Source organism: Triticum aestivum, chromosome 5A (assembly GCF_018294505.1).
Source record: "Triticum aestivum cultivar Chinese Spring chromosome 5A, IWGSC CS RefSeq v2.1, whole genome shotgun sequence".
Taxonomy (NCBI): Eukaryota; Viridiplantae; Streptophyta; class Magnoliopsida; order Poales; family Poaceae; genus Triticum; species Triticum aestivum.
In genome coordinates, this window is record NC_057806.1 from 55,297,588 (window position 1) to 55,441,766 (window position 144,179).

The following is a 144,179-nucleotide window of genomic DNA, read 5'->3' on the forward strand; positions in this document are numbered from 1 at the left end:
TGCTGAGAGTGAGACCGGCGCTGAGACTCAGTCCGGCATCGAGACCGGCGCTGAGACTGAGACCGGCGCTGCCTCGGGGAGCGGAGCCGGTGTAGAACCGAAAGCAAAGAGGCAACGGCTTCCTAACAAACTCAAGACTACTAGACTGGTGGTCACGGAGGTGGACGACGACAATTTTGAGCCAAAGGCACCCGAGGAAGCGCGTCGATGCTACGAAAATCAAATAGGCTGCATCGTACGGACAACCGCCACCATCAACGATGAGAAACTACAGAAGATAGAAAATATGAGGAGCTCCCTCCTAAAGAAGTTTCACCATATATTCTTGTTCCCGGGCCGGAATGAGAAGGATTATGAAGATCCAGATGAGGACCCGACAATGAAGAAGATAAACAAACACGCCATGACCAAGTTTAGCGACGTGTTGGCCTCCTGGAAAAATCGAGTGAAAGCAAAGATCATCGACAATAAGGAACCCTACTCCGAGATTGTAAAGGATAATCCGACAATCGCGGAAGAGCAGTTTCAAATATTCAAGGAGGCTTGCGAGGCCGAAGCTGCCAAAAAAATTCTAAGTACATGAAGGGACTTCAAGAGAGGAACATTGGGAGCCACCACCTCGGAAGTCGTGGTTACGGCGGAAAGAGGTCCAAATGGGCCAAGGAGGACGCGGAAGCCGCGAGTCTGGGCATCCCAGACCCCTTGGCGAATTTCACCGTCCCGCAGGAGCGTGACGTCCTCAGGGCCCGACACTGTTGGGACCCAGTGAAGAAGGTTTACGAGACAAAACCGGTCATTACAGAGTTCATGAGACTGCTGGTAATTTTAGTTTCTGATCAATTTGACCGCACACGTTAGTCATATTTGTAAACGATCCTTGTGCCTTTTGCAGAGAGAGCAGCACCGGATTGCGGCCGAAAGCGACTCGCCATCTGAGGCATTGGCGAGGCCCAAGTGGGACACTCCATTCAACCGGGCGTTGAACATATTGAAACGACAACCGGTGGATACTCGACCGTCGTATGGACACGTGCACGGTGTCGGAGACGGCGCCACATGGAAGAAGTACTACCGTGAGACCACGGAGGAGAGAAAGGAAAGACGGAGGTTAACTGAAGAAAACATCGAGAAGAAGGTTGAGATTGCGGTTGAGAAGAAATCATCTCAGACAGTCGCAACAGCGGTAGCTGCCGCAAAACAGGTGGTTGCAGATTTGTCTACTTCCTTGGTGACGGGCGTTTTCACTTGGATAAGGCAAAATCCAGAAAAAATGCAGAGGACTTTCCCCTTGCTGACTTCTTGGGGAGCAGTTCGACTAGCATTGCACCAGCATGTAACACCCTCGATGCGACTATATCTCCCATGTGTCGAGGCACGACTTAGAGGCATAATCGCATTGAAGGCATATGTCGCAAGTTAGGCAATCTTCACAACATCCCATGTAATATAGATAATAAAAGGGGAGATAACATAGTTGGCTTACACTCGCCACGTCAATCAAGTACATAAATAACATTACATCATTCAAACACTCATGGCCCGACTACGGCGCCAAAATAAAAGATAACCCAACATGCGACACGGTCCCGATCACCCCCAACTGGGAACCACTCCTGATCATCAGGAAAGGAAACATAGTATCGTTGAGAGTCCTCATCGAACTCCCACTTGAGCTCAAGCGCGTCACCGGGAGCGGAATCATCAGGCCCTGCATCTGGTGTAATAGTAATCTGTGAACCACAGGGACTCAGCAATCTTGCACCCTCGCGGTCAAGACTATTTAAGCTTATAGGTAAGGCAAGGTAAATATGTGGAGCTGCAGCAAGCGACTAGCAAAAAGTGGTGGCTATCCTGTTCGCAAAAGAGAGCGAGAAGAGGAGGCAAAGCGCAAGCGAGAAACTAGAGAGCAACCTATGCAAGCATTACTCCAACACCGTGTCCACTTCTCGGACTCCACCGAGAAGAGGCCATCACGGTAACACACTCAGTTGATTCATTTTAATTAAGTTAAGGTTCAAGTTACCTACAACCGGACACTAACAGATTCCCATCTGCCCATAACCGCGGGCACGGCTTTCGAAAGTTCAAATCCCTGCAAGGGAGTCCCAACTTAGCCCATGACAAGCTCTCACGGTCAACGAAGGAATAGACCTCCTCCCGAGACGTTCCGATCAGTCTCGGTACCTCGGTTCTTCAAGACACTTCGACAGGTTAAAACAAGACCAGCAACACCGCCCAAATGTGCCGACAAATCTCGATAGGAGCTGCACATATCTCGTTCTCAGGGCACACTCAGATGAGACTAGCTACGAGTAAAACCAACCCTCAAGTTGCCCCGAGGTGGCCTCGCAGGCAGCTCAGTCGGTCCAACACTCAGAGGAGCACTGGCCCGGGGGGGTTTAAATAAGATGACCCTCGGGATCCGGAAACCCAAGGGAAAAAGAGGCTAGGTGGCAAATGGTAAGACCAAGGTTGGGCATTGCTGGAAAAGCTTTAATCAAGGAGAACTATCAAGGGGTTCCCATTATCACCCAACCGCGTAAGGAACGCAAAATCCGGGAACATAACACCGATATGACGGAAACTAGGGCGGCAAGAGTGGAACAAAACACTAGAAGAGAGGCCGAGCCTTCCACCCTTTACCAAGTATATAGATGCATTAAGATAAGATGGCAATATAATGATATCCCAACAAGTAAATAAATGTTCCAACAAGGAAACGGTCTCCAATCTTCACCTGCAACTAGCAAAACAACGAAGCGGTAACATAGCCAATCAACGGTTTGCTAGGGATCAGAAAGTCCCTTAGTGACCTTGAGCCAAAAGGGATCAGAAAATACCATTGCAAGCATGTGAACATGGCAAAAACATAATCAGTTCTCAGACTTAGTGAAAACTGGAGCATGCTGAAAACAGATATCAAGTAGGCATGTTTACGAGCTCGATGCACTCACTACGGAGCAAGTCATGACAAGTTAAGCATACACCCACCAAGAACACACAAAATGCAAGCTAGAAATGGCAAGAACAATAACATAGCATGCACGGATCAACTACAACAACCTCAGCAAAATCGCTAACAAGTAGACAATCAGTCCAGATTTACGAAATAGCAAAAGTAGAGCTCGATTGACTCAAGCTACGGTGCTCCATAATTGCAAACAAAGACATGGATGGATAGAGCACTACAATATTAACAAAACATCCTTACTGATCATCCTCAAAAGAGGCACGGATCACTAGGAAACAACATGAACATATGGCATCATGAGAAAAACAGATCAAGGACTTAGTGGAATTGCTAAGTCCCTGAAATCAGCATTACCAAGTGCCTTATTTTGCAAGCTTGTGCTAGTCACACCACACATCACAAAAATACATGGGTTGCACCTATGGAAAGATGGAAAAACCCTTAACAAAACATATGTAGAGCTCATGGGCATATCATGCACACATTAATCATGGCGAAAATGACAAATATCTAAATGGACTAGCAGATCTGACAATTATCTCAAGTAGCACTCTTCTAACAGCATTTCGGGCATAAAGATGAACTCAAATGAAAATGATGCAATGAGATGAAATGATGTACTCTCTGAGATGAACATTTTGATATGCTATATGCCAAAAACGGAGCTACGGATGCGGAGATACGATGCAATGAACAGGAGCATATGAGCTAGGGTTTCGGGGCAAAAGTCAACCCAAACGGGATCTGGATCTGAGATCCGGTGGCACGCTTCCCGATGTTCGCCGGAGACGGAGTCGAGGTCGCCGGAGCTCCTGTACGCCGGAGGGACAGGGTTCGTCGAAGACGGGATGCGGCGGCGTCGAGGAGGCGGCGATGTGCGGCGGCCGGGGCGGCGTTGCCGGCAGGTGGCGGCGGGCGGCCCTTGGCGACGGCTGCGGAGGCGCGGGGAGCCACGGGGCTGGCCGGCGGCGAACTCCGGCCGGCGAGGCGGCGGGGTTGGCCCCTGGAGGCGGAGGCAAGGAAGGGGATGAGGCGGCGCGGGCGGGCGCCTCAGGCCCGGCTCGGCGGCGGGGAGGGCCGCGCGTGGGCCTCGCGGGCCTGGCGCGGTCGGCGGTGAAGCGGTCCCGCCTCGGGACAGGTGGCGCGTCCTGGTTGGGCGGCAGTGGCGGCGGACGTTGTCCGGCTCCGCCCGGACACGTCCGTAGCAGCGGATTTGGGATTTTTAGGGTTTAGAGAGAGGGGATCCGAGATTTGGAATGGGGGAGGTATATATAGGCATAGAGGGAGCTAGGAGTGTCCAAATGAGGTGCGGTTTTCGGCCACGCGATCGTGATCGAACTCTCTAGATGATGGAGAGGGTTTAGGTGGGTTTTGGGCCAACTTGGAGGGGTGTTGGGCTGCAACACACACGAGGCCTTTTCGGTCCCTCGGTAAACCCTTGGAGTATCAAACGAAGTCCAAATGATACGAAACTTGACAGGCGGTCTACCGGTAGTAAACCATGGCCCCTTGGCAAGTCTCGGTCCAATCTGGAAATGTTTAATCCCCACACACGAAAGAAAGGTAGAAATGACCACCGGAGGAGAACGAAGCATCGGAATGCAAAACGGACAACGGGGAAAATGCTCGAATGCATGAGATGAACACGTATGCAAATGCAATGCACATGATGACATGATATGAGATGCATGACAACGATAACAACACACGGAGACAAAGACCCGAACCCGAGAAAATAAAATAACTTAACGCCGGAAACGGCAAGAGTTGGAGTACATATTGGGTAAGTTACATCCGGGGTGTTACAACACTCCACCACTACGAAAGGATCTCGTCCCGAGATCTAGGACTGAAAGAACGCCGGGTACTCAGAACGGAGGTGATCCTCGCGTTCCCAGGTAGCTTCACGGTCGGAATGGTGTGACCACTTGACTTTGAGGAATTTGATTGACTTGTTGCGAGTCTTGCATTCAGTCTCTTCAAGAATAGCAACTGGGTGCTCACGATAGGAGAGATCTTCTTGGAGCTCAATGTCCTCGAAGTTGACGGTGCGGTCAGGAGTCTTGAAGCACTTTCGGAGCTGAGAGACATGGAACACATCATGAACATTTGCAAAGTTTGAAGGAAGCTCGAGTTGATAGGCGAGATCGCCTCTCTTGCTGACAATCTTGAAAGGTCCCACGTATCTGGGGCAAGCTTCCCTTTGATACCGAAGCGACGAGTACCTTTCATAGGAGAGACGCGGAGGTAAACATGATCTCCGATCTCGAAAGCCAAATCACGGTGCTTACTATCATAGTAGCTCTTCTGGCGGGATTGGGCTGCTTTGAGGTTATCTCGAATGACTTTGCACATTTCCTCTGCCTCTGTGATTAAGTCATTACCCAGCAGCTAACGTTCACCGGTTTTAGACCAGTTGAGAGGGGTATGGCACTTCCTACCATACAAGATTTCAAATGGGGCCTTGCCCGAACTTGCTTGAAAACTGTTGTTGTAGGAGAATTCAGCATAAGGAAGACAATCCTCCCACTTCATGCCAAAGGAGATCACGCAAGCCCTGAGCATATCTTCAAGAATCTGGTTGACAAGCTCGACTTGACCGCTAGTTTGAGGATGGAAAGCTGTGCTAAAGCGGATGTTGGTACCCATGGCCTTCTGAAAAGAATCCCAAAACTTGGAGGTAAAGATGCTGCCATGGTCTGAAGAGATCACTTGTGGAATACCGTGCAGAGAGACAATTCGAGAGGTATAGAGTTCCGCCAATTGAGCTGCAGTGATTGACTCTTTGTTCGGCAGAAAGTGAGCTACTTTGGTGAGTTTGTCGATGACAACAAATATAGCATCATTGCCACGCTTGGACTTTGGAAACCCAGTCACGAAGTCCATTTCAATGTGGTCAAACTTCCATTCTGGAATGGCAAGAGGTTGGAGGAGACCAGCTGGCCTTTGGTGTTCTGCCTTCACTCTTCTGCAGACATCACACTCATTCACGAATTGAGCAATCTCGCGCTTCATTCGAGTCCACCAATAAGCCTGCTTGAGGTCCTGATACATCTTCGTGCTCCCAGGGTGGATGGGGAGGAGAGAATTGTGACCCTCGTTCATGATCACTTTACGGAGGTCATCTTTGGGTACAACAATACGATCCTCGAAGAAGAGAGTATCCTTGTCATCAAGGCGGTACCACTTGTACTTGGGTTGACTCTTGGCAATCCTAATCTTCACCTTTTTCACCATGGCATCAAGAAGCTGGGCTTGGCGAATCTGGTGTTCTAAGGTAGGAGAGACTTGAAGGTTGGCGAGGAAACCTTGAGGAACAACTTGCAGATTAAGTTTGCGGAAAGCTTCACAAAGCTCGGGTTGATAAGGCTTGAGAATCAGACTGTTGCAATAAGCCTTCCTGCTCAATGCGTCAGCAATCACATTGGCCTTGCCTGGAGTATACTCGATACTCGGATTATACTCTTGAATCATTTCGACCCATCGGGTTTGCCTGAGGTTGATATTAGGCTGAGTGAAGATGTACTTGAGACTCTTGTGATCAGTGAAAATGTCCACTTTTCTTCCCAATAAGAGATGTCTCCAAGTCAAAAGAGCATGCACCACTGCCGCCAACTCGAGATCATGAGTGGGGTAGTTCTTCTCATTGGGCTTCAACTGGCGAGAGGTATAAGCAACAACTTTCTTCTCTTGCATCAACACTACGCCAAGGCCTTAGAGAGAGGCATCACAAAAGACATCGTACGGCTTGGATTCATCAGCGGAGTCAGAACTGGAGCAGTGATCAATTTCTCTTTCAAAGTGTTGAAAGCAATGTCACACTCCGGAGACCAAACGTACTTGACATGCTTCTGGAGAAGATTTGAGAGAGGCTTCGCGATCTTGGAAAAGTTTTCAACGAATCTTCGGCAGTAGCTTGAGAGACCGAGGAAGCTACGGAGTTGCTTCATGTTCTGAGGAGGTTCCCAATTCACAATTGCAGACACCTACTCAGGATTCACGGCAATGCCCTTGGCAGAGATGATATGACCAAGATAAAGAACCTCATCGAGCCAAAATTTGCACTTGGAGAACTTGGTGTAGAACTTGTGTTCCCTCAGCTTATCAAGTACCAAACGCAAGTGCTTGGCATGATCTTCCTTGTTCTTCGAGAAAACCAGAATGTCGTCGAGATAGACCAAAACGAAGTCATTGGTGTAGGCATTGAAGATGAAGTTCATCATGCGAGAGAATGTCGGAGGAGCGTTGACGAGGCCAAAAGACATGACAGTGTATTCATATGAACCTTAGCTTGTCCTGAAAGCCGTCTTGGGAATATCTTGCTCACGGATTCGAATCTGATGATAACCCATACGGAGATCAAGCTTGGAGAATACTTGGGCACCTTAGCTCATTGATGTTGGGAAGTGGGTATTTGTTCTTGATGGTCTTCTTGTTCAATGGACGGTAATCAACACAAAGTTGGTCCGTTCCATCCTTCTTCTTCACAAAAAGAACACCACAACCCCACGGAGAAGAACTAGGTCGGATGAGACCCATTATTTCTTGAATATCGAGTTGCTTCTTCAGCTCCTTCAACTCTTCAGGTCCGAGCTTGTAAGGACGCTTGCACACAGGTTTCGTACCGGGCTCAAGATCAATAACGAATTCAACTGGCCGGTGCGGAGGCATTCCTGGAAGCTCGTCTGGAAAGATGTCTTGATATTCGCAAACGACTGGAATTTGCGAGATGGCATCCAGTTCACCCTTCTCATTGAGAGAAAACAGACGGATGGTATTATCCCGAGTGGCAAAGACAATTACATCCTCAGACGAATGAGTCAACTGAATCTGTCTGGCTGCACAATCAAGCTGAGCCTTGTGCTTAGAAAGCCAATCCATCCCGAGAATAAGATCAATATCCGAGTTACCAAGAACCATTGGAGAAGCCAGAAACTTGAAATCACCCATCAAGATAGAAATATCCAGAACCATCATACTAGAACTCAGATGCTTAGCCGGAGAGACGACTTGCATAGCTCTAGGTAAAGCCTTAGTACTAAAATTGTTCTCCGATGCAAATGGGAATGACATGAAGGAATGCGGTGCACCAGAGTCAAAAAGTACTTTAGCTGGAATATCATTAACATGAAGGTTACCCATGATGACATCTGACGAATCCTCTGCCTGAGCTGCATTCATCAAGTTGACCTTGGCATGCTTGGGGTTATGCTTGACCACAGCTGTACTTGCCGATCTCACAGGAGGAGGAGGAGGAAGACGCCTCTGATTGAGACACTTGTTGGCATAGTGACCCTTCTGTTGGCACTTGTTGCACGTGACCTCTGAAAGCGGACGGTGATACGGAGCACTCGATCTTGGAGCTTGAGACGAAGTCTTGTTCTGAAAGCCAGGGTTGGGTGGGTGGGAAGATCCACTGTCACTTTTTCTCTTCTGCTGATACGGCTGACGGAATAGAGGAGGAGGAAGCCAATACTTCTGTTGCTTGGCCACTTGAGTAGAGGAAGAAGGAGTAGCATCTCTAACTCGCTTCTTGGAAGCATCACACCTCAATTGAGCAGCCTCTTGCTTCAATGCCATGTTGTAGAACTCATCGTACCTCAAGGGCTCAAAGAGAACAAGAGCTAGCTGAATTTCTTCTCTGAGACCACCCCTGAACTGGTATAACATGCTCTTCTCATCTGGTACGTCTTGCTTGGCAAAGCGGGCGAGCTTCTGAAACAACTTGTTGTAGTCATAGACAGACAAAGAGCCTTGCTTCAGGTTGCGGAATTCCTCACGCTTGCTTTCAACCACGCTTTGAGGAATATGGTGAGCTCTGAAATCTTGACGGAATTCATCCCAAGTGATCACCACCTCTGGAATCTTTGTACTACTGGAACCATTTTGCAGATGATCTTTGAGTTGGAAGGAAGCGAACTTGACAAAGTCCTCAGGCCTGACGTTACTGCACTCGAAATGCTTGCACAGATCCACGAGCCAATCGTCAGCATCAGTTGCCTCAACACAATTGCTGAAAGTCTTTGGTCCGTTAGCAAGGAACTGGTTGAGTGTAGCAAAGTGATTCTGATTGTTACCTTGGTTCCCTTGGTTGCCTTGATTGCGCTCTTGGAGAATTTGCATGATCACTGTGTGTTTGCATTGGTTGCGGCCATCACAGCTTGCCATGCCTCCGGAGAAGGGGGAGGTGGTGGCGGATCTTGATTCTGGTTCTGATTGGTGCTCTTAGCGAGAGCCATCCTGAAGAGGTTGACCACCGTTAGCACATAGACAGATAAAATGAAGCTGAATCCAATGAAATGAAAATTGCAACATAAAGTCTTCACATCCGAACAAAATGAACGAATGCATTCCTCTTTAAATGGTCACATATCCATAAGTTGAGAAGCCACGTAGAATTTAGGTAGAGAAATAAATCAACAAGGTACGGATCAAGAACGAATAATCGGTAAGAAATCCCAATCTCAAACCAACTATCCGTGGAAGAAGAACTAGAGCTACTAGAATTCCCACCTATGAAACTCCCGAACCTTTCCGGTTATGCAATCAGGTGTTGGGGATACAGGGGAAGCATAATATCTCACCCAAATCTAGCAAGTCCTACATCCAGCTGTATCCATCCTTCAACACATAACCGAGAAAACTTCGGAAACCATCTACCTCAACCTTTGAAAAGCATCTGTTATACAAGTTATGGCGATACTCCCGAACTCCCACCCCAGTACTGGGTGGCGTCGAGGTTATCTCACCAACGAACTGCATAAAAGAGATTTTCGATGTTGGCGTACTAAACTCAGGTATTCCAGAACTACAACGATAAAATTATGACGACAACACCTCAGAGCTCAACTTCCCGGGACACTTCCACAAAACCCCTGACAGAAGGCACCAAGACAATGTTCTCGTCATAAAACCATCGGAACGATTCCAAGATACCCGCGTGAACCTAAAAAAAATTTAGTGAAATTTGAGAAGAGAAGAGTCAAAACTCTACGTTAGGATGCCTTACCAGAGCGATGAGGAGACTGGGAAGTAAAAAGAATTCCTAAACTCTCCGATATATAATTCCTAAATGACTCAAAACATTTTTCTAGACACAACTCGGCTGCTAAAAACGATCAAGCAATGGGGCTCCTAAGGTCGGGGAAGGCTCTGATTACCAACTTGTAACACCCTCGATGCGACTATATCTCCCACGTGTCGAGGCACGACTTAGAGGCATAATCGCATTGAAGGCATATGTCGCAAGTTAGGCAATCTTCACAACATCCCATGTAATATAGATAATAAAAGGGGAGATAACATAGTTGGCTTACACTCGCCACGTCAATCAAGTACATAAATAACATTACATCATTCAAACACTCATGGCCCGACTACGGCGCCAAAATAAAAGATAACCCAACATGCGACACGGTCCCGATCACCCCCAACTGGGCACCACTACTAATCATCAGGAAAGGAAACATAGTATCGTTGAGAGTCCTCGTCGAACTCCCACTTGAGCTCAAGCGCGTCACCTGGAGCGGAATCATCAGGCCCTGCATCTGGTTTAATAGTAATCTGTGAGCCACAGGGACTCAGCAATCTCGCACCCTCGCGATCAAGACTATTAAAGCTTATAGGTAAGGCAAGGTAAATATGTGGAGCTACAGCAAGCGACTAGAAAAAGTGGTGGCTATCCTGTTCGCAAAAGAGAGCGAGAAGAGGAGGCAAAGCGCGAGCGAGAAACTAGTGAGCAACCTGTGCAAGCATTACTCCAACACCGTGTCCACTTCCCGGACTCCGCCGAGAAGAGGCCATCACGGTAACACACTCAGTTGATTCATTTTAATTAAGTTAAGGTTCAAGTTATCTACAACCGGACATTAACAAATTCCCATCTGCCCATAACCGCGGGCACGGCTTTCGAAAGTTCAAATCCCTGCAGGGGAGTCCCAACTTAGCCCATGACAAGCTCTCACGGTCAACGAAGGAATAGACCTCCTCCCGAGACGTTCCGATCAGACTCGGTACCTCGGTTCTTCAAGACACTTCGACAGGTTAAAACAAGACCAGCAACACCGCCCGAATGTGCCGACAAATCCCGATAGGAGCTGCACATATCTCGTTCTCAGGGCACACTCAGATGAGACTAGCTACGAGTAAAACCAACCCTCAAGTTGCCCCGAGGTGGCCTCGTAGGCAGCTCAGTCGGACCAACACTCAGAGGAGCACTGGCCCGGGGGGGGGGGGGGGTTTAAATAAGATGACCCTCGGGCTCCGGAAACCCAAGGGAAAAAGAGGCTAGGTGGCAAATGGTAAGACCAAGGTTGGGCATTGCTGGAAAAGCTTTAATCAAGGAGAACTATCAATGGGTTCCCATTATCACCCAACCGCGTAAGGAACGCAAAATTCGGGAACATAACACCGATAGGACGGAAACTAGGGCGGCAAGAGTGGAACAAAACACTAGGAGAGAGGCCGGGCCTTCCACCCTTTACCAAGTATATAGATGCATTAAGATAACATGGCAATATAATGATATCCCAACAAGTAAATAAATGTTCCAACAAGGAAACGGTCTCCAATCTTCACCTGCAACTAGCAACGCTATAAGAGGGGCTGAGCAAAGCGGTAACATAGACAATCAACGGTTTGCTAGGACATGGTGGGTTAGAGGTTTGACATGGCAATTTGGGAGGCTTGAAAGTAAGTGGTAGGCATCGTAGCATTGGCATAGCAAAAGAGCGAGCATCTAGCATAGCAAAGATAGTAGTGATTTTGAGGGTATGATCATCTTGCATGCAAAGTTGTCAGAGTTGACTGGATCTTCGAAAGCAAACTCAACGGGCTCCTCGTTAGCAAACTCGTCTCCCGGCTCTACCCAAACAAGACAAACAAGCAACAAGGACACAATCAACCACGTGCAAGGATCAAACAATATGATGCAAACATGGTATGCTATGCGGGATGCGATGCGGGATGCATATGCAAGATTTGACAAGGAACGCATGAACCTGGCCTCAACTTGGGAATCCAAATGTGCCACTGGAAAGATGAGATGAAATCGCTTGAAAACGATATAAAGGACGCCGGAATCGGGGTTACGGTTTGGAAATGGCAAGCGATTCAAATATGACCATGTTCTACGATTTACAGCAAGTAGTCATCTAAATGCAACAAGATGAACATGCTACAGCACCCAAACAAGACAACAAAATACATGGCAGGGATGCATTCGTGATTCTTAACAAAAGTCTAGCACTGAGCTACGGCCAATACATCCATTAACAGGTTCAAACAAGCATGGCAAAAATGCATATGAAAAACAGATTTCAGACTTAGTGAAATTAACACTTGTCTGGAATTTCAGATCAGATAGCACTCTTCGGAGCAACAAAACTAAATGATACAGGACCTGAACATGGCAAAGTAAAGCATGGCATGGAGCTACTCAAGGAGCTTAACAAAAGTCCCTTAGTGACCTTGAGCCAAAAGGGATCAGAAAATACCATTGCAAGCATGTGAACATGGCAAAAACATAATCAGTTCTCAGACTTAGTGAAAACTAGAGCATGCTGAAAACAGATATCAAGTAGGCATGTTTACGAGCTCGATGCACTCACTACGGAGCAAGTCATGACAAGTTAAGCATACACCCACCAAGAACACACAAAATGCAAGCTAGAAATGGCAAGAACAATAACATAGCATGCACGGATCAACTACAACAACCTCGGCAAAATCGCTAACAAGTAGACAATCTGCCCAGATTTACGAAATAGCAAAAGTAGAGCTCGATTGACTCAAGCTACGGTGCTCCATAATTGCAAACAAAGACATTGATGGATAGAGCACTACAACATTAACAAAACATCCTTACTAATCATCCTCAAAAGAGGCACGGATCATTAGGAAACAACATGAACATATGGCATCATGAGAAAAACAGATCAAGGACTTAGTGGAATTGCTAAGTCCCTGAAATCAGCATTACCAAGTGCCTCACTTTGCAAGCTTGTGCTAGTCACCACACACATCACAAAAATACATGGGTTGCACCTTTGGAAAGATGGCAAAACCCTTAACAACATATGATGCACACATTAATCATGACAAAAATGACAAATATCTAAATGGAGTAGCAGATCTGACAATTATCTCAAGTAGCACTCTTCTAACAGCATTTCGGGCATCAAGATGAACTCAAATGAAAATGATGCAATGATATGAAATTATGTACTCTCTGAGGTGAACATTTTGATATGCTATATGCCAAAAACGGAGATACGGATGCGGAGATACGATGCAATGAATATGAGCATATGAGCTAGGGTTTCGGGACAAAAGTCAACCCAAATGGGATCTGGATCTGAGATCCGGCGGCACGCTTCCCGATGTTCACCAGAGACAGAGTCGAGGTTGCCGGAGCTCCTGTACGCTGGAGGGAGAGGGTTCGCCGGAGATGGGATGCGGCGGCGTCGAGGAGGCGGCGATGTCCGGCAGCCGGGGCGGCGTTGCCGGCAGGTGGCGGCGGGCGGCCCTTGGTGACGGCTACGGAGGCGCGGGGAGCCGCGGGGCTGGCCGGCGGCGAACTCCGGCCAGCGAGGCGGCGGGGATGGCCCCTGGCGGCGGAGGCGAGGAAGGGAATGAGGCGGCGCGAGCGGGCGCCTCAGGCCCGGCTCGGCGGCGGGGAGGGCCGCGCGTGGGCCTCGCGGGCCTGGTGCGGTCGGCGGCGAAGCGGTCCCGCCCCGGGACAGGTGGCGCGTCCTGGTTGGGCGGCGGTGGCGGCGGAAGTTGTCCGGTTCCACCCGGGCACGTCCGGAGCGGCGGATCTGGGATTTTTAGGGTTTAGAGAGAGGGGATCCGAGATTTGGAATGGGGGAGGTATATATAGGCATAGAGGGAGCTAGGAGTGTCCAAATGAGGTGCGGTTTTCGGCCACGCGATCGTGATCGAACGCTCTAGATGATGGAGAGGGTTTAGGTGGGTTTTGGGCCAACTTGGAGGGGTGTTGGGCTGCAACACACACGAGGCCTTTTCGGTCCCTCGGTTAACCGTTGGAGTATCAAACGAAGTCCAAATGATACGAAACTTGACAGGCGGTCTACCGGTAGTAAACCAAGGCCGCTTGGCAAGTCTCGGTCCAATCCGGAAATGTTTAATCCCCACACACGAAAGAAAGGTAGAAATGACCACCAGAGGAGAACGAAGCGTCGGAATGCAAAACGGACAACGGGGAAAATGCTCGAATGCATGAGATGAACACGTATGCAAATGCAATGCACATGATGACATGATATGAGATGCATGAAAACGATAACAACACACGGAGACAAAGACCCGAACCCGAGAAAATAAAATAACTTAACGCCGGAAACGGCAAGAGTTGGAGTACATATTGGGTAAGTTACATCCGGGGTGTTACACAGCACCGGCTCCCGCACCTGCTCCCACACCGGCTCCCGCACCGGACGTGCTCGGTGGTGCTTCATCTTTGGCTGAGCTCGACGCCCTCACGGTATCTGTCACACCGGCCCCTTCAATATAAATGTATAATCTCCCGTTTTCGTTGCCTTTCGGATGTCTCACGTCGCAGACTTTTCTTTGCAGGCCGACGAAACCCCATGCACCATATTGTACACCATCGGCGACCAGAAGGTGGACGTGGGGAAGGCGACGATAATGGAGCCGAAGGAACCATTGTTCCACAGCCGGCCGATCCCCCCGAACGTCTTCAAGGTTTCCGTGGCCAGTGTCAAACCGGGCCACGAGAATTTGCCTCCTCCAATACTAGTGGGGGATGACGACGAGACACCACGGTGGCTTGGTGATTGTTGCAATGGGTGGGTCCTGTTGTGGCCAAAGAGTCTGCTTCGTCTGGAGGCGGCCGGGAGCACACCCACGAGCACGCAGCCTCAGCAAGGTATGAACATCAACACCCCACCTACCCAATTAGCGTCGGGTGTCGGGTTGGGTGATAGCGGACGGGGTAAGGAGGAGGCTCCATTAGTCGCTGATGACGTCGCCATGGATGAGGATGAGGACGATGATGGCGCTGAACAGTATGTCTATAATGGCGCCTCCTCAGGGTTTGAGCGTCATGAGTCGGTGCCTGAATTGCCGTCTCAACGTATTATGGACGACCTTCCGGTAGTAAAGAAGTCTAGGAAGAGAGCGAGGAAAGGCAAAAAAGCCGATTCTATGATCCAGCTGCCTCAACAGCCTCGGCTTCAGGATCGTATAGATATCCCCGATGCGGATAAATGGCATATCCCCGGTCAACCAATCCTACCTACAACAGCGCTACGGGTCAGATTCAGCGATCTAAGGAGACTTCGTGACGACGTGTTGCGGGTAGAGAAAGGCCTCATCGCCTCGAAAGATCCAGGATACCCACTCTACGTGGTTAACGTTCCGCGGCAAATGTCGCACGTCGACAGCTTCCCCGCGGATAAGTTCTTCCTCCGATTCGATTACATATTCGACATGTTTCACGTGAAGAAGCTGGATTTTACGTTTGTCCGCCTTTATGCCTTGCACATGAACTACATCATCGGGGTTGAGCAAATATCTCATATCTGTGTTGCTGAGCCGTACTACATGCACGAGGGCTTCTTGGGAGTCTGCGCAAAGCACCGTGAATACGCGAGGGATTACATCGTCAGTTTCATGCTCGCCAATAAGGACAAGGAGGCGGTTCTCGTGCCTTATCATCCCGTGTAAGTCATCCGCGCTGCTATCCTTCCTTCAATTTCAATCATTCATTTGCACGGTGGGGGCTAATTAATTTGAGGTGTACTTATTTTGCGCAGCGGCGGACGTGCCGTCCTCATCATCCTCTACCCCCGATTCTCCCACGCTCTTTACTTGGACTCGTCGAAGAACATTCACAAAAATGATTACACCCACATCAAGGATGTTCTCGACAGTGCTATGTTTTACTATCAAGCAAGGGGTGGTGAGGTCAGGGACAAGAAGAGAAGGGGCGGCAGGGTCGCCTTCGGCCATAAGACCGACTTCTGCTGCATCCAGCAACCGAACGATTCTCTTAATGATGGATTCTATGTCCTACACCACATGCTGGAGTACAGACGGGATCACCAGAACCTTCGCATGTCACCTAGATCCGGCGATGCCCATATTCTGAAATGGGCAAAGGACATAGGAGATATCGAGGATCATCGACTTCGAGCTGAGTTCTATAACATCCAACCCGAACTTGCCCAAATCATCATGAAGGAGGTCGTCGGAAAAACATGGATGTTCTACGGAGAAGGACAAATGTCGCGGGAAGACGTCCGAACATGGATAGCCTCTCAGCGTCTCGACATGAAGCCTTTCACTAAGCTCGAGGACTATCTCCCTGACTTGGATGGATGGAACGACATGTTGGAGTGATTGTCGATATATGACAATGTGTTCGTTTAGTCCATATTTTCTGTATGACAAAACTTTGAGTTATGCACGGTGAAACTTTATTTGTGATGTAATTAAACCGTCCTCCTCCTCTACTAGCGAAAATCACTCTAGTTAGGGCATTTTGGGGTACGATGAACTTTGTTATTTATACTTATGATATGTTGTTTCTATTTTTGCCAAGTCTGTCTCTTTCTGTTGCTCAACTATATATGTTGCATATCATCGACTCATGTGACGATGCAGGTGCATAGATCATAGATGGTGAAGAAGTGCTACGCCAACATTATATATACGACAAGTGGCGGGAGTGTCAGGCCCAGGTGTACCGGTTTCCGGTTTCCGAGTGACAGGCAGTAGTTAGTTTAGGTTCATGCTAATGCGAGAGAGGGATACGAACTCATGTACTCAAAGTGATAGCTCTTCTCGCGTATATCATTGTTTAGATGAATGACAATGTATTTGCAAGTAATCGAGACTTGTATCGCTATTTTCGAGATGATGACGACAGACCACTTTATGTTGGATGATGATTATGACGATGACATAATTTGATGAGACTAATTGTATGTATATGCTATGATTACATTTGTATGTGTATGATATGCTAAAGATTATTGTATAAAGCCTATTCAAATACAAAACAAATATGCAGGGAAAAAAACTAACAAAACTAGTAGTAGCGAGGGGGGAAATTTAGCAGTAGCGCCGCCTTACCAGTAGCACTTCCCAGTAAACAACGCTGCAGATAATATCAGCAGCGCCCTTTTCTAAAGAGCGCTACAGCTATTCATGTATAGCAGTAGCGTGGGACAACAGGCGCTACTGCTATACATTAGCTGTAGCGCCTTATTAGTAGCACCGGTCACCGCGCTACTGAGAGGCCCAAAACCCGCGCTGCTGCTAGGCTTTTCCCTAGTAGTGTCTATAATGAAGTGCTTCATTAATGCAATTAATTTAATTGAAAAATTTAGGATGAGAATACCCCTGGACCTAATTGGGCCGATTAGAGGTACAAAAAAATTTAGGTCGAAAATACCATTGGGCTAAAGAAGGCCCAGTTATTCTCATCCGTTAGATCGCCCATATAATACACGTGCTCTGGTGTATTATAATGCACCGTAAAATTTCCCAATAAGAGACCACTCACCAGCTTCCGTGCGTCCCAACGCCACCCCATTCCATTGTCTCCGCCGGCATCGATGAGCAGCCACGTGAAGAAGCAGTTCTTCGTCTCCCTTTTAATTGCTTGCTTCGCGGTTGCCATTCGCTGTGTTGCCGGAGCCCGCCAGCCCGCAGCGCGTCGCTTTGGAAGTCGCGATCGTGGACTTTGTGAAGCTCCTTGTCGCGGAGGCATGCACTGAGACAATACACAACTGGATGGGGGCCACCGCCCACCTCTTCGTCACGGTCGTCGGCTATTGGGTCGGCGCCACGCCGGGGCTTGTGGCCCTAGCGGTCGCGCCGGAGCAAGCTTTCGTGTCCACGGCCAGTGGCGGAGCTTGATAAAGATTGTTGAGGGCGCTAACCAAAGTTGATGGGGCGAAGAAGATAAATTATGTATGAACTCTCAAAAATCTTTGATATTCAAGCCTAATAATATTAGGGGTACACTTCAGATTTTTTCTAGAATAGGAGGGAGGGGGGGGGGGGGCAATGGCCTCCTTTGGCCCCATGAAGCTCCGCCACTATCCACGACGACGTTGGCAATCCTTCTCTCGGCTATGGCCCACGCGGGAGTGCTGGCCTCTTCGCGTCACTTGGTGGTAAGGAGCTTGTTCCGTGTGTCGATGACCGCGTGTGGGCTATGCGCGGTCTACATCTTCTTCCATGGTTGGCACTGATGGTCGCTCTGCTCTCCCCCGTCCTCCATCCTTCCTTATTTTCTTCCCCCTCCCTCATTTCAAGCTTATCGATGGCCTACGTCCCGCCTGCCTGCCCGGGTGACGCCTCCGGTCTGGGCGTGGACCACTGACCCCAGTGCCATCCCAAGGGACAGGCGGGCTGCGCCAGCGCGTCATGGTAGGCGGGATGACGACGACGACTGCGACGGGCGCCGTGGGCGCGACGGTGGCGGCCCTCGTGAGGGCTGGGGCGCCCGTTTGCGCCGCTCGATCTCCCGGAACGCACGCGACCGGCAGCAGGACAACGGTCAAGTCCGCTCCAGACACCGCTCGGGTGGGCACAGGCGCGTCGGTGCCCCTTCTGACATCCAGCTCGCGCCGACTACTGGTCAAGTGGAAGGGCACGCCTCCGGTCTGCTAGGTGGCTCCAACTCCGAAGACGGTGAGGCTCGAACTCCAACCTATGCTGGGCCGCCAGTCTGCGGGCGCCCGTGGGCGCAGCCCTTCTCATCAGGCCTCTCCCCGCGCTGCCAGGAGGCGATCTCAGGAGGCCCCTCACCCCGCCGGCGTCCCCAACATCTCTGTTGTCGGTGATCCCGAGATCGAACCGCGCCGGGGCGCAGAACTCGCCGCTGCTCAAGGCCGATACAACTTTGATCAGGCTCTGGTCGCCCAGTATGCTCCAGTGGCCCATGCCATCACCCTCCAGGCCGCCTGGATTCGAAGCTTCCCCACGCCGCCGCTGGTCAGTGATGGCCCCGTGCAGCGAACCGCATCTCCTGGGCTCGATGGTGCAAGGGGACGCGGTGGCGCTGGCCATCTTTGCGGAGCGTCAGCCGGGCCTCCTGGCTCCGCCCGGTTACCTGCCGTACCTCAGCAGGGTCCTTTCAGCCGGGCCTCAGAAAGCAGAAAAGTTGCACGAGTTAAGCAAATCATCGTATTTCACCTTTGAATTCATCCCAACATTTGTAAGCAACATCCATCGTATTAAGAGGACAAGAAGACTTTAATCAAGCGAATAAGTATTGTTTTGTTTTCCCCCGAAACAGAGCAGAGCAGCTCCTCCTCCTGTGTTTTTTCTCTGCATGCATCCTCTGGAGCACTTGAGACCATAAAAACCATTATGTTTTCTCTTGCATTCTGACTGTCAGAATTTTTTGTCGTGTTTCTTCCTAGCTAGTAGCACAATCTTAACTGAATAATAAGCTCCCTGACCTGAAAAACATAACATATATAGAGTTAATTACATCTGTACTACAAGAACTTGCAGTGAATTAACAGAATCATACATAAACTAAAAAAACCCCAGAAAAATAGTACACTAATTTATCTAACAACACATTTTGGTACAATTTCCGTCAACTCTAACGGCGCACCGCCTACCGCTGTTAACTGCGTGTATGTGGCCCTGGCGTTCTCTCTGTACCATGTGTGGGTCCATTTGTCAGTCAGGTAGGGAAATAAAAACAACGACAAAAACTACGCGCACATATGTGAATCGAACCCGAGACGTACCGCCATTCAGTCAAGTGCGCGACCACTCGACATTCCATTCGTACGTACTACATTGTAGAGGCGAATTTGTATATATATACATTTAGATTAGACACGTGTTGATTTTTTCTGACTGTTTTTTTTGTACGTGTTTTTTTGGATTTATTTTATCTTTTCACAGGTATTCTTCGGTTTTTCCTGTGCTTTGCACATTTCTTTTCTATATAGGTTTTGCAATGTATGATGAATTTTTATTCAATACAGTGGAAGGATTAGAGCAACTCTAGCAGACCCTCCAAAACGCCTCGACCCGCAAAATAACCGCCAAATTGCGGGTCGGGGCCAAAAAATCTGCACGAGCAGACCCCGCATCCCGCCCCGGCCCGTAAATTTTTTTGCGGGGCGCGGCAAATCTTCTCCCTCAACCTCTATCTTCACGGGCTGGGAGACCGACCCGAGCTCAACCCCTATCCCGCGCGAGATTTGGCGGGAGGGACATTTCCGCGCAGCCCTTCCTGCTCCCCGCACCCTCCGCCACCATTGCCCACACTCCGCAAGCTCCGGCTGCTCCTCCCCGGCCATCCCTCGCCGCCATGGACGACCCCATGCTGTCCCCCGTCACCGTCGAGGTCGTGCACCCCCTTTCCCTCGGGCGGATCTCGTCGCCGGCCATGTTGGCCCCGCCGCCATCGCCCAACCCCACGTCGCTCCTGCCCGCAAGCGGCAGGGCAACGTGGTCGTGCAAGGCAGGAATCCGGCTGCCCCGCCGCGATGGCCCGCGCTCCGGGCACCAACACGGCAGCGCGATCCCGGCCGGCGACGGAGAAGGTCGGCAAGGTCGCGGGCGTAAAGCGGAGGAAGGTTCCGGCTTCAAAGAAGCCACCTTCTTCAACCTCTTGCTCCATCCTGCCGCAAGGAGGTGCTCCGGCGATGCCGTTCAACGGTGCCGCTCCCCCCGTGAGCGAGGTGTTCGACGAAACGGCCGGAAGGTATGCGTCTTCGGTCTTGGCGATTCCCTTTCATTTTTCGCCAGTATTCTCGATAGCGCGTGACTTGTTATCGTTCGCTATAGCGGTGGTTCGAATAATGCAACAACCGAGTTCATGAACTTGTTGGACACGAATGCGGTTGACATTGATCAAGCCCCTTTCGAACCATTCGACTATAATGAAACGGAGGGCGGCGTGGATGATCATGGCTGTGCGGACGAATTGGAGGAGATCAAAGCGGAAGCGTTTGAGTAATCACAAGCAAAATCTGGGAAAAGCATAAGATCGAAGAACTACACGATCTTGGAAGATCAAGCTTTGATTCAAGCATGGAGTGCGGTGTCTCTTGATGCATGCACGGGTAGTTCTCAAACTTCCAAGAGATATTGGCAAAGGATTGAAGATCAATACTTCCGCATTATGGCAAAGCATCCCAATAGGACTCCACTCACATTTCGGTCGCTTCAAGGGCGTTGGGAGAATATCAAGCCTATGTGCAGCCGTTGGGCAGCTTGCTTGGAGCAAGTACGCAATGGACCTCCAAGTGGAACCATGGAGTCCGACTATGTGAGTTTGTTTTGCCTTTGTTCAAATTGTGCATCATCATATTGCATCATGGGAAATGATTGGATCACTTTGTTCACATTATGTAGGACAAGATTGCTCAACATAGATACAAGGACATGGAAGCTTCGGAAGGCAAAATTTTCAAACTAGAGCATTGTTGGGAGTTGCTCCAAAAGTGCGAGAAGAGGGAGTTGGTCGACAAAGAATCCCCACCAAAGAGAGGCTCACTTACAAACATGGATGAAGATGAGGATGATGATGGCCCAAGAAATTTGCACAAGCCCGATGGCGACAAGAAGACCAAGGAGAAGATGAAGAGAGAGCAAGAAGCATCAAGCTTGAGAGAGAAGATTGATGCCATGTGCAATCCAACGACTTGATGTTGTTGAAATCGTTGGAGATCAAGAAAGAGTTGGCCGAGAAGAAGGCGAAGGAGAAGCAAGGAAAGTGGAAGTTGCTCAAGGAAGAGGGGCTTCGCAAAGTTGCCATCGAGGAGAGAAGAGCACGCGCCGCGGAAAACAAATCTATGTCCATGTTGCTCGCCGAAGAGAACAAGATCATGTCAATGAACCGCAATGACATGGACGACCTCACCAAAACATGGCATGATATGGCAAGGAGAGAAATCTTGAAGAGAAGAATGGTGGCGTCGGCCGGTCCGTGCTACAGTTCCGGTGATGTTTTCTCCGCTTCATATGGTGGCAATGCGGATGATTTCGGTGCGGGGGTTCGAACAAGCGCCGGAGGTGGATTTGGTAGCGCCGATGAACTCCAAGGTGGACTTAATGGCGCGGAGTGAAGATCGATTAAGATGATGCCGGACATGGGCGCAAACCTTTTGCAGGGCCCTCTTTTGCATTAGCCGTAATGAACTTGGCTTCTATTTGCGTGTAAAACTGTTTATGTTGTTTGAATTTGAACTTGTTTGTGAAACCCTATGTCAAATGCAAGATTTGCAGTTTATCTATTTGCGGGTCGTCACGGTGGGGTGTCCGAGCAGAACCCGCATAGCGGACCCGTAAAAAAGCATATTCCACGAATATACTTTTTTATGGATTCGTTTAGGGGTCTGCATCTGTGCCAGCCCGCGCCGGCCCGCAAAAACGGTTTTGCGCGAACTGCAAACGCATTTTACGAACCGGCGGGATGCGGGGTCTGCTAGAGTTGCTCTTAGTTAAGGCGATGTAAAAAGGTTGTCCTTGGGGCTAATCACCGTGACAGCATACACCTAAAATTCAATTTGGTCTGTTAGAGTATGTCTAGTAGTCTTCTTAAAAAGAGGTGACCCGTAAAATTCTGATGACTATACGGGTTTGGTCCATTTGTCGGTTATACTAGAGCCCGTGTAGTCACCTGGCCCGTAAACCGCCCCCCTCCCCCCTACACACGCAGTATATGTACAGGTTTTTCGCTGGAATACAGGTTGAGACCCTATCCGCGCGCTGCCGCATTTCTCAATCTTCCTCTCAATTTCTTGCCGCCCGAGACTTCAATTTCCCCTCTCCCCTCTTGATGTGGCGCGGAATGTGGTTGCCCGGCCGTGGTGTCGACGGTGGCGACGACTCCAAGCGGAGGCGATGCGTCGTGTCAGACGGCGCGAGGAAAAGGTTTGCCCGTAGGTACACCAACCACGGCCTATCGCCGCCGCCGTCGCTCCTTCGCCATGAGATGGAGGAGTACGATCGTAGGCAGGCGCTCCTCCGTCGCGGTTTGTCCTTCCGCTCCACTGCGAGCAGCTCCTTTGCCGGTGCCTCGAGCTCGCAGACGCCGCTCATGCCGGTCAAGAGGGAGCAGGAGGAACTCCCGCAGCTCCGCGTGGTGAAGAGGGAGCCGGAGCGGCAAGGTGCTGGCGTCATTGGGCCGGAGGATTACCTCCCTCGGCGGAGGCAGACGTCTTAGAGGCCGCCATCGTCGCGCAGTGCACAGGAAGAGGAGGAGGAGGAGGAGGAGGCGGAGCAACGCCGTCGACGGGAAGCCGACCTCGACGCAGTCCTCCTCGAGCAGGGGCTCATGAAGGTGCAGATGTTCGACAACAACTTGGAGGCATGGCGCCGCGAAGCCAAGGCGCATGACGACATCTACATCGACCTCGTCATAGATAATAGCAGTTTAATTGGAGGTACTCTTTTTTAGTCATTTGTTCACCCAAAATCCGGCTTTTGTTTTTTGGAAACTATATATTAAAATTGAAATGTATATATTTTAGAAAATTTTCTAATATGTGTTTTTATAAAGAAAGTTCAGTACATGTAAAAAAAATTCATCGTATATTAAAAATGTTTATTTACGAAATGGTCATCATATAAATTAAATAGATCATTGTATATTAAAAATGCTCAATGTATATAACAAAATTGTTAATTGTATATTATACAATAATGTTCAGTGTGTATCTGTAGAATAATTTTCAGTCTGTATTTAAAAAATATTTATTGTATAGTAAAAAGTTCAGTGTGTATTTGAAAAAAATGTTCATCGTATATTGAAAGAAAGTCAACAGAGTATTGAAAAAAAGTACACCATTTATTACAAAACCTATATTAAAAAGAAATGTGCAAGAAAAAAGGGAAAAGCTGAAGAATTCCCAAGATCTTGAAAAATATTATAGAAATCCGAAACGAAAAAACGCACAAGCAAAAAAATAAAATGAAACGGTCAAAAAAGGTCAGCATACGTCTAAATTAAACGTATAGAAATGAACCTGCCTCCATTACGACAGAAGCAAGGCTGTGGCGTAGCGGTTAGGGCGCACATGCAAGCGTTTTGGTAGCTAGCATGTTCGAATCACGGATGTGCGCACAGTTTTTCGTTTGCCAACTGTGTTAAGAATTGTTTACGGAGGGAGTATCTGTTAATTAGGGATAATCCCTGATTTCCCTCTAACCACCAGCCGTTGCTATTTGAATACTCTAGCTCAAACTAACTCTAATCTGTGGATCCAAACATGGCAAAAAAAACACAGTTGATTCATTCTAGCAGCTGTTTCTTCGCACGTTATCAGCGCGTGTCTCTCCGCTGAGAGAGAAAGGCCGGAGGCGCCAGACGAGGCCCAAGGCGAAACGGCGGCGACCTGACATGGCTCTCCGTGTCACGACAGCGGGACATGCTCGTCCTCCCCGACGAAGGCCGCTAGGCTGCGGTTGCTCACTGCCATGTGCTCAGTGTAAGGCGGCGGTTCTCAACGTCCGGCGAGTGGCGGCAAAGTGTCCTATCGGGCGCTCAGCGTCCATGGGCAGCGATCACGCTTAACCCGATGACACGGCAAGAAGGGCGACAATCTAATCGGCTACCATCTCGTCCACAACAAGAACGCCTGTGGAAAATTGATCAAGGAGCACTAGGTTTTAGTATCTATTCTTTCCGCGACTAGATTGAATGCATTTTTTACGCACGTGGTAGAATCACTTCATCGAACTCGAAGACGCACCGGCAACAGCAGGGGATCCATCATCCATGTCGCATCCTCGACTCCGACGGCAGTTTCCATCGAACGTGGTTACGGACGATCACGGCCCTGACGAGACATGATTTCAGAGTTCAGACTGCATGTGTGCGGTAGGACGTGGCTGCCCGGCGACGCCGCGACGCGGCGCTAGGCATGGTACTGCGTGGTCTTGTTGATGACTGTCGGCCGCGAAGCAACGCGGCGGCAACCGACAAGGCATATGGCTCCGGCTATGCAGATTGGCAGAGAGGCTGGCTGTGCATGGCGCGGCGAGGTCTTCTTCACAAACGAAGGGTGCCGTTGCGCAGGACCCAGGCCCTCCGGCCGGCACAAGACCTGGTTGCCCGGCTCTAGACGTGGTTGCTGGCTGCGTGCACGACTAGGCGTAGGTTGCAGCGTGCGACGCGGCGTCGTCAGACATGCGCGACTGCTAGACGGCAAGGGAGCCTACATGCCCGGCGCTGCTGTGTCGGCACCACTCGGCGGCATGGCGTGGCGTCATGCTTCTGCTGGTGGCGGTTTCTCGATTGGTAACCGCACAGCCAGACTTCTATGTGGACCGGCAAAGGCCATTAAGATCCAGGACCACGTACCTATTGGGGCTGGAAAGCATCAACGCGTTGCACAAATTCACCGACATGGTAAATATGCACACTACACAGCCCCTTTCATTTGTGATGAACTTTAAGAACAGTTTCAACCAACAAGTAAGCAGCGGAATAACACAAACAACATATTCATGTGACAAAGTATTTAACATGAAAAAACCTCCTCAACTTGAGGAGTAAAAAACCACGGTTGTGGACCGACCGGTCCACGCAACTTCACTATGAGAATAATGAGTACAAAGTCTGCTTTAGAACCTCTAGAGAGATTTACAACACATTCTCCACGTTGCCAACCGGCAACAGCAACAACAGCCACAAGAGGCAAGATTTTAGTAAAGCAGAGTTTACACAGCTTCTATACCCTTCAGTGTTTTGCAAACTGCTCTTAAATCGCTGAACCAAACAGTATCAAATTTGGCAGACAAGTAGACACATGAGTTCTTAACATCCCCTCCAAATTTCAGCTCAATCGAACATCATATGCCTACCCAAACTGTTCGTCTCCCAAAACTACTCTGTTCTGAAACTGCAGCAGTCGGAGCTGACAAAACCACTCTCAAATCTGATTCTCCACAGACCCAATCCTCAAACCAACTAACCAGATCGAAGTACTCAAAGTAAGAAACGAGATTACCAAGTTTGGGGTCGATCCAAGCACGTTTAAGTCTCCAATCACCAGCTTGAACACTGTCTAGTCAGATGTAGCAAATCTGGACAGAGTCTCTGCTTCTTCTTCTTCCTCTCTCTCAGGTTGTGTTTTCTCTTGTGTGCTCTCACTCTTACTCTCACACGAATGGCAGCCACCACCAGCAGGAGTGGAGTGGCTAGGGTTTTCTCCTTGCTTCACTTCATTTGGAAGCACTCTCAACCGTTGGATACAGCGAGGATCAACGGCTGACATGTGTTGGACTTATGGGCTGGTGTTGGGCTGCCAACACACCTCCATGTGGAGGAACTTAGCCCAACAAACTCCCCCTCCTGGCATCATGGAGGGTCTCACTGCCTTCCGGCAGCCATGCCAGCGAGCCGGCGGCATACTTCAAGTTTCTTCCTTGTCACCATTTTGGTCAACATGTCAGCCCCATTTGTCATCGGTGTGAACCTTCTCAAGTTGTATTTTCTTGAAATACAACACATCTCGAATCCAATGATAACGGACCCTATATGCTTAGACCTTGAATGAAAGCTTGCATTCTTAATTAAGTGGATAGCACTTTGGTTATCACAAAACAACACATATTTGTCTTGCTTAAAACCAAGCTCACAAGCCAACTGTTTCAGCCACAATAGCTCTTTGCTCGCTTCTGTTACTGAAATGAATTCAGCTTCAGTTGTATTCAGTGCCGCACACTTTTGCAGCCTGCTTTGCCATGACACCACTCCCCCTGCATAGGTAACCAAGTAACCTGAAGTAGACTTCCTTCTGTCAACATCTCCAGCCATGTCAGAATCTGAAAAGGCAACCAGCTTGGCTTCACCACCACCAAAGCAAAGTTTCAGATTTGTGCTGCCCCGAAGATATCTCAAAATCCACTTCACGGCTTCCCAATGAGGTCTTCCTAGATTGGACATAAATCTGCTCACAGTACTAACCGCATGAGCAATGTCAGGCCTTGTACATACCATAGCATACATCAAACTCCCAACCGCTGAAGCATAAGGAACATGATGCATTTTCTTTTTCTTCTCATCAGTGGTAGGACATTTCTTTCTGCTCAACTTGAAATGGGCTGCTAGTGGACAACTCACAACTTTAGCATTTTCCATCCTGAACTTCTGAAGTACCTTCTCAATATAATTCTCTTGAGACAAGTACAACTTGTTGCAATTTCTGTCTCGCTTAATTCTCATCCCGAGAATGTTCTTTGCTGGACCTAAGTCTTTCATAGCAAAACATTTTCTCAATTCCTTCTTCAACTTAGTGATCCTAGAGACATTCTTGCCAACAATCAGGATATCATCAACATAGAGCAATAATATGATGAAATCATCACCTGAGAACCTCTGAATAAACACACAATGGTCTGAGCTACACTTCTTGTAGCCTTGCTCTCCCATGACAGTTTCAAACTTCATGTACCATTGTCTTGGTGCTTGTTTCAGCCCATAGAGACTTTTCTTCATCTTGGACACATAGTCTTCTTTGCCTTTCACAAGAAACCCTTTAGGTTGCTCCATGTATATTTCTTCCTCCAACTCACCATGAAGGAATGCAGTCTTCACATCCATTTGCTCAACCTCCAAGTTGAGACTTGCTGCCATGCCAAGGATTACTCTTATGGATGTCATCTTCACCACCGGAGAAAAGATCTCACCATAGTCAATGCCTTTTCTCTGGTCGAATCCTTTTACAACTAGCCTGGCCTTGTACCTTGGATGTGATGTTTGCTCTTCTTGCTTGATTCTGTAAACCCACTTGTTCTTCAAAATTTTCTTGCCCTTGAGCAACTTCACCAACTCATAAGTATGATTCTTATGCAAGGAATCCATCTCTTCTTGCATAGCATTTTTCCACTCCTTGTGCTCATCTTCCATTGCATCTGCAAAGCATTCACACTACTAGGAAAAGGGCTAAAGATAGGATTGACACTAATGGCGCACCAGAGATGTGGTGCGCCACTACTATATACTAATGGCGCACCAGGTGGAGGTACGCCATTAGTGTGGAAGACACTAATGGCGCACCAGACAAAAGGTGCGCCACTAGTAACAATTTTTTTTTCATTTTTTCAAACATACTAATGGCGCACCGGTGACAAAGTGCGCCAGTAATTTGTTTTTTTTTACTTTTTGGCAAAACTACTAATGGCGCACTGTTGCACGGTGCGCCATTACTAGTTTAAACTAGTAATGGCGCACTGTGCAACGGTGCGCCATTAGTATAAAAATTATTTTTTTACTTTTTTGCAAAACTACTAATGGCGCATCATTTACTTTTTTTTTACTTTTTTGCATCATTTATCGGGACGAGCACGCGGAGTCTACCATATGTCTGGTGTGCGGTGTCACTCGATACAAGAAGAGAAAGAAAGCTCATCGAAAATCGGTGTGGTACTTTCCGATCACTCCTCGTCTGCAGCGGTATTTCGCGGACCCTAAGGTAGCAAAGCTCCTGCGTTGGCACGCGGATAGGGAGGAGAAGAAGCGGGAAGATGACGGAAATGATCCGAAGATAAATAAAAAAGACAAGATGCTGAGTCACCCTAAGGATGCGAGCCAGTGGTAAGGACACTCGATCTCGATCCCCCTCCACCGCCGCCGACGAGCACCCGGCCCCCCGCATCCTCCCCCGCTCCACCGCCGCCAACGGGCACCCCGCGCACCCTCTCCCGCTCCACCGCCGCCGCCGATGATATTTTCAAGTAACAAATTTGAACATATTTTTTAAAAAATTATTACTGTTTTTATAAAAAATATTAATGTTATGATTTAAACAAGTTTGAACATATTTAAACACAAATAAATATCAAACAGCATTTAAAATGCAAAAACAAAATATTGCGAAGCCTAGGAATCGAACCCAAGACCTCCTGGTGTGTGTGCTGCGTGCTGACCAGTCGAGCTAGTGGGCAAGTTCTAATGTGGATTGGGTTAGGTGCAATATAACCTGTGCTCGAACTGTAATAAAAAAATATTCTAATGGCGCACCGCTGCGGGATGCGCCATTGCTATCTAAAAAAAGATCTCTAATGGCGCACCGAGGAGTGGTGCGCCATTAGTAAGCTATCCTCCCTCTCCCTCACCAGACCCCCTTCGACCCTCTCTCCCTCGCCACCAGATCCACCCACGCGCTGCCCCGACCCACGACACCGCCGCCCCGACCCTCACCGGACTCCACCCCCGCCGCCCCCGCGCCCCCACCCCCGCCGCCCCCGCGCCCCCACCCCCGCCGCCCCGACCCTCGCGCTAGGGTTCCTCGCCCCGCCGCCCGCTCCTCTCCTCCACCTCGGACGAGCGAGCGCCTCTTCCGACCCCTGTAGCAGCCGGCGACCTCGGCCCCGACGCACGCGCCCACCCTGTCGGTCCCTGCCGTCCTCCGCCTCTGGTCTCCCCAGCAGCAGTCGGTGAACCAAGGGCGGTGCCATGACCATCGTTCCCACCTCCCGCCGTCTCTCCCTGCGCGTGGCCGGCGGCTGCTCTTCTTCGACGCGCTGCCCGTGGTGAGCCCCTCTTCCTTACTCACCTCCACGTTCCTTGTTCATCTCTCTATTCCCTGTTCCTCTCTTGTCCATGCTGCTATTTACATGGATCATTGGATGTTGGATAGATGGATGTGTGTTGATGTTAGGTAGTAGATGGTTTGCTTAATGGTTGGTTGAATTGTGCTAGTTGCTTGCTAGATGGATGGACGAATGGTGCGAGTATGTAGACATCTTTTTCTACTGTGAAGGGTCAGTGCTAGTGTAAAGGGTAGTAGTAATTCGGTCCCTTTTGCTTCTGCCTGGTGCTAATTTGTTGCTGTTAGCTTTGTGTGGCTTCTTATTATTCTCTAAATCATTCTTCAAAGCAGGCTTTGCATCGCTTTAGGTAGTTTTCTCCATGTTTTATCAAGTGACATGTTAACAGCTTGCTAGTTTAGGATACATAATTAATGCCTTTAAATGGTGCACTCTGTAAATGCCTTTAAATATAACCTTGCTAGTTTAGGATACATAATTGCATAGAAATAATCACATCAATGCCTTTAAATGGTGCACTCTGTAAGAAATTAATAACCTAGCATCACAATTCAGAAATACTCCTGCTACTCATGTAGGTGTCGCATGAGTTTTTTTGGTTTTGTTACTGCTAGGTAGGTTGATAAGGAGAACTGCATATTTGACAGGCACAATGTCCTGTTTTTTTAGTAGGAGCACATTTTACATACAGTTTGGAGTACTAGCTCAGATACTGGTTCAGATTTTGATGTGCTTGCTTGTTACTGTAAGTGAGTTTATAATTGCACCCACTTGCTCGTCCTCATATTTTCTGTAGCCATACAATTTATAATTGCACCCACTTGCAGCAACTAGCTGGAGTAGATTATGGCAAGTGAAAGCAACAAATTCTCTACAATTTGAAAGCTCAATATCCTTGCAGTAGGAAGAGCTTGCTTTAACTGAATTTGGACTTGGTGCACTAGCTTGGCAATTTTGCTTGCTTGCACCGCTTGAGTAGTTCTCCATCTAATGTAGTCAATAGATGTTGTCAAGTGATTGTGTCATGGTTTTGGTTTTAAAAAAGGAAAGCCACTTGTTCAGGCTTCAAGAAAATATTTTCTCAGAATATTACTGCTAAGCCCAAGCTTGTTAATCAGCATGTACATTTCTGTCATATATTGCTAATGTCTGCTTAGATGTGTGCTTGCTATTGTCACCTATCTTTTTTTCTTCTACATGATATGGAACCTTATGATACTGCACCAATAGCCTTTGTGCATCCAAGTTATCAAACTATGTGAACTAGAAACAGAAATAGAGAGAATTGATCATTACTTTTCTGAACTGTCGCAGAAGCCTCAGTAGTTCTTTCAAGTTCGTACATTGAAAGGCTTGTTTCACAATTTCTGAATTACTTGTGATGCCTCTGAATTACTTGTGATGCCTGTTATCATGCATGTTTTATGATCTCTTGTAAGGGTACTAATTGGTCTCTTCTGCTGCTTATCAGAGATGGCGGGAAGCAGCCACCGCTGCTCTGCGACACCGCAGTACGAGTTGGATGCTTCCGAGTTCTTCGCTATCATACTTGGGACTTCAGTATCATCCATGACGCGGGTATATAAAACAAGAGATCTCTCCTTCACCCATCTCATTATGATATCTGTTGTTTGCTACAGCACTCATTGTCCCAAACTACAGAGGCTGCCTGACAGTTTTATGAACATGCTGATGGGTGAAGATCCGCCAAATAATGTGAAGCTGCGACAGGCCGGCAGCAGGTTTCGCAGGCTGTGGGATGTGGAGTTGGTGATCAAGGAGGGCCACATATACTTGTCTCGTGGGTGGAAGAAGTTCTACCATGCCTACGACCTGTGGCTGGGGTACTTCCTTCTCTTCAGGTACGACGACGACGCCACCATGCTCATCGTGAAGGTGTTCAACGCGACGATGTGTCGCATGCGCTACGCTGAAGATTATGATGCCGGTACGTTCTGCCTCTTCTTATTCCTCTACATTTGGCTTTGTCTCACATCGATTGTTAACGGTCATTGTTGCATTTGGACAGGTAATGGGAGCAGCAGCAGCGACAATGGCTACAGCCAAAGCAGCAGCGACTATGGTTGTAGCGAAAGCAGCAGCGATTCTAGCTGTAGCGAAAGCAGCAGCGATTCTGGCAGCAGCATAGACAACAAGAAGGATGATCCGGACTGGAGTGCAGAAGAAGAGGAGCAGAGTGGGGATGAGGAGCTGCAGGATGACGATGGGTATCAGGCTGAGGATGACCTAGCGCTGGTGGTGGCTGACCAAGGGCAAGAGATGGTGGTGGCTGACCATGGGCAAGAGATGGTGGTGGCTGACCATGGGCAAGAGATGATGGTGGCTGAGGATGACCTAGCGATGGTCGTGCCTGAAGGTGGCCTCGCGATGGTGGTGGTGCCTGACAATGACCACGCACCGATGGTGGCGCCGGCGATCCCACAGCTGGGCGACATGACCACGCCAATTGAGATAGAAGACTACATCCCACTGCCTCCACCGCCTCCACCGCCACGCCGCTCTTGGCGCATCAGGCTGAGGAAGGAGAAGGAGAAGAACAATGCATGAGAACTGAACTTTGTCAGGTATGTCAGATCTCCAAAATGATATATATACTTAGTTACCTATGTTATCTCTAATATGCTTAGTTTCCTATAGGTTAGCTTCATTTTACCTAAGTTGGCTCTAATATGCTAACTTAGAGCTTATATGCTTAGTTTCCTATAGGTTAGCTCCAAAATAATTTATGTTAGCACAAAATGATCAAGTTTACATAATAAGCTTATAGTCTTTTTCTTATTCTTCTTCTTTTCCAAAATGACATAGGTTAGCTTCATTTTACCTAAGTTGGCTCTAATATACTAACTTAGAGCTTATATGCTTAGTTTCCTATAGGTTAGCTCCAAAATAACTTATGTTAGCACAAAATGATCAAGTTTACATAATAAGCTTATAGTCTTCTTCTTCTTCTTGTTTTCCAAAATTCTTCTTATTCTTCTTCTAGTGTTCTTCTTCTTCTAGTATTCTTCTAGTCTTCTTCTTTTTCTTCTTCTAACTTCTTGTTTATCATTTTGCATATTTGATTTAATTCATGGAAGCTTGCATGGATGGAGTGCTTCTTTTCCATTTGTGTTTTTATTTTGTATCAATGTGAAACTTTTGTGAATTGATGGATAACGGTGTTGGATGAACAATGTGAAACTTTTGTAATATGTAACGATGGAACTATGTGTTGGCTATGTATGTATATATGATGGAACTTGTGTGTTGGCTATGATTGTTATATGGATGCTTGTTGTATATATATATGTGTTGGATATCTCATAGGTGAAATAGTAACCTGAGATTAAGAAATAAAATTAAAAAAATTGTTACTAATGGCGCACTACCATGTGGTGCACCATTAGTATAGCAGACACTAGTGGCCCACCATGAGCAAAACTAATGACGCACTGCCTGGTGCGCCATTAGTATACCAGATACTAATGGCGCACCAGTGGTGCGCCATTAGTAAAAATTACTAGTGGCGTGCTACTAATGGCGCACCGGTGATGCGCCATTAGTAGGCAAAATCGATGTGCCATTAGTAGGCCTTTTCCTAGTAGTGTCAGGTTTTGAACCGTCAGATAATAACACCACGTATTGATCTGAGGGATAACTGCTGGAAGGAATTCGACCCCTGTTGGATCTTCTGAGTGGAGCAGCTGGTGGACTTTCTGGTGCTGGTGCTTCTTGCTGATCCGGATCATCAACTTTAGCATCATATTCTTGTTGCTACTGCTGGGGAGCATCTTCTTCACGTGCACTACCATGTACATTATCTTGTACATATTCTGCATTTGCTTCAACTTGCACGGAAGCTGGAGCTGCAAGAACTGGGTCAAAATCAATCATGTCTTGCTGCTGCTGAGGAGGAACCTGCCCCTTTGTCTTCACAATATCCTCAATTATTTGGTCTTCAACAAACACAACATCACGGCTTCTCACAACTTTCGTTGCTATAGGGTTAAACAGCTTGTAGCCAAACTCATCACCACCATAGCCAAGAAAGATACATTGTCGTGTCTTCGAATCAAGCTTTGACCTTTCATCTTGAGGAATATGAACAAAGGCCTTGCACCCAAAAACCTTCAGGTGGTCATATGAGACGTCCTTGTCACACCAGACCCTGTTAGGAACATCTCCCTGCAAAGGATAACTTGGTGAGAGATTAATAAGATAAACTACAGTCATCAAAGCCTCACCCCAAAAGTGTTTGCGTAGCTTTGCACTTGACAACAAGCATCTAACTTTCTCCACAAGTGTCATGTTCATCCTCTCAGCGAGACCATTCAGCTGTGGTGTCATCGAGGGAGTAAATTGATGCCTAATACCTTGCTGCTTGCAATATGCATCAAATGGCCCAATATACTCTCCTCCATTATCAGTGTGAATGCACTTGATCTTCTTCTCAGTTTCTCTCTCAACCGAGGCTTGGAATTGCTTGAATACACCTAGTACTTGATCTTTGGTTCTCAAAGTGAAGGCCCAAACTTTCCTGAAAAAGTCATCAATAAAAGTCACAAAGTACTTAGCACCACCAAGAGATCTTACCGACATTTTGCAAACATCGGAATGTATCAAGTCCAGCTTCTCGGGCTTCTTGTGAGGAGGTAGAGTCTTGAAGGCAACTCGGTGTTGCTTTCCTGCTAGACAATCTGAACATTTCTTGATGTGAACTCCTTTCACACCCTTCAACAATTTTTTCTTCACTAGCACTTTCATCCCCTTCTCACTCATGTGCCCAAGTCTCTTATGTCATAGAGCACAATGATCATCCTTCTCTAGTGCATTGACAGAAGCACTAAAGAGCTTAGCATGAACATGATACAACATTGAGACCATTTTACCTCTTGCAACAATCATGTTACCTTTGGTGAGCTTGTACTGCCCTTTTCCAAAACTGCGCAAGTAATCATCTTCATCAAGCAAACCAACTGAAATAATATTGAGACGAAGTGCCTCAACATGTCTCACAGATTTGAGGACTAACCTTGTACCATTTGCGGTCTCCAAATGCACATCTCCTTTTCCAATGATGGCTGCTCTATCATTCTTCCCCATCTTCACAACACCAAAATCACCTGATATATAGTTAGTGAAGAGCTCTCTGCGAGATGTAGCATGAATGGTAGCACCGCTGTCCGGTATCCAAATCATCTCATCACCATCCACAAGGTTGATGGTTTCATCAGAAACAACAGTGATCTTCTCCTCAATAGTGGAACCAAATCTGCCCTCATTTTCTTCATGCATAACAAGCATGATGTCCTCTTCTACTACAGTAACTCGGTTGCCCTCTATGTCACTATCACTGTCAACTTGCTTCTGATCTTGCTTTTTCTTTTTCCTTTTGTCTTTCTTCCATTTGTCACATTGCCACTTAATGTGGCCCTTCTGATGGCAGTGATGGCACTCGTAATCAGCATACTTACTTTTTGATTTGCTCCTACCTCTTTCTGCCCCTTTACCTGGACCTCTGCTCTTACTTCTCCCCCTGGACTGAGTGACCAGCACCTCTGAATGTGAGGAAGAACTAGCTTCAGCCACCTTTCTAGACTCTTCACTTAGTACCCTGGTTTTCACAAGATTCCAAGTGACAACTCCATTAGGTGCTGAATTGCAAACTGTGACCTTAAAGGTCTCCTAGCTGTCCGGTAATGAGCCTAGTAGCAGCAAAGCTCTCACTTCATCTTCAAATGTTATTCCCATTGAAGAAAGCTGTTTTATAATGCCTTGGAATGTATTCACATGATCTGCAATTAGAGTGCCCTCTTTGTACCTCAAGCACATCAATTGTTTGATCAAGAACATCTTGTTTGTACCTTCTTTTCGGGCAAACAACTCTTCCAATTTTTGGCATAAGATGCGTGCATGTGTCTCATCAATGATATGGTTCAAAACATTGTTATCGACCCATTACCGAATGAACCCACAAGCTTGGCGAGAAGTACCTTCTACTGACCTTCCTCAATGCCCTCCGGCATCTCAGTGGAGAACACTGGCTTCCAGTATTCTTTGACATACAACAAGTCCTTCATCTTGCCCTTCCATTCTTGATACTTTGTATCATTCAAAGATATCATCCTGCTGGTATTCACTTTCATCTTTCACCACAAGAAACTCAGCAATTTGCACAAGCAAATCAAGGCTCTGATACCACTTGTTGGGGCTAGAAAGCAACAACGCGCTGCACAAATTCACCGACACGGCAAATATGCACACTACACAGCCCCCTCCATTTGTGATGAACTTTGAGGATAGCTTCAACCAACAAGTAAGCAGCGGAATAACAAAAACAACATGCACATGTGACATAGGATTTAACGTGGAAAACCCTCCTCAACTTGAGGAGTAAAAAACCACGGCTGTGGACCGACCGGTCCATGCAACTTCACTATGAGAATGATGAGTACAAAGTCTGCTCTAGAACCTCTAGAGAGATTTACAACACACTCTCCATGTTGCCAACCGGCAACAGTAACAACAGCCACACGAGGCAAGATTTCAGTAAAGCAGAGTTTACACAGCTTCTATACCCTTCAGTGTTTTGCAAACTACTCTTAAACCGCTGAACCAAACAGCACCAAATTTGGCAGACAAGTAGACACATGAGTTCTTGACATCCCCTCCAAATTTCAGCTCAATTGGACATCATATGCCTACCCAAACTATTCGCCTCCCAAAACTACTCTGTTCTAAAGCTGCAGCAGTCAGAGCTGGCAAAACCACTCTCAAATCTGATGCTTCACTGACCCAATCCTCAAACCAGCTAACCAGATCAAGTACTCAAAGTAAGGAATGAGCTCACCAAGTTTGGGGTCGATCCAAGCACGTTTGAGCCTCCAATCACCAACTTGAACACTGTCTAGTCAGATGCAGCAAATCTGGACAGAGCCTCTACTTCTTCTTCTTCCTCTCTCTCATGTTGTGTTTTCTTTTGTGTGCTCTCACTCTTACTCTCACACGAATGGCAGCCACCACCAGCAGGGGTGTAGTGGTTAGGGTTTTCTCCTTGCTTCACTTTACTTGGAAGCACTCTCAACCGTTGGATGCAGCGAGGATCAACGGCTGACATGTGTTGGACTTATGGGCTGGTGTTGGGCTGCCAACACACCTCCATGTGGAGGGACTTAGCCCAACAAACCCCCCCTCCCGACATCATGGAGGGTCTCACTACCTTCCGGCATCCATGCCAGCGAGCCAGCGGCATACTTCAAGTTTTTTCCTTGTCACCACTTTAGTCAACATACCAGCCCCATTATCATCGGTGTGAACCTTCTCAAGTTGCATTTTCTTGGAATACAACACATCTCGAATCCAATGATAACAGACCTCTATATGCTTAGGCCTTGAATGAAAGCTTTCATTCTTACTTAAGTGGATAGCACTTTGGTTGTCACAAAACAACACATATTTGTCTTGCCTAAAACCAAGCCCACAAGCCAACCGTTTCAGCCACAATAGCTCTTTGCTCGCCTCTGTTACTGAAATGAATTCAGCTTCAGTTGTATTCAGTGCCACATACTTTTGCAGCCCGCTTTGCCATGACACCACTCCCCCTGCATAGGCAACCAAGTAACCTGAAGTAGACTTCCTTCTGTCAACATCTCCAGCCATGTCAGAATCTAAAAAGGCAACCAGCTTGGCTTCACCACCACCAAAGCAAAGTTTCAGATTTGTTCTGCCCCGGAGATATCTCAAAATCCACTTCATGGCTTCCCAATGAGGTCTTCCTGGATTGGACATAAATCTTCTCACGGTACTAACCGCATGAGCAATGTCAGGCCTTGTACATACCATAGCATACATCAAACTCCCAACCGCTGAAGCATAAGGAACATGATGCATTTCCTTTTTCTTCTCGTCAGTGGTAGGACATTGCTTTCTGCTCAACTTGAAATGAGCTGCTAGTGGACAACTCACAACTTTAGCATTTTCCATCCTGAACTTCTGAAGTACCTTCTCAATATAATTCTCTTGAGACAAGTACAACTTGTTGCAATTTCTGTCTCGCTCAATTCTCATCCTGGGAATGTTCTTTGCTGGACCTAAGTCTTTCATAGAAAAACATTTGCTCAACTCCTTCTTCAACTTAGCAATCCTAGAGACGTTCTTGCTAACAATCAGGATATCATCAACATAGAGCAATAATATGATGAAATCATCACCTGAGAACCTCTGGATAAACACACAATGGTCTGAGCTACACTTCTTGTAGCCTTGCTCCCCCATGATAGTTTCAAACATCATGTACCATTGTCTTGGTGCTTGTTTCAGACCATAGAGACTTTTCTTCAGCTTGCACACATAGTCTTCTTTGCCTTTCACAAGAAACCCCTTAGGTTGCTCCATGTGTATTTCTTCCTCCAACTCACCATGAAGGAATGCAGTCTTCACATCCATTTGCTCAACCTCCAAGTTGAGACTTGCTGCCATGCCAAGGATTACTCTTATGGATGTCATCTTCACCACTGGAGAAAAGATCTCATCATAGTCAATGCCTTTTCTCTGGCCGAATCCTTTTACAACTAGCCTGGCCTTGTACCTTGGATGTGATGTTTGCTCTTCTTGCTTGATTCTGTAGACCCACTTGTTCCTCAAAATTTTCTTGCCCTTAAGCAACTTCACCAACTCATAAGTATGATTCTTATGCAAGGAATCCATCTCTTTTTGCATAGCATTTTTCCACTCCTTGTGCTCATCTTCCATTGCATCTGCAAAGCATTCAGGTTCTGAACCGTCAGATAATAACACCACGTATTGATCTGAGGGATACCTGCTGGAAGGAATTCGACCCCTGTTGGATCTTCTGAGTGGAGCAGCTGGTGGACTTTCTGGTACTGGTGCTTCCTGCTGATCCGAATCATCAACTTTCAGCATCATACTCTTGTTGCTGCTGCTGGGGAGCATCTTCTTCACCTGCACCACCATGTACATCATCTTGTACATCTTCTGCATCTGCTTCAACTTGCACGGGAGCTGGAGCTGCAGGAACTGGGTCAGAATCAATCATGTCTTGCTACTGCTGAGGAGGAACCTGCCCCTTTGTCTTCACAATATCCTCAATTGTTTGGTCTTCAACAAACACAACATCACGGCTTCTCACAACTTTCCTTGCTATAGGGTAAAACAGCTTGTAGCCAAACTCATCACCACCATAGCGACCATAACCGCCGACGAGCGGCGGCGCAAGGAGGGCGCCGTAGCCGGCGCCATTCGGCTGGTAAGGCGACAACGGGTAACACCAGTTCGGAGAAGCCATCGACGGGGCGGGTGAAGCATGGCCGCCGGCCATTGGCGGGGCCGGCTGCATGTGGGTGACGCCGGGCACGCCGTAGGCGGCGGCCGTGCCGTAGTACCGCGGGGCCATGCCGGAGGGCGCCGGCTGCATGTGGTGACGCCGGGTACACCGTAGGCGGCGGCCGCGCCGTACGGCGGTGGGGCCGCACCGGAGGGCGCCGGCGGCATGTGTGTGACGTCGAGCAGGCCGTAGGCGGCGGCCGCGCCGTATGGTGGTGGGGCCGCACCAGAGGGCGCCGGCCGCGGGGCGGCAGAGGCGACGACGGACGGGCCGGACGCGATCGCGGGCCGACGATGGCGGCGGGGCGGCGGTCGACGGTAGAAGCGGCGGTGGTCGGCGGGTGGGTAGCGGCGGCGGCGCGGGAGGAGTCGCGCAGCGGCGGTGGCGCTGGGGTCACGGCGGCGGCGGCGCGGGAGGAGTCGCGCGGCGGCGGCGGCGCGGGAGGAGCATGCGGCGATGCTGGAGGAGCGCTCGGCGGCGGCAGCGCGGCGGCGGCGGCAGCGGAAGACGAGGATTAAAACCTAAAAACTGATACCATGTAGAGAGATGTTTTGCAATACAATGATCGTCGTATGGATTGGGGTGCTGATGCACACATATATAATACAAGGGAAGGCCTCTACCTCAACTATACAAGAGTAGGATGTGGGCCACAACTCCAATACACGTGCAATACAAAATACATACTCAACACTTCCTCCGGTCTTTTTTAGTTCGCATATTAAATTTTTCTAAAGTCAAGTCTCGTAAAGTTTGACCAACTTTATAGTAAAAAATACCAACATTCATAATATGAAATCAATATAGTAGATACGTCATGACTTAAAGTTTCATGTTGTATAACTTTATCATGGTAGATGTTGATATTTTTTTCATATAAATATGGTCAAACTTTGTAAAATTTGACTTCAGACAATTCTTATATGCAGAGTAAAAAGAACCAGAAGGAGTATCCATGAATAAGTGTACATTTAGTTTTTGTCTTAAGTTAATGTTTTAAAATTTTGATCATCTTTCTAGAAAAAAATAGCGGCTTTTATGACACTAAATTAGTATCACTAGATTCGTTTTGAAATGTAGTTTCATAATATACGGATTTGATGTCATATATCTCATTACTATTTTCTATAAAATTAATCAAAATTTTAAAACTTTGACTTGAAATAAAAGGTAGATGTACACTTATTCACGGACGTATGAAGTATATACTAGTACTACTTAGCTTCTTCCTTCCGCTCTGTGTACACACAAACACACGCGCGCGCACACACACAAAAGTGAAAGTTGCCACAATCTTTTTCCGAATGAAATCTTGTAGTACTAGCTTTGTTGCTCATGCATGCAAACAACAAATGCAAGAAAGAGGTATAAAGTTGGTTTGGGAGGAGCTGCAGGAGAATAGCACAATGACACTCTGATCTTGGATGTTGGAAGCACGTGGAATGTAATAGTACCTTGAAACTTGAGCTTGGTTGCGCTCGAGAGACGGCGCTGGCCGCCACTGCTTGGCAGTGGCGGCGCCAGGAAATGAAGGTTGGGTATTCATCCAAAAAAAATTTGGCTCTAAATGTAGTATATGAACCAAACAACACAACACTAGCAATATATGAATAAAACAACACTAGCATAACTGCAATAGCAATATTTCAATGTATCAGACCATAACAACATGAATACATAAGTACCTTTTGATTGATAAAGTGATGATATTCTTCTTACAATATAACTTTGCGGTCGCCTTTTTGGAAGAGATTGATGACATCATGATCCTTCACTTGATCGAAAAATTCTCTCTCAACAAATGTAACCAAGCAATTGTTCAAATATTCATCACCCATTTTGTTCCTTAGCTTATTCTTCACATAGCTCATTGAAGAGAATACCCTTTCAACACTAGCAGTAGCTACTGGCAGAATCAATACCAACTTAAGAAGCTTGTAAACAATATGATATTATTCATGATTGTTTGTCTCAACAAGTATAACTGAAAGCTGACACATATTTTTCAGATTTTGAAACCTTTCATCTCTACGCACATTAGTAACATACATGTTTAGTTGCCATGGAAGTCTTGCCAGTTCATCACTTGTAAAATCAGAAGCATAAAACTTTGTAGCAAGCCTAACCAACTTCTCTTGGTCATAAGCAGCAAATAGATGAAGTGGACAGAAAGCTGCCATGCAAGAAAGTAGTTCCGTGTTTACCTCATCAAATCTGCCATTCAGCTCACTAATTTGCCTATCAATGACACCCACAAATATATCAACCTTGAAGCGGTGGTAATTGTTCACACCATTACATAAACCTCTTCTAGGCCGACCAACGGGAAAGTAAGGACCCTCCATATCAACAACTTTGATCTTATGCTTTGTACAAAAAGATGTGACCTTTGTGAGAAAATCATCCCATCCAGCATCGGTCCTCAAAGCCTCCAAGTAATACTTTGTGTCACCAACAAGCTCAATAGCATGAACAATATCTTCGTCTTGCTTTTGCAAAGCTCTACACAACTCATCTGTGTATCCAAATATTTCTTGCATCAAGTGTGCCATGAAAACAAACTCAAATGATCAAAATATTTTCTCTATGGATAGAGCTGCTTGTGCCTCCGCACCATGGTACTCATCTCCAATCTTGCGAAGGACTCGTCGTAGTGTACCATACATAGAGATGGCACGGTTCACAGTTTTGAAGTGAGAGGTCCAACGTGTATCACATGGCCTTCCCAAACCCATTTCCTGATTCAGCCCACTCCTTGTTTCTACTTCTTCCAATTCCAATGCATCAATGAGTTCTTCAGCCTGAGCTATCCGAAGCATTCTCATCTTTTTACAAGACATGCCAAGAGCATTTAACAAGTGTGCAAGCTGCTGAAAGAACCAAGTACAATCACCACTCTCCTTAGCAACAGCAACAAGAGTTAACTGTAGTTGATGGGCAAAACAATGAACATAGTAGGCAGAAGGGGACTCATCCATAATCAGTTTTTTCAGGCCATTAGCATTACCTCTCATGTTACTAGCTCCATCATATCCTTGCCCACGAACCATTGCGAAGGTCAAATTGTAGTCCATAAGCATTTTCTGAATTGCAGCTTTTAGTGTCAAAGAGGTGGTATCTTCAACATGAGCAAGACCAAGAAATCTTACAACCGCCCTTCCTTTCTTTTCAACATAACGCAAGCAAACAACCAACTGTTCATTCTGATAAACATCACTAGATTCATCTGCAAGTATTGCAAAATGATCACCATCAAGTTCCTCAATGACTAGTTTAGTAGTCTCTTGTGCACAACATTTTATCACCTCTTGCTGTATATCATGGTGAGTCATCCTGCAGTTCTGTGGAGCATTCTTGAGAACAACCCTGTCAACCTCTTCGAAATTTCCTGCTAGCCAATTTAGAAGCTCAAGGAAATTTCCTTTATTTAGTGAGTCTTCACTTTCATCATGTCCTCTAAATGCCAAGCCTTGGTGCAACAGAAATCTCACACACTTGAGTGTCCATGTCAAACGCTGTTTATACAAAGCCTTGTATTGTGAGGTGTTTGAAGCAATAGACTCCCAAATTGATGTTTGTGGTGTACTGAACCTATCATACTTCTCTTGAGCTTCAGCATGAGCACTACAAACCTCACCTTCATGTTTCTTCAATCTCGACTTCATGTTCCAGTTATTAAATCCCTTCTTCACAAAAGCATCTCCACCGGGACATCTTGTTTTATCCTTGAACAAATAGCAAACGAAGCAGAAAGCGGCTTGTTTGTCCACACTATACTCAAGCCACTTGTAATCCTTAAACCAAGAAGGAGAAAAGCGACGTTGTAATCCACTTATATCTCTATACTCAAAATTATGTTTCTTTGGTTGACATGCCCCCAACTCGATGTATCTCCTTCTAACTTTATCCCGGTCATTGACATTGTACCTAGAGATGGGGATCCGTTTCCTAGGATTAGACTCAAGTGCTTCCAAATCTATTTCAAACTGAACTTCATCATTTGCTTCATCATCTTCTACAATAGGGGTTGGGGAGCCGGCTGCACTCTCAGGTTTTGTGTGTCCATCATCAGGTTCATGTGCTTGCACAAGTGCCAGTTGCAGATTGCTCTTAATAGTAGGAGGAATGATACTGCTCTCAACTTCAACATAAGGAGGATTTGGTGTAGATGTCGAAATTCTTTTATTTGCCTTGGAAGCTCTTTCCCACAATGCAACAATGCTAACACCCTTCTTCTTCATCTGTGATACAAGATCAGAAAAAATAGATCAGCAATCTAGTAATCTACTAAGTTGGTCGTTCTAGCAAATTGGTTCAGGTGCATACATGTACTAGCAAATAGCAACCTGGTCGTTCTAGTGCATACATGTACTAGCAAATAGCAACCTGGTTGTTCCACCAAACTACAAATATGCAAGTAAGAACTATGTATTGTGTATTTCTGTTGTCAGTCTTATTTTTCGTATAGGAATAACTGCTCGATTTACCTGTATATTTGTTTTTTCTGTAATTCGAGTGTTAAATGATAGCTGCTAAAGAATAGTTGCAGGCTATAAAAACATTAAATTCATGCTATGGAAATATAACAAAGCCACTTTAGACAAAATTTATCCCAGAGCCAGCTTAGTAGCTTAGTAAAGTTATTTGCATTTTAAACCGGCAGTCACGCTGACTGTGTTAATGATACACCATGTGAAATATGATTCAGAATAGTTGTGTAACAACGAAACAGTAACTGGGAACATGTATGCACTAGAAAACATCTCCCATCCAGCTGCTCCCATCCTCGACTCATTAGTTCAGTTCAAGAGCAGAAACTACTCGATTCGAGGAAAAAAGAAAAGCAGAACCTACTCATGAGCTGACTGAATCTGAATTCTGAAACACTAGAACTAGGAGCAACACTGACTAGGAGAAGAGGAGAATATAACCTGGTCCGCAGGTCGCCCGTTCAGCGGCTCCGCTTGCCGCGCTGCTGCCTGCGGTTGGTACTGGCCGCCGCCGCTGGCCGCTACTCGCTGCCGCCGTCGCTGCAGCAGCAGGCGCTAGGTTAGGTTGGGTGCTTGGGGAACGAACGAGTGGGGGCTTGGGGAACGGGCGAGTCGGGTTGAATGTGTCGGGGGCTGGGGAACGACTGCGCACGCGCGGTAGCTTCCGCTCGATGGGCTGTGCCGTTGTGGGCTTGTGGCTTGCGGGCTGCTAAATAAGACATATATTATTTTTTTTAGGTCAAATCTTGGGCATTCACATGAATACACATGAATACACCTGGCGCCGCCGATGCCCACCAATCATCCTCCTCTCCGGCAGGGTCTGGCCGGTGAGCTCCAGACCGCATGACGCGGTGGCCGCGAGGTCGTCCATTTGCTCCGCGCGGCCCTCCACCATGAGCCTCCTCATCGTGCGGCCTCCAATGGGGAGCAGAACCGGCGGACGTGGCACCAGTGCTCGTCGTGGTGCGCGAAGACGAGGCTTCGGAGCGGCTCATGAGGAACCGGCGGTGCAGCAGGCCGAGGAAATTTGAGGGTGGTGATCATCTCGTCGGGGACCTGCGTTGCACGCCCGCTGAGAGGTGCTCGAACAGGTCGGCGTCCGCACCATCCCGTCTGGGTCAAGCTCGAAGAGCTTGGCGACTGCCTTGGCCTAGGCCGTCTCGTGACGCTTCTTGTCGGCCGTCCGCTCCACCTCATAATCTCCGATGACCGGCCGCCACGGTGGTACTAATCTTCGACTACGAGGTCGGGGAGGAGATCACGAACAACGCTGAGCGGACCCTCCTCTGCCTGCACGCAGGAGTACGAGCGGCGCCCAAACGCCGGCAGCTTCCCGAGCACGCGCACACCGACGATATCCCGCGGCCAAACAATCACATCGTGTCCCCGTTGGCGTTTTCTGCGGCGGCCACGGGGCAGTGCAGTACGAGCACCTGCCAGACCGGGAGAAGCACGACCTCAGTCTCTGGCAGCAAAGATCGTGAATTTCGGTCGGCGACCGGCATGGCGGACGCAGTAGTCCGCGGACAGCGAAGAGGCAGGCGTACAGCCGACGTGGCGGGACGAGCTGCAGCGCGCGGCTGCAACGAGCAGCCCAGCGGGGTCGAGGCGGCTGAAGCAGAGGACTGCTGCGAGTGACACGGTGATGGCCACGACCGGCAATGAGCGCGTGACACCGCGTCACAGCGTGTCGCCGGCACGCATGCAGCTGGACCGACAAGCTGCTTATTGCCGGCGCAGATGCATGACCGATATTGCACATGCCTCGATTCCACATGGCAGAACAAATACCAAGCAATGGCGCATCTATTGACCAAACCAAAATTTCATACACAATGGACGCAACGTGTAAGTTCTTTACAGTGATTTCGTTGCCAACCAGTTAATCCGGTCCTCGAACCATCCTACTATAGTCTATGAAAGAAGAAGAAACATACTGCGTACCACCGATCCCAAACGCAGACCATGACAGGAGATTAATCAGTTGATCCGACCAGCCAGCCGGAACCCGGTCATCATCATCTCAGGCGGCGCGGACACCAAGGAGGTCGAGCGCCGAGTGGCGACGTGCTCGGCTTCACCAAGGGAGTCAACTCGCGGCAAGGCGTGAACCGCGTGGCCTTCGACATCTGATGCGTAGGTACTACCGATGTGGAAAGTAACAAGAGAGAAAACAGAAGCAAAACCACTTTCAATTCTCTCCAAAATCACCTAGGGTGAGATTTATACGTTTTGCAAAGTTCAGGGGGAAAATAATCCGGTTTTGAAGTTGAGGGGGTTATTAATCCATTAAGGAGGATTTGAGAGGGAAAACTATACTTTCTTCTCTAAAAAATAACAGAGATGGCTTTCTGAAAAAAACCGGGCCACATCTAGCGGCCTAGCCCAGTAGTGCGGTTTGTGCACTACACGTTGTAGGTTTGTTCTGCTCCGGTTTGTTTATTTTTTGGTTTTATTTGTTTTCTTCTCTGATTTTCTACGGTTTTTCTATTTTCTTCATTTTGCTTGGGTTTCTATGTTTGTTTTTTGTCTTTTTCTTAATTATACTTTGATTATTTGTTTTCTTCTTTTTTGGCTTTTCTCTTGGTTTCTTTGTCGGTTTTTACCAGTTTTCTTTTCTTCAACACATGTCTACTTTTTTCTCAAGACACAATGCATATTTTTAGACCACACGTGAAACAATTTTCTGCTACATGTTAGATATTATTTAAATACATGATGTAGTACATTTAAAAAATTGTTTTAACAAGAATTTTTGAAAATATTGTAACATTTTTTCAAGCACATGTTGAACATTTTTAATAGCAATACACATTTTCTAAACTATGCAATGTTTTTTGCATTGGATAAACATTTTTTAAAAATTCCATGTACATTTTTGGAACATGTGATTATTTGTTTAAAATGTCATGTACATTTTTATTGGATAAAAAATAACCTACATGGACATTTTTTTTACATTGTAAATTACGTATTTAAAAATGTCATAAACTTTTATTGAAATGCTGGGATATTTTGATAAAATGTCACGTATATATTTTTAAAATGGTATAAAATATTTTTAATTACACAAACATTTTTTTACATGTATACACATTTTATTTACAAGTTTCACATACATTTTTCTGAAACACGGGAACATTTTTTGATTGGCATGAACGTTTTTTTTAAGTTATGAACATTTTATTGAAACTGCGCTAACAATACTTTTATACTAGGTTTTTTTCTTCAAATTACTGGTTTTAAAGTTTCTTAAGTAAAATTTAAATTTTGGACTGTATACGTTTAAATATTGATAAAATTAAAACATTAAAAAATCAAGTAGAAGCACAGTTTATACCTTTCCCTTTTTGGGAAGCATACATTTGTTTTGAAAAGGAAGATGACCCTCGGCCTCTGCATGTGGGAGGTACATGTAGCCACTTTATTAATTATTCACAAAGACCCTTAAAAGTAATACATCAATATGTGTGAAGCCGTCATTTTGGCAGCATCTGTCACTACTCCTACTCATTGATGAAGGGGTGCAGAAAGTGTAAGACTAATACCCAGACCTCCCACCTAAGCCTAACATCTAAAACTTGAGGGCCCAACCAAGCCACATACCAGGTCTGGGACACAAACCGGTCCGACACACTCTCATAGGTCGTCGTCGTCTTCCATCGATCCATCTTCAAGGCATATATTGATGCATCACCCTTGCCAGGCCTACTATCAACGCCACCATGGTGCCAGACAACACGTCCTCCCTACGCATGTCCATCATGGCATATTCGTCGCCGAGGCCCTGCCACGCCACGCGCGGATACTCCATGTCGCCGATGCGTCACATGGAGCGCCGCTCCACCACAAATGTCCCACTGGTCCCTCGAGCTTGCCTATCCATACCTCCAAGAATGAACCCCGCAATAGGGATACGACACAAGAGTGCCTTTGTCATCCGATCATCTGATCTAGGGTTTCTCCTAAAGGTGGTGGATAGGGGTCTAGAACTTCTCCACGACGATGCAGGGGACGATGTAGAAAACGCCACCATCGCCGGCCTTGGCAACGAGCCATGAGTAGGGTTTTCACCCTGATCCGCTAGAGGAACCTCCATCCAGCATGGTGTGCATGGGACCGCCATCGATCACCGTCGCCGCGCATGCAGCAGGCCGCACCGGCCAAATCAGATTTGACCGGAGGCCAGACCACACGTACAACAACTCCATCCACCAGGCACTCCAAGCCGCCACCGCCAATCCAAGATCCGATCGGCCGTAGAGCCGCCTGTCGCCGTCGCGCCGCAGGACCCGACCAGCTGCGCCTCCACACGCCAGGGCCCCCGCCCCAACCCAAGCGGCGGGAGAGAAGGAGAGACCCCCGCCACCGCCATCTACCCCCGGGCTTAGCCCGACGGCGTCACGTGGCGACGACGGGATGAGAGGAGGGAGTAGATCGAGGCTCGGCGACAGCAAGGGTAGCGGCCCGCCCGAGTCTTTTGAAGTGGGATGGACACAGACGCGAAAGCACACATAAAAAATGAAAGTTAACAACCTTAAAGTCTATTATACTAACTTCTATCCTCATGCATGCAAATTACAAATACAAGAAAACTGTATGAGGTTGGTTCGGGAGGAGCCGTAAGAGAGTACTCTAACATACTCGTACTAATCTTCTTCGATGTTGGCGGCATGTGCATAAGAGCATATGCAGCCAGGCTCCCCGAACTGACCAGACGAATAACCGATGAGTGCCTGATCACGAAACCATGATATAGCCGCCCCCCCCCCAAACCGGCTACGAACAACCGGTTAGTGTCTGATCACGAAACCGTGATCCAGCCGGCCTCCCCAAATCGGCTATGGACATCCAGGCTGATCTGCACTCCTCAAACCCAGCCGGAATCTAGGGCTGGTACGTGAGGCCTGGATGTGCGCGGGCACGTCCACCGCGTTGGACCAGCCCACGTGGACCTCACAAATATCCGCGCTACGAACGAATCCTAGACCATAGTCAAAGCATACTTCACTCTACTCTAAGTCTCCTCTTCTCCCCGTCCCGCCCCTTTCGATCCATGTCGAGCCCTGACAACAGTGTAGCGTCTGGCGGTTGATCCGGCGGCGACAACCACTAGGAGTCACTGTTGTGTGAGGCATAGCCGGACAACGTGGAGGAGCTCGTTGTCCACATCGCTGCTCCAGTCGCGGCTGGACATGGACGAAAGCGAAAGCTATGGCTCCATGCCGTCCCCCATCGCTCGGTGACGCAGTGTGGAGAATGGCGCCGGCACGTCGCATCTGCGTAGCTCCGGACGTTCTACATCGATTCCGGTCCGCCACCCCTGTGCACTTCTCTACCTGCTCCAGATGGTGTCACGGCAACCGTTGGGTCCTTGAGCTAGCGTCGGCGCCGGCGTGGACGCGGATGCCCGAATCTGAGGCGCGAACCGCACGTTGTGAGAGGCGGCGAGTCAGGAATAGGGTGGCGGCGATGGAGGTGATGTGCTCCTGTCGATCCGACGTGCGCACTCTGGTCGATCCGAAGGACCAGTTCCCGCGTCGGTCCTCCGCGGCTCGTACACACACCACACACACAAAATGAAAGTTACCACAACCTTTTTTTTGAGTGAAATCTTGTAGTGCTAGCTTTGTTGCTGATGCATGCAAACCACGAATGTAAGAAAGAGGTGTAAAGTTGGTTTGGGGGGAGCTGCAAGAGAGTAGCACAGACACTGATCTTGGATGTTGGAAGCATGTGGAATTTATATCTTGAAACTTGAGCTTGGTTGCCCACAAGAGGCAGAATTTCGTGTTTTGACCCTTTTCTGAAACCTATTCGAGATCTGCCCCTAGGTTGAAATGTTTTCGAGATCTGACCCTTGTGCTACCGCCAGAGTCCATGGCGATAGGATCTAACAGCCTACCGCCAGGGACTTTGGCGGTAGGAAACATCGCTACCGCCAAACGGTCTGGCGGTAGCCTGTACAACCCTACCGTCAAGGTGCTTGGCAGTAGGCACGAGCACACACTGTGTTCAATACTTAGGAGGTTTTTGGTGGTAGGGCATGCAACCCTACCGTCATGGTCCCTGGCGGTAGCAAAAGGGTCAAATCTCGGAAAAAAAATCAAACTAGGGTCAGATCTCGAATAGGTTTGGGAAAAGGGTCAAAACACAAAATTTAGCCCCCACGAGAGACCGTGCTGACGGCGACTGCTCGTGTACAGTTCGATGGCTCTTTTTTTTGGGCGATGCTAGGCGCCGGCGCGCCGGTCGTACAGTTTCGGTCGGTCGCGCCCCAGCCGCTCGATGCAGCCAACCAGAGCCGTCAGATCTGCCTCCTCCCCTCCGCGTTGACTTCTCCCTTCTTCTTCTTCTTCCGCGCGCGCCCACCCCGGCCGCCCCTGCCGCCGGCCACCCCTCCTCCCCTCACCTGGACTTTTCCCCCCTCGCAGTCCCATGCTGTTGGATGCGCTCTTCATCCCCGTCGCCGCTGGTCACCGTCGCAGCACACCCCCCCCCCCCCCCCGCGCGTTCCCCCGGCGGGAAGTCGTTGCCCCTTGTAGCAAAAAACGCCGCCGCCTTGAAGCACCCCGAAGCCCCTCTGTCGTTGCAGCACCTATCAGCCAATGTCGTCGCTGCGTTGTCGTGTCGTCGTGCAGCTCTCAACGTCGCCACTTGCCACCATTGGCGAGTCGGGTTGAAGCTTTTTCTATCATCGGTTGCAGGTTTTCTCTATGCTGGTTGAAACTTTTTTCGCACATTAAAATTTCCGCCATGCCGATTGAAGCTTTTTTCACCTAGGGTTGAAGCTTTTTTTGTAAGGGTTGCAGCTTTTTCTATGTCCAACATTTTGGTTGCGAAAAAATCCCCCCGGCTGAAGATTTCTTGATCTCTGGTTGAAGCTTTTTCATTTACAGGTTGAAGCTTTTGTCAAAACGGTTGTAACTTTTCCTTTGTTCCATTGTTTGGTTGAAACTTTTTTATCTACTGGATGTAGCTTTTTACGTCCACGGTTGTAGCATGGGAAAACATTGTTCGCAACTCTCCCCGATGCCGTGGTTGCAGCTCCCCTCGATCGCCATGGTCGTAGCACGGGGCACCTCGGTCCCCTCCACGACGTTTGGCCTGCCGCCGGTTGCAGCAAAAAAAGGGGGAAAAGAGGAGGAGGAGAAAGGAAGTGAGGGAGAAGTAAGGAGAGGGAGGTGGGAACACGAGCGGGGCTGCAACCATGGCCGGCGGGGACTTCGATCTTCCAAGCTACATCCATGGCCGACGGCGAGCTGCTCACGTGCTGCATCGGGGGAGGCGAGAGATGCATGCGTTGTGGGGCAAGATCCGCGCGAGGTTGAAGAAAGCAGAGACGATAGTGTTTGGTGGCCCTGTGTCTATGTGTCGTCTGGTGGGTGGCTGGGGCGAAGCGCGCGTGGACGCGATCAGCCCAAAGTTCGGCCGGCGCACCGCGCCCAATCGTTTCCTTTCTTTTTGAACTGCTAGGTGTTGGGCACACAGTTCGATGGCTCTTCTTGATCGCTAGGTGTTGTATCGTTCTATTTCTATTGAAGACATTTTACACAGCTGTGTGCCCAATGAAGCAAAATTGCAAAAAAATGGCAGAGAGGAAAAAAAGCTGGACACGCCGTGTCGGAGTGTGAATGCATGCAGTACGGAAAGTAGGCTACTGAAATCAATCGTATATAATCAAGATTTGTAGATTGCTGATCACGCTTACCGCGGGATGCCATCCTACATCCGAAACCAGCTTATAAACGTCATGCGCATCGTCGATGCAAGCCATGTGGTACTAAAGGCCAATAAACCTTTAGAAATATCTAGGCGGTAACTGGCTCAGTGTCTGAAAAAAAAAGATGGCTTTCTGAAAGGGAAACGTTTGGAGATGGTGCCCCGGCCGAATCTTCGGCCGGTCGCGTCCCACGCGCGAACGCTGCAACCAATTCAGACGAGACACGTAGGCTGCCTGGGGCCACCACTTCCCCCGTCCTGTTTTTCTTCTCCACTCATCTTGTTTTCTCCCTTATCCTCTCGCCCGAGTCCACCTCCTGCTGAGCTGCAGCTTTTTATCGCCGCAACCTCCTCGACCAGGCCCGGCAGCATCTCGCCGGAGAAGAGTTGCCGGTGGAGATGGCCGCCAAAGCCTCCCCCACCCCTCGACGAGCTATTTCTTCCTTCGCGCGGGCGCCTCCCCCATCCACGTTGTTCCCCTGTAAAAGACAGCGATGACGGAGGCACGGGCCCTGCGATGAGTTGCGACGGTGGCGCATGGCGACTGCGGGGACCTCGACGACGACGACGGTTTTCTGCTACGCCGGCGGACAGGTGATGTTGCAACCGTTGGCGCAAGTTGCTGGAACCAGACGTCACAGGAGCTGCGACCGGCGGCGGAATTTGCTACAACCATTATGCGCCTGTGGTGCGACCACGATGACCGTGATAACGCTTTTTGTTGCAACCGCGTAGTGTTTTTGCTACTACCAGAGATGTAATTTGCTACTACCAGCGATGATTTTTGTTACATTCATTTGTGAAGACGATGCGACCCAGGCGACGGTGACATTTTTTTGCTGCAACCGAACAATTTTTTGCTACTATCGACTACACAATTTGCTACATCAAAATCCTAGTCATCGTGGTCACCCGTGTCGTCGCTCGTCGCACCACTGCACGCCGGTTTCACCACCTCACACCGGTTGCAGCAAATTTGCTCGCCGGTGGTAGCTTTCCCGCTGCCAGTTGCAACAAATTCGCAACCCGTCGTCGCCGGCCACACTTCGTCATCTTCCTGGTTGTAGCAAAAACAACCATCGTTTGTAGCTTTTCTCGTGCCGTTTGCAGCAAAAATTGTGGATAAAAGCTTAACCATGAAAAACACCTTCGAGCGGCATGGGAAAAGCTTCAACCGATGTGTGAAAAAGCTTCAACGGTGTGTGAAAAGCTTCAACCTTGAAAAAAAGCTTCAATGGCCATGGAAAAACAGCTTCAACCCGGCATGGCCGTTGATGGCATGACGGTGCTACATCGCCACCGAGCTATGACCATCACTACGTGGAGCTGCGACCAGAGGAGGCAGCTGCTACATGTGTGGAGCCGGGGGCAAGGAGATGCAGATGGCAACCAGCGACGAGGACGGCCAGCGAGGGTCCCGACCGGCGACAAGGATGCCGCGGTGGAGCTTCAAGCTCCGTTTTTCTCGCGGAGGTATGGTGGAGGTGTCGGCGGAGCTCGAGGCCGTTGCAATTTTTATCCAGGAGGGGAGGGGAGTGGAGGGGAGGGTGGGTGTGGGGAACGACTGTGAGGAGGACGAAGCGGGGTTCAGATCTGACGGCCTTAATTGCTATATCGGGCGGCTGTGGCTTGACCGGCTCAACGGTTGGGCCGGTGCGCCGGCGCCCATCAGTCCCCTTTCTGAAATAATTCGGGGCCACATCTAGCGTATACTTACGATGTGTTTGTTTTCTTCTTCTTTTTGGCTTTTCTCTTTGGTTTCTTTGTCGGTTTTTATCAGTTTTCTTTTCTTCAACACATGTCTATTTTTTTCTCAATACACAATGCACATTTTTAGACCACACGTGAAACATTTTTCTGATACATGTTGGATATTTTTTAAATATGTGATGTAGTGCATTTTTAGAAAATATTGTTCTAAAACCATTTTTTAATAAATTGTAACATTTTTCCAAGTACACGTTGGACATTTTTTAAAGCAATAACTTTTTTTCTAAACTACATAATTTTTTTGCATTGGATAACCATTTTTGAAAACATTCATGTACATTTTTTTGGAACGCATGATTATTTGTTCAAAATGTCACGTACACTTCTATTGGAAATAAAAGAATTAAACTACATACATTTTTTTTTCACATTATCAATTACATATATAAAAATGCATGATTTTTTTTTGAAATTCTGGCATATTTTCATAAAATCTAACCTATATTACTGTATGTACATATTTTTTAAATGATAAAAAATATTTTTAATTACATAAACATTTTTACATGGTATATACATCTTTTTATATGTTTCGCATGCATTTTTATGAAACACGGGAACATTTTTATCTGCATGAACATTTTTTTAATTCATGAACATTTTATTAAAACTGAGCTAACAATATTTTTATACTAGGTTGACATGTTTTTTCTAATTACTGGTCTGAAAGTTTCTTAAGTAAATTTAAAATTTCGAACTATATGCGTTTAAATATAAATAATAAAAGTAAAAAAGTAAAAAAAATCAAGTGATGCAAATATGACGAGCCAGCTTCTCGTGGATTGTGCTTTTCCCTTTTTGAGAAGCACACATAAAAAAAATGAAAGTTAACAACTTTAAAATCTGTAAGATTGGTTTGGGAGGAGTTGCAAGAGAGTACTCTAACATGCTGGCACTAATCTTCTTGTATGTTGGAGGCATGTGGATAAGAGCATTTGTAGTGGGGCATGCCAAACTGGCCAGGCGGACAACCGATCAGTGCCTGATCACTAAACCGTGATCCAGCCGGCCTCCCCAAACCGGCTACGGGCATCCGGGCTGATCTGCACTCAAACTCAGCTCAAATCTAGGGCGGGTATGGGAGGCTTGGATGCGCCCGGGCGCGTCTACCACGTTGGACCAGCCCACCCGAACCTCGCAAATATCCCCACTACAGAAGAATCCTAGACCATAGTCAAAGCTTGCTTCACTCTACTCTCGGTGTTCTCTCCCCATCCCACCCCTTCCGATCGATGTCGAGCTCCGACAGCAGTGCGACGTCCTGCAGTGGCAACCACTAGGAGTTGTTGGTGTGTAAGGCGTAGCCGGACAACATGCGGAGTGCCTCGTCCACATTGCTGTGCCGGACGCGGCTGGAAAGGGACGAAAGCGAAAGCTCTTGCTCCATGTCGTCCCCTGTCGCCCGGCGATGCAGTGCGGACAATGGCGTCGACGCGTCGCATCTGCGTAGCTCGGGACGCTCTGCATCGATTCCGGTCCATCGCCGCTGCACCATTCTCTACCTGCTCCAGATGGCGTCCCCGGCAACCGTTGGGTCCTTGTGCTAACGTCGGCGTCGGCATGGACACGGACACTGAATCTGAGGCGGGGACTGCACGCCATGAGAGACAGCGGGTCAGGGAGAGGGTGGTGGCGGTGGAGGCGATGTACTCCCGCCAATCCCGCATGCGCGCTCTGGTCGATCCAAAGGACTAGTTCCCCGTGTTGGTCCACCACGGCTCGTACACACACCACACACACAAAAGTGAAAGTTACCATGACCTTTTTTTTGAGTGAAATCTTGTAGTACCAGCTTTGTTGCTAATGCATGCAAACCACGAATGCAAGAAAGGGATATAAAGTTGGTTTGGGAGGAGCTGCAAGAGAGTAGCACAGGCACTCACCTCGGATGTTGGTGCTGAAATTTGAGATGGGCTCTAGGCCCATATATCAATTTCTGAAAAATCTCTAAAGGCCCATGTGGGTTATATGGCACTAGATGTAGTGGGAAGTTTAGTTTCACCCCGAAAGTGGAAGAGACGTTGAACCTTCTTATAAGGGTTTCTCTTCTACATGCTATTGGAGCTTGAGAAGAGAAGAGGCTCTCGCGCACTCCTCCTCCACCGCCCGCTTTGACGCAGCGCGGCGCAGGTTGCGGGATTGAGCCGAGCCGAGCTCACACCTACGTGCTTATTTTTGCTAGTCACTAACGGAGAGTTCTCTGACAACGATCTGAGACGTCGGATCGTGGGACGTGGGTCGAGCCCACGTCTCTCCACGCGGCTGCGCCTATATAAGTGTGCGGGGTGAGGGGCGAATAGGTTTTTGGGCAGCGATTACGCGACTACTCGCTTTCGATCGTCTACTTTCTCTACGTCCGCGTCACCTTCATCATCATCATGTCCACCGACGCCGAACGTGCCGCCGCCGAGAAAGCTGAAGCCAACAAGAAGGCCGCCGAGGACGCCGCTGCTGCCACAAAAGCCGCGGACTTTGCATGGCCTACTGGAGGGTATAACTCGTTTATCCCGCTCCTACTATTTTCTATTTTAGCCATGCTAGCTTTATACGTAGATCTTTCTGCAATTAGCGTAATATGTGCTAGCTTGACTGAATATCGGTATGTGTTTATTTGTGTCAATGCCATGCTAGTGATTTACTCGCGGATTAATTTAATCGAGAAATTGCCTATTTATTCAATAATCCAAAAACCTATTCTGTGTAGGAATTTTTCGGCAAGTGGCTTTGCCGCTGCACTGAGACCAGATAAGTTTACCGGTTCGTATTTTAAGCATTGGCAGACTAAGACCACTTTATGGCTCACGGCTATGAACGTATTCTGGGTCATCGGCGTCTCCACGGGAACGATTGCTCCTGAACATGAGAAGGCGTTCAAGGAGGCCACCGGTGTGTTCCTCGGAGCAGTTCTTAGCGTGATCGGAGATAAACTGGTCGACGCATATTTACATGTGCATGTCGCCAAGGACTTATGGGAGACGCTTGAATCTAAGTTCGGGGCAACCGATGCCGGAAGCGAGATGTATATTATAGAGCAGTTCCACGATTACAAGATGGTTGAAAACCGTCCTGTATTGGAGCAGGCTGATGAGATAATATGCATTTTTAAGGAGCTTGAACTTTTTAAGTGCGAGTTACCGGGCAAGTTCGTCGCGGGCTGCATAATCGCTAAGCTCCCTAATTCCTGGAGGAACTTTTCCACCACTCTAAAACATCAAAGACGTGAATTTTCTGTGGAGGGTGTCATTGGCCATCTGAGTGTTGAGCAGAATTCAAGGGCAAAGGACTCGCACGGAAAAGGGGCCGAAGGGACTTCTGTCGCCAACATGGTGAACCAGAAGAACTTCAACTCCCACAAGCCCAAGGGAAAGAACGGTGTCCAACACAATACCGACTTTAAGAAGAAGGGTAAGAAGACCTTCAAGAAGAACAAGAAGGATGAGGGTTGCTTTACTTATGGTTCGGTTGAACATTGGGCCAACAAGTGCCCAAACAAGTACAAGAAGTCAGGACAGGACTCCAAGTCCGTCAACATGATTGTGGACAACAATGAGAATGGTACACCTGGGTACGGTAATTTATTTACTGTTTTTCAGTGTTTCATCCCACCGATTGGTGGGTGGACACAGGTGCAGGTGTACATGTGTGTGCTGACATTTCATTGTTCACTTCTTACCAGGTCATAAGCCACGGGTCCGTATTGATGGGAAATGGCGCGAGTGCTTCTGTTCATGGTGTTGGCACGGTCAATCTGAAGTTTACTTCGGGAAGGATCATGCAGCTGAAGAACGTGCAGTATGTCCCCGCCATCAAGAAGAACCTCGTTAGTGGCTCCCTTCTATGTAGAGAAGGATTTAAGTTGGTTTTCGAGTCTAATAAATTAGTTGTTACGAAATATGGACTTTTTGTTGGAAAAGGTTATGAGAGCGGAGGGATGTTCCGCCTTTCCCTCGCAGATTTTTGTAATAAAGTCGTGAACCATGTTCATCCGAATGTTAATGAATCTGAAGTTTGGCATTCACGTCTTTGTCACATTAGTTTCAGTGTTATGACGTGGCTAGCCAAGTTGGATTTAACCCCGAGCTTTACTTTAGCCAAAGTTTCTAAGTGCCTTTCATGTGTGCAAGCTAAGCAACCTCCCAAGCCTCACAAGGCCGCGGAGGAGAGACACTTGGCACCATTAGAACTCATACATTCTGATCTTTGTGAGATGAATGGTGTGTTGACTAAAGGTGGAAAGAAATACTTCATGATATTGATAGATGATTCCACTAGATATTGCTACATGTATCTGTTAAATACTAAAGATGAGGCTCTACACTACTTTAAAATCTATAAGGCAGAAGTTGAGAATTAACTTGAAAAGAAAATTAAATGAGTCCGGTCAAATTGTGGTGGAGAGTACTTCTCGAGTGAGTTTGATTCTTTCTGTGCGGAACACGGCATTATTCATGAGAGGACGCCTCCCTATTCACCCCAGTCAAACGGGGTTGCCGAGCGGAAAAACCGTACTCTAACTGTTTTGGTTAACGCCATGTTAGATACACCGAGTTTATCCAGGGCATGATGGGGAGGCTATATTGACGACATGTCATGTCCCAAATAAAGTTCCGACAAAAGATAGTGAGATCACTCCCTATGAGAAATGGGCAAAGAGAAGGACAACACTCTCGTACTTGCGTACTTGGGGCTGTTTGGCGAAAGTCAATGTGCCGATCCCCAAAAAGCGTAAGCTTGGATCAAAGACTGTGAACTGCGTTAATTTGGGCTACGCTAAGAACAACGTTGGCTATAGATTTCTAGTAGTGAAATCTGAGGTACCTGACCAGAAGGTCGGTACAATTATGGAGTCTAAGGATGCTACATTCTTCGATGATATTTTTCTATGAGAGATATGCAAAGCACTTCTAGACAGGAATCTGAGGAGACTCCTGAACCTGCCATCCCTATGGAATATTATGAACAAACACATGATGAAAATCCTGAGGAGGATGACGAGGAAACCGTTGGTAGGGGCAAGAGACAAAGGATTGCAAAGACCTTTGATGATGATTTCTTCGTGTACCTCGTGGATGATACTCCTACTTCTATTTCAGAAGCGTATGCCTCTCCAGAAGCTGACTACTGAAAGGATGCGGTCCGTAGCAAGATGGATTTCATCATGGCTAACGGGACATGGGAGATCACTGAGCGTCCCTATGGTTGCAAACCATTGGGATGTAAGTGGGTGTTCAAAAAGAAGCTTAGGCCCGATGGTACGATTGAAGAGTACAAGGCTAGGCTCGTGGCCAAGGGTTATGACCAGAAAGAAGAGGAAGATTTCTTCGATACTTACTCACCTGTGGCTAGACTGACCACCATTAGAGTATTACTCTCGTTGGCCTCACATGGTCTTCTCGTCCACCAGATGAATGTTAAGACGGCTTTTCTGAATGAAGAGCTAAATGAGGAAATCTATATGCAATAGCCAGATGGCTTTGTGGTAGATGGTCAGTAAAGAAAGGTGTGTAGGTTGCTGAAATCTTTATATGGCTTGAAGCAAGCACCTAAGCAATGGCATGATAAGTTCAATACAACTCTGACATCTGTTGGTTTCTTTGTTAATGAGGCTGACAAATGTGTATACTATCGCCATGGTGGGGGCGAAGGAGTTATACTGTGCTTGTATGTTGATGACATACTGATATTCGGAACCAACCTCAAAGTCATTGAGGAGGTCAAGTCGTTTATGTCTCAGAACTTTGAGATGAAAGACCTTGGTGTGGCTGATGTTATCTTGAACATCAAGCTACCGAGAGATAATGAGGGTGGGATTACACTTCTGCAATCCCACTATGTTGAGAAGGTGTTGAGTCGTTTTGGATATTCGGACTGCACACCATCTCAAACACCATATGATCCTAGTGTGTTGATTCGAAAGTCCAAAGGCATGGCTATAGATCAATTGAGATACTCTCAAATCATTGGTTCACTAATATACCTAGCGAGCGCAACGAGGTCTGACATCGCATTTGTTGTGAGCAAACTGAGCCGGTTTGTTTCCAAATCGGGTGATATACATTGGCATGCTGTTGAAAGAGTTATGCGCTATCTGAAAGGTACTATGAACTATGGACTTCACTATACCGGATACCCGTCGGTACTTGAAGGGTATAGTTGGATCTCTGATGCTGATGAGATGAAGGCCACAACTGGGTATATATTTACTCTTGGAGGTGGCCCTGTTTCCTGGAAGTCTTGCAAGTAAACGATCTTAACGAGATCGACAATGGAAGCAGAATTAACAGCATTAGACACATCTGGTGTCGAAGCAGGATGGCTTCGAGATCTTTTGATGGACTTGCCATTGGTTGATAAACCGGTTTCGGCTATCCTTATGAACTGCGATAATCAGACTGTCATCACCAAGGTGAAAAGTTCAAAGGACAACATGAAATACAACAAACACATAAGAATGAGATTAAAGGCTGTCAGAAAATTAAGAAACTCCGGAGTGATAGCGTTGGAGTATGTCCATACGGCTAAGAATCTGGCAGATCCCTTTACGAAAGGGCTATCACGTCTTGTGGTAGATAATGCATCCAGGGAGATGGGTATGAGACCCACATGAGTTGCCATGGTAGTAATCCAACCTATGTGATCGGAGACCCCGTGAATTAGGACCTGGGAAAAACAAGCCAGTGGTGAACTGAGGAGAGTAACTATACTAACCCACTCCGTTGGAGATGCAATACTCTCGATACTGTATGGTAGGATGACTACTGTCTTAATGTGTTCCAAAGATTATATAAGCAAGATGCTATCCTATAGAGCGATCTTTGGAGGAACACACCTATATAAGCCTAACTGCTGGTCACAGTCTATGAGATTGGGGTGATCTCTAGTAAGCTCATGAATAGGCCAGGAGTGTGACTTATATGCTCCACCCGAGGGGTCAGCCTTCGGCGGCCTAGTACTAGTAAGACATGTGGTGAATCTTCTTTACATCAAACTAACAATTCAAAGTATAGTCCATTGTTCAGTTGTGAAGGAGTGTAGCTACTTGCTCTAGGTGAAGCTCAACCTTAACAGGTCTTCACTGAAACACTGGTATATCAAAACAGTAATTGGAACAGAGGACACAGTGGGCCCTCGAGATCTGGTGGGGGATTGCTGAAATTTGAGATGGGCTCTAGGCCCATATAGGAATTTCTGAAGAATCTCTAAGGGGTCATGTGGGTTATATGGCACTAGGTGTAGTGGGAAGTTTAGTTTCACCCCGGAAGTGGAAGAGAAGTTGGACCTCGTTAAAAGGGTTTCTCTTCTACATGCTATTAGAGCTTGAGAAGAGAAGAGGCCCTCGCGCACTCCTCCTCCGCCGCCCGCCTCGCCACGCCACGCCTCGTCACGACGCGCCGCGGGTTGCGGGATTGAGCCGAGCCGAGCCGAGCTCACACCTACGTGCTTATTTTTGCCAGTCACTAACAGAGAGTTCTCTGACAACTGCGCCATGATCTGAGACGTCGGATCGTGGACTGTCACAGACTCCACGCATCACATCTACTCCACGCGCACACCCACCGTCGTTCCCTTGCTGCTGCTGCCGCCGGTGATTCCATCCCGTCCGCCGCGTACATGGTCGACGGGAGAGCAGGTCTCCGAAACCACACCCTTCTGATTCCTATACGAGGTGAGGGGCGAATATGTTTTTTGGCAGCGATTACGCGACTGCTCGCTTCCGATCGTCTACTTCCTTTACGTCCGCGTCGCTTTCATCATCACCATGTACACCGACGCCGAACGTGCCGCCGCCGAGAAAGCTGAAGCCGACAAGAAGGCCGCCGAGGCCGCCGCTGCTGCCACAAAAGCCGCGGCCTCTGCATGGCCTACTGAAGGGTATAACTCGTTTATCCCGCTCCTACTGTTTTCTATTTTAGTCATGCTAGCGTTATACGTAGATCTTTCTGCAAATAGTGTAGTATGTGCTAGCTTGACTGAATATCAATATGTGTTTATTTGTGTCAATGCCATGCTAGTGATTTACTTATGGATTAATTTAATCGAAAAATTACCTATTTATTCAACAGTTGGAAGCATGTGGAATATATATCTTGAAATTTGACCTTGGTTGCCATCGAGAGATGGCCAAGTAAGCAAAATTGCAAAAGAATATCAAAAAGGAAAAAAAGCTGGACAACGCCATGTCAGAGTGCGAACGCATGCAGTACGGAAAGTAAGATACTGAAATCAATCATATATATCAAGATTTGTAAATAGCTGATCACGCTTGCCGCGGGATGCCATCCTTAGTTCGAAATCAGTTTATAAACGTTATGCGCGTTGTCCATGTAAGCCGTGTGGTACTAAAGGCGAATCAACCTTGGGAAATGATGCATAGGCGTTCGATTGGGCAGTATTCTTTTTGACGGAGCCCATTAGCGGAAACGGCTCGGCAGGAAAAGGACCAGATGCCCTTTTAAAAACAAAAAGAACGCGAATGCTATATCTCGCTCAAAGAGAGTATAGCATTCCTCTCGCCTGAAGCGTGCGTATATAGGGCCGACCAATTAACGTAGGCCGCTAGCTCTCGCTTCGCTTGCTCAGTCGACGTACCGGTTCGTCTGTTTTTTCTTCTTTTTCTTTCTGTTTTCTTTTGTTTTTTCACCATTTTATTGGTTTTTTTTGTTTTTCGCTGATTTTACCTGTTTTCTTTCCTTATTTCATGGGTTTTACTGATTTTTGTTTTCTTTCTTTTTTCTTTGGTTCCTTTTGGATTTCAGTGGGTTTTCTTTCTTTCTCTCTTTTTCGTTATTTTTTGTTGTTTCTTTTCTTGGTTTTTTTCTCTTTCTTTGTTTCCTTCTCGTGTTTCATTGTTTTCATTCTTTTGTACTGGTTTTTTTATTGGCTTCCTTCATTTTCCTTTGTGTTTTGTTGATTTTCATAAGTTTATTTTTTGTTCAATACATGCCATCTTTTTTTGGATACATCTTCAACATTTTCGTATACATCAGGACCGTTTTTATATATATGTTTAACAATTTTTCAGTACATGGTTCACATTTTCGAAAACTTAATATTTTTGTATTATATATGTTCTGATGCCTACTTTTTCGTACACCTTGTACACTTATCATATACATATCAAAGATTATGTTTATATATGTTCAACATCATAAAAGCACACGATTAACGATTTTTGAATGTACGTTTTGATGTCTACATTTTTTTTATCAAGAACATTTTTTATACATGTTTAACTAATTTTAATACATGATTAACATTTCTAAATACAATGATGAATTATTTTTTCAAATACATGTTTCAATGTCTACTTTCTGTCGTACACATTTGTAAAAAAAATGTGTGCAACTAAAACATTTTTTTACATATGTTTTAAATTTTTAAATACATAATTAACATTGTTTGAAAACACATGTTTTTGATGATTGTTGTTTGAATATGTGTTAAACATTTTTTTCAAATGCTATCTGAAGGAAATATGCCCTAGAGGGAATAATAAAATTGTTGTTTATATTTCCTTATATCATGATAAATGTTTATTATTCATGCTAGAATTGTATTAACCGGAAACTTAGTACATGTGTGAATACATAGACAAAACAGAGTGTCCCTGGTATGCCTCTACTTGACTAGCTCGTTAATCAAATATGGTTATGTTTCCTAATCATAGACATGTGTTTGATGAACGGGATCACATCATTAGAGAATGATGTGATGGGCAAGACCCAAACGTTAGCTTAGCATAATGATTGTTTAGTTTTATTACTATTGCTTTCATCATGACTTATACATGTTCATGTGACTGAGATTATGCAACTTCCGAATACTGGAGGAACACCTTGTGTGCTATTAAACGTCACAACGTAATTGGATGATTATAAAGATGCTCTACAGATGTATCTAAAGGTGTTTGTTGGGTTGGCATAGATCGATATTAGGATTTGTCACTCTGTGTATCAGAGAGGTATCTCTGCGCCCTCTCGGTAATGCACATCACTATAAGCCTTGCAAGCAATATGACTAATAAGTTAGTTGCGGAATGATGCATTACGGAACGAGTAAAGGGACTTGCTGGTAACGAGATTGAACTAGGTATGATGATACCGACGATCGAATATCGGGCAAGTAACATACCGATGACAAAGGAAACAACATATGTTGTTGTGCGGTTTGACCGATAAAGATCTTCGTAGAATATGTAGGAGCCAATATGAGCATCTAGGTTCCGCTATCTGTTATTGATCGGAGATGTTTCTCGGTCATGTCTACATAGTTCTCGAACCCGTAGGGTCCGCATGCTTAACGTTCGATGATGATTTGTATTATGAGTTATGTGATTTGATATACCGAAGGTTGCTCGGAGTCCCGGATGAGATCACGGACATGACAATGAGTCTCGAAATGGTCGAGACATAAAGATTTATATATTGGAAGGTTATATTCGGACACCGGAATGGTTCTGAAGTGTATCGGGTATTTTCCGGAGTACCGGGGGGTTACCGGAACCCCCCGGGGGGTTAATGGGCCTTCATGGGCCCTAGTGGAAAAGAGGAGGCAGCATCTAGGTGGAGGCACGCGCCCCCCAAGCCCAAACCGAATTGGACTAGGGGTTGGGGGGCGGCCCCCCTTTCCTTTCTCTTCTCCTCCTCTTTTCCCCCTTCTCCTTGTAGGAATAGGAAAGGGGGGCCGAATCCTACTTGGAGTAGGACTCTCCCCCCCTCTTTGGGCGTGCCACCCTTGGCCGGCCTCCTCCTCCCTCCCTCCTTTATATACGTGGGGAGGGGGCACGCTAGAATAAACAAGTTGATCTTTTAGCCGTGTGCGGTGCCCCCTCCACATATACACACCTCGGTCATATCGTCGTAGTGCTTAGGTGAAGCTCTGCACCGGTAACTTCATCATCACCATCACCATGCCGTCGTGCTGACAAAACTCTCCCTCGGCCTCAACTGGATCAAGAGTTTGAGGTATGTCACTGAGCTAAACGTGTGCAGATCGCGGAGGTGCCGTACGTTCCGTACATGAATCGTTTGGATCGGGAAGACGTTTGACTACATCAACCGCGTTACTAAACACTCCCGCTTTCAGTCTATGAGGGTACGTGGACACACTCTCCCGTCTCATTGCTATGCATCTCCTAGATAGATCTTGCGTGATCGTAGGAATTTTTTTGAAATACTACGTTCCCCAACAGTGGCATCTGAGCTAGGTCTATGCGTAGATGTTATATGCACGAGTAGAACACAAAGAGTTGTGGGCGATAATAGCCATACTACTTACCAACAACGTCTTACTTTGATTCGGCGGTATTGTTGGATGAAGCGGCCCGGACCGACATTACATGACCGCGTTCATGAGACTGGTTCTACTAACGTGCTTTGCACACAGGTGACTGGTGGGTGTCTGTATCTCCAACTTTAGTTGAATCAAGTTTGACTACGCCCGGTCCTTGTTGAAGGTTAAAACAACACACTTGACAAAAAATCGTTGTGGTTTTGATGCGTTGGTAAGAACGGTTCTTGCTAGAAGCCCATAGCCACCACGTAAAACTTGCAACAACAAAGTAGAGGACGTCTAACTTGTTTTTGCAGGGCTTGCTGTGATGTGATATGGTCAAGACGTGATGATATATAAATTGTTGTATGAGATGAGCATGTTTTGTAACGGTTATTGGCAACTGGCAGGAGCCATATGGTTGTCACTTTATTGTATGAAATGCAATTGCCATGTAATTGCTTTACTTTATCACTAAGCGGTAGCGATAGTCATAGAAGCAATAGTTGGCGAGACGACAACGATGCTTCGATGGAGATCAAGGTGTCAAGCCGGTGACGATGGAGATCATGACGGTACTTTGGAGATGGAGATCAAAGGCACAAGATGATGATGGCCATATCATGTCACATATTTTGATTGCATGTGATGTTTATCTTTTATGCATCTTATTTTGCTCAGTACGACGGTAGCATTATGAGATGATCCCTTACTAAAATTTCAAGGTATAAGTGTTCTCCCTGAGTATGCACCATTGCGACAGTTCTTCGTGCTGAGACACCACATGATGATCGAGTGTGATAAGCTCTACGTTCACATACAACGGGTGCAAGCCAGTTTTGCATATGCAGAATACTCGGGTTAAATTTGACGAGTCTAGAATATGCAGATATGGCCTCGGAACACAGAGAGCGAAAGGTCGAACATGAATCATATAGTAGATATGATCAATGATACGCCTCCAACGTATCTATAATTTTTTATTGTTCCATGCTATTATATTATCTGTTTTGGATGTTTAATGGGCTTTAATATATCTTTTTATATTATTTTTGGGACTAACCTACTAACCAAAGGCCTAGTGCAAATTGCTGTTTTTTTGCCTATTTCAGTGTTTCGCAGAAAAGGGATATCAAACGGAATCCAAACGGAATGAAACCTTCGGGAGAGTTATTTTTGGAACAAACGCAATCCAGGAGACTTGGAGTGGACGTCAAGGAAGAAACGAGGCGGCCACGAGGTAGGAAGGCGCGCCCAGGGGGGCAGGCATGCCCCCCACCCTCGTGGGCCCATCGTGGCTCCGCCGACCTACTTCTTTGCCTATATATACTCATATACCCTGAAAACATCCAAGAGCACCACGAAACCCTATTTCCACTACCGCAACCTTCTGTACCCGTGAGATCCCATCTTGGGGCCTTTTCCGGCGCTTCGCCGGAGGGGGAATCGATCACGGAGGGCTTCTACATCAACACCATAGCCTCTTCGATGATGTGTGAGTAGTTTACAGCAGACCTTCGGGTCCATAGTTATTAGCTAGATGGCTTCTTCTCTCTCTCTTTGGATCTCAATACAAAGTTCTCCTCGATTCTCTTAGAGATCTGTTCGATGTAATTCTTTTTGCGATGTGTTTGTCGAGATTCGATGAATTGTGGGTTTATGATCAAGATTATCTATGAACAATATTTGATTCTTCTCTGAATTCATTTATGCATGATTTAATATCTTTGCAAGTCTCTTGGAATTATCAGTTTGGTTTGGCCTACTAGATTGATCTTTCTTGCAATGGGAGAAGTGCTTAGCTTTGGGTTCAATCTTGCAGCGTCCTTTCCCAGTGACAGCAGGGGCCGCAAGGCACGTATTGTATTGTTGCCATCGAGGATAAAAAGATGGGGTTTATATCATATTGCTTGAGTTTATCCCTCTACATCATGTCACCTTGCCTAATGCATTACTCTATTCTTATGAACTTAATACACTAGATGCATGCAGGATAGTGGTCGATGTGTGGAGTAATAGTAGTAGATGCAGGCAGGAGTCGGTCTACTAATCTTGGACGTGATGCCTATGTAATCATTTTGGTCTACTTGTCGCGGACGTGATGCCTATATACATGATCATGCCTAGATATTCTCATAACTATGCGCTTTTCTATCAATTGCTCGACAGTAATTTGTTCACCCATCATAGAATTTGCTATCTTGAGAGAAGCCACTAGTGAAACCTATGGCCCCGGTTCTATCTTCCATCATATTATTTTCCTATCCACTTGCTATTTCTATCTTTGTTTATTTTGCAATCTATACAATAAAATACCAAAATATTTATCTTATTATCTCTATCAGATGTCACTTTCGTAAGTGACCGTGAAGGGATTGACAACCCCTTTATCGCGTTGGTTGCGAGATTCTTGTTTGTTTGTGCAGGTACTAGGGACTTGCGTGTTACCTCCTACTGGATTGATACCTTGGTTCTCAAAAACTAAGGGAAATACTTACGCTACTTTGCTGCATCACCCTTTCCTCTTCAAGGGAAAACCAACGCATGGTCAAGAGGTAGCAAGAAGGATTTCTGGCGCCGTTGCCGGGGATGTTGCACCAAGTCAAGTCAAGATTTGATCTCCTGTCAACAAGCCGTTTCTGGCATCGTTGTCGAGGAGATCTATGCACAAGTCAATACATACCAAGTACCCATCACAAAATCTTATCCCTCGCATTACATTATTTGCTATTTGCCTCTCGTTTTCCTCTCCCACACTTCTAAAATGATTTTCGAAAACCTTTGCCTTTTCTTCGCTTTCTTTCTGTATATATCTTTGTTTGTGTTTCCATGTGCCTTCTATTTGCTTGCATCTTTGCTTGCTAAAAATCTATTGATATTGATCCACTTAAAGTGTTCTACTTGGGTCATCTTTGATCTATATGTGCTCGTGTTGAAACCCCAACTAGTTTAGTTGAGGGAAAATCTTTAGATGAGCATGCTCGTTTTGTGCGTCATTGTTTGTCTGAAAAGGGGAAGTTCTTATGGCATCAAATAAATAGTTTGCTATACTATGCTTGGAATCTTTGTGAAATCTATGATTTTACTTGTTGCTCTAAGAACCCTAAAAAACACCTTCCCTACCTATGTGAGTTTAATGATAATGAAATCTTATCTTCTTATGGGAAGGGTGTTTATAGTTACTATGATATCAAACAAATTGAAGAATTTGTCGTTTTTAAGGGTGCTCATGGAGTTGCTTCTTTGATTGAAAAGTATGATATTACTCTCTACAAATCTGAAAATTCCGACATACTTAAATATTGCTATGAAAACTTTACTCATAATGCCTATGTTAAGGAATTTATTGAGAGAATGACCGTTGCTTTGGAAGGAAATAATGATATGCACGAATCTCTAGATAATTATGATTCCGATGATTTGATTGAAATATCCCTTGATGAACATGATGCTTGCTATTCTTATGGCCATGATGCCAATATATATGGAGATGAATTTGCTATAGTTCCTTATGTTAAACACATGCGATTATTGCTATTGCACCCATACTTGATAGTTCCTTCAATCAAAAGCATGATTGCAATTATTTTGCAATAAATTCTCTTGATGTCAATTGTGCTAATAATATGCAAAACCCTAAGCTTGGGGATGCTAGTTTTTCTATGTCTACTACTTGTTGCAATGATCATGATTGGGGTGATTCTTCTTATAATATTGAAAATTTATTTGAGCCCCATGATGAATTTTTGCTTCTTGTTTTTCGTTTCTTGTTTTTTGTTCCTGTTTAGTAATAAATAATTCATCTAGCTTCTTCTTAGATGTGGTTTTATTTTTTTAATTAGTGTTTGTGCCAAGTAGAACCCTTGGGAAGACATGGGGGAAGTCTTTGCGATCTTGCTGTAAAAAACAGAAACTTAAGTCTCACGAGATTAGCTGCCACTTTTTACTGGAGAGTGCGATTAGGTTGATTCTTTTTGAAGATGATTAATAGACAAATTACTCACGTCCAACAATTTATTTCAGAATTTTTGGGGTTACATAAGTATTCGAAACCTACATATTACTATAGTCTGTTCTATTTTTGACAGATTCTGTTTTCGTGTGTTGTTTGCTTATTTTGATGAATCTATGGCTAGTATCGGGGGGTATGAACCATAGAGAAGTTGGAATACAGTAGGTTTAACACCAATATAAATAAAGAATGAGTTCATTACATTACCTTGAAGTGGTGGTTTGTTTTCTTATACTAACGGAGCTCATGAGATTTTCTGTTGAGTTTTGTGTTGTGAAGTTTTCAAGTTTTGGGTAAAGATTTCATGGATTTTGGAATAAGGAGTGGCAAGAGCATAAGCTTGGGGATGACCAAGGGACCCCAAGGTAAAATTCAAGGACAAGCAAAAGCCTAAGCTTGGGGATGCCCCGGAAGGCATCCCCTCTTTCGTCTTCGTCCATCGGTAACTTTACTTGAGGCTATATTTTTATTCACCACATGATATGTGTTTTGCTTGGAGCGTCTTGTATAATTTGAGTATTTGCTTTTTAGTTTACCACAATCATTCTTGCTGTAAACACCTTTTGAAGAGATACACATGAATCATAATTTATTAGAATACTCTATGTGCTTCACTTATATCTTTTGAGCTAGATAATTTTGCTCTAGTGCTTCACTTATATCTTTAAGAGCACGGTGCTGGTTTTATTTTATAGAAATTTTTGATCTCTAATGCTTCACTTATATTATTTTGAGAATCTTTTAGAACAGAATGGTAATTTGCTTTGGCTATAAAATTAGTCCTAATATGATAGGCATCCAAGATGGGTATAATAAAAACTTTCATAAAAAGTGCATTGAATACTATGAGAAGTTTGATACTTGATAATTGTTTTGAGATATGAAGATGGTGATATTAGAGTCATGTTATTTGAGTAGTTGTGAATTTGAGAAATACTTGTTCTAAAGTTTGTGATTCCTGTAGCATGCACGTATGGTGAACCGTTATGTGATGAAGTCAGAGCATGATTTATTTATTGATTGTCTTCCTTATGAGTGGTGGTCAGGGATGAGCGATGGTCTTTTCCTACCAATCTATCCCCTAGGAGAATGCGCGTAGTACTTTGTTTCTATAACTAATAGATTTTTGCAATAAGTATGTGAGTTCTTTAGGACTAATGTTGAGTCCATGGATTATACGCACTCTCACCCTTCCACATTTGCTAGCCTCTCTAGTACCGCACAACTTTTGCCGGTACCATACCTACCTATTATGGCATTTTCATAGCCATTCCGAGATATATTGTCATGCAACTTACCATCGTTTCGTTCGTTATGACACGTTACATCATTGTCATATTAGTTGACATCGTATTTGTGGCAAAGCCACCTTTATAATTCTATCATACATGTCACTCTTGATTCATTGCATATCCCGATACACCGCCAGAGGCATTCACATAGAGTCATATTTTGTTCTAGTATCAAGTTGTAATTTTTGAGTTATAAGTAAATAAAAGTGTGATGATCATCATTATTAGAGCATTGTCCCAAGTGAGGAAAGGATGATGGAGACTATGATTCCCCCACAAGTCGGGATGAGACTCCAGACGAAAAGAAAAAAAAGAAAAAAAGACAGAAAAAGGAGGCCATAAAAAAGAGGAAAAGGCCCAAACAAATAAAAAAAATGAGAGAAAAAGAGAGAAGGGACAATGTTACTATCCTTTTACCACACTTGTGCTTCAAAGTAGCACCATGATCTTCATGATAGAGAGTCTCCTATTTTGTCACTTTCATATATGATGCGGAGCATCCCACGATCATCCCCATGTACACTATGACTACTCCCCAAGCCCCAAGTACGATGAGACCTCGACAATTCGCCATTGGACACAAGGTGAACCCGCTCCTAGATGCTTCCGCTTTCCATTCATGGAAGACATGGTTGCTACATAATGCAAAGACACTACGTGTGCTTAGGAACCGAGGGGACGACCATGGAGATGCTCGAGACACACACCAAGTCCACACGGAAGCGGAGAGTGAAGTGCCTCAAGTGGAGTCGCCACGAAGCTATAGCGGCCGGACATCCGGCAGGAGCTGTAACATCCCAAATTTTCAATTTGGAATGTTATACATTAGATCATCATTGTATATCATATTTTATTGCATTTTGGTTTGATCCTAGAAATTCTACGCAACTCAAGGACCCACGAAGAGAGTTGGGGATTTCGTTATTTTCATATTTGAGTTTTCTCAAATTTTGAAGAAGAGAATCGTTTGATTTTAATTATTTTCTCTTCGAATGTTTCTTTTATGAAAATAAAAGAGAGGGGATAAAATGAATTCCCCAAAATAAAGAAATATTGGAGATTTAATATTAAAATCAAATAAGATTTTATTCAGAGTTTTTATCGCTATTTTATTTGAATTAGGAAAAATATGCATTTTTCAAATCTGCAGTAGAGGCCCAAATAAATGTTCACCTTGTCCGGTAGATTTTTAGAGAACGGGGAAAATTTATTTCAGGATTTTTGGAGTCCGTTTAGTATTTATTTTCTTTGTTTTTCTGAGCGCATTTTTTTAAAGTCAGCCGACTTATCTGGCCGTGTCCGACCCGGACACCGCGCCCGGGCGGCCTTATAAGCCTAGCCACCGCAGCCCGCCAGCCCACCGTGTCCCAAACCCTAGCCCGACGCCGCCGCCAGCCGCCGCCGCTGCCGCTCGCCGTCGTCGCTACTGCTCGCCGCCGGAGCCCGCCGCCGCCTGCCGCCCACCGGAGTTGCCACCCCGCCCGCCGGAGTTTTCGTCGCCGCCGTCGTCACAAATGTCGTGGGAGCCACCGGTTTTTTATTTAAAAACTGATCGGTTTTATTTCGAAAACCTAGATTCTTTTTTTGTTTAGATTGGTTTGGTTTTTCTGTCGGTTTATTTATTTATCGAACGTCCGTTCGTACGTTCGTTTTAACGAACGGGTTTCACCCGTTAGCCACAGACAACGAACGTTCGTTCGTTAGCTTGTTCGTCAGCTTTCTTTTTCTAGGGTTTTTCCGTGATTATTTTCGATCGCGATTCCTGCCCTAATCTTCGTTCTAGTATAACTTTTCACTCGTTTATCGGAATCAGACGATTCAAGCGCCTAGATCTTCGTTTCGAAGCCCTCTTTCTGTTTAACCAATTTGAACAAGATTTTGCTAATGTAAAATTTGACTTAAGTTCAAATTAGTAAACGAATCTTGTTTCTTTCGCAGTTTGAGTTTTGTTGCTTTGTTTGGTTTGAATCTTTTTGCAAACCGGAGTTCGTAAGTTGAATTTTCTGGTTAGATTTCGTATTTGAGTTTTACCCGTGCTTCTAGTTGAGTGCTTATTGTATGCTTGTTTGTTTGTGATAGAGTACCCGGAGTGCGAAGCGTGCTACTGCGAGTCTCTAGGTTTCACGGATCATCAGTAAGGCAAGTAACACTTTGATCATACCCTTTTACTACCCAGTTTTACTGCATTAGATCAATGCTCAAACAATTGCATGGTTAGGATCTGATTAAATTGTGGGTTTTGGGAAGTTGATGAGGTAGTACCTATTCACCTGTTTATTATCAAACCTATGGGAGTTACTTCTACGTTGCTTATATTGCTATGCTATGCTATGCTCGTAGACGTGGATTGGGTTTGAGTGTGTTAATGACAGATGTGAGTTATTAATTAATGGTTCAACTTAAGGTGGCATCGTAAATACACATCTGGGTGGATTGCTTGTGGGCACCTGGAGTATCCAGTGTTGTCCTAGGATATCCCGGAGGACCCATGAGATCATCCTACGGCCCGCCACCCAGGCTCAAAGGGATCATAAGATTATTCATGCTAGAAACTTCCGTGTGCAGCCACAAGCCATTATGGGCTCTGCCATAGTTGAGTAAGTTGCGTGAAGCTCTCGAAGAGGTAGACTAGCAGATGTAGTGGGTTGTAGGTGGTACTGTCTATCCAGAGTAGAGAGTTAATGCTTCAGAAAGACTGTGTCCCGAATCTCCGACCATGGATGTATTCGAGTCTTGTGGGGAAAAGTGTGCAAACCTCTGTAGAGTGTATAAACTAATCATGGTTAGCTGTGCCCCGGTTATGGACATCTTGAGTATCTGGTTCTTGGATTATCATGTTGATCTCAACACTCTTAATAAAATTTGATTTGGTTTAGTGATGATGTTTAATTGGGATTGAGTTGGAGGAACCTTCCCAATGTTTAACAACTACCATGATAGTTAAATAAAATTTATTCCTTTGTTGTAGGGAAAAATTGGCTTTTCGCAAAAACATATTAACCATACAGCCTCCACCAGCCAAATATGCATGTAGTGATAGCATTTGTTCTGTTCATTACTCTTGTGTTACCTTGCCAGCATATTCCATGTGCTGACCCGTTTCGGGCTACAACATTCATGTTGCAGACTTTTCAGACGACGAGTAAGGAGCCATAAGTCGTTGTCTTTCACTCAGTGATGCCGTTGGAGTTGATGGACTCACTTTATCTTCCAAGCCTTCCGATGTTATCGTGTTAGATGGCCTTAAGCCATATTTATTGTAATAAGTTCTCTTTTGAGACATTCAATGTAATAAGTGTGTGATTGCTACTCTGTTATAAATCCTCAAGTATTGTGCGTGTCAGCATTATCGATCGAGGGATGACACTGATGCACAGAGATCAGACTGTTTGAGGTCTGGTCGCTACAGGAGCCCGGACATCCAGCGCCACCAACCAGAGAGAGACGGACACCAGGCGACTCTACAGCGGCCGGACATCCGGCACCGCACGACAGGCCGGACATCCGGTGCCTGCCCGGAAATACGGCGCATGCTATCCAGAGAGAAGAAGAATTGACCACTCCAACCCGGACATCCGGCCCCCAGCCCGGACATCCGACGCCTGTATGCGCATAGTGAATGGGCCAAGGGCCCATGTATCCCCCCTCTCACTTACCCCTTCATGGGCTAGCACTATATATAGACCCCCTCCTCCTCCTAGTTAGGGTTAGCGTTGTGTTAGCTCATTTGTGAGATAGAGCTTCACTCATCCATATCGGATCTAATCCTTGAGAGAGACCGCGGCCCCTCTTCGGAGAAGATCCGCCTTGGATTCAAGACCCCTTTACGGGAAGACAACCTTGTGGATTCAAGACCTCCTCACAGAGAAGAACCAGCTACCCTTTGTACCGTCCCTTGTTGGATTTGGATCATGTATCTCTTTGTGTTTCGAGTATCTAGCACATGTGTGATCGTTCTTGTTGGTTTGATTGATTCTCTCGTGTTTCCCCTTGTGTTTCCCCTCGTGATTTCCCTTGTGTTCTTCCTATTCTTCGCGGGATCCGCTCATTTCATGAAAGATCGGCCATCTAGGGTTCCACCCTACATCATCTTGGTATCATGAGCCACGTTGATCACGATTTTGGAGCCTCCCCATTGTGTTTCTAGCCTTGAATTTTGTTGTTTTCATCCTAATTCAAAAATTCCCCACAAAAATAGCCCCAATTTTTTTTGTGATTTGTTGGTTTGATGAAGTTTTGTTGATTTTGATCCATGGATTTGCTTGGTTTCAAGTGGATCTAGCATCTGCCCAAGTTTCCCCACTTTCCATTCACGAAATCTCTGTAATTTTGGCCCCAAAATCATCAATTTCCGCCCCAAATCGAGTTTCGAAGTCCAAATCCCGATCTGGAATCGTCGGACCGGACATCTGGGCCATCGGGCCGGACATCCGGCTCATGGAGCATAAAATCCGCACGGTTCTGGACATTAGCCCCCGTGCGGGAGTCCTGGATTAGGGGGTCTCCGGACAGCCGGATTACATCCTTTGGCCGGACTGTTGGACTATGAAGATACAAGATTGAAGACTTCGTCTCGTGTCCAGATGGGACTCTCCTTGGCGTGGAAGGCAAGCTAGGAAATACAGATATGTATATCTCCTCCTTGTAACCGACCTTATGTAACCCTAGCCTCCTCCGGTGTCTATATAAACCGGAGGGTTTTAGTCCGTAGGACAACATACAATCATACCATAGGCTAGCTTCTAGGGTTTAGCCTCTCTGATCTCGTGGTAGATCTACTCTTGTACTACCCATATCATCAATATTAATCAAGCAGGACATAGGGTTTTACCTCCATCAAGAGGGCCCGAACCTGGGTAAAACATCGTGTCCCCTGCCTCCTTTTACCATCCGCCTTAGACGCACAGTTCGGGACCCCCTACCCGAGATCCGCCGGTTTTGACACCGACATTGGTGCTTTCATTGAGAGTTCCTCTATGCCGTCGCCAGAAGGAAGGATGTCTCGTCTCGTCTTTAAAGACTGTACTACTATTGGGGGAGCTTTGGCTGTCGGCCAAACTCTCCGGCTAGGCGGGTTCATCATGACCGCCTGTTCGGCCGCCGCGCCAACAATGACTTCTCGGGTCATCGTAAACATCCTCCACGTCAAATTGGCACTCGCCGAACAGATGGATCCAATGGAGCTCGCCTCCTTAAACGAGCTCTTGGATCGCATCGCCGCCTTGGGAGTCACTACGGACTATGATCGGACTGGGCTTAAACCCGATCAAAGGGAGATTAATTCTCCATCGGTCACCCATCATATTGCAGTGGTGGTGGAACAATACGGCAACCTCTCCTCTATCTTGAGGACCAACTATTTCCAGATTCCCGAGCTCTCCGAGCCGGACGCCCGTTCGTGGGAGGACAACATCCAATCCCTGAACTTGGAGTCACGCAGCGGACCAGGATTATCGGGTAACACCCCAGAACCGGAACTTCCAAAATTGGAAACTCCTCGGCCCCTGCATCCCAGATCGGGTAAGGGTTCGGATTCAATTCCACCCACCCACCCAAACATAAGCGATCTTTCTCACATCAGGCAAGAGCCCCAGGAAACAGTACATCACTATTGGGCCAAGATTCCTCCTTGCGATGAACAAGGTTAAGGACTGTCGCGAGGAAGACGCAATCTCATTTTTCTACAATAATTGCACGGACAAGGGAATCCTTAATGCCATAAATCGCCGTGAGATAACACGCTTCGCTGACTTGGCGTCCATAGTACGAAAGTACTGTGCGATGGAAAGTGCCTGGAAAACCGAAACAAACTTCTGGGATAATCCAGCCCTGAATACAAACCTAGTCCGAAATAAAAGGGTGCATTATCACAATACACCTGAGTCAACTACCAAAAAGCAAAAACCCTCTACAGGGCATGGAACCGTACTGGAGGGATGGCTCAACAGACCCTGCAAAATTCATAGCACAGCGGATATAATACCAACGCACAGCCTTAGAGCATGTTGGATACTCCGGCAGGTGGCCAAAAGTGGTGAGGATCTTCTTATCCCAAATACCACAGAGCACCATCCCGTGGATAACAATACGTTGTTAACAGTGTTCGAGACCTTTGCGTCAAATAATAGGCGCAAGCGAACACTCCGTAGCACGGCCGAAATCTGCCACGTAGTAGCAATAAATCCATGGAGTGACACGGCTATTACCTTCAATGCCAGTGATGAACCTAAATCCCGAACAGCCCGAGCACCAGCCGCACTGGTCCTCAGTCCAATCGTGGATGGCTTTCGGCTCACCAAAGTACTCATGGACAGCGGCAGCGGACTAAACCTCATTTATAAGGAAACTCTTCAAAATATGGAAATAGACTGGAACCGCATCGAGCAAAGTAGCACAACCTTTAGAGGAATTATCCCCAGTCGGGAAGCACGATGTGCTGGGAAAATCACACTAGATGTGGTATTCGGCACGCCGGACAATTACAGGTCCGAAGAAATTACATTCCAAGTGGCCCCGTTCAGCAGTGGCTATCACGCTCTTTTAGGACGGGAGGTGTTTACAATCTTCCAAGCCGTACCCCATTACGGGTACATGAAGCTTAAAATGCCCGGGCCCAATGGGATCATCACTCTCGCCAGTGATCCGGACACATCTCTTCGCGCCGAAAACAAAACAACCGCATTGGCCCTCGAGGCATTATCCGAAGCCCTCTCGGTCGAGGAATTAACCACGCTACGCTCCACAGTGGATAGGGGTGACGTGATACTCGACAAGAGATCCAAGTCCACCTCTTTTAAACCAGCGGATGAAATAGTCAAATTCCAAGTCCACCCGATGGACCCTACAAAAACATCCTCCATCGGGGCATAGTTAAACCCCGCTGTGAACGCCGCACTACAAGAGTTCCTACGCGAGAATTGGGACATATTCGCCTGGCATCCCTCAGACATGACAGGAATCCCACGCAGGCTGGCCGAGCATAGCCTCAATATCCTAAAGGGATTCAAGCCGGTCAAGCAAGCTCTTCGGCGTTTCTCCGAACCTAACAGACAGGCCATGGGAGAAGAACTAGCCAAGTTATTGGAGGCCAGATTCATCAGAGAAATAAAACATCCGGACTGGCTAGCAAACCTAGTGATGGTACCAAAGAAGGACAAATCCTGGCGCCTTTGTGTCGATTTTAAAGACCTCAATAAAGCTTGCCCAAAGGATCCCTTCCCCCTCCCACGCATCGATCAAATCATTGATGCTACCGCAGGACACGAGTCATTGTGTTTCCTCGACGCATACTCTGGTTACCACCAAATCAAGATGGCGGAGTCCGATTGATGAAGCTATGTACCTAGGGTAGGGTCATGGACCTGTCCGACATACCCTCCCCAAGGACATCTCTACAAAGAATCAGAAGCAGTCGAAGAGAAACCATCGTCCACTCGACCATGAAGATGTACTCACTCGACCACCTTGAAGACACTCGACCACCTTGAAGACACTCGACCACCTTGAAGACACTCGACCACCAGAAGATGAGAAACTCTCCACTCTGCAATGGTCAAGACTGAAGCCATAGCTTTATGGGCATTTATAACACTTTACTACAGACGTTACCAGTAACGCCCCTCCTTTATGAACATTGAACCCTGACGGAGGGGAGCTGGGGTCCTGGCGCACTCTATATAAGCCACCCCCCTCCTATGGGACAGGGGTTCGCACTTTCTGTAATTCACACACATATATTCAGTCGACTGCCTCAGGGCTCCGAGACGTAGGGTTGGTACTTCCTCCGAGAAGGGCCTGAACTCGTAAACTCGTGTGTACAACTCCTCCATAGCTAGGATCTTGCCTCTACATTCCTACCCCCCTATTCTATTGTCAGTCTTAGAACCATGACATTTGGCACCCACCATGGGGTAGGTGTCTTAGCGACTTATTGGAGAAGTTGCAATTTTTCCGATCCCCTTCATCATGGTTCCAGGCGGAGGTTTGGCTGAGGGCCGCGAGATCCGTCTAGGCGCGCTCGTGTTTGTCGCTAACGACTCCGCTTGGCTCCAGGATGCACCACTCGACGCCGACGCGCTCCCCGCCCGCGGGGCGGTGCACTTTCGCGCGTGCGTCCGCAGCGTCCTCCTGCGGCAACCGTCGACCCAATACCAGTCAACTCCAGCAGCTTTCCCCCTTCCTGCGACCCGCCGGAGCAAGTGCACCGGTCGGTCGAGGCTTCAGCGGTGGGTGAAGCATGCAGTGGCCCACCAATGGGCCACCCCTCAAGTCGCGGCGATCGAGCCCGACGAATCTCTCTACGGCCTGTTCGATCTGTCGACTGGCTCCATAGAGACCGCATCCGAGTGCGGCAGCAGTGACTTGGCGGCGGAAGTCCTGATGGTCAATGGACCATGCAGTCCTCCTGGCTTCAATCGTGAAGATGGAGGTGACGGGAACGGCGATCCGTCGCGCGTTCACGAGGAGTACCGCCCCGAACCTCTCTCCTCGCAGCAGAGGGAAGAACTTCGTCGCCAGAACATGGATGCCCTGCACACTCCTATAGTTGGAGAAACCCTCGAGGCCCAGGCCTTGGAGCAGGCGCGCTTGGCCAATCTGGCTGAGCGCACTCGACTGGAGAACCTCCAGCGCGCACTCGACGATCGTGCTCGACAACGTGCTCCTAAGTCCAGTCGACGCCAACTTTTTCCACCTCCAACTCAGGTATACCGAACCCCGATCCAGAATCTAGCTGCTGCTGCCCAGATAGCGGAGTCGATCCAACCCTCCCAGTCAGAAGCTGGTTGAGGTCTGGTGCAGATCCGAGCCTTGCTCCGGGCAGCGGGAGAGCAGAATACAGTTGTATCTCAGTCGCGGGATAGGATCCACAGTAGATCCGTGATGGCAGACACAGTTTAGTCGGCCCATAGCCCAAGATCGCCTCCGAGGCATGAGGGACGTGGGGATCGACGAGATCAGTACAGAAACCGAGAGCAGTATGATCGCTGAGTCAATCGTGATGATCGCCGTCGAGTGCCCACGCCTTCCCCGAGGAGCGGGTCGTACGTGCCTCGGCAGCATGAAGACAGACGCCCTCACAGTGTTGGGCGAGGTATTCCAATCGACCCCAGGGAGCCAGGCTTTGATGCAAGATCTATTCTCGTGCAGGGCTTGGTCGACAGAAACAGAGCTCACCGGGAGGGCCATGATGGAGGTCCACAAACCAGCAACAGGGTGCATGTCTCTGGTCCAGAGTGCTTCAGCAGAGCTATCAGAGCTGCGGTGATTCCCCCCAACTTCAGGTTGGCGTCTGGAGTTAGTAAGTTCACCGAGGAGTCCAAGCCTGACACTTGGCTTGAAGACTACCGAGTGGCTGTCCAGATTGGTGGCGGCAATGATGAAGTGGCCATGAAACACCTTCCTTTGATGTTAGAGGGCTCGGCTAGAGCGTGGCTGAATCAGTTAGCACCTGGCAGCATTTATACTTGGGAAGATCTCGCCCGAGTGTTTGTCAGAACATTCGAGGGCACGTGCAAACGGCCGGCATGTTTGACAGAGTTGCAGTGTTGTGTTTAGAAACCGAATGAAACTTTGAGGGATTATATCCAGAGATGGATCACCCTGCACCACACAGTAGAAGATGTGTCAGATCATCAGGCAATTTGTGCCTTTAAGGAAGGCGTCAGGTATCGAGAGTTGAATATGAAATTCGGCCGGACAGGAAATATGACTCTGACTCGAATGATGGAAATTGCCACCAAGTATGCCAATGGTGAAGAAGAAGAGCGGCTCCGGAGTGGCAAGCACAAAGCAGTCGCCCACGAAGCCAGAGGAGGAAACTCCAGTCAGAAATAGAAGCGCAAGGCCGAGCCAGCTGCTCCGGGTGAAGCCTTGGCTGTGGTTCAAGGAAAGTTCAAGCGAAGCCCAAAGGGCCGTGGAACCCCAAGAAAGTAAAAGATCAAGATGGAAATGACGTGTTGGATCTGCCGTGCCATATCCACACCAAAAAAGATGAAGAAGGTAATTTCGTTTACCCAAAGCACACCACTCGGCAGTGTCGGCTCCTAATCCAGCAGTTCTGAGAGAAACAACCCAAGGAAAAAGAGAAGGAGGCAGACAAGGCTGAGGATGAGGAAGAGGATGACGATGGTTATCCCCACGTGAATTCCACTCTGATGATTTTTGCTGACTTGAGAGCAAAAGTCGATTGAAAGTCATCAACAGGGAAGTGAACATGGTCGCTCCGGCGACACCCAGTTACTTGAAGTGGTCGCAGACTGCCATTACATTCGACCAGTCTGATCATCCAACGCACATCACCACCCCTAGGAGGCAAGCACTGGTGGTCGACCCGGTGGTCGAAGGCACTCGACTAACAAAGGTCCTGATGGACGATGGCTGTGGCCTGAACATACTGTATGCAGAAACGTTGAAAGGAATGGGCATTCCGATGTCCAGACTCAGCGAAAGCCATATGAGTTTCCATGGTGTCATTCCAGGCAAGAAGGCTGCATCCCTCGGTCAGATTGCACTCGACGTGGTTTTCGGTGATTCCAAAAATTACCGCAAAGAAAAGTTGACGTTTGAAGTTGTGGATTTGCAGAGTGCTTATCATGCAATTCTAGGCAAGCCAGCTTATGCACGATTTATGGCTCGACCATGTTATGTGTACCTCAAACTGAAGATGCCTGGTCCCAGAGGAGTGATCACCATCTCTGGCAATTGGAAGAAGGCGGAAGAGTGCTTCCAGAAGGGCTCAAAGATCACTGTTGCCTAGATGGCCGTGGTAGAATTGCAAGAATACCAGAAAAATGCAGATCCGAGTGACTTGCTGCGAGCCAAGAAGCCAGCCACAGAATCAGCATTCCAGTCGTCTGGTGAAACGAAGTCAATTCACATTCACCCAACAGATCCCAATGCTGCTCCGATTCACATTTTGACTTCACTCTGCTCCAAATAGGAATAAGCGCTCATCCAGTTCCTCCGTGAGAACTGGGACATCTTTGCAAGGAAGCCTTCTGACATGCCGGGTGTTCCCAGGGAACTGGCTGAGCATCGTTTGTGAGTCGACACGAAGGTGAAACCAGTCAAAGAACATCTTTGACGATCCGCCGTCCAGAAAAGAAAGGCAATCGGGAAGAGGTGGCTCGGCTTTTGGCAGCTGAGTTTATCCGAGAGATTTACCACTCCGAGTGGTTAGCCAATGTTGTCATGGTCCTAAAGAAAGACGACTCACTTTGCATGTGCATCGATTTCAACCATATCAATCGGGCCTGCCCGAAAGACCACTTTCCTCTCCCTAGCATCGACCAGATAGTCGACTCGACTGCAGGGTGCGAGCGTTTGTCCTTTTTGGATGCCTACTCCGGGTACCACCAGATCCGTCTGTATGGACCCGATGAAATAAAGACAGCTTTTATCACCCCGTTTGGGTGCTTCTATTATGTCACAATGCCATTCGGTTTGAAGAACGCCTGAGCCACATTCATGCGGATGATTCAGAAGTGCATGCTCACTCAGATCAGTCGGAATGTGGAAGCATACATGGATGACACTGTGGTCAAGTCACGTAAAGGTTCCGACCTACTGACTGACCTTGCTGAAACCTTTGCCAACCTCAGAAGGTATGATATCAAGCTCAATCCATCCAAGTGCACGTTTGGAGTTCCAAGCGGAAAGTTACTCGGTTTTCTTGTTCCCAAACGAGGAATCGACGCTAACCCAGAGAAAGTAGGCGCTATACTCCGAATGAAACGCCCTGTGTGTGTGCATGATGTCCAGAAGCTTACTGGTTGCTTGGCCGCCCTGAGTCGATTCATTTCTCGCCTCGGTGAAAAGGCGCTGCCTCTTTACCGACTGATGAAGAAATCGGACAAGTTCGAGTGGACCCCAGAAGCTGATGTAGTGTTTGCAGAGCTAAAAGCCCTGCTTTCCACCTAGCCGGTGCTTGCTTCTCCAATCAGCAAAGAGCCTCTACTGCTTTACATAGCAGCCACCGGACAAGTCGTCGGTACAGTACTTACGGTCGAACGAGAAGAGGAAGGAAAAGCTTATAAGGTTCAATGCCCAGTTTATTATATTTCTGAAGTCCTGACCCCATCAAAGCAGAGATATCCTCATTATCAGAAGCTTATCTATGGGATTTACATGACCACGAAGAAGGTTGCACACTATTTCTCAGATCACTCTGTTATAGTCATCAGCGATGCTCCATTGTCAGAGATTCTGCACAACAAAGATGCAACTGGTCGAGTGGCCAAATGGGCGATTGAACTCCTTCCCCTGGATATCAAGTTTGAGGCAAAGAAAGATATCAAGTCCCAAGCAATAGCAGATTTCCTCGCCGAGTGGATCGAACAACAACTGCCGACTCAAGTTCACTCTGAGCACTAGACCATGTTCTTTGACGGATCCAAGATGCTGAACAGTCCTGGTGCTGGAGTAGTTCTGGTATCCCCCCGAGGAGACAGGCTCAGATATGTCCTCCAGATTCACTTTGATTCCTCCAACAACGAAGCAGAATATGAAGCATTCCTGTATGGGTTGCGCATGGCCATTTCACTCGGCGTCCGTCGCCTCATGGTCTATGGCAACTCAGACTTGGTAGTTAATCAAGTGATGAAGGAATGGGACGTTAGAAGCCCAGCCATGACTGGTTACTGCAACGCAGTGAGAAAGCTCGAGAGGAAGTTTGAGGGGTTAGAACTCCACCACATACCCCGAGTGAAAAATCAAGCAGCCGACGATTTGGCAAAGATAGGTTCCAAGAGAGAAGCCATCCCCGGCAATGTGTTTTTGGAACATATTCACTCGCCGATAGTTCAGGAAGATCCTTTTACTGAAGAGCCCCCGCAACCTAAGAGCGCCACAGATCCGATTGAAGTCGAGGTCCCAGCCATGGTCGACCTGATCATGGAGGTTATGGCCATTACTCCCGACTGGACGGTGCCCTACATTGCGTACATCCTCAGGAAAGTGCTCCCAGAGGATGAAGAAGAGGCTCGACAGATCGTCCGTCAATCTAAGGCCTTTACTGTGATAAGAGGGCAGCTGTTCAGGGAAAGCGTGACTGGAGTCGGTCAGAAATGCATCACACCAGAAGAAGGTCGAATGATCCTCAATGACATCCACTCGGGGACCTGTGGTCATCATGCGTCCTCCCGGGCCATCGTGGCTAAAGCATACCGAGCTGGATTCTATTGGCCACGAGCAAATGAAATGGCGAAAAATATAGTCGACAGATGTGAAGGCTGCCAGTTTTACTCCGACATGTCTCACAAGCCAGCGTCTGCCCTGAAGACCATCCCCCTCATCTGGCCGTTTGCTGTTTGGGGCTTGGATATGGTTGGACCACTGAGAACTGGCAAGAGCGGCTTCACTCATGTGCTCGTTGCAGTCGACAAGTTTACCAAATGGATCGAAGCTAAACCTATCAAGAACCTTGATGCTAGCACCGCTGTCAGTTTTATCAGAGAATTGACATTCAGATATGGAGTCCCACACAACATCATCACGGACAACGGGTCGAACTACGATTCCGATGAATTCAGAGCTTTCTACACCTCTCAGGGCACTCGAGTCGACTATGCTTCGGTCGCTCACCCGCAGTCGAACGGACAAGCAAAAAGAGCCAATGGCCTAATTCTCAAAGGACTGAAACCCCGACTGATGCGTGATCTCAAACACGTAGCGGACGCTTGGGTTGATGAACTTCCGTTAGTTCTGTGGGGCTTGAGGACAACTCCTAATCGGTCGACCGGATGAACTCCTTTCTTTTTGGTTTACGGAGCCGAAGTTGTTTTGCCAAGTGACCTACTCCACAACGCACCCCGAGTCGAGCTCTTCTCCGAAGAGGAAGCAGAGCAGGCCCGGCAAGATTCAGTCAATCTCTTGGAGGAGGAAAGTGAGATGGCCTTGATCCGGTCGACCATTTACCAGCAAGATTTGCGTCGATTCCACGCCAGAAATGTGAAGGGTCGAGCCTTTCAAGAGGGAGATCTGGTTCTTCGAGTTGACCAACAGAAACCACATGAGCTCGCCCCGACTTGGGAAGGCCCCTTCATCGTCACCAAAGTTCTTCACAATGGAGCATACCATCTTTACAGTATTGAACATCCGAAAGACGAGCCACGGGCTTGGAACGCGGAGCTGCTCCACCCCTTTTATACTTAAGCACTCGTTCGAATAAAATGTAATAAGAAACACCTTTTGTAATTCGTTTATCAAAGACAAGAGCTTACGTTTCTCTCATTCGATTGGGTTGTTCTTATTTACTTTTGAAATCCCCCAGTGGGTGGGCTTAGTCACGAATCCATTTTGCCTAAGTTCGAAAAAATCCTACCGAGTGGAGAGCAATCCTCCCACTCGGGGGCTTAGCTGCAGTCCAGTACGCGCCTAAGTTCTCTCACTAGGAGGCTTAGCTGCAGTCTGGTACTCGCCTAAGTTTGAAAAAATCCTACCGAGTGGAGAGCAATCCTCCCACTCGGGGGCTTAACTGCAGTCCAGCACTCGCCTAAGTTCTCTCACTAGGAGGCTTAGCTGCAGTCTGGTACTCGCCTAAGTTTGAAAAAATCCTACCGAGTGGAGATCAATCCTCCCACTCGGGGGCTTAGCTGTAGTCCAGCACTCGCCTAAGTTCTCTCACTAGGAGGCTTAGCTGCAGTCCGGTACTAGCCTAAGTTTGAAAAAATCCTACCGAGTGGAGAGCAATACTCCCACTCGAGGGCTTAGCTGCAGTCCAGCACTCGCCTAAGTTCTCTCACTAGAAGACTTAGCTGCAGTCCAGCACTCGCCTAAGTTTGAAAAAATCCTACCGAGTGGAGAGCAATCCTCCCACTCGGGGGCTTAGCTGCAGTCCAGCACTCGCCTAAGTTCTCTCACTAGAAGACTTAGCTGCAGTCTAGCACTCGCCTAAGTTTGAAAAAAATCCTACCGAGTGGAGAGCAACCCTCCCACTCGGGGGCTTAGCTGCAGTCCAGCACTCGCCTAAGTTCTCTCACTAGAAGACTTAGCTGCAGTCCAGCACTCGCCTAAGTTTGAAAAAATCCCACCGAGTGGAGAGCAATCCTCCCACTCGGGGGCTTAGCTGCAGTCCAGCACTCGCCTAAGTTCTCTCACTAGGAGGCTTACCTGCAGTCCGGTACTAGCCTAAGTTTGAAAAAATCCTACCGAGTGGAGAGCAATCCTCCCACTCAGGGGCTTAGTTGCAGTCCAGCACTCGCCTAAGTTTGAAAAAATCCTACCAAGTGGAGAGCAACCCTCCCACTCGGGGGCTTAGCTGCAGTCCAGCACTCGCCTAAGTTCTCTCACTAGAAGACTTAGCTGCAGTCCAGCACTCGCCTAAGTTCGAAAAAATCCTACCGAGTGGAGAGCATTCCTCCCACTCGGGGGCTTAGCTACAGTCCAGCACTCGCCTAAGTTCTCTCACTAGGAGGCTTAGCTGCAGTCCAGCACTCGCCTAAGTTTGAAAAAAATCCTACAGAGTGGAGAGCAATCCTCCCACTTGGGGCTTAGCTGCAGTCCAACACTCGCCTAAGTTCTTTCACTAGGAGACTTAGCTGCAGTCCAGCACTCGCCTAAGTTCGAAAAAATCCTACCGAGTGGAGAGCAATCCTCCCACTCGGGGGCTTAGCTGCAATCCAGTACTCGCCTAAGTTTGAAACATATCCCTATCCGCAAGGACGACGAGGTGATGGTCGACTGTAACCTTCTCCTTCGGAGCTACGGCACAAATACAACGTCCGGTCCATCCCTACCCGCAAGGACGACGAGGTGCAGGTCAACTGCAACCTTCTCCTTCGGAGCTGCGGCACAAACACAACGTCCGGTCCATCCCTATCCGCATGGATGACGAGGTGCAGGTCGACTGCAACCTTCTCCTTCGGAGCTGCGGCACAAATACAACATCCAGTCCATCCCTATCCGCAAGGACGACGAGGTGCAGGTCGACTACAACCTTCTCCTTCGGAGCTGTGGCACAAATACAACGTCCGGTCCATCCCTATCCACAAGGATGACGAGGTGCAGGTCGACTGCAACCTCCTCCTTCGGAGCTACGGCGCAAGTACAATGCCCGCTCCATCCCTATCCGCAAGGACGATGAAGCGCAGGTTGATTGGAGCCGCCACCTCCGAGGTGCGTCTCCAGTGCAAAGACTATTCAAAGCAGTGAGCAAAGTCCATTCGAGGACAAACACAAGCACATTCGGAAATAAACCAAATTCAGATAAATCCTAAAGGTTCCGAGCAGCAAATCAAAAGTACTCGGGCATCAAGCCCGAAGGAGTTCAACGGTTATAGCAATCACTCGGCATTCCGAGGCAAATTTAAAGCATATTTAGGTTTCATGAGTCTGTTCACTCGGCCGGAGGAGGACTGGCAGGCTCCACGGATGAGTCGAGGTTGATCCCATCAGCAATCCGAGTGGCGCCAGCGATGAAAGTCTCCATGAAGGACTAGAAGTCGTGCTTTTTGGTGTTAGCGACTTTGATCGCAGCCAGCTTATCTTCACGAGCCTCCTTGCAATGGACTCGCACCAAGGATAGTGCAATGTTAGCACCGCACCGGGCAGAGGATTTCTTCCATTCTTGCACTCGGTCAGGGATCTCGTTCAGTCGAGTCATCAAGGATTCCAGGTCATTCTGAAGCACCGCCCCCGGCCAAAGCGATGAGTCGATTCGAGAGACAACCTCCTTCAGGCGTGCGAGGTAGCTTGTGGCGTTGGCGATACGGGACTCCAGTCGAAGCACGTTCATCGCAGTTTCGTCGCAGACTGGGGAAACGATAGGGTCCAGACCCGTCTCTCCCCTTCCAGTGTCTTTGTCGAAGTCTTGGTAGAGTTCTGCAGCCAAAAGTTAGTCAATCGACCGAGCAAGATCCAATCGCAAGCATCAACACAGTCGGATTAAAGGAAATACCCTCCAGCGCGAGATAAAGCTTCTTGGCGAGAGTCCTCAGATAAGCTTCTGTGTCATTCCTCTTGCGGATTGCAGACTCCAACTTTTCATTCAGGACGACCTTGTCCTTCTTCAGACTGTCACTTCGCGGTTAGCTTCATTAAGACAAGATTTTAGTTTGTTCACCTCTCCTTCAAGCGTTCCGATTGAAGCAAGCTTCTTGTCTGCGAGAGCGGTTTTGTCTTGGGCTGCTTTTTGCACGGCGGCGAGGTCTGAGTCCTTCTTCTCCAGAGCCAACTTCATTTTTTCTGCAAAAGAAGCAATCGAATCAAATAAGAGATCAAAGAGATATATTGAAAGTCAGTCGACAATTAGTTACCTTCCATACCAGTGGCCTCGTCTTGAGCTTTTTTCAGATTTTGCTGAGCCAATTCCAAGTATAAGTTGAGTTGCCTTTGCTTCTCCTCGAGTTCAGCAAACTTGGAAATAAGAGTACAAGACTTCTGCAGAAGGCAAAAGACAGATCAATCGATAGGATCAAAGGTGGTTCACTTCCGAGTGAATAAAACCTAAAGAAGTCCATTTAGACCCCAGCCGACTGCACACAGTCGACTGGGGTCTCAGGGGCTACACCCAGCGGGTGCACTTGGCGTGCCCCCGCTGACTAAGACTCAACTCGTCCGGTCCGCCCGGACCAAGTCAAAAAAGGGGCAGCATGCTATTCAGACCCCAGCCGACTGCCAGTAGTCGACCGCGGTCTCGGGGACTACACCCAGTGGGTGCAATTGGCGTGCCCCCACCGGTTCGGATCCTACTCGACCGGCCCGTCGGAGTCGAGTGTAAGGAGTAGAAAGAAAAGAAAGAAGAACTCAGACCCCAGTCGACTGCCAGCAGTCGACCATGGTCTCGGGGACTACACCCAGTGGGTGCACTTAGCGTGCCCCCACCAGTTCTGATCCCACTCGCCTAGACCGTGTGGAAGAGCGAAACTACCAAAAACAACAAAACACCCAGTGGGTGCTCTAATTCGACGCAAGCAACAAGAGATTGTGCAGAAGAAGATTTTTCGAGAACAAAAACAGTCAGAAAGTCTACTCACCTGGACATTCGCCCGAAGGGCGGCACTGGCGTTGTAGGCAGCCTGGCTGTTCTCGTGCACCGTCTTCACCCGCTCCATCATCATGTCAGCCTGTCAGATGGCTTTCGCAGCCGCTTCCGACTGGTTGTCTGGGACGGGGTAGCTGGTGAAAAAGTGTGCAGACGACCCAGGTGCGGCAGCTTGGAGCTCCGTGGCGTGGAGTTGGACAGTTGAAGGAATCACAGGTGCAGTCAATGGTGCGGGATGCCCACTCGACAAGGGTGCAGCGAACGTCATAGAGGCCCTGCCCGCGTCTTCAGCTTGACGGACGGGAGGTGTTGTAGTTGGTTCTTGCCGAGCCACCCTGCCAGCTGCTACCTTCTTGCTCTTCCTGGGCTTAAGAGCCACATCTTCATCGTCATCTGGAAGATCAATGATGTTGGGTGGAGCTGCAAAGCAGATCATTCGACCCCAAGTGAACCACTCGAACGCAGTCGACCAAAGAATCAAGAACAAAATCACAAGAGTTTATACCTGGGTTGGAGGTTACCGCATCTTCCATTTCCTCGTCCCGGTACTGGAAAGAAGAGGTTCCTGACGTAGCAGCACTTCAAAGACCCGTATTCAATCGGTTACGTCTGGTTAATTGAGTCGATGAAAAAGACAAGTCAGATGGTTACCCGGAGATAGTAGGAACGGTCACTTTGATCATGGGCAAAGCTTTTGGCAGTTTGGAAGATGTGGCTTTCGGCGCTTTCAGCGCTGGAGGCGGTCCAACTTTGGATTGCTTTGGAGCCTTCATAGTTGGTGTTGGGGAAGACATCCTGGGGCGCTTCGACGACTGCCCAATCGGCGCGGCCGCCAAGTCCGGAGCGCTTGTCGGGTCGTGAGCATGCCTGGATCTCCTCTCCCTGTGAGGAGGCGAGTCGACTTCTTCGTCATCAGTCGATTCATCACTCTCCTCGTCCTCCTCGGCTTCTGAATGCTCCTCGCCGCTCTCGCCCCCGCTCCCTTCTTCCTCAGCGTCTTGGTCTTGCACTCCGTTGGGCATTGAGTACATGTCGATGAGGGCCTGAAAGGATAACGATCAAAGGAAATTCAGTCGACCATAAACAAGACATCACACGGTGAATCGGAAAGGTACTTGATAAAACAGAAATATACCTGCTCCGGCTGGTGTGAGTTGTCGAATGGAATCACCCTCCTAGACCCCCGGGGGTTATCTTTGTTGTCTGTGATTCCCCCCAACCACTTCTCCAAGATATCCTCGCTGACATCCTCCGGGTGGATCCGAGTGGAATCCTCGAGCCCAGAGTACATCCATATCGGATGATCACGCGCCTGAAGAGGTTGGATGCATCGACCGAGAAAGACCTCCAGCAGATCCATCCCAGTCACTCCGTCGCGGACAAGCTGGACGACCAGCTCGACCAGCACCTTGACATGCGCCTTTTCTTCTGGAGCTACCTTCAGGGGGGCATGCTTCTCCACTCGAGCCAAGGAAAAGGGAGGAAGTCCAGTCAACTGACCCGGGGTCGGCTGATTCTTGCAGTAGAACCAAGTCGACTGCCAGCCCCGAACCGAGTCAGGAAGAATCATGGCTGGGAAAGTACTCTTGCTCCTCATCTGGATCCCCAGACCCCTGCACATTTGGATCACTTGTGTCTTCTCGTCACTCGACTTGGCCTTTTTGACCAACTGGGAGCGGCAGGTGAAGATGTGTTTGAAAAGCCCCCAGTGCGGTCGACAGCCCAAGAAGTTTTCACACATCGACCCGAAAGCGGCCAGATAGACTATGGTGTTTGGAGTGAAATGGTGGAGTTGAGCCCCAAACAAGTTCAAAAAAACCCGGAAGAAAGGATGGGGAGGCAGTGAGAATCCGCGATCTACGTGGGTGGCGAGGAGAACACACTCACCCTCCCTTGGCTGCGGCTCGGTTTTGTTCCCCGGGAGCCGTGCTGACTTGTGGGGGATCAGTCCCCCCTCCACCAGGTCGTCGAGGTCGTCTTGGGTGATTGCCGAGCGGATCCAGTTGCCCTGGATCCAGCCCGCCGGCAGGACAGATCTCTACGACTATCTGCCCCGGCTGGTCCGCTTACCCTTGGCCTTCGCGATCGCCTTCTTCGCGCGTTCCAGCGCCACCATCCTCTCCTTCCCCATGGCAACGGGTCAAGCTCGAGCAAACGTCCGGCGGCGAGGGCGGAAGCGAGCGGGGCGGAGAGATTGGGAGAAGAAGAAGAGAGAATGGGAGCGCGCGGGGCAGAGGCCTGGTCCGGGGCCTTTTATAAATTCGTCACCCGAGTGACTGACTGGTGGACCCAGGCGATCTAAACAAATCCCGCATCAGTCGGGCGCGCAGTACGTGGCGAAAAATGTGGCGTGGTGATCAAGGAGACATGCCTAATTCATCCCGATAACCTCGGTTCCGTCCGTCTGGTGCGCTTCCCAAAATTCGAATCCCGCGAGATCCACGGAGAGCAGAACAACCTGTCAGACTGAAGACAAACATCCTCCGCATCATCATTCAGAATTCTACCGTGACAATTCACTCGACAAAAACCAAGAATGGACCATGGCGACTGAGAAAGGAGTCGACGTCGTCACTTCAACTCATTGTTCCAGAACAGGATATACTCATAACACAAAGAATGGGTCGGAAGTGTTCCCAACTCCTTCCCCACTCAAACCCTGATCCATTCGGGGGCTAATGATGAAGCTATGTACCTAGGGTAGGTTCATGGACCTGTCTGACATACCCTCCCCAAGGACATCTCTACAAAGAATCAGAAGCAGTCGAAGAGAAACCATCGTCCACTCGACCATGAAGATGTGCTCACTCGACCACCTTGAAGACACTCGACCACCTTGAAGACACTCGACCACCAGAAGATGAGAAACTCTCCACTCTGCAACGGTCAAGACTTAGGCCATAGCTTTATGGGCATTTATAACACTTTACTACAGACGTTACCAGTAACGCCCCTCCTTTATGAACATTGAACCCTGTGTAACGAAGGGGAGCTGGGGTCCTGGCGCACTCTATATAAGCCACCCCCTCCTCTGGGACAGGGGTTCGCACTTTCTGTAATTCACACACATATATTCAGTCGACCGCCTTTGGGCTCCGAGACGTAGGGTTGTTACTTCCTCCGAGAAGGGCCTGAACTCGTAAACTCGTGTGTACAACTCCTCCATAGCTAGGATCTTGCCTCTACATTCCTACCCCCTATTCTATTGTCAGTCTTAGAACCACGACACCGACCAAGCCGCAACGATATTCACCACACCATACAGTCCCTTCTGTTTTAATACAATGCCTTTTGGGCTCAAAAATGCCGGCGCAACATATCAGCGCATGATTCAGACATGTCTGGAGAAACAAATCAGCAAAACAGTAGAGGCATACGTAGACGATGTGGTCGTCAAAACCAAACACGTCGACTCTTTGATAGGCGACTTGAGGCTCACATTCGACAACCTCCGAACATACGACATCAAGCTCAATCCGTAAAAATGCGTTTTCGGTGTACCAGCCGAAAAGCTTCTGGGATTCATTGTCTACAGTAGAGGTATTGAAGCTAATCTGGCCAAAATCCGAGCTTTGTCACAGTTGGCTACCCCAACAGACCTCAAACAAATCCAGAAGTTAACTGGATGCGTGGCGGCTCTAATCCGCTTTATCTCCCGCTTGGGAGAAAAGGCTTTACCCCTCTATCGCCTCCTCCGGCGCACCGAACACTTCGAGTGGACGGACGCGACCACAGCTAGATTGGAAGAAATAAAGGCCATTTTGGCAACCAACCCAATCCTGGCTGCGCCAAACATTGGCGAACCAATGTTGTTGTACATTGCGGCAACTCATCAAGTTGTAAGCGCGGTGCTCGTTGCCGAACGGGAAGCGGACGGACACAAATTCCCTCTTCAAAAGCTGGTATACTATGTATCCACTGTCCTCACTCCATGCAAATCACGGTACCCGCATTACCAAAAGATAGCATATGCGGTATTCATGGCATCACGGAAACTGCGACACTACTTTCAAGAGTGTTCGATTACAGTAGCCTCGGAAGTGCCACTTAATGATATTATAAACAACCGCGACACTACGGGACGGATTTCCAAATGGGCCATTGAGCTCCTCCCGTTCGACATAACATACAAACCTCGATGAGCCATTAAATCGCAAGTATTGGCCGACTTCGTCGCCGAATGGACGGAGGCCAAACTCCCTAAAGAGTATGGCGCATACTCCAATTGGATCAGGCACTTCGACGGTTCTAAAATGCTGGCCGGTCTAGGGGCTGGCGTCGTCCTGACGTCCCCAACCGGAGATACCATTCGGTACGTACTGCAAATATTGTATACAGACTCCAACAATGCAGCCGAATATGAAGCTCTATTGCATGGTCTTCGGATGGCAGTCTCCATGGGCATTCAATGCCTGGAGGTGCGTGGGGATTCAAACCTCGCAATATCCCAAATAAACGGAGACTTTGACGCCAAGGATCCGAAAATGGCGTCCTATCGAAACGCCATACTAAAAATGTCAGCTCAGTTCGAGGGGCTCGAATTTCACCATGTGGCTCGGGAAAACAATCAGGCGGCGGATATCCTCGCCCGCATCGGCGCAAAACGTGATGCGTTCCCCCAACATATTTTTGGAAAGGCTGTTCAAGCCATCCGTAGTATGGGAAGGGGACACCAGTAATAGTCCGGACCTGGCCAAAATACCCGATACCGAACTTTCTGACACAATCGGAGGCTCCGCCACCAAAATAACACCTTCAGCCCACGAAATAATGGCCATTATTGCCCTGTGGACAGAACCATTCCTGGCCTACCTAACTAGACAGGAACTTCCGGAGGACCAAAATGAGGCACGCTGCATAGTGCGGCGATCCAAAGCCTACAGGGTCCATGAGGGAGAATTGTACAAAAAAGCACTACCGGAGTCCTTCAAAGGTGCATCTCCGAAGAGGAAGGGCGGAATATTTTGGCAGAAATTCATGTCGGACTCGGCGGTCATCACGCTGCAGCCCGGGCTCTCGTAAGCAAGGCCTTCCATACAGGATTCTATTGGCCAACAGCCCGGGCAGATGCACAGGACTTGGTCCAACATTGTGCCGGTTGCCAGCTCTTTGCAAATCAAAGCCACATGCCACCCACCGCCCTCCAAACAATCCCCATTACATGGCCCTTTGCAGTCTGGGGGCTTGACATGGTTGGACCCCTTAAAGGGGGAACCCACAAGAAAAAACACTTATTGGTCATGGTGGATAAATTCACCAAATGGATACAGGCCAAACCGGTTAAAACAGCCGAATCCGGACCGGTGATAGACTTCATATCCGGGGTTGTACACTGTTATGGCGTCCCCCACAGCATCATCACAGATAATGGCACGAACTTTACAACCGATGAGGTAAAACTCTGGTGCAGCAAAATGGGCATCAAGCTCAATTATGCCTCAGTCTTTCACCCACAAACCAACGGTCAAGTCGAGCGAGCAAACGATCTTATAATGAGCGGCATTAAACCCAGATTAGTGCGTTCCTTAACGGAGTCTAACACGCACTGGGTAGAGAAGCTCGACTCTGTACTCTGGGGGCTGTGGACCACGCCGAATCGTAGTACCGGATATACACCCTTCTTTATGGTGTACGGCACAGAGGCAGTCTTGCCCTGCGACATAATTCTAGAGTGCGCATGTACGAAGAAAGAGAAGCCAAGCTCGATCGGCAGGACAATTTGGACACCTTGGAGGAGGAGCGCGACGTAGCCAAAGCCCGTTCTGCACTTTATCAGCAACAGGCTCACAGATACCAAAGTAGAGAAGTACGGGCCAAAACTTATAATATTGGCGAACTAGTTCTACGCCTGTCGGATAAGAAAAAGAACAAGCTCGAGCCCAAATGGGAAGGTCCCTTCATTATTGACCAAGTTCTGACCGGTGGAGCGTACCGACTGCGGGACGCATCGACTAGTCGACTCGAGCCGAACCCATGGAATGCGGCCAGGCTCCGACGATTCTACGCCTAGCACCAGACTCTATGTTAGTCCCCTCCCTTTGTCCATTTTTCACATATACATTATCTATCTTGTTTTCCTTTCTTTCTTTCTTTTTTCCCTCTAGGCCTTCAAGGGTCACCTTGTGCCTTGCTTGCACATTACAGATGCGCTAGCCGCACTCTTCATACCTGGGGGCTTCTTTCACAGAAGCTTAAATTATTTATCCGGGCTTCATGCCCAACACATGTGTTATACTTCCGCATGTACCTTTCTTCAGCATTATATGCATCGATATGACTTAAGTTTTGGCCAAGCTGGGTTGCCTGGCTCTTGTATCTATGCCCTACGTTCCCGTTAATTCGGCTAGGGCATAAGGGGAGCACCTCTGTGATTGTTACTGCCGGGTCAGCCGGATGTGTACCTCAGACTGGGTGAAGCCGAAAGCTAGCGTTCTTAAGGGAATATTTGGTCGGTGAACAAAAGATGATTTTTATTTTTCATATCTGCCCCCAGATGTTTTTTCTGCGTTTCCTATCGCAGTCCGGACATGCACTTTAGGGCATGCTTTCCCAGGGAAAGGAACCCTTAATGGAACTATTCTCCCTGGAAGATGTTTCTTGCTACCCATGCAATATAACATAACTAGTTGGGCACTTGTCTGATAAAGCACCAATGACCCCTACGTCTAGTCTCCACGCATACCCCGGTTCTTATATAACCAAGCGGGTATTCGGATACACTCTGGACTATTGGGCCTGGAGGCTGAAGCGAAAAGGTCCGCAATGACAAATGATCTACAATCCGGCTAGAAGGCATTATACATGTCACTTCAATTACATAGTCATGCAGACTGACTAAATTCTTCTTCTATACCATCCAACAGGCGGTCTAGCTTACAATCCTGTTGGGAATACTTTGCGGCTAATTCTACCTGCCCATAAACTAAGCTAACGAGGATCTCTTTTTCGTCGGGCCCCACAGGTCTGACCTCGGCCATGTGATTTGGATCTGCTTTGGTATACCGCGTCTTCACCATGGCCTAGGCTTCTTTGGCACCCTGTCGGCAGGCTGATATCTTCCATAATCGGAAGCGCCGCTGTGCTCCTTTGAGCTTCCCCGCAAGCTCTGCAACGCCCTCTGGTAGGGAGATGGACGGCCACAAGGCCTGGGCAACACCCTGCATCACCTGCCGAACTTGTTCGTGCAGATGTGACAGCTCGGACAGAAGATCACCCGCAGACCCGGGCATTTCCTCCGCGGGATGACCCATCAGCATACCTACAGACATAACGCTGTTAGTCGGCTTCTTAGCCAAATACCTTTAAAAGGATTTGTTCAAGCACTTGCTGACACCGAAGCCTCTTATTCTCCTTCTCGGAGTCTGCAAGCTGGCCCCGAACATCTTTTAGTTCCACATTCAATTTTATATTGGCATCTTGGAGATTGTTTTTCTCCCGCCTAACCTCAGTCAGCACGCGTTTGCCAGCCTCTAGCTGCCGCATAACATGCTGGTCCCCCGGATTTTCTCCAGATTCATCTGCAAAATCTATTGTTAGATCTGCAGCCACGTCACACATTATATGGTAACCATCATTCTTTAAAGTAAATGTTACCAACATGAGGCTTTTTCTGTTCCTACAATGCGGCAACAGCGGCCCGTAGTTGGGTCTTGGTTTCCTCCAGCTCCTGGGACAGCCTGGTATTCTTCTCTATAAGAACCTGCACAATAAAGATGATCCTTAAATCAGTTCTGCTAACTGCTTCAAGTCTCAGGGGCTACCGATACATATAACTCGTCAGATTTACTCACCCGTACATCCTTTACATACTGATCCGTGGCTCTGGCCAGACCATCTTGAGCAGCACGGAGGTATGCCTCTCCAGAGTTGAAGGCATCAAACGCCTCTGGTGAGAAACAAGCATCGCGGAGTACGGCCCGGCGGCGCCTATGATTCATGGCGCTCTCCACTTCTGAGTTTGTAGCGGATAATCTATCTGCATCCTCTGTCGGGGGATTATCCGGCGCCTGCCCTATATCGGCTTCTGCCTCCATGTCCGGTCCTGGCGCCCGACTGGTGGAAGCGTGATTGGCAACATCGCCGGACACATTCGGGCGAGTGTTTTTTCTGTTAAAGAAACACGGGCGTCATTACATTTTGAGAAAGACGACAACCACGAAGCGGGGTTTTTCTTATACCTTTGCATCAGCGTCTCCGTCCTGACCGCCTTCCTTTTTGGCCTACCCGGCCTCGGTGCCTCCTATTGGCACGTTGCTGCGGGTTCGGCAGGGCGTCCCGAATGCCTTCCCTGTAAAAATGCCATGTGTATATGGTGGGTGAAGTGCCTAAAAGGGGATCCTAGTTTTGGAATTGGGATTTTTTGGTTTTTCTTACTTGCAATGCAGGGAGCAGTCCGGGATAGTCGGCTGTAATGGCCACCATGGCATCGTCGCAGCTTAATGATAGAATTGTCGGTCTATCAGCTCCACAAATATAACCGAATCCTCTTCGAGTCCGGAGTCGAGGGCCCGGTTGGGGTCCTCTGGTTGAGGAGAAGGGTTGATGACCTCCTTTATGGCTTTTCGCAGTTCCTGCCGCAAAGTGGCAAGGTGAATACTTATGACGAAGAATGCGGGAAAAATGGGAGCAGGAAGATATCACCTACCCAGCTTGGAGGATTGTACATGGAGAATCCGTCCCGTGGCTTGATGCGGGCGAACTCCTCTTCCTCACCCTTGAACAATTTGGACAGAATCTTCGCTAAAGCGGCAGCATTGTCCGGACCCTTATGCCCGTAGCGGGTGGCGTCATCTGCCCCATTATAACACCACAAGGGGTGCCCACGGTATTGAAGTGGTTGCACTCCCCGCATTATGCAAATCGACATAACTTTGATTATTGTCAATCCTGATCGAGCCAGTGCTTTGATCTGGTTCATCAGATAGAGGACTTCTCTGTTGTCTTCCGCCTGGGGGCTCCGTGGGCGCCAACTTCGGCATTTCTTCAGTGGAGCACTGTCAAACTTAAGAAGACCCCGCCGAACAGGGTCCGGAAGGGGAACATCCTCCATATAAAACCATTCTGAAGGCCGGTCTTCGGACGACTTCTTCGGGGTACCGGACGGGTATCCGGTATCGGCGATGCGCCATATTCGGCTCCGCCCACTTGATAAAGTGATCTCCCCTGTATGCGAGGGACGAGGCAGAATAGCCGTTTCCACAGCTTGGAGTGAGCCTCGCAGCCCAGGAACAACTCGCAGAGAGCAACATAGCCGACGATGTGTAAAATGGAGGCAGGGGTGAGATTGTGTAATTGGAGGCCATAGAACTCGAGGAGCCCACGGAGGAACAGATGAATTGGAAATCCGAGTCCCCTTAATAGATAAGGAACAAGGAAGACCCGTTCCCCCATGGAGGGACAGGGAAAGCTCTTCGCTTGCTCCCCGCCATTATAGGTGGCAAGCCCGGCTCGAACGGGCACCATATACGTCGGAGGGAGAAATCCCTTAGTCTGCAGGTCGACCAATCGACTGTGTGGAACTGAACACCTCTCCCAGTCACCGGGCTTAGGGCTATGGGGCGGGAGGAGGAGCTGTGGAGGTCGGCCATGCTAGAATGGATCTTTCCAAAACACGCTCTGATGGACTCTCGCTGGGGGAGGATGGTATGGATCGGATCTAAGAATCCCCATCCCTTTAATACACAATTTATTTATCTGGCTAGGGGGGCGAATGTAAAAACGCCCTGGCGCCTCGTATTCATTCGACGCGTGGGAGATAGCCCTTATTAGGCACAGATGCCAAGAGGTTCAACATTTATGGAGCCGGACACTACTTAAGAACACTTGAAGATTGGAGAAGAACCCGCCTTGCAATGCCGAATACAACACTACGCGCCGGACTCATCGTCATTGAAGCCTGGTTCGGGGGCTACTGAGGGAGTCCTGGATTAGGGGGTCTCCGGACAGCCAGATTACATCCTTTGGCCAGACTGTTGGACTATGAAGATACAAGATTGAAGAATTCGTCTCGTGTCCGGATGGGACTCTCCTTGGCGTGGAAGGCAAGCTAGGGAATACGGATATGTATATCTGCTCCTTGTAACCGACCTTATGTAACCCTAGCCCTCTCCGGTGTCTATATAAACCGGAGGGTTTTAGTCCGTAGGACAACATACAATCATACCATAGGCTAGCTTTTAGGGTTTAGCCTCTCTGATCTCGTGGTAGATCTACTCTTGTACTACCCATATCATCAATATTAATCAAGCAGGACGTAGGGTTTTACCTCCATCAAGAGGGCCCGAACCTGGGTAAAACATTATGTCCCCTGCCTCCTGTTACCATCCGCCTTAGACGCACAGTTCGGGAACCCCTACCCGAGATCCGCCGGTTTTGACACCGACACCCCGGATATCTGGCCCCCAACCCCGGATGTCCGGTCCCTGTACATTTCAGCTTTCTCGTTTCACCGTTTTGTCCATAACTAATTCATCCGGAATCCGATTTTCGCATTCTTTATCTTGTTGAGAAGCTCTTGACACCCCCTTCCCACAAAAATACTACCATGACCATTTGACTCCATCAAACTTTTGACACTTTGGCATCTTTGCCTAGGGCTTCCACCATAACTTCCGCAAAACCACCATAGCCTTCCGCAACCTAACAATTTTGTTCGCCTTAGCATTTGAGGTTGTTTGACTTGTGATTTGAGTCTCCTAAGGCGTTTAGGCTACTTAGGGACGATTGCTTCTTCATCAACTACCACCATAACTTACACATAGGCTTGCCCACCATACACTCCCGCCACCCCAAATTAACCCAAATTTGTTTGTGTTGTGAGTTGGGTCTCCTAAGGTGTTTCGTCTACTTAGGGACCGTGCTTCCAACTCCGACACTGTGTATAGTCCACCACCTTACCCTCCACTTCCGCATTGCATCTCAAATCCCATCATTGCATGCAATCCTGCTACCACCATTTGACATTTACCTTTGAGATTTTGAGTTTGTGGTTTTTCCATTTCCTAAGGTGTTTCGGCTACTTAGGGACTGATAACCCACAAGTATAGGGGATCGCAACAGTTTTCGAGGGTAGAGTATTCAACCCAAATTTATTGATTCGACACAAGGGGAGCCAAAGAATATTCTCAAGTATTAGCAGCTGAGTTGTCAATTCAACCACACCTGGAAACTTAATATCTGCAGCAAAGTATTTAGTAGCAAACTAATATGATAGTAGTGGTAACGGTAGCAAAAGGTAACAGTAGTAAAAGTAATGTTTTTGGTATTTTGTAGTGATGATAGCAATAGCAACGGAAAAGTAAATAAGCGAAGAACAATATATGGAAAGCTTGTAGGCAATGGATCGGTGATGGAGAATTATGCCGGATGCGGTTCATCATGTAACAATCATAACCTAGGGTGACACAGAACTAGCTCCAGTTCATCAATGTAATGTAGGCATGTATTCCGAATATAGTCATACATGCTTATGGAAAAGAACTTGCATGACATCTTTTGTCCTACTCTCCCGTGGCAGCGGGGTCCTAACGAAAACTAAGGGATATTAAGGCCTCCTTTTAATAGAGTACCGGAACAAAGCATTAACACATAGTGAATACATGAACTCCTCAAACTACGGTCATCACTGGTAAGTATCCCGATTATTGTCACTCCAGGGTTAACGGATCATAACACATAATAGGTGACTATAGACTTGCAAGATAGGATCAAGAACTCTCATATATTGATGAAAACATAATAGGTTCATATCTGTAATCATGGCACTCGGGCCCTAGTGACAAGCATTAAGCATAGCAAAGTCATAGCAACATCAATCTCAAAACATAGTGGATGCTAGGGACCAAACCCTAACAAAACTAACTCGATTACATGGTAGATCCCATCCAACCCATCACCGTCCAGCAAGTCTACGATGGAATTACTCACACACAGCGGTGAGCATCATGAAATTGGTGATGAAGGATGGTTGATGATGATGATGGCGACGGATTCCCCTCTCCGGAACCCCGAACGGACTCCAGATCAGCCCTCCCGAGAGGTTTTAGGGCTTGACTGCGGCTCCGTATCGTAAAACGCGATGAATTCTTCTCTCTAATTTTTCTCTCTCCGAAACCAAATATATAGAGTTGGAGTTGAGGTTGTACTGAGATGCAGCGGCTATCGCCTCCTGAGCTGCAGCGTGGCGACGAGCGGCCTCCACCCTCCTCTCGTACTCATCTGCCTCCTCTTCGGTAATAACATATCTTCCTTTTGCCTGATAATCAAAGAAGGCAGGAGCAAGGAGAGTAATATGGACAGCACGGCGTTTGTCAAAGATTAAACGATACTGGAGAGGTGATTCATTCCTCTCGACAAACTGGTGGTGAACCATAGCATTAAAGTCTAGGTAAGTAGGAGGTAGTTCAATATCATCTTCACGTATGGCTATACCAAGAAAATTAGCTATGCGGGTTGCATAAATTCCACCAAAGAAATCTCCATTAAATCTATTAAGATGCAACCTACATGCAACAATGGCTTCCAAATTATAAGATTTGTCTCCTAACACAGCACTCCTAAGAATACTGAGGTCAGGGACACACATGTGACATGCCTCATCTTTAACATTAATGCATCTACCTATGAAGAGAGCAAAATAATGTATAGCAGGAAAGTGAATGCTCCCTATGGTAGCTTATGTTATATCTCTAGATTCTCCCACAGTTATACTAGCAAGAAAATCTCTAAAGTCAGATTTGTGAGGATCCCTGATACTACCCCATTGTGGAAGTTTGCAAGCAGTGGTAAAATCCTCTAAGTCTATAGTGTAAGAATTCTCATAAAGATCAAACAGGACAGTTGGAGAATTACGTGAAGATGAAAATTCAAACCTCCTCACAAAGGAACTAGTGAGATAGTGATACTGGCTGCACTTTTCTTCCTCGAAGCTCACAAGATCAACATTACGCAAATATGTGTTAAATTCTTCCTTAATTCCCGCTCGATCCATAAAATTTTCCTAAGGCCATTAACAAGGACGCACTGGAGCATTTCTTGGTGGCTCATCATCAGCATCACGCATTCCAAGTCTGGGCTCTTGTTTCCTTGAAGAGCCGCCTTGTTACATTTTCCTAAACATATTTCTTCCTCTGAAAAATTTCTGAAATTTTTAGTAACTTCAAAATAAAAGTGAACCAAACTCAATAATATTGATAGCAACTACTCCTACAAGTGCCTAGAGCCTATATCATGCATCGAAACTACTTTTGACCATATAAATTTGACATGCAAGCTCAAGAACAGGGTCACCTAAGCAACACAAATTTGCAATGAATAAAGCACTAGAACAAAAACTAATTGGACCAATGGAGGAGTCACATACCAAGGAACAATCTCTCCAAGCAGTTTTGTGAGAGGTGCTTTGAGCAAGGAGATCGAAAATGGCAGCAAAATGAGCTTGGACTCGGGTTTGAGCTGGATATTCGTGTTTGGGGGACGAAGAAGGAGTGTGTGGGTGAAAGGATAAGTGGAGGAGGACCACCATGGGCCCACGAGGCAGGGGGCGCGCCCAGGGGGGTAGCCCCTCGTGGCCAGGTGGATGACCCCCCTGCTGTGTTCTCAGTGCCAAATATTCCAGAAAAAATCATATTTAAATTTCAAGGCATTTGGAGAACTTTTATTTTCGGGGTATTTTTATATTGCACGGATAATCAGATAACAGACAGAAAAATACTATTTTTATTTTATTTAATATAAATAACAGAAAGTAAAAGGAGGGTACAGAAGGTTGTGCCTTTTAGTTTCATCCATCTCATGCTCATCAAAAGGAATCCAATAACAAGGTTGATCAAATCTTGTTAACAAACTCATTCCGAATAACATGGAACCGGAGAAATTTCGAACAACACTATGTTACCTCAACGGGGATATGCACATCCCCAACAATAAGAATATCATATTTCTTCTTGACAGTAGGAATAGGAAATTCAAAACCTCCAAATATAATCGATGGAATTTTTCCAATAGAGTTGATACTATGAACTTGAGGTTGTTTCCTCGGAAAGTGTACCGTATGCTCATTACCATTAACATGAAAAGTGACATTGCCTATAGTGCAATCAATAACAGCCCCTGCAGTATTCAAAAAGGGTCTTCCAAGAATAATAGACATACTATTGTCCTCGGGAATATCAAGAATAACAAAGTCCGTTAAAATAGTAACGTTTGCAACTACAACAGGCACATCCTCACAAATACCGACAGGTATAGCAATTGATTTATCAGCCATTTGCAAAGATATTTCAGTAGGTGTCAACTTATTCAAATCAAGTCTACGATATAAAGAGAGAGGCATAACACTAACACCAGCTCCAAGATCACATAAAGCAGTTTTAACATAGTTTCTTTTAATGGAGCATGGTATAGTGGGTACTCCTGGATCTCCAAGTTTCTTTGGTATTCCACCCTTAAAAGTATAATTAGCAAGCATGGTGGAAATTTCATCTTCCGGTATATTTCTTTTATTAGTAAAAATTTCTTTCATGTACTTAGCATAAGGATTCATTTTAAGCATATCAGTCAATCGCATACGCAAAAAGATAGGTCTAATCATTTCAGCAAAGTTCTCAAAATCCTCATCATCCTTTTTCTTGGATGGTTTGGGAGGAAAAGGCATGGGTTTCTAAACCCATGGTTCTCTTTCTTTACCATGTTTCCTAGCAACAAAGTCTTTCTTATCATAACATTGATTCTTTGATTGTGGGTTATCAAGATCAACATCAGGTTCAATTTCTATATCTTTATCATTACTAGGTTGGGCATCATCATGAACATTATTATTGACATTATCACTAGTTTCAGGTTCATTACCATATTGTGTTTCAGCATCAGAGATATAAATATCATTTGGATTCTCAGGTGTTTCAGTAATAGGTTCACTAGAAGCATGCAAAGTCCTATCATTTTTCTTTTTCTTCCTTTTAGAACTAGGTGCATCTGTATTATTTCTCTGAGAATCTTGCTCAATTCTCTTAGGATGGCCTTCAGGATACAGAGGTTCCTGAGTCATTCTACCACCTCTAGTCATAACTCTAACATCATTATCATTATTCTTACTATTCAATTCATTGAGCAAATCATTTTGAGCTTTAAGTACTTGTTCTACTTGAGTGGTAACCATAGAAGCATGTTTACTAATAAGTTTAAGTTCACCTTTGACATTAGCCATATAATCACCCAAGTGTTCAAGCATATTTGAATTGTATTTCAATTGTCTACCAAAATAAGCATTGAAGTCTTCTTGCTTAGCCATAAATTTATCAAACTCATCTAAGCATGGGCTAGCAAACTTAGTAAATGGGATTTTAGCTTTATCATATCTACAAAGAGAATTTACCTTTACTACCTGTGTTGGGTTATCAAGACCATGAGTTTATTCAATAGGTAAAGGATTAAGATCATATGTTTCTTCAACAGGCGGTAAATTAAGACCATGCATTTCTTCAATAGGAGGTAAATTCTTAACATCTTCAGCTTTAATACCTTTTTCTTTCATAGATTTCTTTGCCTCTTGCATATCTTCAGGACTGAGAAATAGAATACCCCTCTTCTTTGGAGTTGGTTTAGGAATTTGCTCCGGAGCTGGCTCAGGAAGTGTGCAATTATTTTCATTTGTCAACATATTATTCAATAGAATTTCAGCTTCATCCGGTGTTCATTTCCTGAAAACAGAACTAGCACAACTATCTAGGTAATCTCTGGAGGCATCGGTTAGTCCATTATAAAAGATATCAAGTATTTCATTTTTCTTAAGAGGATGATCAGGCAAAGCATTAAGTAACTTGAGAAGCCTCCCCCAAGCTTGTGGGAGACTCTCTTCTTCAATTTGCACAAAATTATATATATCCCTTAAAGCAGCTTGTTTCTTATAAGCAGGGAAATATTTAGCAGAGAAGTAATAAATCATATCCTGGGGACTACGCACACAACCAGGATCAAGAGAATTAAACCATATCTTAGCATCACCCTTTAATGTGAACGGAAATATTTTAAGGATATAAAAGTAATGAGTTCTCTCATCAGTAGTGAACAGGGTGGCTATATCATTTAATTTAGTAAGATGTGCCACAACAGTTTCAGATTCATAGCCATGAAAAGGATCATATTCAACCAAAGTAATTATATCAGGATCAACAAAGAATTCATAATCCTTATCAGTAACAAAGATATGTGAAGTAGCAAAAGCAGGGTCAGGTTTCATTCTAGCATTAAGAGATTGCTGCTTCCATTTAGCTAATAACCTCTTGAGCTCGTATTTATCTTTGCAAGCTAAAATAGCTAAAGAAGCTTATTTATCAAAAACATAACCCTCAGGAATAATAGGTGAGTCTTTATCATCACTTTCATCAATATTATCAGATTCAATATTTTCATTCTCTCTAACCCTAGCAAGTTGTTCATCAAGAAATTCACCAAGAGGCACATTAGTATCAAGCATAGACGTAGTTTCATCATAAGTATCATGTATAGCAGAAGTGGCGTCATTAATAACATGCGACATATCAGAACGAATAGCAGAAGCAGGTTTAGGTGTCGCAAGCTTACTCAAAACAGAAGGTGAATCAAGTGCAGAGCTAGATGGCAGTTCCTTACCTCCCCTCGTAGTTGAGGGATAAATCTTGGTTTTTGGATCTCTCAAGTTCTTCATAATGATAAGCAGATATAAATCCCAAGTGACTCAAAGAATAGAGCTATGCTCCCCGGCAACGGCGCCAGAAAATAGTCTTGATAACCCACAAGTATAAGGGATCGCAACAATTTTCGAGGGTAGAGTATTCAACCCAAATTTATTGATTCGACACAAGGGGAGCCAAATAATATTCTCAAGTATTAGCATCTGAGTTGTCAATTCAACCACACTTGGAAACTTAATATCTGCAGCAAGTATTTAGTAGCAAAGTAATATGATAGTAGTGGTAACGGTAGCAAAAGGTAACAGTAGTAAAAGTAATGTTTTTGGTATTTTGTAGTGATGATAGCAATAGCAACGGAAAGGTAAATAAGCGAAGAACAATATATGGAAAGCTCGTAGGCAATGGATCGGTGATGGAGAATTATGCCAGATGTGGTTCATCATGTAACAATCATAACCTAGGGTGACACGGAACTAGCTCCAGTTCATCAATGTAATGTAGGCATGTATTCCGAATATAGTCATACGTGCTTATGGAAAAGAACTTGCATGACATCTTTTGTCCTACCCCCCATGGCAGCGGGGTCCTAACGGAAACTAAGGGATATTAAGGCCTCCTTTTAATAGAGTACCGGAACAAAGCATTAACACATAGTGAATACATGAACTCCTCAAACTATGTTCATCACCGGTAAGTATCCCGATTATTGTCACTTCGGGGTTAACGGACCATAACACATAATAGGTGACTATAGACTTGCAAGATAGGATCAAGAACTCTCATATATTGATCAAAACATAATAGGTTCAGATCTGAAATCATGGCACTCGGGCCCTAGTGACAAGCATTAAGCATAGCAAAGTCATAGCAACATCAATCTCAGAACATAGTGGATAATAGGGATCAAACCCTAACAAAACTAACTCGATTACATGATATATCCCATCCAACTCATCACCGTCCAGCAAGCCTATGATGGAATACTCACGCACGGCGGTGAGCATCATGAAATTGGTGATGGAGGATGGTTGATGATGACAATGGTGACGGATTCCTCTCTCCGGAGCCCCGAACGGACTCTAGATAAGCCCTCCCGAGAGGTTTTAGGGCTTGGCGGCGGCTCCGTATCGTAAAACGTGATGAATTCTTCTCTCTGAATTTTTTTCTCTCCGAAACTAAGTATATAGAGTTGGAGTTGAGGTCAGAGGAGCTCCAGGGGGGCCCACGAGGTGGGGGCGTGGATAGGTGGTGGGCCCCCTGGCCTTCATCTTTTGCAAGGATTTTTTATTATTTCCAAAAAGTTGTTCCATGAAGTTTCAGGTCATTCCGAGAACTTTTGTTTCTGCACATAAATAACACCATGGTAATTCTGCTGAAAACAGCGTCAGTCCGGGTTAGTTCCACTCAAATCATGCAAGTTAGAGTCCAAAACAAGGGCAAAAGTGTTTGTAAAAGTAGATACGACGGAGACGTATCAGGGACAAGTCTCCATCATCTTGGTATCTCCATCAAGATCACCGCCAATCATCATCACCGCGGACGGTAACCTCCATATCATCTTGGTATCATGGTATCCCTCCATTGTATATTCCCTTGCCATTGCATTGTTAACCCCTAGCCCATTTTGCATCACTTGCCTATCGAGACTATCAATTTGAGTATTGCCGGCAACGTTACTTGTGCACATTGGTGATCTACACCATCCATACATACCATATCATATTGGTATCATATCATCCCTTGTGTCACAAGATTGTTCCCGTATATACCCAAATGCTACCTTGGTTTGTGCATTGTGCAAACATGGCCATACACATACAAAAAAAGAATAAGCTTTTAAGCAAAGGAGAAAGAGCACAGAAGCTTGTAAGCAAGTGCCATAGCATCATACCCCATTGCATATAAGATTGTCATATCCGATCATCTTGGATCATACCACCGGAACATCATACACATAGCATACTTGGGATAGAAGTTGTTACATTTTGCATCTTATAGGTTGTGCACAAGTGTCATATCCGCCTATTGAGCAATCGTGCTAGCATCTCTCTTGAGTTGTGCAACACGAGCGTTTTCCGTGGATTCCACATTTTGTGCTCATCCTTGGTTGCCCAACCACATTTATCTATCCGTGTGTGTGTTTCCGTGTGCCACATATTGCTATTGGTCTACTTGTTTCACTTGCGAATTTATGAATCTCTTTCAAGATTATTGAATCTTGCTAACATTTTCAATCGTGCCACTATCCTCATCGAGCTCCACCATAAGCCTTATTTGTGTAGGTGTGAGAAATCGACAAGAATTGGTACCAATTGTGCTATTTCCTTGTTACATCATTGAGTGATCATTGATCCATCTTCAACATCGGTCAAGGTACATTTGGTATAGTTCTTCTCCTTTCTCCACTCACATTTGCTCGAGTATTGTGATGGATAGGCAAGGCATTTCATCTCCGGTCTTCGACAACAACAACGGTGTGAACAACTACATCACCAAAGCCTCAATCTTCGATCTACAACGACAAATGCAAGGCGCACAATTGATACGTCTCCAATGTATCTATAATTTTTGATTGCTCCATGCTATATTATCTACTGTTTTGGAAATTATTGGGCTTTATTATCCACTTTTATATTATTTTTGGGACTAACCTATTAACCGGAGGCCCAGCCCAGAATTGCTGTTTTTTTGCCTGTTTTAGGATTTCCAAGAAAAGGAATATCAAACGGAGTTGAAACGGAATGAAACCAACTGGAGAAGTTATTTTTGGAAGGAAAGCTACCGGAAAAACTTGGAGTGCACGTCAGGAAAGGAACGAGGGAGCCACGAGGCAGGGGGCACGCCCACCCCCCTAGGGCATGTCGTCCACCCTCGTGGGCCCCTCGTGGCTCCCTGACGTATCTCTTTCACCCATATATACCCACGTACCCTAAAACTATCAGGGAGCATAATAGATAGGGAGTTCTGCCGCTAGAAGCCTCCGTAGCCACCGAAAGCCAATCTAGACCCATTCAGGCACCCTGTCGGAGGGGGCAATCCCTATCCGGTGGCCATCTTCATCATCCCGGTGCTCTCCATGACGAGGAGGGAGTAGTTCTCCCTCGGGGCTGAGGGTATGTACCAGTAGCTATGTGTTTGATCTCTCTCTCTCTCTCGTGTTCTTGATTTGGCACGATCTTGATGTATCGCGAGCTTTGCTATTATAGTTGGATCTTATGTTTCTCCTCCCCCTCTACTCTCTTGTAATGAATTGAGTTTCCCCTTTGAAGTTATCTTATCGGATTGAGTCTTTAAAGATTTGAGAACACTTGATGTATGTCTTGCCGTGCGTATCTATGGTGACAATGGGATACCACTTGATTCACTTGATGTATGTTTTGGTGATCAACTTGCGGGTTCCGCCCATGAACCTATGCATAGGGGTTGGCACATGTTTTCGTCGTGATTCTCCGGTAGAAACTTTGGGGCATTGTTTGAGGTCCTTTGTGTTGGTTGAATAGATGAATCTAAGATTGTGTGATGCATATCGTATAATCATACCCACGGATACTTGAGGTGACATTGGAGTATCTAGGTGACATTAGGGTTTTGGTTGATTTGTGTCTTAAGGTGTTATTCTAGTATGAACTCTAGGGCTGTTTGTGACACTTATAGGAATAGCCCAACGGATTGATTGGAAAGAATAACTTTGAGGTGGTTTCATACCCTACCATAATCTCTTCGTTTGTTGTCCGCTATTAGTGACTTTGGACTGACTCTTTGTTGCATGTTGAGGGATAGTTATATGATCCAATTATGTTATTATTGTTGAGGGAACTTGCACTAGCGAAAGTATGAACCCTAGGCCTTGTTTCAATGCATTGCAATACCGCTTACGCTCACTTTTATCAATAGTTACCTTGCTGTTTTTATAATTTCAGATTACAAATACCTTTATCTACTACCCATATTGCACTTGTATCACCATCTCTTCGCCGAACTAGTGCACCTATACAATTTACCATTGTATTGGGTGTGTTGGGGACACAAGAGACTCTTTGTTATTTGGTTGCAGGGTTGCTTGAGAGAAACCATCTTCATCCTACGCCTCCTACGGATTGATAAACCTTAGGTCATCCACTTGAGGGAAATTTGCTACTGTCCTACAAACCTTTGCACTTGGAGGCCCAACAACGTCTACAAGAAGAAGGTTGTGTAGTAGACATCAAGCTCTTTTCTGGTGTCGTTGCCGGGGAGGTTAGTGCTTGAAGGTATATCTTTAGATCTTGCAATCGAGTATTTTAGTTTCTTGTTTTATCACTAGTTTAGTTTATAAAAGAAAATTACAAAAAAAATATGGAATTGAGTTTGCCTCATACACTTCATATTTTTAATATCTTTCGTGAGTATGATGGAAAGGAAAATTGTGCCAAAGTGTTAGAATAAGAATGCATTAAAATGTTTGGCACTAAATATTTGAATGATGAGCATGATTGCAATGTTGTTAGTATGAATTCCTTGAATATCCATGATGCTAATGATATGCAAAGCCACAAGCTTGGGGAAGCTATGTTTGATGAACATGATAATTTTTGTCCCCCATGTTTTGATGAGAAAATTTATTATGATGAAAGAATGCCTCCTATTTATGATGATTATATTTATGAAAGTGGATTTGGAGAGGTCATGACTTTATTTTGTGATGAACCCACTATTCCGGAAGAGGTTCCAATTGATTATGAGAACAAAGTTGCTATCTATGATGATTATTGTGATGACTTGTATGCTATAAATAATAATGATATCCATGACACTTGTCATCGTGATTTTAGTTTTCAATTGGATTATGCCTCACATGATAATTATTTTGTTGAGTTTGCTCCCACTATTATTCATGAGAAGAATTTTGCTTGTGTGGAGAGTAATAAAAATTCTATGCTTGTAGATCATGAAAAGAATGCTTTAGGTGCTGGTTATATTGTTGAATTCATTCATGATGCTACTGAAAATTACTATGAGGGAGGAATATATGCTTGTAGGAATTGCAATAATATCAAGTTTCCTCTCTATGTGCTTAAAATTTTGAAGTTATGCTTGTTTTACCTTCCTATGCAAGTTGATTCTTGTTCCCACAAGTTGTTTGCTCACAAAATCCCGATGCATAGGAAGTGGGTTAGACTTAAATGTGCTAGTCATATTCTTCATGATGCTCTCTTTATGTTTCAATTCTTATCATTTATGTGAGCATCATTGAAATCATCATGCCTAGCTAGGGGCATTAAACGATAGCGCTTGTTGGGAGGCAACCCAACTTTATTTTTGTTCCTTGCTTTTTGTTCCTGTTTAGTAATAAATAATTTATCTAGCGTCTGTTTAGATGTGGTTTTATGCTTTTAATTAGTGTTTGTGCCAAGTAGAACCTTTGGGAAGACTCGGGGAAAGTCTTGTTGATCATGCTGTAAAAAACAGAAACTTTAGCGCTCACGAGAATTGCTGCCATTTTCTATTGGAGAGTTCTATTTAGTTAATTATTTTTGCATATTATTAATAAATAAATTCCTCAGGTCCAGAAATTTATTTGAGAATTTTATGAGTTCCATAAGTATACGTTTGATCCAGATTACTACAGACTGTTCTGTTTTTGGCAGATTCTGTTTTTCATGTGTTGTTTGCTTATTTTAATGAATCTATGGCTAGTAAAAGTTTATAAACCATAGAGAAGTTGGAATACAGTAGGTTGAACACCAATATAAATAAAGAATGAGTTCATTACAGTACCTTGAAGTGGTGATTTATTTTCTTATACTAACGGAGCTTACGAGTTTTCTGTTAAGTTATGTGTTGTGAAGTTTTCAAGTTTTGGGTAAGGATTCGATGGACTATGGAATAAGGAGTGGCAAGAGCCTAAGCTTGGGGATGCCCAAGGCACCCCAAGTTAATATTCAAGGATAGCCAAGAGCCTAAGCTTGGGGATGCCCCGGAAGGCATCCCCTCTTCCGTCTTTGTTCATCGGTAACTTTACTTGGAGCTCTATTTTTATTCACCACATGATATGTGTTTTGCTTGGAGCGTCAATTTATTTTGTTAGGATTTGCTTGCTGTTATTTAGAACAATGTTTTGCATCTTTTATTTCAATAAAAGTGGCATTGATAGCCTTTACTATGCCTATTTTAGAAGTCCACATGTTGCTGTTTGAAAACAGAAAGTTTACCGCTGTTGCAATAATTCCCTAGAAAAGTCAGAATGTGATAAAATGTTGAAACCTTTTGCATATTAAGCTCTGATAAATTTACTACTGTGGGGATTTTCTTTCATAATTTTTGCAGCTAGGGAAGTATGGATGTTGCTGCATTCTTTACAGACTGTCCTGTTTAGGCAGATTGCTGTTATGTTTGCATATGTTTGCTTCTTTAATGATTCTATTTGACGATAGGACTATTAAATATGCAGAGGCATTTAGTATGAAATGTTTAATAATAATTTTAGTGATTTTCTACAGTAGAGTATGATAAGGTTTTTGCAATGTTTTATACTAACTTATCTCACGGGTCCTTGTTGAGTTTTGTGTGGATGAAGCTTTTGAGATTTAGGGAGACCGTGATATGACAGGAATTAAGGAGACACAAAAGCTCAAGCTTGGGGATGCCCAAGGCACCCCAAGATAATATTTCAAGAATTCTCAAGCGTCTAAGCTTGGGGATGCCCCGGTTGGCATCCCACCTTTCTTCTTCAACAACTATCGGTTAGTATCGGTTGATCCTAAGTTTTTGCTTCTTCACATGATGTTTGCTATTCTCAGATGTCATTTTATTTTGTTTTGCTTGCTGTTTGAATAAAATACCAAGATCTGAAATTATTAAATGTTAGAGAGTCTTCACATAGTTGCATAATTATTCGACTACTCATTGATCTTCACTTATATCTTTCGGAGTAGTTTGTCATTTGGTCTAGTGCTTCACTTATATTCTTTTAGATCATGGTGGTAGTTTTATTTTGAAGAAATAGATGAACTCTCATGCTTCACTTATATTATTTTGAGAGTCTTAAGTAGCATGGTAATTTGCTTAAAAACTCCTATTATGCTAGGTATTCAAGAATAATAAAATTCTCTTATAAGTGTGTTGAATACTAAGAGAAGTTTGATGCTTGATAATTGTTTTGAGATATGGAGGTAATAATATCAAAGTCATGCTAGTTGAGTAGTTGTGAAATTGAGAAATGCTTGTGTTGAAGTTTGCAAGTCCCGTAGCATGCACGTATGGCAAACGCTGTGTAACAAATTTGAAACATGAGGTGTTATTTGATTGTCTTCCTTATGAGTGGCGTTCGGGGACGAGCGCTGGTCTTTTCCTACCAATCTATCCCCCTAGGAGCATGCACGTAATGCCGAGGTTTTTGATGACTCATAGATTTTTGCAATAAGTATGTGAGTTCTTTATGACTAATGTTGAGCCCATAGATTATGCGCACTCTCACCCTTCCATCATTGCTAGCCTCTTCGGTACCATGCATTGCCCTTTCTCACATTGAGAGTTGGTGCAAACTTCGCCGGTGCATCCAAACCCCGTGATATGATACGCTCTTTCACACATAAACCTCCTTATATCTTCCTCAAAACATCCACCATACCTACCTATTTTGGCATTTCCATAGCCATTCCGAGATATATTGCCATGCAACTTTCCACCATTCCGTTTATCATGACACATTCATCATTGTCTTATTGCTTAGCATGATCATGTAGTTGACATAGTATTTGTGGCAAAGCCACCATTCATAATTCTTTCATACATGTCACTCTTGGTTCATTGCATATCCCGGTACACCGCCGGAGGCATTCATATAGAGTCATCTTTTGTTCTAGTATCGAGTTGTAATCATTGAGTTATAAATAAATAGAAGTGTGATGATCATCATTTTCTAGAGCATTGTCCCAAGTGAGGAATAAAAAAAAGAGAAAGGCAAAAAAAAGAAAGAGAAGGCCCAAAAAAAGAGAAAGGCCATAAAAAAAGAGAAGGCCCAAAAAATGAAAAAAAAATGAGAGAAAAAGAGAGAAGGGACAATGCTACTATCCTTTGCCACACTTGTGCTTCAAAGTAGCACCATAATCCTCATGATAGAGAGTCTCTTATTTTGTCACTTTCATATACTAGTGAGAATTTTTCATTATAGAACTTGGCTTGTATATTCCAACAATGGGCCTCCTCAAGTGCCCTAGGTCTTCGTGAGCAAGCAAGTTGGATGCACACCCACTTAGTTTCTTTTGTTGAGCTTTCATACATTTATAGCTCTAGTGCATCCGTTGCATGGCAATCCCTACTCCTTGCATTAACATCAATCGGTGAGCATCTCCATAGCCCATTGATTAGCCTCGTTGATGTGAGACTTTCTCCTTTTTGTCTTCTCCACATAACCCCCATCATCATATTCTATTCCACCCATAGTGCTATATCCATGGCTCGCGCTCATGTATTGCGTGAAAGTTTATAGGTTTGAGATTACTAAAGTATGAAACAATTGCTTGGCTTGTCATCGGGGTTGTGCATGATGAGAGCATTCTTGTGTGACGAAAATGGAGCATGACTAAACTATATGATTTTGTAGGGATGAACTTTCTTTGGCCATGTTATTTTGAGAAGACATAATTGCTTAGTTAGTATGCTTGAAGTATTATTATTTTATGTCAATATGAACTTTTATCTTGAATCTTTCGGATCTGAATATTCATGCCACAATTAAGAAGAATTACATTGAAATTATGCCAAGTAGCACTCCGCATCAAAAATTCTGTTTTTATCATTTACCTACTCGAGGACGAGCAGGAATTAAGCTTGGGGATGCTTGATACGTCTCGAACGTATCTATAATTTTTGATTGCTCCATGCTATATTATCTACTGTTTTGGACATTATTGGGCTTTATTATCCACTTTTATATTATTTTTGGGACTAACCTATTAACCGGAGGCCCAGCCTAGAATTGCTGTTTTTTGCCTGTTTGAGGGTTTCGAAGAAAAGGAATATCAAACGGAGTCGAAACGGAATGAAACCAACTGGAGAAGTTATTTTTGGAAGGAAAGCTACCGGAAAAACTTGGAGTGCACGTCAGTAAAGGAACGAGGGAGCCACGAGGCAGGGGGGCACGCCCTCCACACTCATGGGCCCCTCGTGGCTCCCCTGACGTATCTCTTTCACCCATATAGACCCACGTACCCTAAAACTATCGGGGAGCATAATAGATCGGGAGTTCGGCCGCCAGAAGCCTCCGTGGCCACCGAAAGCCAATCTAGACCCGTTCCGGCACCCTGCCGGAGGGGGCAATACCTCTCCGGTGGCCATCTTCATCATCCCGGTGCTCTCCATGACGAGGAGGGAGTAGTTCTCCCTCGGGGCTGAGGGTATGTACCAGCAGCTATGTGTTTGATCTCTCTCTCTCTCTCTCTCTCTCGTGTTCTTGATTTGGCACGATCTTGATGTATCGCGAGCTTTGCTATTATAGTTGGATCTTATGTTTCTCCTCCCCCTCTACTCTCTTGTAATGAATTGAGTTTCCCCTTTGAAGTTATCTTATCGGATTGAGTCTTTAAAGATTTGAGAACACTTGATGTATGTCTAGCCGTGCGTATCTGTGGTGACAATGGGATACCACGTGATTCACTTGATGTATGTTTTGGTGATCAACTTGCGGGTTCCGCCCATGAACCTATGCATAGGGGTTGGCACACGTTTTCATCGTGATTCTCCGTTAGAAACTTTGGGGCACTCTTTGAGGTCCTTTGTGTTGGTTGAATAGATGAAGTTGAGATTGTGTGATGCATATCATATAATCATAACCACAGATACTTGAGGTGACATTGGAGTATCTAGGTGACATTAGGGTTTTGGTTGATTTGTGTCTTAAGGTGTTATTCGAGTACGAACTCTATGGCTTTTTGTGACACTTATAGGAATAGCCCAACGGATTGATTGGAAAGAATAACTTTGAGGTGGTTTCGTACCCTACCATAATCTCTTCGTTTGTTCTCTGCTATTAGTGACTTTGGAGTGACTCTTTGTTGCATGTTGAGGGATAGTTATATGATCCAATTATGTTATTATTGTTGAGGGAACTTGCACTAGCGAAAGTATGAACCCTAGGCCTTGTTTTAACGCATTGCAATACCGTTTACGCTCACTTTTATCAATAGTTACTTTGCAGTTTTTATAATTTCCGATTACAAATACCTTTATTTACCATCCATATTGCACTTGTATCACCATCTCTTCGCCGAACTAGTGCACCTATACAATTTACCATTGTATTGGGTGTGTTGGGGACACAAGAGACTCTTTGTTATTTGGTTGCAGGGTTGCTTGAGAGAGACCATCTTCATCCTACGCCTCCTACGGATTGATACACCTTAGGTAATCCACTTGATGGAAATTTGCTACTATCCTACAAACCTCTGCATTTGGAGGCCCAACAACGTCTATAAGAAGAAGGTTGTGTAGTAGACATCAACAATCAAGATTGCGAGAGCGCATCGAGAACCTCTCCATCGACATTCGTCACTCTGAAGCAAGGAAAAGGGACTACATCGACAACAAGCTTTCCGCGCACAAGGAGGAGCAAGATGCAAGGATGGAGGAGATTCGGACTTCATTGGCCAAACGTTCTTTCCCTTCATCATCCTCAAGGCGATGGTGAGCAAGTCAATCATCTTCGGAGTGCCCAAGCGATGCAAGCGCAAGTCGTCCATGTCCACATCTACATGGCGACCATCATCACATTCGTGATCCACATGTCACCTCCAAGCATCATGTGCATGACGACGACGAACGACATCTTCTACGAGCTCAAGCACGACAACGACACCATCATCATGAACTTGCTCATCAAGTGCAAATGCACAAGTCCCAACAAGCCCTACTTCACGCCAAGTCCAAACTTCATGAGCACAAGAGAAGACCGCGAGACGAGCACCACCAAGACGGAGCTACGGCTACAACAACCACTACGACATCTTCGCCAAGTGCTATCAAGGCATCTTCGAACGTACGACATCTTCGCCTACTTCCCACGAGTTCGCCTACATCGACATCATCAAGTACAAGGCAACCACCTACGAGCGAGGGCGACATTTCCATCTCCGAAAGCCCCTCAAAGAAGATGGCCGAACATGGGAATTTCCCTTCAGTCATGGAGACGAGCTATGAGGTGCCACATCATATGGGCCTCCAAGACGGCGACAAGAAGGTCGAGCTAGGGTCATCCCCTTCAACCACGATGACGAGCATGAACCTCTTCAAAAACATGAAGACGACGCCCATATTGGACTCATACTCCGAGTCAAGCTAGGAGGCCGCACATGAGACCTTATCTTTGGTCTTAGAGGAGAGTGATGATGTGCCATTTTCAGCCTTCATCCACGGCTACAACTAAGACATGATTGAGCATGGAGATATTTGCACCTACATCTCTCTGACACCCACATATGACGAGATGCCCCAATTACGATGTGAGGAGAGCCACCACCCCACGAGTGATATGAGTGACTCCACCATATGTGACATTGAGTGCATTTCCTATGAGAGGATGAGTGTGACCACCACTAGCCCCACACTTGAGAGCATGCCACACATCCTATGTGAGGTTGAGAACCATTTGAGTGACTCCACTAACCATATGAGTGTGAGCATTCAAGAGGGAGTGAGTGAGCCACAACACTTAGTGAGGGAGGTAGTTGAGACGGCATGTGAGGCCACTATGATTTCTAACGACTTACCCTCTACTCCAAGTGTGTTTTCTTCTTTGGTTCTAGGTCTCCTACATAACGACATGCCTATCCTCGACGAGTCCATACCTCCAATGGAGACGACGATGGCCATGGTGGAAGAAGATGCACCCTCACATGGTTCCATCAAGATGAAGATGAGCACGACTTGGTCTTCGACAACTCACCTACAACACATGGGCGATGCTCCAAAGGTAACACAGGTGATAGTGTTTCTCTTGTCCCACTAGTGGACTATTTTACGAATGATTGCTTGCATGATGTTGACACACCTATTCCCATGCTTCATGCTAGTGCGACTTCATCATGTCATGACCTACCTATTTATGATGAATATGATGACGAGCATGTTGAATTGCCTAGTTGTGATGCTACGCTACATAGGATATCATGTGAAAATTCTTTTGGTCACATAATGTTCGACAACCCTTTAAACTTGTCATATGCTATGAGTGAGATCTCCCATATTGCATCATTTCAATCTCAACATAGTAACTATGCATGCCCCATTAAAATTAATCCCATTTGCACTTATGGCATAGATGACGAGATGATGGTCATTGGCTTTTGTTTTTCATATGATGATATTGCCATGTTTCCTTTACATGATTTGCGCAATTCATCTACTATGCCATGCCCTGATCACAATGTTCCAAATATGCATTGTTTTGAATGTTGTTAATATTCTCCATGTGATGTTTCCATTAATTATCGTGAGAAGACCCCCATAGTTTCCTCATACATATTAGGATATTTTGATGCATTCCATACTTTGCATGACTCCCATAATTGCTTGCACCATATGCATTCCATGAATAACAATGTTCTAGATATTTCTCGTTATGCATTACACAATTTGAGTCTCCATTATTCTATACATAACAACAAACCTATCATGATGGATGAAATGTTTCTATATCACGCATCTCATTTATTTGACCCTTGGATATTTTGTGCTAACCGACACAAGCACGTGCACATCATAATGGATGATGTGTACATATACCACACACACACAATTTTCCCTTTCTCTTTGTTTTGTTTAGGTACTCATGAACAATCGTCAACCTCACAATCCCATGAGTTGACAAAATGAGCTCTTGAGAGCAAATATGACTTGGGATCCCGTGAACTATCCTTCCCACCGTTCTCTTTGCGCAACGACTACGCGCATCTCTTTTACTTGCCTCTCACACGGCTATGGGCTATATATCACGTGTTACTTTATGCCCATTGTATCTTGTTCACTTTGCATGTTATGCATCTTTACATGATTTTGCCATGCAATTGTGACCCTTGCTTGCATCTACCCATGATTCACCATCATGATACTCCTATGTGTATTTGCATGCTTGGTGGAGATCCTTGTTGCTATTGCCATGTTTATCATGTGCCTCATGCTATTGTTGCTTGTTGTGTTGGGAGAGTCATGATGTCCCATTCCTATTTACATATGGCCTCTCACCAATACATTGATAATACTTTGCTCAGATCCTCCTTTTATGCTTGTGCTATGTCATGTCAATTATTCATGCACACTATTTGCAGCCATGACATGCTTGACATGATTACCTCTAGTACGTTGCATCTTTACACTACTAGCTTGCACCACTTGATTACTATGATTGCTTGCTTTGTCGCATCACCCATGTTCCACTATTACTCGCTTTCTTGGGTTGATGACATTTATGTTCATGCCTCTCACATGATATACCTTCTTTATTGTTGCTTGCCTCCAATTGTTGCATCTATGCTTATTGATCGTGGAGACTTGGACATATTACTTGTGATGTGTAACATCCCAAATTTTCAATTTGGAATGTTATACATTAGGTCATCATGCATATCATGTTTTATTTTGCTTTTGGTTTTGATCCTAGAAAATCCTAAGGAACTCAAGGACCCACGGAGAGAGTTGGGGATTTCGTTATTTACATATTTGAGTTTTCTCAAATTATGTAAACAGGATCATTTGAATTTATTTATTTTATCATCAATTATTTCTATTGCAAAAATATGAGAGAGGTAATAAAATGACTTTCCCAAAATATAGAAATATTGAGGATTTAATAAAAAAATCAAATAAGTTTTATTTCGGAGTTTTTCGGTATTTTATTTGATTTTAGGAAAAATGCGCGTTTTTCAAAGTTGTAGTATGGGCCCAGATAAATGTTCACTTTATCGGGCTTGATTTTAGAAACCGGGGAAAATTTATTTCGTGATTTTTGGAGTCCGTTTAGTATTTCTTTTTATTTTTCTTCCGAGCGGAATTATTTATAAAAAAACGTGGAACCGACTATGGGCCGTACTCGGCCAGGACACCGCCGGCCGAGGCTTTATAAGCTGCCGCCCCGGGGCCCGAAAGCCCAGCCGCCCAGCCACCCTAACCCTAACCCTAGAGAGTCGTCGCCGCTGCCCCGCCGCCGCCGCCGCCCCGCCGCCGACTCGCCGGAGTTGCACGCCGCCCGAGGTTCGCTGCCGCCTCGACTTTCGTGCCGTTTAAAAAAATTTCTGTTCGTCGTTTTTCTTTTTCGTCGGATTTTTCGCGGTTATTTTCTGATCGCGATTTCTGATCCGATTTTCGTTTTAGTATAACTTTCGCTTGTTTATCGGAATCAGGCGATTCAAGCGCCTGGAGTTTCGTCTCGAAACCCTCTTTCCGAATAACCAACTTAAACAAGTTTTTGCTACTGTAAAATTTGCCTTAGATCCAGATTACTAGAACAAAGTTGTTTTCTTTCGCTGTTTGATTTCTTTTGCTTCGTTCGATTTGATTCTTTTTGCAAACCAGGGTTCTTAAGTTGAACTTTCTGGTTAGATCTTCTATTTGAGTTTTACCTGTGCATTAGATGAGTACTTATTATATGCTGTTTGTTTGTCTGCGATAGAATACCCGGAGTGCGCCGCCTGTTACTTCGAATCTCTAGGTTTCGCGGATCATCAGCAAGGCAAGTAATACTTTGATCATACCTTTTTATACAACCCAGTTTTATTGCATTAGATCAATCCTCACACATTGCATGATTAGGATCTAATTAAATTGTGGGATGGGGAGTAGATGAGGTAGTACCTATTACCTGTTTATTATCAAACCTTTGGGAGTTACTTCTACGTTTGCTTATTATGCCATGCTATGCTAGTAGACGTGGATTGGGTGAGTGATATCCATGACAGATGTGAGATTGTTAATTAATGGTTTATCTAAGGTGGCAACCTAAACACACATCTGGGTGGATTGAGGCACCTGGGTATTCCAGGACTTGCCTGTTTTTCTTTTGGACCGCCAGCCAGGCTCAAAGGGATCATGAGATTATTCATACTAGAAACTTCTGTGTGCAGCCACAAGCCATTATGGGCTCTGGCATAGTTGACTAAGTTGTGTGAACTCTTACAGTGGTGGACTAGCAGATGTAGGGGATGTAGGTGGTACGGTCTACCCGATCGTAAGGTGCTAGCGCTTCTGAAAGACTATGTCTCGGTCATCCGTTTCTCAAACACCATGTAGTGCGAGAAATCCAACGGAGGCGATCGAGTCTTGTGGGGAAAAGTGCGCAAACCTCTGCAGAGTGTAATAAACTAATCATGATTAGCCGTGTCCCCGGTTATGGACATCTTGAGTATCTAGTACCTGGATTATCATGTGAATCTCAACATGTTACTCTAAAGTTAAATTTGTTGGGTTTTAAAGGTGTTATTTAATTGGGATTGAGAATGCTGTCAACTATTCTCAATGTTTAACAACCACCATGATAGTAATTAAATTTATTCCTTTGAAGTAGGGAAAAATTGGCTTTACGCAAAAACTATAACCATAGAGCTTTCCACCAGCCAAATATGCATATAGTATAGTTGTTGCATTCCATTACTCTCTATGTGATACCTTGCCAGCATATTCCATGTGCTGACCCGTTTTCGGGCTGCAACGTTAATGTTGGAGACTTTTCAGACAATGATTGAGGAGTTTTAGGTCGTGGTTTTATACTCAGTGATGCCGTTGGAGTTGATGGACTCACTTATCTTCCAAGCCTTCCGCTGTTATCGTTATTAGATGGCCTTAAGCCATATTTATTGTAATAAGTTCTCTTTTGAGACACTCGATGTAATAAGTGTGTGATTGATACTCTGCTATAAATCCTCCGAGTACTGTGTGGTGTCAGCATTACTGATCCAGGGATGACACCGGAGCACAGAGATCAGACTGTTTGAGGCCTGGTCGCTACAAAGATGGTATCAGAGCACACGCTGACTGTAGGACACGACCACTAAGCCAAAGACCTAGATCACTACTCACTCTCTTCTCTTCTGACTTCTCATCTTTTCTACTCCTTAGGATGGCGGATGCAAGGAACAAGTTCACCCAACCAGATGAGGATACACCCTTTGGACGCCACTTGAAGGAAGTCACTAGATACCTGAACATAGGAATACCAAGCTTCACGGGAACCTACAACGCCACCTTACCTGAAGAAGAGCGCTGGATGATTCAAGTTCAAGTTCCAGGAAGGACGTTCATGCCAGTCACTGAGCCCATAGAGTTTTCTTTTGATGCACCAACTTGGAGTCTAGGAAAGAGTATGGCAGCTCACATCGCCATGGGACGCATTGGAGAAATCTACCGCAAGGATCTCAAGGATACTATCTACCAGATTTGTGGGCGCCGAGATGAACACTGGGAGATGATCAGCACCAGGAAAGATAGATCAATTGCCGCTTTTATTCAGGAGTTAAATCAGCACATTCGATGACAGGAGAATCAGTTGTGCGCCGACATGATAGATCTGAAGAAGGCTAAGACCAGAATCAAGGAACTGGAGGAAGAACTCAAGGCTACACGTGAAGATTATGAAGAAGAAATTGAAGTATTGGTGGAGAAGAATGACGATCTGATCAAGAAGATTGGAATATGTATGGGAGGCCCGACACCAGTAGATGAAGACGAGGAACCCAAGGAGATTAGCCCGGAAGACTACATCATCATTGACGGCACCGACTCGGAACAAGATAGTAGCAATGATGACTATGTTGATGAAGCAGGAGCAGATATCATGGAGTCTACAACCGTAGAATATTTCTAGTAGACCACCTCACCAGTAGTAGTAGTCCACCATGTAAATTTAGTAGTCCGAGCACTTTTGCGATAGTTAGATCGATTGTATGCCCTTGTTTGATTGATTGAAGTGAATTGTTTGCTTTTGCCTCATGTGCATATGGGTAGTGTTTTCTCTTTAGACCCCCTCTATTCTTACATCTCATCTTTTCTAAACCCTCAGATGCCTCCGAGATGTGACCCCGGATTTGCCTATCCGCCGGAGCTCACCCAGTTGATCCAGCAGTAGAACACCCTGATGCAGTTGCTAGTTCAGAATCAGAATCAGGGGAACAACAACAACCCACCACCACCACCACCACCTGTTGACCACTTAGCCCATTTTCTTAGGCTGAATCCGCCGGTGTTTTCCAGTAGCACCGAGCCGATAGTAGCAGATGATTGGCTCCACAAGACAGCTAGGGAGTTGACCACAGCAGGATGCACAGATACGGAGAAGGTGAAGTTTGCCGCACATCAGTTAGAAGGACCCGCAGCATCCTGGTGGGAGAATTTCACAGCCACCTTCCCAGTCGACACTGTCACATGGGACCAGTTTCAGCAGGCTTTTCGTACTGCCCATGTTTCAGCAGGAGCAATGACCATGAAGAAACGTGAGTTTTGTAACTTGCGCCAAGGAGGACGGACAGTTGGCCAGTATGTGGAGGAGTTTAGTAAGCTAGCACGTTATGCCCTAGATGACGTTGCTACGGATGCAGCTAAGCAGGAGAAATTCCTGGAAGGATTGAATGATGAGTTGAGTATGCAGTTGATGGTAGCCACCTTCAACAACTACCAGGAGTTGGTAGATCGTGCTCTTATGATTGAAGGGAAGCAGCAGCAGATTGAGAACCGCAAGAGGAAGTATGGACAAGGAAAGTATAATTCAGGAGCTCAGCAGAAACCTCGTTTTACCGCTAGACCGGGAGGACATTTTCAGCATACCCATGGAGTAGGTAGCTCGCACAATCACAATGGTACCAAGAATGGTAATGGGAATGGAGGAAGCAATGGCCATAACCGCAGCACCCCATCAACCCCAGCCAAGAAGGACTTGAGCCACGTCACTTGCTATAAGTGTTCGAAGCCAGGACATTATGCAAATGAATGTCCTGAAGGCCAAAACGGCAATGGAAATTCTGGAAAGAAGCCGAACCCTTTCAATAGGGGACAGGTGAACCACGTTAATGTGGAGGAGGTTGAAGCTCAGCCCGATGTAGTAATAGGTAAGTTTTTGGTTAAGTCATTTACTGCACTCGTTCTTTTTGATACTGGTGCATCGCATTCATACATCTCAAGGGGATTTGTGGATAAGTATAACCTACCAACCCAAGCCCTTAGGTCACCCATGTTAGTAACCTCGCCAGGAGCAGAGTATGTGGCAAGTCTATGGTGTGATCGGTTACCATTAAGGATTGGTAACTATGTTTTTCCCTCAGACCTAATAGTATTGGAATCACAAGGATTGGATGTGATATTAGGCATGGATTGGTTATCAAAGTATGAAGGAAATATTGAGTGTGCTAGTAAGTCAATTTTGCTTACCACACCAGAAGGAAGAAGGATCAAGTATGTATCCCGGCATGTGCCAAAGAGGACACAAGTAAATTCCTTATCAGGAGTTGTGCAGGAGGAAGTACCAGTGGTAAAGGATTTTCCTGATGTATTCCCCGAAGAGTTGCCAGGCATGCCACCAGATAGAGACATTGAGTTTTTGATTGAGCTTTTACCAGGCACTAGTCCAATATCAAAGTGACCATATAGGATGCCAGCAAAGGATTTGGTGGAAATTAAGAAGCAGATTAAGGAGTTACTGGATAAGGGATATATTCGCCCAAGTTCTTCGCCTTGGGGATCACCAGTACTTCTAGTGGAGAAGAAGGATGGATCGTTAAGAATGGTTGTTGATTATCGAGGATTGAACGAAGTAACAATCAAGAACAAGTACCCGCTACCAATGATCAATGATCTGTTTGATCGATTGCAAGGAGCTAAAGTATTTTCCAAGATCGATTTGCGATCAGGATACCACCAGTTGATGATCCGAGAGCAGGACATACCTAAGACAGCATTCACCATAAGATATGGACTGTATGAGTATACCGTTATGTCATTTGGTCTGACTAACGCGCCTGCCTATTTTATGAACATGATGAACAAAGTGTTTATGGAGTTTTTGGATAAGTTTGTCGTAGTGTTCATTGATGATATCCTGGTATATTCAAAGAATGAAGAGGAGCATAAGGAGCATTTGCGTTTGGTACTTGGAAAGCTCAGAGAACATCAATTATATGCCAAGTTCAGCAAATGTGAGTTTTGGTTGAAGGAAGTAGGATTCCTCGGACACGTTATATCCGGAGAAGGTATAGCAGTGGATCCCGCTAAAGTTGAAACCGTGACCAAGTGGGAAGCACCAACAACAGTTGGAGAGATCCGGAGTTTTCTTGGACTCGCAAGATACTACCGGAGGTTTATTGAATTTTTTTCAAAGATTTCGAAGCCTATGACGGAGTTGCTGAAGAAGGATACCAAGTTCAAATGGACTGAGGAGTGTGAGGCTAGTTTCCAGGAGTTGAAGAAACGCTTGGTCACCTCACCAGTGTTGATTTTGCCAGATCAAACCAAGGATTATGAGGTGTATTGCGATGCTTCACATCGAGGACTTGGAGCAGTGCTTGTGCAGGAAGGGAGAGTTGTTTCGTATGCCTCAAGACAACTGAAGCCCCATGAATTGAATTATGCCACCATGATTTGGATTTAGCAGCCGTAGTGCATGCATTGAAGACATGGAGACATTTCCTCATTGGAAACCATTGTGAGGTGTACACGGATCACAAGAGTTTGAAGTACATTTTCACACAGAAGGAGTTGAATCTCAGACAAAGGAGATGGTTGGAGCTCATCAAGGATTATGATATGATATTGCATTATCATCTCGGGAAGGCTAATGTAGTAGCTGACGCATTGAGCCGTAAGAGTCATGTCAATACACTAATGACGGGAGAAATACCCAAGGAGTTAGCAGAAAATCTTCGTGAACTATGTGTGGAAATAGTTCCGAGAGGCTATGTAGCAGCGCTAGAAATTCGGTCAACCTTGATGGATAAAATCAGGGAAGCTCAGAAAACTGACAAAGAGATTGCCGCTATAAAGGAGAAACTGAGCAAAGGAAAAGCTAAAGGATTTCGGGAGGATGAGCACGACACCCTATGGTTTGAAGACCGTGTTTATGTACCCAATGACCCAGAGATCAGAAAGTTGATTCTGCAAGAGGCACATGATTCACCGTATTCGATTCACCCAGGAAATACCAAGATGTATTTGGATTTGAAGGATATTTTCTAGTGGACCGGAATGAAGAAGGATATTGCACAGTATGTAGCAGTTTGTGACGTATGTCAGAGAGTAAAGGCAGAGCATCAGAAGCCAGCAGGATTGTTGCAACCATTGCCGATACCCGAATGGAAGTGGGATAAGCTAGGCATGGATTTTATCACGGGATTACGAAGGACTCGTTCAGGCTATGACTCGATTTGGGTTGTAGTCGATCGATTGACAAAGGTAGCACATTTCATCCCAGTAAAGACCACTTACACCAGTGCTAAGTTGGCAAAGATATACATGACCAGGATCGTATGTTTGCATGGAGTTCCGAGGAGCATCGTATCAGATAGAGGAACCCAGTTTACCTCAAAGTTCTGGAAGCAGTTGCATGAGACTTTGGGTACTAGGCTAGAATTTAGTACAACTTTTCATCCGCAGACAGATGGACAGACCGAGAGAGTCAATCAGATTTTGGAGGATATGCTGAGAGCTTGTGCGCTAGATTATGGATCTAGTTGGGACGATAATTTGCCATATGCAGAGTTCTCTTATAATAATAGCTATCAGACCAGTTTGAAGATGGCACCTTTCAAAGCTTTGTACGGAAGGAGGTGCAGGACACCATTGTCATGGGACGAAGTTGGAGACCGCCAGTTGTTTGGACCAGATCTGATTAAGGAGTCTGAACAGAAGGTGAAGTTGATTCGCGATAGGCTCAAGGTAGCCCAGACCAGGCAGAAGAGCTACACAGATTCTAAACGCAAGGAGACAGTTTACGAAGTTGGAGACAGAGCTTATCTTCGAGTATCCCCACTTCGAGGGATTAAGCGCTTTGGAGTTAAAGGGAAGTTAGCACCACGATTTGTAGGGCCATATCGAGTTTTGGAGCGTATGGGAGAAGTGGCTTACAAGTTGGAATTGCCAGAAGGATTGACAGGAGTTTATGATGTGTTCCACGTTTCTCAGTTGAAGAAGTGTCATGCGGAGATGGCTGACATACCTTTGAGAGACACAGTGCCATTGGAAGCAATTCAATTGGATAACAATTTGACCTATGAGGAGAAACCAGTCAAGATTCTCGAGTTTGCCAGCCGAGTTACTCGCAGCAAGGTTATCAAGTTTTGCAAAGTTCAGTGGAGCCACCACACGGAGGATGAAGCCACCTGGGAGCGAGAGGAAGATTTGCTCAAAGACCACCCTCACCTATTTTCTAGCCAACCCGAATCTCGAGGGCGAGATTCATCTTAAGGGGGGTAGGTTTGTAACATCACCCATGTTCCACTATTACTCGCTTTCTTGGGTTGATAACATTTATGTTCATGCCTCTCACATGATATACCTTCTTTATTGTCGCTTGCCTCCAATTGTTGCATCTATACTTATTGATCGTGGAGACTTGGACATATTACTTGTGATGTGTAACATCCCAAATTTTCAATTTGGAATGTTATACATTAGGTCATCATGCATATCATGTTTTATTTTGCTTTTGGTTTTGATCCTAGAAAATCCTAAGCAACTCAAGGACCCACGGAGAGAGTTGGGGATTTAGTTATTTACATATTTGAGTTTTCTCAAATTATGTAAACAGGATCATTTGATTTTATTTATTTTATCATCAATTATTTCTATTGCGAAAATATGAGAGAGGGAATAAAATTACTTTCCCAAAATATAGAAATGTTGAGGATTTAATAAAAAAATCAAATAAGTTTTATTTCGGAGTTTTTCGGTATTTTATTTGATTTTAGGAAAAATGCGCGTTTTTCAAAGTTGTAGTTTGGGCCCAGATAAATGTTCACTTTATCTGGCTTGATTTTAGAAACCCGGGAAAATTTATTTCTTGATTTTTGGAGTCCGTTTAGTATTTCTTTTTATTTTTCTTCCGAGCGAAATTATTTATAAAAAAACGCGGAACCGACTATGGGCCGTACTCGGCCAGGACACCGCGGGCCGAGGCTTTATAAGCCGCCGCCCCGGGGCCCGAAAGCCCAGCCGCCCAGCCACCCTAACCCTAACCCTAGAGAGCCGCCGCCGCCGCCCCGCCGCCGCCGCCAGCCGCCGCCGCCGCCTCGCCGCCCGAGGTTCGCCGCCGCCTCGACTTCCGTGCCATTTAAAAAAAATTCTGTTCGTCGTATTTCTTTTTCATCGGATTTTTCGCGGTTATTTTCTGATCGCGATTTCTGATCCGATTTTCGTTTTAGTATAACTTTTCACTCGTTTATCGGAATCAGACGATTCAAGCGCCTGGAGTTTCGTCTCGAAACCTCTTTTCGAATAACCAACTTAAACAAGTTTTTGCTACTGTAAAATTTGCCTTAGATCTAGATTACTAGAACGAAGTTGTTTTCTTTCGCTATTTGATTTCTTTTGCTTCATTCTATTTGATTCTTTTTGCAAACCAGGGTTCTTAAGTTGAACTTTCTGGTTAGATCTTCTATTTGAGTTTTACCTGTGCATTAGATGAGTACTTATTGTATGCTTGTTTGTTTGTCTGCGATAGAATACCCGGAGTGCGCCGCCTGTTACTTCGAATCTGTAGGTTTCGCGGATCATCAGCAAGGCAAGTAACACTTTGATCATACCTTTTTCTACAACCCAGTTTTATTGCATTAGATCAATCCTCACACATTGCATGATTAGGATCTAATTAAATTGTGGGATGGGAAGTAGATGAGGTAGTACCTATTACCTGTTTATTATCAAACCTTTGGAAGTTACTTCTATGTTTGCTTATTATGCCATGCTATGCTAGTAGACATGGATTGGGTGAGTGATATCCATGACAGATGTGAGATTGTTAATTAATGGTTTATCTAAGGTGGCAACCTAAACACACATCTGGGTGGATTGAGGCACCTGGGTATTCCAGGACTTGCCTGTTTTTCTTTTGGACCGCCACCCAGGCTCAAAGGGATCATGAGATTATTCATACTAGAAACTTCCGTGTGCAGCCACAAGCCATTATGGGCTCTGGCATAGTTGACTAAGTTGTGCGAACTCTTACAGTGGTAGACTAGCAGATGTAGGGGATGTAGGTGGTACGGTCTACCCGATCGTAAGGTGCTAGCACTTCTGAAAGACTATGTCTCGGTCATCCGTTTCTCAAACACCATGTAGTGCGAGAAATCCAACGGAGGCGATCGAGTCTTGTGGGGAAAAGTGCTCAAACCTCTGCAGAGTGTAATAAACTAATCAGGATTAGCCGTGTCCCCGGTTATGAACATCTTGAGTATCTAGTACCTGGATTATCATGTGAATCTCAACATGTTACTCTAAAGTTAAATTTGTTGGGTTTTAAAGGTGTTATTTAATTGGGATTGAGAATGCTGTCAACCATTCTCAATGTTTAACAACCACCATGATAGTAATTAAATTTATTCCTTTGAAGTAGGGACAAATTGGCTTTACGCAAAAACTGTAACCATAGAGCTTTCCACCAACCAAATATGCATATAGTATAGTTGTTGCATTCCATTACTCTCTATGTGATACCTTGCCAGCATATTCCATGTGCTGACCCGTTTTTGGGCTGCAAAGTTAATGTTACAGACTTTTCAGATGATGATTGAGGAGTTTTAGGTCGTGGTTCTATACTCAGTGATGCCGTTGGAGTTGATGGACTCACTTATCTTCCAAGCCTTCCGCTGTTATCGTTATTAGATGGTCTTAAGCCATATTTATTGTAATAAGTTCTCTTTTGAGACACTCGATGTAATAAGTGTGTGATTGCTACTCTGCTATAAATCCTCCGAGTACTGTGTGGTGTCAGCATTACTGATCCAGGGATGACACCGGAGCACAGAGATCAGACTGTTTGAGGTCTGGTCGCTACATGATGCATGCTTGTTTGATTGAGCCTATTGTATTTGGTTGTTCTCACATCATATGCCTCCATACTATGAAATGTTCCCTTGTCCTTTCTTATGATGAGCATGATGCATACACTTGTTGGGTATCTTACCACACGAATGATAGGTTTTGCATTTCCGCTAACCTCATTTGTTTTTCCGAGTGTTTGTCATGTTCTTTCATTTTGAAGGATTCTCAAGGCATTTCCATCATGAGACATATTGGTTATGTGAAGGCATATATGATATGCAACACCAACATTCTCGACATCCTCATAAAGGTGAACTCCTTCCCTTTGAGCCATCTTTACATATGCATATTGGATGGGCCATACTTTCATTGTTGTTTCCTTCTTCTTGTCTAAAGGATACATATATTGGATGGAGGACCGACATTGGAGATGGACCCTATGCACCTTCAAGTTGAGGAGTGCCATGACATCGAGCTATGGTACAACAACACCCATAACAAATTTGCACCTTATGCATGGATTGAATCGCATTATGATTGCCTTGTTGCATCTTGTATTTCTATGTCATCCATGATATATGAGCTTGTGCACTTTCTTAGCAAATTTGTTGTGATCTTTCTTGATGGCATATTCATACATCATCATCATATTTCCTACCATCAATTGCATGACCACATAGTCACATTGAGCACCAATTACCATGTTCATGCTTTTGATACACCGTCCCATTATGACATCATTTTGCAAAATGGTTGCATTGATCACATCCACAATACCTTTGTGCATACATCGAATTCTTTTGCTCCCATGAATGCTTTGCATATCATTCTATATCATCTTGATAAGCTTCATGCGCTTTGTCATGAACAATCTTGCCACACGGACTCATTCTTACATGATGGACACTTTGTGTGCTCTAAGCATTGTATTCCCGAGTGTCGTTTGTGTTTGCTCTTTTTGCATTTATACCACTCCGGCGACACTTTGGAGTACTTGGATTGCGCCATGTATTCCTCTTTGTCCAACTACAAGTCCGTCCACAACAACCGTTTCCATGGTGATGAGGATCACGATCCGAGGTCGAATCTTTCCCAGGGGAGGGGAGATGATGCGGAACATCCCACGATCATCCCCATGAACAGTACGACTACTCCCCAAGCCCCAAGTACGATGAGACCTCGACAATTCACCATTGGACACAAGGTGAACCCGCTCCTAGATGCCTCCGCTTTCCATTCATGCAATACATGGTTGCTTGATACGTCTCTGTCGTATCTATAATTTTTGATTGTTCCATGCCAATATTATTCAACTTTCATACACTTTTGGCAACTTTTTATATTATTTTTGGGACTAACATATTGATCCAGTGCCCAGGGCCAGTTCCTGTCTATTGCATGTTTTTGGTTTCGCAGAATATCCATATCAAACGGAGTCCAAACGGGATAAAAATGGATAGAGCTTATTTTTGGAAAATATGGGAAATTCAAAAGGAAAATCAACGCGTACCAGTGCCCGATGTGGTCACGAGGCAGGGGGGTGCCCCCCTAGGCCGCGCCCCTACCCTCGTGAGCCCACCGTAAGGCAGTTGACGCTCTTCTTTTGCCGCAAGAAAGCTAATATTCGGAAAAAAATCACGGCGAAGGTTTCAGGCCAATCGGAGTTACGGATCTCCATATATATATATATATATATATATATATATATATGAAACAGTGAAACAGAGCCAGAAGAGAACGCAGAACCAGAGACAGACAGAGAGATAGATCCAATCTCAGAGGGGCTCTCGCCCCTCCCACGCCATGGGAGCCAAGGACCAGAGGGGAAACCCTTCTCCCATCTAGGGAGGAGGTCAAGGAAGAAGAAGAAGAAGAAGAAGAAGAAGAAGGGGGGCTCTCTCCCCCTCGCTTCCGGTGGCGCCGGAGTGTCACCGGGGGCCATCATCATCACCGCCATCTTCACCAACAACTTCACCACCATCATCATCAACTCTTCCCCCCTCTATGCAGAGGTGTAACCTCTCTCTTACCCGCTGTAATCTCTACTTAAACATGGTGCTCAACGCTATATATTATTTCCCTATGATGTATGGCTATCCTATGATGTTTGAGTAGATTTGTTTTGTCCTAATGGCTATTTGATGATCGTGATTGGTTTGAGTTGTATGTTTTATTATTGGTGACGTCCTATGGTGCTCTCCATGTCGCACAAGCGTGAGGGATTCTCGCTGTAGGTTTTGCAATATGTTCATGATTTGCTTATGGTGGGTGGCGTGAGTGACAGAAGCACAGACCCGAGTAAGTAGGTTGTTTGCGTATGGGATAAAGGGGACTTGATACTTTAATTCTATGGGTGGGTTTTACCTTAATGAATCTTTAGTAGTTGTGGATGCTTGCTAGAGTTCCAATCATAAATGCATATGATCTGAGTAGAGAAAGTATGTTAGCTTATGCCTCTCCCTCAAATAAAATTGCAATAATGATTACCGCTCTAGTTATCGATTGCCTAGGGACAAATAACCTTCTTGTTGACAAAAGCTCTCTACTAAAACTAATTTAGTTGTGTCTTTATCTAAACAGCCCCTAGCTTTTATTTTCGTGTTCTTTACTTTCTTGCAAGCTTACCCAAAAACACCTACAAACTACTTCTAGTTTCATACTTGTTCTAGGTAAAGCGAACGTCAAGCGTGCGTAGAGTTGTATCGGTGGTCGATAGAACTTGAGGGAATATTTGTTCTACCTTTAGCTCCTCGTTGGGTTCGGCACTCTTACTTATCGAAAGAGGCTACAATTGATCCCCTATACTTGTGGGTTATCATTGCTACATAATGCAAAGACACTACGTGTGCTTAAGAACCAAGGAGACGACCATGGAGATGCTCGAGACACACGCCAAGTCCAAGCGGAAGCGGAGCGTGAAGTGCCTCAAGTGGAGTCGCCATGAAGCTATAGTGGCTAGACATCCGACAGGAGCCCGGACATCCGGCGCCACCAACCAGAGGAAGACCAGAGAGAGACGGACGCCAGGCGACTCTACAGCGGCCGGTCATCCGGCCGACCCCCGGACATCCGGCACCAGCCCAGAAATCCGGTGCACGCTATCCAGAGAGAAGAAGAATCGGCCACTCCAACCCAGACATCCGCCCCCCAGCCCGGACATCCGGCGCCTGTCTGCGCATAGTGAACGGGCCAAGGGCCCATGTATCCCCCCTCTCACTTACCCCTTCGTGGGCTAGCACTATATATAGACCCCCTCCTCCTCCTAGTTAGGGTTAGTGTTGTGTTAGCTCATTTGTGAGATAGAGCTTTGCTCATCCATATTGGATCTACTCCTTGAGAGAGACCGCGGCCCTTCTTTGGAGAAGACCCACCTTGGATTCAAGACCCCTTTATGGGAAGATCCCCTTGTGGATTCAATACCACCTCACGGAGAAGAACCGGCTACCCTTTGTATCGTCCCTTGTTGGATTTGGATCGTGTATTTCTTTGTGTTTCCAGGATCTAGCACATGTGTGATCGTTCTTGTTGGTTTGAGTGATTCTCTCATGTTTCCCCTTGTGTTTCCCCTTGTGATTTCCCTCGTGTTCTTCATGTTCTTTGCGGGAGCCGCTCCTTTCTTGAAAGATCGGCCATCTAGGGTTCCACCATACATCAATATACTAGTGGGAATTTTTCATTATAGAACTTGGCTTGTATATTCCTATGACGGGCTTCCTCAAAATGCCCTAGGTCTTCGTGAGCAAGCAAGTTGGATGCACACCCACTTAGTTTCTTTTGTTGAGCTTTCATACACGTATAGCTCTAGTGCATCCGTTGCATGGCAATCCCTACTCACTCACATTGATATCTATTGATGGGCATTTCCATAGCCCGTTGATACGCCTAGTTGATGTGAGACTATCTTCTCCTTTTTGTCTTCTCCTCAACCACCATTCTATTCCACCTATAGTGCTATGTCCATGGCCCACGCTCATGTATTGCATGAAGATTGAAAAAGTTTGAGAGCATCAAAAGTATGAAACAATTGCTTGGCTTGTCATCGGGGTTGTGCATGATTAAATACTTTATGTGATGAAGATAGAGCATAGCCAGACTATATGATTTTGTAGGGTAACTTTCTTTGGCCATGTTATTTTCAGAAGACATGATTGCTTTGTTAGTATGCTTGAACTACTATTATTTTTATGTCAATATTAAACTTTTGTCTTGAATCTTTCGGATCTGGAAATTCATGCCACAATAAAGAAAATTACATTGAGAATTATGCTAGGTAGCATTCCACATCAAAAAAATCTGTTTTTATCATTTACCTACTCGAGGACGAGCAGGAATTAAGCTTGGGGATGCTTGATACGTCTCCAACGTATCTATAATTTTTGAATGTTCCATGTTATTATATTATCTTTTTTGGATGTTTAATGGGCTTTAATATACCTTTTTATATTATTTTTGGTACTAACCTACTAATCAAAGGCCCAATGCAAATTGCTATTTTTTGCCTATTTTAGTGTTTCACAGAAAAGGAATATCAAACGGAATCCAAACGGAATGAAACCTTCGGGGGAGTTACTTTGGAACAAACACAATCCAGGAGACTTGGAGTGGACGTCAAGGAAGAAATGAGGCGGCCACGAGGTAGGAGGGCGCTCCCAGGGGGGCCAGGCGCGCCCCCACCCTCGTGGGCCCATCGTGGCTCCACCAACCTACTTATTTCGCCTATATATACTTATATACCCCGAAAACATCCGAGAGCACCACTAAACCCTATTTCTACCACCGCAACCTTTTGTACCCATGAAATCCCATCTTGGGGCCTTTTCCGGTGCTCCGTCGGAGGGGGAATCGATCACAGAGGGCTTCTACATCAACACCATGGCCTCTCCGATGATGTGTGAGTAGTTTACCGCAGACCTTCGGGTCCATAGTTATTAGCTAGATTACTTCTTCTCTCTCTTTGGATCTCAATACAAAGTTCTCCTCGATTCTCTTGGAGATCTATTCGACGTAATTCTTTTTGCGGTGTGTTTGTCGAGATTCGATGAATTGTGGGTTTATGATCAAGATTATCTGTGAACAATATTTGATTCTTCTCTGAATTCTTTTATGCATTATTTAATATCTTTGCAAGTCTCTTCGAATTATCAGTTTGGTTTGTCCTACTAGATTGATCTTTCTTGCAATGAGAGAAGTGCTTAGCTTTGGGTTCAATCTTGCGATGTCCTTTCCTAGTGACAGCAGGGGCAGCAAGGCACGTATTGTATTTTTGCCATCGAGGATAAAAAGATGGGGTTTATATCATATTGGTTGAGTTTATCCCTCTACATCATGTCATCTTGCCTAATGCGTTACTCTATTCTTATGAACTTAATACTCTAGATGCATGCTGGATAGCGGTCGATGTGTGGAGTAAAAGTAGTAGATGCAGAATCACTTCGGTCTACTTGTCGTGGACGTGATGCCTATATACATGATCATTCCTAGATATTCTCATAACTATGCGCTTTTCTATCAATTGCTCGATAGTAATTTGTTCACCCACCGTAGAATTTGCAATCTGAAGAGAAGCCACTAGCGAAACCTATGGCCCCCGGGTCTATCTTCCATCATATTATTTTCCTATCCACTTGCTATTTCTATCTTTGTTTATTTTGCAATTTTTATTTTCCAATCTATACAATAAAAATACCAAAAATATTTATCTCATTATCTCTATCAGATCTCACTTTCGTAAGTGACCGTGAAGGGATTGACAACCCCTTTATCGTGTTGGTTGCGAGGTTCTTGTTTGTTTGTGAAGGTACTAGGGACTTGCGTGTTACCTCCTACTGGATTGATACCTTTGTTCTCAAAAACTGAGGGAAATACTTACACTATTTTGTTGCGTCACCCTTTCCTCTTCAAGGGAAAACCAATGCATGCTCAAGAGGTAGCAATCAACAAAGTGATGTTCACCATTGAAAGCTACTCCATCTCACGTGATGATCGGACATGGTTTAGTTGATATGGATCACGTGATCATTTAGATGACTAGAGGGATGTCTTAAGTAATATGATTAATTGAACTTAAACTTATCATGAACTTAGTCCTGATAGTATTTGCATATCTATGTTGTAGATCAATTGCTTGCATATAGCTTCCCCGTTTTATTTATGATATGTTCCTAAGAGAAACTAAGTTGAAAGATGATAGTAGCAATGATGCGGACTGGATCCGTGATCTGAGGACTATCCTCGTTGTTGCACAGAAGAATTAAGTCCTTGATGCACCGCTAGGTGACGGACCTATTGCAGGAGCAGATACATACGTTATGAACATTTGGCAAGCTCGGTATGATGACTACTTGATAGTTTAGTGCGCCATGCTTTACGGCTTAGAACCAGGACTTCAAAAATGTTTTGAACACCACGGAGCATATGAGATGTTCCAAGAGTTGAAATTGGTATTTCAGACTCATGCCCATGTCGAGAGGTATGAGAAATCTGACAAGTACTTTGCCTGCAAGATGGAGGAGAATAGCCCAACCAGTGAGCATGTGCTTAGAATGTCTGAGTACTACAATCACTTGAATCAAGTGGGAGTTAATCTTCCAGATAAGATAGTGATTGACAGAGTTCTCTAGTCACTATGACCAAGTTACTAGAACTTCGTGATGAACTATAATATGTAAGGGATGACAAAAACGATTCCTGAACTCTTCGCGATGCTGAAATCGGCGAAGGTAGAAATCAAGAAAAGCATCAAGTGTTGATGTTTGACAAGACCACTAGTTTCAAGTAAGAGGTCAAAGGAAAAAAGGGAACTTCAAGAAGAATGTCAGGTGAGTTGCCACTCCCATGAAGAAGCCCAAAGCTAGACCCAATCCTGAAACTGGGTGCTTCTACTGCAAAGGAAATGGTCACTGGAAGTGGAACTGCCCTAGATACTTGGCGGATAAGAAGGATGGCAAAGTGAACAAAGGTATACTTGATATACATGTTATTGATGTGTACTTTACTAGTGTTTATAGTAACCCCTCGATATTTGATACTAGTTCAGTTGCTAAGAGTAGTAACTCGAAAACATGAGTTGCAAGATAAACAGAGACTAGTTAAGGACGAGGTGACGATGTGTATTGGAAATGATTCCAAGGTTGATAAGATAACCATTGCACACTCCTTTTACCTTCGGGGTTAGTGTTGAACCTAAAATAAATGTTATTTTGTGTTTGCGTTGAGCCTGAATATGATTGGGTCATGTTTATTGCAATATGGTTATTCATTTAAATCGAAGAATAATTGTTGTTCTGTTTACATGAATAAAACCTTCTATGGTCATACACTTAATGTAAATGGTTTACTGAATCTCGATCGTAGTGATACACATATTCATAATATTGATGCCAAAAGATGCAAATTTGATAATGATAGTGCAACATACTAGTGGCACTGCCATTTAGGTCATATTGGTGTAAAGCGCATGAAGAAACTCCATGCATATGGACTTTTGGAATCACTTGATTATTAATCATTTGATGCTTGCGAACCATGCCTCATGGGCAAGATGACTAAGACTCCGTTCTCCGGAACAATGGAGCGAGCCACTGACTTATTGGAAATAATACATACTGATGTATGCGGTCCGATGAGTGTTGAGGCTCGCGGCGGGTATCATTATTTTCTGACCTCCACAGATGATTTGAACAGATATGGGTATATCTACTTAATGAAACACAAGTCTGAAACATTTGAAAAGTTCAAAGAAATTCAGAGTGAAGTGGAGAATCATCGTAACAAGAAAATAAAGTTTCTACGATATGATCGCGAAGGCAAATATTTGAGTTACGAGTTTGACCTTCAAATAAAACAATGTGGAATGATTTCACAAACTCATGCCACCTGGAACACCATAGCATAATGGTGTGTCCGAACGTCGTAACCGTACTTTATTGGATATGGTGCAATCTATGATATCTCTTACCAATTTACCACTATCGTTTTGGGGTTATGCATTAGAGACAACTGCATTCACGTTAAATAGGGCACCATCTAAAATCCGTTGAGATGACACCATATGAATTGTGGTTTAGCAAGAAACCTAAGCTATCGTTTCTTAAAGTTTGGGGCTGCGATGCTTATATGAAAAAGCTTCAACCTGATAAGCTCGAACCCAAATCGGAGAAGTGCGCCTTCATAGAATACCCAAAAGAAACTGTTGGGTGCACCTTCTATCACAGATCCGAAGGCAAGATCTTTGTTGCTAAGAATGGATCCTTTCTAGATAAGGAGTTTCTCTCGAAAGAAGTGAGTGGGAGGAAAGTAGAACTTGATGAGGTAGTTGTACCTTCTCCCGAATTGGAAAGTAGTTCATCACAGAAATCAGTTTTAGTGGTTCCTACACCAATTAGTGAGGAAGCTAATGATGATGATCATGAAACTTCACATCAAGTTACTACCGAACATCGTAGGTCAACCAGAGTACTATCCGCACCAGAGTGGTACGGTAATCCTGTTCTAGAAGTCATGTTACTAGACCATGATGAACCTACGAACTATGAGGACGCGATGATGAGCCCAGATTCCGACAGATGGCTTGAGGCCATGAAATCTGAGATAGAATCCATGTATGAGAACAAAGTGTGGACTTTGGTGGACTTGCCCAATGATCGGCAAGCCATTGAGAATAAATGGATCTTCAAGAGGAAGACGGACGCTGATAGTAGTGTTACTATCTACAAAGCTCGACTTGTCGAAAATGGTTTTTGACAATTTCAAGATGTTGACTACGATGAGATTTTCTCACTCGTATTGATGTTTAAAGTCTGTCTGAATCATGTTAGAAATTGCCACACTTTATGAAATCTGACAAATGGATATCAAAACTGCATTCCTTAATGGATTTATTAAAGAAGAGTTGTATATGATACAACCAGAAGGTTTTGTCAATCCTAAAGGTGCTAACAAAATGTGCAAGCTCCAGCGATCCATCTATGGACTGGTGCAAGCATCTCGGAGTTGGAATATATGCTTTGATAAGTTGATCAAAGCATATAGTTTTATACAGACTTGCGGTGAAGCCTGTATTTACAAGAAAGTGAGTGGGATCACTACAACCTTTCTGATGAGTATATGTGAATGACATATTGTTGATCGGAAATGATGTAGAATTTTTTGGAAAGCATAAAGGAGTGTTTGAAAGGAGTTTTTTCAAAGAAATTCCTCGGTGAAGCTGGTTACATATTGAGCATCAAGATCTATAGAGATAGATCAAGACACTTGATAAGATTTTTTAATGAGTACATACCTTGACAAGATTTTGAAGTAGTTCACAATGGAACAAGTCAAAGAAAGAAGTTCTTGCCTGTATTGCAAGGTGTAAAGTTGAGTAAGACTCAAAACCCGACCACAACAGAAAATAGAAAGAGAATGAAAGTCATTCCCTATGCCTCAGCCATAGATTCTATAAAGTATGCTAAGCTATGTACCAGACCTATTGTGTACCTTTCCATGAGTTTGGAAAAGGGGTACAATAGTAATCCAGGAGTAGATCACTGGACATCGGTCAAAATTATCCTTAGAAGACTAAGGAGATATTTTTCGGTTATGGAGGTGATAAAGAGTTCATCGTAAAGAGTTACGTCGATGCAAGCTTTGACACTGATCTGGATGACTCTAAGTCTCAATCTAGATACACATTGAAAGTGGGAGCAATTATCTAGATTAGCTTTATGCAGAGTATTGTAGAAATATAAATTTGCAAAATACATACAGATCTGAATGCGACACACCCATTGACTAAGCTTCTCTCACAAGCAAAACATGATCACACCTTAGTACTCTTTGGGTGTTAATCACATAGCGATGTGAACTAGATTATTGACTGTAGTAAAACCCTTTGGATATTAGTCACATGGTGATGTGAACTAATCACATGGTGATTTGAACTATTGGTGTTAAATCACATGGCGATGTGAACTAGATTATTGAATCTAGTGCAAGTGGGGGACTGAAGGAAATATGCCCTAGAGGCAATAATAAAGTTGTTATTTATATTTCCTTATATCATGATAAATGTTTATTATTCATGCTAGAATTGTATTAACTAGAAACTTAGTACATGTGTGAATACATAGACAAAACAGAGTGTCTCTAGTATGCCTCTACTTGACTAGCTCGTTAATCAAAGATGGTTATGTTTCCTGACCATAGACATGTGTTGTCATTTGATGAACGGGATCACATCATTAGAGAATGATGTGATGGACAAGACCCATCCGTTAGCTTAGCATAATGATCATTTAGTTTTATTGCTATTGCTTTCATCATGACTTATACATGTTCCTCTGACTATGAGATTATGCAACTCCCGAATACCGGAGGAACACCTTGTGTGCTATCAATCGTCACAACGTAATTGAGTGATTATAAAGATTCTCTACAGATGTCTCCGAAGGTGTTTGTTGGGTTGGCATAGATCGAGATTAGGATTTGTCACTCCGTGTATCGGAGAGGTATGTCTGGGCCCTCTCGGTAATGCACATCACTATAAGCCTTGCAAGCAACGTGACTAATAAGTTAGATACGGGATGATGCATTATGGAACGATTAAATAGACTTGCCGGTAACGATATTGAACTAGGTATGATGACACCGACGATCGAATCTCGGGCAACTAGCATACCGATGACAAAGGGAACAACGTATGTTGTTGTGCGGTTTAACCCATCAAGATCTTCATAGAATATGTAGGAGCCAATATGAGCATCCAGGTTCCGCTATTGGTTATTGATTGGAGATGTGTCTCGGTCATGTCTACAAAGTTCTCGAACCCGTAGGGTCTGCACGCTTAACGTTCGATGATGATTTGTATTATGAGTTATGTGATTTGATCTACCGAAGGTTGTTCGGAGTCCCGGATGAGATCACGAACATGACGAGGAGTCTCGAAATGGTCGGTACATAAAGATTGATATATTGGAAGGTTATATTAGGACACCGGAATGGTTTCGAAGTGTATCGAGTATTTTCTGGAGTACCGGGTGTCGGTGTCAAAACCGGCGGATCTCGGGTAGGGGGTCCTGAACTGTGCGTCTAAGTTCGATGGTAACAGGAGACAGGGGACACGATGTTTACCCAGGTTCGGGCCCTCTCTATTGAGGTAATACCCTGCTTCCTGCTTGATTGATCTTGATGAATATGAGTGTTACAAGAGTTGATCTACCACGAGATCGTAATGGCTAAACCCTAGAGGCCTAGCTTGTATGGTTATGATAATGAGTTTTCCTATCCGGACTAAGTCCTCCGGTTTATATAGACACTGGGAGGATCTAGGGTTACACAAGTTCGGTTACAAAGAAAGGAATCTACATGTTCGGTCGCCAAGCTTGCCTTCCACGCCAAGGAGAATCCCATTTGGACATGGGTGCAGTCTTGGGTCTTCGTATCTTCACGGCCCATCTGTCCGGCCCATGGCTAAGGCCGGACGCCCGAGGACCCCTTAGTCCAGGATTCCCTCAGTAGCCCATGAACCTGGCTTCAATGACAAGGTATCCGGTGCGTAGATCTGTCTTCGGCATTGCAAGGCGGGTTCCTCCTTCCGAACTCCAAGATAGTCTTCGGACGAAACGAACGTGTATGGATCTGTGACACACAGCCGTAGAGAGTATAGTATTTCATGAATCCAATCTGCTCAACAACTTTAGTAATGTGACGTCACGCTTTCCCGGTCATTATTTCGAACCGTTTCCCGTCCCGCCGTCCCATTTTTCGGGGCGCGGTTTTTATTGGCACGTCTCATCGAAGCAGAGATCGTGTCCCCTTATTGCGGGATTTTCATCAATATGAGTGTGGTTAACCCAACCATCCTGCAGGAAAGATTCCTTAGGAATAGGCAGGTTCTTAGGCTTAGGAAGAGACGTTCAATACCCGCTGCCTTTATAAAGGAACCAAGGGCCGTCTCGTTTATGCAAAACCTCTCCTCAGCCTTCCCAACCTCGAGCTCTAGCACCCAAGGTTCAACTTCATTGCTTCAAGCCTCCCCATCATGTCCGGACCCAGATCTCAAGGCCGATGGGTGGCCTCCTCCGTTACAGAGGAGGACATTGCAAAGCTTCGGGCGGCCAGATATCTGACCGTGGAGGTCCATCACAGGCTTCCTGCTCAAGGCCAGGTTATTCCGATCCCCAGATCCGGTGAGAGGGTCGTATTCATCTCCCACTTCCTTCGAGGACTAGGGTTTGCTCTTCACCCCTTCGTCCCGGGGCTAATGTTTTATTACGGACTACATTTTCACAATGTAGCTCCGGACTCCTTCCTCCACATCTCGGCGTTTATCATCATATGCGAGGCTTTCCTCTGAATCCCCCCACACTTCGGCTTATGGCTTGAGACCTTTAGTATGAAACCAAATGTAATTGACGGGGAACAGACAGAGTGTGGTGGTGTTGTAGTGAGCAAACTTACCAACACTCCCTGCCCTAACGGCTCTTTCATCGAGACCTCCAACCAATGGCAGCGAGAGTGGTTTTATGTCACGGAACCCCATAGTACCAAGTGGGCAGCTATACATGCGTTCTGTTCCGGCCCTCCACCACAGCTTGCGTCATGGGTTAACAAGGGGCTGGACTGGGGATCAGTTGACGAAGTGCAAACTCTACAAAGCCGCATCCGAACCCTCCTTGAGAGAGACATTGATCTTCTCAACGTGATTCAAGTGATGCTAGTTCACCGAATCCTGCCATGCTAGCGCAGGTCTCGCCGTATGTGGGAGTTTAATCCAGAAGGATCACAAACCCTCCAACACTTCTTTGGCACCACGCACGAAGGGATGTGGAAGTTGTTTTTCGAGAAGCGAAAACATTGGCCGGACACTACTGAGGACGCCGGCCTTAACTGCAACCGTCCGGATACCCCGGTAAGCACTCATCTCCCGAACACTTTGTAATTACGCATACCGTAACATGGTACTGAGCAAGTTATCGTCTTCCAGGGCTGGATAAAGAAAGCGGAACTAATTATGTGCTCGGCCCCTCTTCCCGAAGGCCCCGCGAATCATGTTCTAACAAGGATGCTGGCCCTGGCACCATACCAGATGCCTGTGGAGGAGGGCGAGACGGAGAGCGGGAGAACCAAAGATGTCCCCCATTCCATGGGTACATCAGACGTTGTGTCCGGAGGAAAAATTCCCTCATCCGCAGACAAAAGTGAAGGGGGGCCACTGTCTCCTCCCCTCATGAGAAGAAAAGGGCCGCCTCCGAGGATTTGGAGAAACAGGCTCCTAAGCGAGGCAAGATGCCTTAGTTGGGTGGCTCGGGCTTGAAGGGCATTGAAGCACAGTCTCATGACGAGGACCAACCTCAGGTCAAATCGTAAGTGAACAAGGGTGTTTTAAACATATCCCATTCTTTTCTTGTAATGCCTGGAATATATGTTTTCTTTTGCAGCCCGACACGTAGTCTTTTGCAACAATTCTCTTCTTCAGGGGACCTTCTCCCCGAGATGATGGAAAGCGAGACGCCTCCACCAGCCTCTCCGCCCAATAGGGAGGATGACTTCGAGGTGTCATCACGGAGGGTCTCCCCCGACCAACAGGTGGCGCAAAGGATGATGAAGACATTACCCGTAGGTGATATTTTGGTGGCCCAAGGTCTGGGGACCAACAATGGAGGCCCTGAACAATCTGGTATACAACCGGATACGAATAATCAGATCCCTTCAAAGGGTTTCCATGCTCCTAGGGCAGCCTCCAGAGACCCAGAGGCACCGGATACACTAACGAACATGCTGCGACAGGCGTCCATCTCAGAGGAACACCATACCTTGATGGGCACGGTGGTTGAAAAGGTCCTATCCACAAAGAGCGGATTAAATGAGGCCTTTGCGAGCCTACTAAGAGGCTTCAAGGTTTGTACTGTAATATCTGCAATTGTGTTTTATTCGCAAAATACACATGTGTATATATAGTAGCCCGTGAGACTCTGATTGGCTTCCCAAGGGAGGTGATCAGAGGATTAAAAGAAATGCCCAGGGACTGACCTTATTAAGTGGAACACAGGCGATGGCTTCTCCGGTGACTGCTGATACGTCTCCAACGTATCCATAATTTTTGATTGCTCCATGCTATATTATCTACTATTTTGGACATTATTGGGCTTTATTATCCACTTTTATATTATTTTTGGGACTAACCTATTAACCGGAGGCCCAGCCCAGAATTGTTGTTTTTTGCCTGTTTTAGGGCTTCGAAGAAAAGGAATATCAAACGGAGTCCAAACGGAATGAAACCTTCGGGAACGTGATTTTCTCGTCGAATACAACTCAGGAGACTTGGACCCTACTTCAAGAAACATAACAGGAGGCCACGAGGTAGGGGGGCACGCCTACCCCCCAGGCGCGCCCTCCACCCTCGTTGGCCCCCTGTTGGTCCACCGGCGTACTTCTTCCTCCTATATATACCCACGTACCCCGAAACAATCAGATACGGAGCCAAAACCCTAATTCCACCGCCGTAACTTTCTATATCCATGAGATCCCATCTTGGGGCCTGTTCCGGAGCTCCGCCGGAGGGGGCATCGATCATGGAGGGCTTCTACATCAACACCATAGCCCCTCCGATGAAGTGTGAGTAGTTTACTTCAGACCTATGGGTCCATAGTTAGTAGCTAGATGGCTTCTTCTCTCTTTTTGGATCTCAATACAATGTTCTCCCCCTCTCTTGTGGAGATCTATTCGATGTAATCTTCTTTTTGCGGTGTGTTTGTTGAGATCGATGAATCGTGGGTTTATGATCAAGTCTATCTATGAATAATATTTGAATCTTCTCTGAATTCCTTTATGTATGATTGGTTATCTTTGCAAGTCTCTTAGAATTATCAGTTTGGTTTGGCCTACTTGATTGATCTTTCTTGCAATGGGAGAAGTTCTTAGCTTTGGGTTCAATCTTGCGGTGTCCTTTCCCGGTGACAGTAAGGGCAACAAGGCACGTATTGTATTGTTGCCATCGAGGATAACAAGATGGGGTTTTCTTCATATTGCATGAGTATATCCCACTACATCATGTCATCTTGCTTAAGGCGTTACTCTGTTTTTAACTTAATACTCTAGATGCATGCTGAATAGCGGTCGATGAGTGGAGTAATAGTAGTAGATGCAGGTAGGAGTCGGTCTACTTGTCTCGGACGTGATGCCTATATACATGATCATACCTAGATATTCTCATAACTATGCTCAATTCTATCAATTGCTCAACAGTAATTTGTTCACCCACCGTAGAATACTTATGCTCTCGAGAGAAGCCACTAGTGAAACCTATGGCCCTCGGGTCTATCTTTATCATATCAATCTCCTACTACTTAGTTATTTACTTTGCCTCTATTTTACTTTGCATCTTTATCATAAAAATACCAAAAATATTATCTTATCATATCTATCAGATCTCACTCTCGTAAGTGGCCCTATAGGGATTGACAACCCCTATTTGTGTTGGTTACGAGGATTTATTTGTTTTGTGCAGGTGCAAGGGACTCGCACGTAGCCTCCTACTGGATTGATACCTTGGTTCTCAAAAACTGAGGGAAATACTTACGCTACTTTGCTGCATCATCCCTTCCTCTTCGGGGAAAATCAACGCAGTGCTAAAAGAGGTAGCAAGAAGGATTTCTGGCGCTGTTGCCGGGGAGGCTCACGCGAAGTCAAGTTAAAATTTTACCTCCCATCAATGAGCCATTTTTGGCGCCGTTGCCGGGGAGGTCTACGCAAAAGTCAACATACCAAGTACCCATCACATACCCTTATCTCCCGCATTACATTATTTGTCATTTGCCTCTCGTTTTCCTCTCCCCCACTTCACCCTTGACGTTTTATTCGCCCTCTCTCTCTATCCTCCCTCTCTTTCTCTATTTGCCTCCTTTTGCCCGCTTGCTTTTTGTTTGCTTGTGTGTTAGTTTGCTTGCTTGTCATGATGGCTCAAGATAATACTAAATTGTGTGAATTCACCAATACCAACAACAATGATTTTATTAGCACCCCGATTGGTCCTCTTACCAATGTTGAATCTTGTGAAATTAATGCTGCTTTGCTGAATCTTGTTATGAAAGATCCGTTCGCCGGCCTTCCTAGTGAAGATGCCGCTACCCATCTAAATAGCTTTGTTGATTTGTGTGACATGCAA

General features: G+C 45.8%; 1 protein-coding gene across 1 annotated transcript; it reads right to left on the minus strand.

Moving 5' to 3' along the window:
• Positions 1-40,456: 40,456 nt before the first annotated feature.
• Positions 40,457-43,961, minus strand: LOC123102301 (zinc finger MYM-type protein 1-like). Its single transcript, XM_044523601.1, has 2 exons — positions 43,772-43,961; positions 40,457-43,081 (listed from the first exon to the last, which is right to left on the minus strand). Exon 2 carries the CDS (start codon positions 43,079-43,081, stop codon positions 41,411-41,413), a length of 1,671 nt encoding a protein of 556 aa, XP_044379536.1. The 5' UTR covers positions 43,772-43,961; the 3' UTR covers positions 40,457-41,410.
• Positions 43,962-144,179: the final 100,218 nt, after the last annotated feature.

Bases quoted from the DNA above. Each gene is read 5' to 3' on its own strand.
- LOC123102301 (XM_044523601.1), bottom strand. From the start codon at position 43,081: ATGAAGAAGAAGGGTGTTAGCATTGTTGCATTGTGGGAAAGAGCTTCC.